This window comes from Lolium perenne, chromosome 1 (assembly GCF_019359855.2).
Source record: "Lolium perenne isolate Kyuss_39 chromosome 1, Kyuss_2.0, whole genome shotgun sequence".
In the NCBI taxonomy this organism is placed as follows: domain Eukaryota; kingdom Viridiplantae; phylum Streptophyta; class Magnoliopsida; order Poales; family Poaceae; genus Lolium; species Lolium perenne.
This window is the reverse complement of record NC_067244.2, coordinates 265,670,649-265,814,827: the sequence shown is the minus strand read 5'-3', so window position 1 is coordinate 265,814,827 and position 144,179 is coordinate 265,670,649. Positions and strand designations below refer to the sequence as shown.

The following is a 144,179-nucleotide window of genomic DNA, read 5'->3' as shown; positions in this document are numbered from 1 at the left end:
GACCACCAGCTTCAAGAAGCAGGGCAAGCCTAACAACAGGGGCAACTTCAAGAAGGGCGGCAAGAAAGCTGTTGCGCCTCCTAAGAAGCCCAAGGCTAGCCCTAAGCCTGATACTGTGTGCTTTTTTACTGCAAGGAAGAGGGGCACTGGAAACGCAATTGCTCCAAGTACCTGGCTGATCTTAAGAGCGGCCACGTCAAGAAGAAAGGTATATTTGATATACATGTTATTGATGTTTATCTTACTGGTAATCGTAGTAGTGCCTGGGTATTTGATACTGGTTCGGTTGCTCACATTTGTAACTCGAAACAGGAACTACGGAATAAACGAAGACTAGCGAGGGAGGAGGTGACGATGCGCGTTGGAAATAGATCCAAGGTCGATGTGATCGCCGTCGGCACGGTCCCTCTACATCTACCATCGGGATTAGTTTTAAATCTGAATAATTGTTATTTGGTGCCTGCGTTGAGCATGAACATTATATCTGGATCTTGTTTAATGCAAGACGGTTATTCATTTAAATCAAAGAATAATGGTTGTTCTATTTATATGAATAATATCTTTTATGGTCATGCGCCTTAGATGAATGGTTTATACTTGTTAAATCTCGATAGTAGTGATACACATGTTCATAACATTGATGCTAAGCGAATTAAATTGAATGATAATTCTACTTATATGTGGCACTGTCGTCCTGGTCATATTGGAGTGAAGCGCATGAAGAAACTCCATTCCGATGGACTTCTTGAATCACTTTACTTTGAGTCACTTGATAGATGCGAAGCATGTCTAATGGGAAAAATTACTAAGACTCCATTCTCTGGTACAATGGAGCGAGCTACAGACTTATTGCAAATCATACATACCGATGTGTGCGGACCAATGAGTGTAGCATCGCGCGGTGGTTATCGTTATGTTCTAACCTTCACGGATGATCTGAGTAGATATGGGTATATTTACTTTATGAAACATAAGTCCGAAACTTTCGAGAAGTTTAAGGAATTCCAAAGTGAAGTAGAAAATTAACGTAACAAGAAGATTAAGTTTCTGCGTTCTGATCGTGGAGGCGAATATCTGAGTTATGAGTTTGGCATGCATTTAAAGAAATGCGGAATACTTTCACAGTTGACACCGCCGGGAACACCACAGCGCAATGGTGTGTCCGAACGTCGTAATCGAACTCTCTTAGATATGGTTCGATCTATGATGTCTCTTATCGATTTGCCGTTATCGTTTTGGGGCTACGCATTAGAGACAGCCGCATTCACTTTAAATAGGGCACCATCTAAATCCGTTGAAACGACACCGTATGAATTATGGTTTGGTAAGAAACCTAAGCTGTCGTTTCTTAAAGTTTGGGGCTGCAAAGCTTATGTAAAGAAGTTACAACCTGACAAGCTAGAACCCAAAGCGGAGAAATGCATCTTCATAGGATACCCAAAAGAAACAATTGGGTATACCTTCTATCACAGATCCGAAGGCAAAATTTTCGTTGCCAAGAACGGATCCTTTCTTGAGAAGGAGTTTCTCACGAAAGAAGTGACTGGAAGGAAAGTAGAACTCGACGAGGTTATTGAACCTTCTCTCGGAGATCAGAGTAGCGCAGCGCCGGAAGATGTTCCTGTGCAGCCTGAACCGATAAGAGAGGAAGCAAATGATGATGATCATGAAACTTCGAACGAAGAAGCTACTGAACCTCGCAGATCGACAAGGGCTCGTACCACTCCTGATTGGTATGATCCCTGTCTAAATGTCATGATTGTGGATAACAATGATGAAGACCCTGCGACGTATGAGGAAGCAATGATGAGCCCAGATTCCAACAAATGGCAAGAGGCCATGAAATCCGAAATGGGATCCATGTATGATAACCAAGTATGGACTTTGGTAGACTTACCTGATAGCCGCAAGGCTGTCGAGAATAAATGGATCTTCAAAAGAAAAACAGATGCTGATGGTAATATTACTGTCTATAAAGCTCGACTTGTCGCGAAGGGGTTCCGACAAATTCAAGGAGTTGACTACGATGAGACTTTCTCACCAGTAGCGAAGCTAAAGTCTGTGAGGATTTTGTTAGCAATCGCTGCATTTTTTGATTATGAGATTTGGCAGATGGATGTCAAAACGGCGTTCCTTAATGGCGACATTGAGGAAGAGTTGTATATGGCACAACCCAAAGGTTTTGTCGATCCTAAAAATGCTGACAAGGTATGCAAACTTCAGCGTTCCATTTATGGACTGAAGCAAGCATCCCGGAGCTGGAACCGACGTTTTGATAAGGTGATCAAAGACTTCGGGTCTATACAGACTCATGGTGAGGCGTGTATTTACAAGAAAGTGAGTGGGAGTTCTATAGCATTCCTAATATTATATGTAGATGACATATTGTTGATTGGGAATGATGTAGAACTTCTAAGCAGTGTTAAAGGTTATTTGAATAAGTGTTTTTTCAATGAAAGACCTTGGAGAAGCAGCATATATTTTAGGCATCAAGATTTATAGAGATAGATCAAGACGCCTAATAGCGCTTTCACAAAGTACATACCTGGACAAGATTATAAAGAAGTTTAGAATGGATGAAAGCAAGAAAGGGTTCTTGCCCATGTTGCCAGGTAAGGTCTTGAGTAAAACTCAAGGTCCGGCTACGGCAGAAGAAAGAGAAAGGATGAATAAGATCCCCTATGCCTCAGCAGTAGGCTCTATCATGTATGCCATGCTGTGTACTAGACCGAATATCGCACATGCTGTTAGTTTGACCAGCAGATATCAGAGTGATCCAGGAATGGAACACTGGACAGCGGTCAAGAATATCCTGAAGTACTTGAAAAGGACTAAGGATATGTTTCTTTGTTATGGAGTTGACCAAGAGATCGTTGTAACCAGTTACACCGATGCTAGTTGGAACACTGATCCTGATGACTCGAAGTCACAGTCTGGGTACGTGTTTATATTGAATGGTGCTGCAATAAGCTGGATGAGTGCCAAGCAGAGCGTGGTGGCGAAATCTTCAACTGAATCTGAATACATAGCGGCTTCGGAGGCTTCATCAGAAGCGATATGGATGAAGAGGTTCATTACTGAGCTTGGTGTGGTTCCTAGTGCATTGGACCCATTGACCATCTATTGTGATAACATGGGTGCCATAGCCAATGCGCAAAAGCCAAGGTCACACAAGAAGCTGAAACATATCAAGCTGCGTTTTCATGTGATTCGCGAGTATGTCGAAGATGGTGACATAAAGATTTGCAAAGACACACAGATCTAAATGTGGCAGATCCGTTGACTAAAGCTCTCCCTAGGGCAAAGCATGACCTACACCAGAACGCCATGGGTGTTAGGTACATTACCATGTAATCTAGATTATTGACTCTAGTGCAAGTGGGAGACTGTTGGAGATATGCCCAAGAGGCAATAATAAAGTGGTTATTATTATATCTTTGTGTTTATGATAAATGTTTGCATCCCATGCTATAATTGTATTAACCGGAAACATTAATACATGTGTGTTATGTAAACGGAAAAGAGTCCCTAGTAAGCCTCTTGTATAACTAGCTTGTTGATTAATAGATAATCATGGTTTCCTGATCATGAACATTGGATGTTGTTAATAACAAGGTTGTGTCATTGGTTGAATGACATAATGGACACACACCCAAATAAGCGTAGCATAAGATCAAGTCATTAAGTTCATCTTGCTATAAGCTTTCGATACATAGTAACCTAGTCCTTCGACCATTAGATCATGGAAATCACTTATATCGGAAGGGTACTTTGATTACATCAAACGCCACTGCGTAAATGGGTGGTTATAAAGATGGGATTGAGTATTCGGAAAGTATGAGTTGAGGCATATGGATCAAGAGTGGGATTTGTCCATCCCGATGACGGATAGATATACTCTGGGCCCTCTCGGTGGAATGTCGTCTAATTAGCTTGCAAGTATGTGACACGGTCACAAGAGATGACATACCACGGTACGAGTAAAGAGTACTTGTCGGTAACGAGGTTGAACTAGGTATGGAGATACCGATGATCGAACCTTGGACAAGTAAAGTATCGCGAGACAAAGGGAATCGGTATCGTATGTGAATGGTTCAATCGATCACTAAGTTATCGTTGAATGTGTGGGAGCCATTATGGATCTCCAGGTCCCGCTATTGGTTATTGGTCGGAGAGGTGTCTCGATCATGTCTGCATAGTTCACGAACCGTAGGGTGACGCGCTTAAGGTTCGATGCCGTATAAGTAGATTCGGAATATGAGATGGAGACAGAATGTTGTTCGGAGTCTCAGATGGGATCCAAGACATCATGAGGAGGTCCGGAATGGTCCGGAGAATAAGATTCATATAAGGCAAGTTGATTTCCAGGTTTCGGAAAAGTTCGGGATTTTTCCGGTGGAAGACTGGGAAGGTTCTAGAAGGTTCCGGGGGTCCCACCAGTGGGCCCACGACCCTAGGAGGGCCAACATGGGCCGAGGGGGTGCAGCCTAGCCTAATGGGCCAGGGGCACATGCCCCTCAAGGCCCAGCCGGCCAACCCCTTTAGGGTTTCCCCAAACCCTAGGGGGGGATCAACTTGGGGGGGGGGGGGGGAAGAATTCCCCTTCCTCCCACTTGGCCGCCGGCCCTAGGGCAGATGGGGGCGCAGGGGGGCCACCCCAACCGACCTCCCCCCCCTATATAAAGAGGGGATGGGGGCAGGGGGCGCAGCCCTCCCTCACACCAAACCCTGGCAGCCCCCTCTCCTCCTCCATAGTGCTGCTCCGGCTTGGCGAAGCCCTGCAGCTTTTCTCCTCCACCACCACCACCACGCCGTCGTGCTGCTGGGATTCCGAGGGGATCTACCACACCTCCGCTGCCCGCTGGAACGGGGAGAGGACGGACTTCATCGACACCGTACGCACGACCGAGTACGGAAGTGCTGCCGGATTGCAGCACCGGACGATCGACTACATCAACAACGAGATCTGATCTCGTAAGGCTTTGGATCTTTGAGGGTTAGTCTCTCATACATCTCGTTGCTTCGATCTTTGTAGATTAGATCTTGCTTCTTCCTAGATTGGATCTTGGTTTTTGTTCATGTTCACGGTAGAAATTTTTTGTTTTCCATGCAACGAACCCATCATGTTGGTCTTCTAAGAAGCAAAATTGTATATCTCTCTCCACCGCCGAAGCCGAATATGTTGCCGCCGCAAGTGGATGCACTCAATTGTTATGGATGTGGCAAACTTTAAAGGAATACGGTGTCACTTGTGACAAAGTGCCTCTTTTATGTGACAATGAAAGTGCCATAAAGATTGCCTATAATCCGGTGCAACATTCAAGAACGAAGCATATTGAGATCTGGAATCATTTCATTAGGGATCATGTTGCACGTGGTGATATTGAGCTATGCTATGTTCCAACCAAAGATCAACTCGCCGATATATTCACGAAGCCTCTTGATGAAGCAAGGTTTTGCTATTTGAGGAATGAGCTAAATATCATTGATTCGAGGAGTATAGCTTGACCATCTTGCAAACACACCTTCTTCTCAAAACTTTATTTGGTTTAGATGTGGGCATGGAAATAGGGGGAGTGCGGTTTAAATTATTGAGCTATCCCTCCCCCCATAATGCCAACATTAAGAAATCATTCTTTTTATATCATGTGTTGATATGTGAGCTTCAATGACGAGTATTGGTTTTGGGCCCAAGATATATCTTCGCGGTGCCATACCATAACACTCATATATGGTGGCCTAGGCCACCACACTCTTTTTTGTGAAGAGTTGGTGTTATTTGGATCTTTCATGGATTTCATCTGACTTTCATATGTTCTTATGGGAAATCACTCATCTTTGGTCTTTATTTGCAATGTTTGCAAACATGGGTGATAATGTACCATCAACAGTGTGATCATTCTATCCTAAGCCCCACCTTACCTAAGAAACCATTCCACTCTTAATACACTAGATTTCTGAAGAAAAAAAATTCAAGGGTTTTTGGGTTTGGGGCGTGTTTGCCGGCACTGCCGGTGGGGTCACCCCGGCACTGCCGGTGGTGGCACCCCGGCACTGTCGGTGGTGGCACCCCGGCACTTCCGGTCGAGGTCGGGCGGCACTGCCGCTGTCAGGTGGGGTCAAAGTGACGGGCCCAGGGTGAGTTAGGGCAACTGCCCCATTCTTCCCCCGTGCCCCTCTCCTCCCACTCGACGCCCCAGCCGCCGCCGACGCCGCCCCAACCTAGACACCGCCGTCCCGAGCTCCTCCTTGACCTCCGGTCGGCAGAGCTTGGGCCGGCCACCCTCCTCCATGGCTTCCTCCTCCGGTATGCTTCTCCTCCTTCTCTCTCCCTCTCTAGGTTTAGTTGACTCGCCTAGAAGACAGATGGTTGGTGGATTTGCTCTGTAGAAATTACCATGGGTGTAGATGGTCCATTGCATTGCATAGATGAATGTTTTAGGCACAATGTGAGATTCTTCGGTAGATCTGGCAGGTTTTTTCTTGACCGGCACTGCCGGCCAACCATCAGCGGCACTGCCGGTTGGGCCGGCACTGCTACCCCACTCACACCGGCACTGCCGGCTATGTTGCTGCCAGATCCCCCTTAGCCTCTGCAGTGTATCTTTAACGATTCTTTTGTAATGCAATATCTGTCTATTTTTCTAGAAAATTTAGTGTACTCTTCCTTCACTTCCCTCTGTCCCTTGCTGTCTCAGGTACAGGTGGTTCACACCGTAAGGAAAACTTGGGCAAACGGGCTGTTCTTGAAGACTTTGAAGCTGAGATCTTGCCGGTGAGGAAGGCATCTCGCTGGGAGAAGGGGATGGCTGAAACAGAACCTCGCCACCTCATCATCAAAAGGCTGCGAGGCACACCTATTGGGAAATGGCCTGATCATGAGTATGCTCGGCTGCGACAGACAAATGTATATGTCACACCCAAGGCCGCCAACTGTTCTGCGGAATTCTGGACTAGATATCAAGAGAAGATCTATGTGGATATATATGCTGAGGATGCCTATCGTGTTGCTCCCATGCATCACATCAACTTTGCTCACATGGACAAGAATGCTCAGTATTTCGCAGAGGCTCGGGAGATTTGTGAGCAACTTGGTCTCATCTCTTTGATGCAGTTTCATCATCCTTACAATGTGGATATCATCGACCAATTCTTTGCCACCGTGTATGTTGACAATGATGATGACAAGACAATGACTTTGTTGACCGAGGGTCTCATGTTGCATGGCACTTGGGGACAGTTCGCCGCTTGTCTGGGCTATCCTGTGCTTCCTGACAACTCAGAAGGATACTTCCGGGCTCACCACACTCCAAAGCCCCTTGCTAAATCTCTCCTGGCTGATCTCTATCTACCTGGCGAAGTGGTGTATGGCTCTCAGAAGTACCTCCGTCCAGTATATGACATTCTTCTTCGCATCTACAGAGAAGTCCTGAATCCCAAGGTTGGTTGTGTTGATCAGATTTATGGATATCTTGGGAACCTTCTGTACCTCACTCACCAGTACCGTGACACCAGCCTCCAGCTTGATGTGATGGATTATTTATGGGAGGAGTTTTGGACTTGCATCATATCTCGCAAGTCTCCGGTCTTTGCACCTTACTTCATGTGTTTCATTTGCTCTCGTTGGGATAATGCTGGGTATGGTATTCTCACTGATGATGTTATCACTTTGCCTCACAAATCCAAGGACCTCAAGGTTAAGACTCATCCCTCTCCTCCTGATGCCCCCGCTGATGATGATGAAGATGACTCGGATATGGAGTATATTCCCCCAGCTGACAGTGGATGGTTTGCTCGTATTGAGGCCAAGCTTGCCAAGATGTTTTGTCTCAAGTCTGACATCAACATGCGTCAATACCAAGCTCACAGGGAAAGAAAGATGGAGAAAAGGAACACCAAGCTCATTATGCGCAAACTGGAGATTCCTGTTGAGAGCGGGTCAGAAGAGGTCATTACTCCTGAGGAAGAGTGGCTGTCCAAGCATGGCAATGTGACAGAATTTGAGCAACTTGGGCTACCCGGACCTTCTTGCCGACAGCGTGTTGCTAGTGATAATGAAGACAGTGTGCCTGAGCCCACCAAGTCCGGAGACGACGACGAGACGGAGGAGTCCTCCGAGCGTTCTAGCAATTTCTGAGCTTCCATGGGACGTTGCAGCATCGCTTCTTTTCTCCTTTTCGGTGTTTTAATGCCAAAGGGGGAGACGAAGGTCTATTAGGACTTGCACGGGATTTGCAAAGGTTGAGGCACAAGCATATGCGTTTACCATTCTTTTAAAGCTTGTGTCCTCCTTTTATCATTTGTGCTTATGGTGAACTATTTATCGTTTGTTTCTTGATGTTTAAAACTCTGTTCTATGTGTGGTGGCAAGACATATTAGTATGAGTCATATTGTTATGGATTTCAGAATTCTATATGGTTGAGATTGTCATTATGAATGGTATGATCGTTATATATCTCAACTTGACAATTGATATATCTCAAATTGATGCATGGTATGATCATGAGACATATGGCTTTCGGAATTATAAATAGTTGAGTATATATTTATGGAAGGGTACGGTCACTATATCTCAACTTTTATATCTATCTGTCTCTTATCTGCCATATGTGATATGTTAGCATATTGTTTCCTATACCTTGATGGTTAGAGTAGCTTTGTACCTAATATGTGCATTTGTATTCAAACACAAATTTCCTATATACACACATTTAGGGGGAGCTTCTCTTTTGTTGATACTCTATGCTAAATGTTCTCTATTTGCTAAATCCCGGTATTGTCATCAAACACCAAAAAGGGGGAGATTGAAAGAACATTTCATGATCTCTAGGGTTTTGCGTGTTTGATAACAACACCGGTGACGATCTAACTTTGTGCTAAGTGTGTGACAGATAAAGAAAAAGTATCACATCTGATAATATCGATCCCCTCAAAAAGGTGAAAAGAGTTGGGCAGAAAATCTCCAGTGGCCGGCACTGCCGGTGGAAGAAGGCCGGCACTGCCGGTGGTTGTAGGCCGGCACTGCCGGTGGATGCACCCCGGCACTGCCGGTGGTTGCAGCCCGGCACTGCCGGTGGATGCACCCCGGCACTGCCGGCTATCCCTGTCGACCAACAGTGACCTAATTTTCAGGGCCGGCACTGCCGCTGTCACAGGGCCGGCACTGCCGCTGAAGTCGTCCCAACGGGCAGATTTGGTGGAGGGGTATTTAAGGAACCCTTCTCCTACCTTGGAAAGTTGCTCAAACCCTCAAGACTTGTTCCACCATTGCTGAGCCACCAAGAACACCAAAACCATCAGATCTCCTCCCTCAACCACCCAAATCTCTTGATCTTTGGAGAATCGAAGGAGAAGACCCCGATCTACATCTTCACCAAAGCGATTTGCATTTCCCCCTCATTTGATTGAGGGCCCTCTTGCTAGTGTTCCTCTTTTGGAAACTCTAGTTGTTTGTGGTTGATTTGTTCTTGTTGTTGTTGTGATTGTTACAGATATTGGGACCCTCCAATTCGGTTGTGGATGTGTGCCCCAAGAACCTTGTAAAGGCCCGATTTCCGCCTCGAGGAAATCCCTTAGTGGAAGTGGGCTAGGCCTTCGTGGCGTTGCTCACAGGAGACCTGAGTGAAGCCTTCGTGGCGTTGGTCTGGCTTTCGTAGCGACCACACTCCTCCAAACGTAGACGTACTTCCCTTCAAAAGGAAGGAACTACGGGAATCATCTATGTGTCTCCGCGTGCTCCACTCTCGGTTACCTCTATCCTTATTAGCTCCCCTATATATTGTCTAACTATATTTTGCTTAGTAGTTGATCTTGTCATATAGGTAAATTCACATAGTTGCATATCTAGAGAATTTACCTTTGTGTCAAGCCTAAATTGAAAAAGAACTAAAAATTGGTTAGCACCTATTCACCCCCCACCCACCCTCTAGGTGCGGCATACGATCCTTTCAACGGGGGGCCGCGACGGCGAGTCCCCGCCTCCCAAACCACCGCCTCCCCTAGCGGAGCTACCGCGGCTAGCCATGGGGAGGTGGTGCGACTGACAAGGGATTAACTTATCAATTGTGAGCTTTGACGCCATGTATTCTGCTTGCATCCCGAAGGTTTCTGACAGTCGATGATAGTCCTTGTCGCATTTATCAGCTAACGCGAAACTTCCTTTGATTGTAATTGGTCCATTAGGCCCAGGTAGCCTCCATAACAGGTACGTATAGTGCGGTACCGCCATAAACCTGGCATATGCTGGTCGTCCCAGCAAGGCGTGATATTGCGACGGGAAATCCACGACTTCAAACTCCAACCTTTCTATCCTGTAGTTTTCTCGGGTCCCAAACTGAACATCGAGAGTGATCTTCCCCAACGGATAATTTGGCTTTTCTGGCGTGATACCATGAAAACGTGTATCAGTTGGTTTCAGATTTGCTAGAGAAATGTTCATCTTCCTTAGTGTATCTGCGTACATAAGGTTTAGACTGCTGCCTCCATCTATGAATACTCGAGATACGTCAAATCCTGCAATCACTGCTGGTAAGATAAGTGCTGACTGCCCTGGTCGAGGAACTTGCTGCGGGTGATCCGCTATTGTGAAGCCAATGTCCTGTCCCGACCAATTTAGGTACTCCGTCGTTGGTGGAGGCATCTTCTCTGCCATGAACACTTGTCGCGAAATTACTTTCTGAGCCCTGTTAGACGGCCTACCTTTCTGAATCATTGAAACCGCGCCGTTGGAATTGGGGTCGATATATGGAGGTGGGTGTGGTGCTGCCGCTATTCTGAGCTGGTGTCTATTTTCGTCCGTAATTGCGGGAGGAGATGGTAGGTGGATCTCACTCCTGGGCCCCTGGGGGTTTCTATTTGTTGCCTGAGCATTGGCTTGCCCTGCAAACCTCAACATTGCTTGAAAATTTCGACAGTCCTTCTGAAGATGTCCTGACTGCCTCTTCCCATTATTGTCGACATAGAAGTGCATCTGACATGGCCCGTTCATCATATCCTCAGGGGATACAAAAGGTCTCTGAAACCTTGGTCCACTATTTTGTCTGTTATTCCGAGAGTCATCTCTATTGTCGCCTCGTTGCTCGTTACTCCTTTGATATTCATCTCTGTTGTTTCCTCCAGTGCTTCCCCGAAAGCCAGCCGATATTTGATCAGGAGCATCATAACTCGAAAATTGCCGAGGGAATCGTCGTCTATTTTGAAAATTTCGACCACGGTCCTCCTCCGGTGACCTGTGTCGCTTATTGTGGACAGCATCTTCTCCGTCCGCCCATCTGTTTGCTATCTCCATCAATGCTGACACTGTCCTTGGGTTAGTTCTCCCCAAGTCTTCGACAAAATCTCCTCGTCGAATTCCTGCTACAAACGCATCTATTGCTCTCTCGTCAGATATGTTCTCTGCCGAGTTTTTAATGATGTTCCACCTCTGGATGTACTTTCTCATTGACTCATCATGTTTTTGTCGACACGATCTCAACTCTTCCAGTGATGCGGGTTTTTTGCAGGTGGATCGGAAATTCTTGACGAATACATCCTCAAAACTATCCCAGCTGTCGATGGAACCCGGAGGAAGCTTCTTTATCCAAGATCTTGCGGCTCTGCTCAGGTGTACTTGAATACTCTGCATGGCTGTCGCTCTGGTTCCACCTATCAGCTTCACCGTCTCAAGGTAATCGACTAGCCAATCCTCGGGATCTTGCAGGCCATCGAATTTTTTGAAATTATCGGGTAACTTAAACCCTGAAGGAACCCGAGTTTTCCGGACCCTCCTTGTAAAACACGGTAGCCCACACATATCCTCGTCATCTATCTCTGGGGAATGCCGATGTTCCCTTCTATTTTGTCGTGCTCTGTCTACCCGTGCTTGTGCTGCTGTATCTCTTGGCCCACTTGTTCTCTCGGGAACTGGCGCTGCTGCAGTAGGTCATGGACTATTTTGCCTTGCTGATCCTTCGGGAGGCGAATTTATAAACGCCGTTCCCATGGCACCAACTCCTGCCATGGCCATATTGTACAATGCCTCTCTTGGATCTCCGGGAGGTGGTTTGGATGCGAGGATGAAAGCCTGCGTCGCCATGTACCCAGCTTCTGGTGTCTTAGGGATAATGTTCCCCCTTGTATCTATCGACATAAAGGACATGTCGAGGTTTTGAACCAAATTCTCTCTATCTGCCTAAGGTATATTTTGCAGCCGCGATCTTGCCCTATTTCGAGCTGCTCTGTGACTATCTCCCGAAGTACCAGATTGTCGACTCAACTCCGCCCTTCGCCTGCTTGACGCGGAAGCCGCTTCCTGCCTCCTATCCAACTCGTTTTTTTGTTTCTCGAGCTCCCGCCTGATACGTGCAAGCTTATATTGATATGCTTGCAACTCCTCAGGTGTCGCCGTTACAGTTAATGGTTCTGTGCCATTAATGGCTCTCGCCACTCTATCCCATACTGCCTGCGGAAATTGTATCATCTGCCGCACTCCAGACCCAACATATTTTGTCCCTAAACCTCGAGTGAGATCTGCAGGGTCGACATACGGATTTCCCGCATCATCGAAATTCTCTGACGTCTCCTCCTGTGGGCGACTTGTTTCTCCAATGGCATAGATCTGATGATATGTTGGATTCTGAACTTTGTCAGGTTTGGTGACACCATCATAGAGAGTGGTGAAGACCTTCCCCACAACATTGGATCTGTCGATGAAGTTGAAGCTGTCTATATTGCTCGTGTCATCGCTTATATCGGAGTCCGCGGATGACTCGAAGGACATGTCGCTGAAGATCTTGGCGAGTTTTTCGCTTGCCACAGTACTGATGAAGCGTGGCGACGAAGTTTCCTCGTCGCCTGACTCGATTGACGATGCAGAACTCGAAAGATCGGGATCGACCGCTGATAATCCCGACGAGATCGGAATTTCGAGACGATACGCTCCTTCTTTCTCGACGCGGAAGTGGAACTTTCCGAACGTCATCTTCATGGGCTCCTCCAGATACGCATATGCATCCAAACGGGAGGGCGGGTGAGGTACAAAATCAATTAGACCAGTTTCGATCTGTTTACCTCTATCCATCGCGTTGCTTGCAGTTGACGAAGTCGACGATCTTGAACGTGCCATCGAGATCAGATCCTTGACACCTCTAATTCCCACAGACGGCGCCAATTGACAAGGGATTAACTTATCAATGCCTACGGATTGTAGACTAGGGTTTTAGCGGAAGTAGAGGGCAAGTAGATCTCGAAGGTTTCAGCCGAAAAGTACTCGACGATGTAAAAACTAGAGTTGCGTGAGACAATGAATCGATCCTTTCTTTGTCCCTCGACTCCCCCTTATATAGGAGGTGGAGTCGAGGGATTCGTAGTACACACATTACAGAGTCCGGGAAGGTTTCTAACTCATCCCGAAAGATTACAAGTATGTTTTTCTAGCTTTCCTTAATACTAACTTGGGCTTCCGAATCTTCATACTCATCGAGTCGTGGGCCTTCAGTAAACCCCGGGTACCATCTTCGGCAGGCCCATTGGGGATGCCTATGTCAGCGACGGCGAAGCGGCGCTGGCGAGGTGCGGATTGCTCGTCCGAGGAGGTGGAGCGAGGCGGCGGAGCGGGCGGCAGCGGCGGAGGGGAGTAGGGTTTGGAAACCGAACTCCCCTCCACGGCCCGTTTTAATACGGGGCGACGCTCGCGTTTCTCGGGCCCCCGAGAAATTTTTACGGGCCGGGCCGCCGTTTCGGGCTCCTGGTCTATAGCGAATTCGGCCCGAACCTGTAAATCCGCCGGAAAAGTTCAGTTCTGGCGGGGTTTACGGGTTCCGGCGGATTTACGGGTTCTGTTCGAGATGCTCTAACACTAGCCTTAGAGCATCTCTAGACGATCCCCAAAAGCAGCTATCTAAGCCACCCCAAAATATATATCCGGATTGAAAAAGAACGCACAGATCAGAAGCGGCAAATCAAACTGCATAATTTAAAACAAACATGTGCGCCAGGTTTTGTTCGCTACATTTTGACAGACAGGAGAGGAGATGAAACAGCGGAGCCTAGTGCTCCGCTTTCTAGGTTAATGGCGCCGCCGCGGCCGCTGAGACTACCAAAATATAGCTCACCGAGGAGCCTCGGGCCGCGACGGTGGAGCTGGCTCGAGCTCAGTCGCTGTCATCGATCTCGATGTACCAGGCGTCATGCACCGCCTGCTCGTGGAGCCATTCCTCCTTCTTCTCGGGCGTCGCGATGGCTCTGCTCCTCCACCAGCTTCGTCAGCGTGCCCAGGGCCGAGTCGGGGACGAAGTCACCGGCCATCAGCGCGGGGGCGGCGAGCTCGATCTTGGCGGGGAGGGTGGGGATGTCGTCATCCTCCGCGTAGTCGCCCGGGTCGAACCACGGCTCCGAGGCCAAGGCGCTCGAGCTGGACCCCTCGGTGAAGGTGAGGCGACGCGGCGCGCTGGAGGTCGACGCCTCGCTGCAGCTCGAGCGGCGCGGCGGCAGATCTCGGGACCTCGACGCCTCCAGGTCGCGGTAGAACTGCGATTCGCGCCGCGCGAATGCGCGCGGCGGCTACATCCCGTGGTGGAGGTACCGGTACGAACCGCAGATGCGGGCAGCGTTGGAGGCCCGACGGTCCCACTCGAGCTCCTCGGCGGCGGTAAGCTTGCGGGCGGGGGCCGAATGGGATCTGGCGCCGCCCGCCCTCCCTCCGCCGCGGCCTCCTCGACCTCCGGCGGACACCATGGCTCTTGCGGGCGCGGGAGGAATGCGATTGCTCGCCGGAGAGTGGAGTGACGGGGGCAGATTTCTCGTCGGCAGGAGCGGAAGCGGCAGAGAGACGGATGGGGTTTGATCTGCATCCGTGGCACCGACCGGGATATATAGCGGCCGAGAGCGGTTTTGGACTGCGGCCTGAAAAATATATGCGGGCCAGAGCACGGATGCGGTGTATGGCGTGTAAAAAAAGACCTAAATCCCCATATGGGCCCAAATTGCTAAGGGGATCTGCTAGACATGCTCTCACCTGGACTAGTCTCTCTCCCTCCGACGGCACGGCTTTCCTGTCCAAACTCCAAAGATATTTCCCAGGAATATTCCTCCACGTTTATTCTATTTTCCACGAAACAAAACGAGTGTTAATTCTTCGGAAAGAATTTGATTCTTTCTCCCGAATAAAAGAGTTTGATTCCACAAGGCGCATTTGGACAGAAACGACAGCAGAAGCTGCGCACACGCGCCACCATGAACATGTGGAGGGACGCGTTGGCCTAGCTAGTCGTGACCAGTGACACGCATCTTGCTACCCGTGTTAACCGAAACTATTTTCTGCTTGCGTTAAACCAGTCGCATCGGTTTAGATCTAGGGCATCTAAGCGGGTCTAACGTATTTCGGATACCACTGTGACGTATGTTGTCTTTTTGGGTTAGACGCTGCTCAAACTGATCGACATTTTTTTTTAATTTTCATTCATAAGTAATCATAGTTTACATTGATTTAAAAAGGTAAATAAAAACACTCAAAAAATAAAAGGGGCCGAGCCCCAGGCCTATCCTACTTGTCATTGTCGTCGTTCTACGTCGGTTGACGGATGGAGGCATCGCCCAAGGTCAATTCGGTGCCGGCGTAAGCAGGTACTAGACCGACGGTGGAGGACGAGGACGAGGCGCTGCCTCTTGTGGCTGCTGACCGGAGGGCACCCAGGATGGCAACAGGTACGTCGTTGGTGGTGGTGGGTGATAGGTGGGGCTTGCACGAGCCACGGTGACCACGGCGGCAGTGTTGGCGCCATGCGTGAGGCCTCCATGGCTGCCCTCAGGGCCTCCTCGTGTGAGTGGCCGGGAGGCATGACCACCGAGGCATTGTGCGGCTGCGCTTGTGGCAAAGACGTCAGAGGCTACTCCTGTGAGGCCTTCAGGGCGAGCTTCATCGCCTCCTCCTCGTCTAGGCCTTCCGGCATGAGAGGGGGAGCTCGTCTACCTTGCCCTCCTCTTCGCCCTTCTTGGCAAGGTACGCGAGGTAGCCGAGGTAGTCCTCGGTGTCGTCCCACTCCTCCTCGCCCGAGATTTCGTCGCTGCCAACAATGGCCTCCTCCTCCTCTTCTTCGTCCTCCTCCATCACCGACGCGAGCGGAGCAGAGTAGTTGTACACATCGCCACCGAGAAACCCCGCTCGATGCCTCAGATCCCATTCGAGGTGGCCGAACAAGTCCCACATGGGCAGTTAATGTTGTACGCCGGATCGACGAGGAAGTCGTGGCAGAAGGGCCTCGCCAGGCAATCTCCTGCCGCCTCTCCCGGCCCTACTTTGGCACGGGCGGCATGGGCCCACCTAGGGGAGCACGGCTTGCGTTCCCTACACAGGGCACGAGCCACATCAACCGTGAAGGAGACACGTACACGCGACTTCTTCTTTAGCGCCAACGTTCCGGCCTCACGGTCGTTCTTCGTTTACCACCATGGCCATCCCTTGCCCATGGCTGAGGTCGCGGCACATGTTTTGTGCGTACGAAGGAGAAAGGGCGGGCGGGAAGGCGAGCTGGAGAATACTTGGGGTGGCAATGGCGAGGCAATGTCAATGCCCTAAAAAAAGATAGAAGGCGGCCTCTATGAGTTCCTGCGCCGGTTTCCAGGCGTGTACAATATATGGCGGAGCAGAAGCCCAACCGCCGCATGCCAATTCTGGCGCTGCCGATTAAAGCTGAAGCGTGCTCATTAATGGCGCCGTAGTGACTACACGCCCAAAAGGGAAGCGATGTGGCCGCACATAAGAGAAGTGATGCGGCCGCGCAAATATGAAGTGATTCAGGGCACTCGCCAGCTGCCAGGTGGGTCTAGGCCTGGAGGACACGTACTTCTCTGGGTAATTTAAACTGTGAATGCCTCGATGCGGATACATTGGTTAATTTGCATTGGACCGCTGGACAGAGGTTTTACCCAAATTTTAACCTACCGGACACAAACAAACGTTTGTCAGTAGTTTCAATGTTTTAGTTTCAGCTTACACTTAATCAGTTGGCCACGCTGATCGCTCGTGGGATGGCGCGAGTAATGATCTGGCGAGAATGTGGGGAGACGAAGCACAAGCTAGAGGGACGAGAGCATCTCTAACGCGGCCATCTAAATCGAACGCATTGACCCGTCTGGTCGTAGCTGTTTAGGTGGCCACGCGGATACGCGGCTATGGCCGACAGTCCGTTTAGGTCGTGCAGTGCGTCCAACGCGCGGACGCAGCGCAAAACAAATAAATAGCAAAAAAAAAACAAAAAAAAACAAAAACAAGTTAATCTGCACTACTTAAAAAGAAGGAATGTGTTCCGTCGTCAACCATTCCCTGGTACGTCGTTCCTTTCGTCAAGCCTCCTCAGTCTCTCGCGTCGGGCATATCTCTCTCCTATTGACAAACCCCTTCGCTACCCAATAATCAAGCGCATTATACATGGAAAAAACATACAACGCGATCATTGCGCCTCCAATCCAAAACCAAAACTCAGCCAAACGCAATCATTGCCCCTCCAGATCAATGAATCAACAACGCCCAGCAGCCAGCAGGTCCAAGAGAGCTCCGGTGGTTGCCACATGCGACATAGCCGATCATGTTGTTGTGCAAGTCGCTGCCACAGCGCCGCCCGGCTGAACCCGTCCAATTCGATCAGTGCTCCCGGCGGTCGCTACCGCGGCGCCGCCTGGCAAAGCCCATACAATCAGATCTGCCGCGCCGCCTGCTGCGATCTAGATCACGTACACTGCAGGTACACCATCATTTTATCTTAAACAAAAATCTTAATCTGCACAATGAAGTTCCGAAAGTTATTTGAATCAATGTGTGTTGTTTACCATATAAGCAGCTTTGCAGGAGGTGGTTCTTGCCTGAACTCATCTTCATGGAGAACCTGTGGCATGCATTACGCAATAAACACCAACTGATCGAAAAATGAACTACCCACGAAGCCTCGTGAAACCTATCATCAAAAGAAAGCTCAAACATTTGTTCTTTCCCAGGAGACCCAACCGGGGACAAATCTAGGTATGCTCAGTGAGATGCAAGCACTCCAGTTGGTAAAGGTGAGAGCTCGGAAATGAACCTGAATTTTAACTTGCAAAACATATGACTTACTGGTTCCATTTAAGAAGGTGACATGATGATGAAGATGTTGATTGGCTAAGAAGAAATAACACTTACAGGAGGCAGCCAATCCATATGCCATATGAAGGGAAAGCAAACCTCCTGCCTGGTATATAAGCAAATATATCCTGATTAATTCCATGCCTTGTCAACCTGAATAAGTGATGTTTTTTATTGCTTTGTATATATTCCCGATATCAATATCAACCATGCTGAACTTACAACATCAATCCTTCACCAAGAATGCACAACATCCATCCTTCAGTAAGAACCACCCACTGATCCCAAATAACGGAAAAGGCAACGGGGTAAGGAAAGATATGTGCAGATGGATGTCCGCAAGAAAGATGAACTACTAAAAAGACATCGTGAAGCACATCAGAAAAGGATGTCATCGACCAGTAAGAGTAGCACAACACCATTCATGATAACTCTCTTAATTGTCTCCATACCAGTCAGCACTATGACAGTAAAAAGAAGAGCTCCAAGTGTACTCTTGTACGTACACAACCAACATTGTCTATAGAGAGCTCCTTGCATCATAGGTGAGGTATTTGACAATTAGTATTTAATTATTTTGTGCAGGTCAACTCCAATGGAGATGGGCTAAAATACAAGGAAAAAAAAGGTACTTTGCTCCGCCCGACAGTTTAAAATCATAGTTTGCACTATGAAGATATATAAATTAAAATAACAACCTGTTGAATTGTGAACACCTAACAATCTATTTTTTCGTGTCATCTAAAGTTAGTGGATATTGGACACACTTATTATTTTGATCTATGTAATTAACATAACAAATCTTTATATTGAACCTGATGTTTCATGCACGGTGACACACAATGAAAACATAGCAGGATGCTGCTACATTATGGAAAGACAAGCTGAGTTGAAAATACGAAATCTATAGTAATTTGCAAAAACACCGTAGATAGATAATTATGAGCCTACAATCATGGATTAAATAAATTAGCAGAAGGAGTGTTTATTGACCTGCCACTGCCGAAGAAGTTTTGTTTCCACTACAATGATCCAACTGACCAAATCGTTTTTAAGGTTGAGTCTCACTACAGGCTACCATCTGAACACTGAACCCAATAGGTGAAACTACCTGACAAAGTACTTCTAAATATAGAAAATGAACCGCAGCAAACAAATGATGCACATTTGAGCTAGCTGAATACACACAATTGTCTGCTCAGTAGAAACTGCGCTTGACTTTAGTATTTAGCATTATTCTTCTCCTTTCTGTTTGACAACTAAAGAATCTTTCTCTTTTTTCTTTAGCATCTCAAATGAGTACCACTATCACCGTGATATGCAAAAGTGGAAACTGTATGTTGGGCGTGGGCTAGATGGAACTAGAAGAATGCAGGCAGGAGAGCTGGGGTAGTGTAGGACATACAGATTACTGAATGATGTGCGCGCTTGATTGACGACAGATTTGGCCAACCTAATGGCTTGAGGTTATAAAGGTTTGTCGGTTCAAGCTTTGCATTGATGGTCAATCGTTTTTAATTATGCTATATTACATGTTGTAATATGGACAAATGTGCATGCATAAATGTCGCCGAATTTGCAAGTTCAGATTTCAGACAGTAGTGTGGTGTGCGTGCAATCAATCCCGTTTGGTCAATGAAGCCTAGAACATGATGGATATCAAGCAGTATATCCTACCCTATTAGCTGAACATTCACGTAAAATGGAATCTGTCGACCGGAGCGACAACAAAAATAAACTTCATTTCTAATCTCTGTTTAATTACAGCAAAGGTTATGTTAGAAAAAAAAGGAGATGAGAGGTACTTACAGTCTTGGGTTGCTTGGCTTTGCTCGAACCTGCCGGAGAGGGGCGTCCGCGCTGGCATCCTCGGATGTCGACCGGATTCACTCGAGACGCGTGGGAGGAGGAGGCCTGCCCTGTGCGGCCATCGAACCAGCAGTTCCACTGCCCGTAAATCAAGGTCCGCCGCTAGCTCCACGCCACCACCTCTGTTGGCGTCGAGCGCTGGGCCGCAGGCCTGTATCGAGCGGCGGAGAACAGCAAGGGCATGCCACCGGCACGAGTTTATTGAGACAGCGGCGATGACAGGTCGGTCGGCGAGCCCACCCAGCGGCGGGGAGGTAGGGGATTGGCCGGTCTGGTCACCGGCGGTGGGGAGGCAGAGGATGGGACAGTCAACGAGAGACAGAGGAGCTAGAGAGTCGGTCGGTGAGCGCAGTCAGCGTCGGGGAGGCAGGGGATTGGCCGGTCTGGTCGCCGGCGGTGGGGAGGCACATGGAGCGTCCCGACTCTTCACGCCCGTCACCGACTCAGTGAATGTTTCATGTCTTTTATGATTTTTACTTTTTTTTTTTAACAGAAACGGGTCTAGAAGACCCCAGAGATGCATTCAGCCCATCACACCTGGCGGGTACATTTTACAGAGAGACCCTTTTACATCTCTCGCACTGAGAAACCTAAAATTTAAAGAAAGGGCCTCCAGAATAGCAGAAAACACCCTAAAACTAAAAGATGAAAAGCAATTTCGTCATTGGTTGCCGCCGCCACCTCTCGCCGGCGATCTCAAGACGTGACCGTCGAGATCCGATGCCAAAGCAGGGCTCGACATCATGCATCCGGCGAAGCATCGCAGATGCCGGCCACTCCTCCTCCGGGGACGAACCACTTGGCGGTGGAGAAGCGTCGAGCTCCGACGAACGATGCGCAGAAGGGCCTTCGTCCTGGAGGTAGAGAAAGGGCTGCCATGTCGGCTGAAGATTATGGCGTCGAAAGAAGACGTTGTGTGTTCCGCACGAAGGAGCTCTACAAGAGCAGCTCCATAGCACCTCGAAGGCAATCGTCGATGCAGAGCTTGGGGAGCAGCCGCTCCGCCGCCATTTCCCTCGTCGCCACCATGGCACGCAAGGGGAAATTGCAGCCGAGCAGTCATCCACCTCGAACAACATCGGCGAAGAGGACATGATCCACCTCCTAGATCCGAAAGCAGCGCACCGCGCCTGAACTCCTCCTCGCCACCAAGGCCGGCCAGGAGAGAAGCAGCTAGGCACCTCACTGCTCTGATTTGGCCCTCCCCCTCGCCACCACGGCCGGCTAGGACAGCTTCGTCTTCGCAGCAACATCGAGGACGAGTAGAGCCTGGAGCCACCAAATTATTGAAGAAGACGGCGTCACCCTCACCACGACCTCTCTCCAACCACAGGAGCAGAGGCAGTGCAAGCATCAACCCTAATACGGCCTGGATCCGGCGGCGGAGCTCCGAGCCACCGCCTTCTCTACGGGGCATACGCCCAAACGATGGCATCAAGCCAAAAGAGAGAAGAAACCTATAGATCTACTCCTAATCTACTCTGGTACCAAACTTAGACCAACTCCAGCCAGTTATTCCGGCGGAGGGAGGGCAAAACTACTGTAGCGAGAGGAGCGCATGGAGGGGGTAAATGAGCAGGCTGATTTTTACTCTTCGACAGCTTCAATGTGCCTAAGAGGCTAACACTAGCATTCTGACAGAAAAATGGGTTGATTTTAATTGTTTTAGCAGTGAACTTAGATGCTACTACTTCGGAACAAACTGGGATAACGGGGGCTATAATGTTGAAATGTTGTATGATTGCTCTTGTAAGAAACCAGATGCATGTTGCATGGTTGCTCTTCTTACAAAACCGTGACAATTCAATTCAAATCGTTTTGATGATTGATTGTAGAATATCAAGATTTTTCACTACTACTTGAGTAATATCTACTGTTCCATATTCAGTTTGTAAAATGATTGTTAGAATCACATTAAGATTTTGAATAGCATTATTCTTATTAAAAATTGTTTTCGACCGAATATTTTGAAAATGTTTGGACAAAGAATCTAGAACGTGTGTTGCATATACACACTTACTATATGCATAGAGAGTTTACTTATCAAAATTCATTTTGATTGAAGGTCGGCTATTTTTTTACGTAGAACGTCAGGTGTTATGCCAAATCAGTTAAGTTGATAGAAGATAATTATGTTACAAGCTAGAGAGGAACTAGATAAGAGAGAGAACAAAGAGAAAAGAAATACATTAACATAAGGCACATGGCGGATTACTCACCATTATCAGGCTGCGCGCCTAGCTCTTTTCCTCTAGATTTCTCATCTAGATAGGTGTCAAGCAAGCAGATCACCTTTAAGCAAGTTCATCTTTAAGAAATTCTTAGAGCTGACATTCATGGTTGGATGCGTGTTGGAAGACTCTTCGACACCGATCTTTTCAAAGGTGTCAAGCCCTATAATTGTGACCATCAACTAATCTTTAGACAAAAAAACATGACATCCATCGCCACCACTTTGCCGGAGAGGAAAACTGAGATCGATGAATTGATGCATCAGTCAACTGAGCCAATAGGTGCCAAACAACTCGAGAATAGAGGCATCTAGGACCAGATGCCCGATCGTTTCTTGTTGTTGCTCGCAGAAAACACAATGATCCCCATGATCCATGACTCTAATCTAAAGCATGTCAATTGAACGTCAAATTATGGGGCCTCCCTAGCTGGCGGTCGAACGTCTAAGCGGTCACTTTCCGATAGGTCGCTCTCAGACAGTGCATGTTTCTCATTTCGTGTAATTAATGTCCATAATCAATGCATGGAAATTAGCATGGTAATAAGTAGAAGGCATGCATGGGGTGGACCACATTTTCTTCTCTCTCCTCGCGTCACTTGAAGAAAGATTCCTCCTCCATTCTTTTTTCTGGCTCGGTTGCATGCATTCCTAATTAGCGTGGCTAATCACCGCATGCAAATTTAGGGTCACCCATCGAATGTATGCAGCAGAAACCATTGTTTAAAATGATTTATCTTTCAAATGAACGCTTCGATTTAAGATTGTATAAAATTATCAACCCCTAAAGTTAATTTCATTTGAAACATTTTGATGGATTTTTTAGCTCACATGCTATTAGCAGATATTTTATTTTTAGCAATTGTTTGACGAAATTTGCTATTTATGGAAAATGTTGCATGCATTTGCTACGAGACAAAAATAATGATATGAGCGAGAATCTTTCTTAATTCTAAAATTCAAAATGTTTTATCTCCCAAATGACAACTTCAATTTAAGATACGTTTTCACTAATGAACTCGTCTCGATGAGATCTTCAAAACTAGCACTTAATATGTTTCGGTAACTTTTTTTTTCGGGTTAAAAGTTATCAGCCCTAAAATACGTCATTTATCAACCGTAAATTTAAAAACTTACCAACCCAAAAAGCTAATTTTATTTCGAATATTTTAGCGACTATTTTTTAGTTTACAAGCTATCAATCCAGTGCATCGTTATTTATCAACGGTAAATATAAATAACTACCAACACTAAAAAGCTAATTTCATTTAGAATATTTTAGCGAATCTTTTTTAATTTACAAGCTATCAACCTGGTGTCCCGTTATTTATCAATGGTAAATATAAATAACTACCAACCTTAAAAATTTAATTTCATTTAGAATATTTTTAGCGACTCTTTTTTAGTTTACAAAGCTATCAACCCGCTGCCCCGTTATTTATCAACGGTGAAAGTAAATACCTAGCAAACCCTTAAAAAGCTAATTTTATTTAAAATATTTTAGGAACTCTTTTTTAGTTTACAAGCTATCAACCCGGTGCCCCATTATTTATCAAAGGTAATTATAAAATAACTATCAACCCTAAAAAGTTAATTTTACTTAAAATATTTTAGCGACCATTTTTTTAGTTTACAAAGCTATCAACCCGGCGCCCCGTTATTTATCAACGGTAAAAATAAATAACTACCAACCCTAAAAAGTATTTCATTTGGAATATTTTAGCGACTCTTTTTTAGTTTACAAGCTATCAACCCAGTGACCTGTTATTTATCAATGGTAAATATAAATAACTATCAACTTTAAAAAGTTAATTTCATTTAGAATATTTTAGCGACTCTTTTTTTGTTTACAAGTTATCAACCTGGTGCCCCGGTATTTATCAACGTAAATACAAATACCTAGCAACCCTAAAAATTTAATTTCATTTAAAATATTTTAGTAACTTTTTTTAGCTTACAACTTAAAATGGTACTTAATTTGACTAGCAAGTGGTAGTTCATTTGAGTTGCAAGTGAATCTCCCACCCGTTATTTTCCCCCTTAAAACCACTAGCCCGAAAAAGGAAATTATAAAAGTTAATTTGAAAAAACATGAATTAGCGTACAAAATAACAACCAAAACGGAATTGCTAAAAGAGAATCCCCCACCCGGTATTCCCCCTACAAAATCACCAGCCAGAAAAAGGGAATTGGAAAAACCTTGTCTAAGTAATTGATAAAAGAAAATATTAAAAGGGAATTGATAAAAGGGACTGGGAGTGGCTGTGCAACACTTGCATGTGCTTAGGTCAACTGCCCACATGCATGCGCGTGGGCCAGGGTAGGTGCATGCTCGTGAACCAACCATGAATGTGAGCCTGCATGTGAGTGATTAGCCGAGTGAGTTGCATGCGCGTGATGAGTGGGACAGCTTGCATGCGCCCACACCTATGCAATTAATCAGAAAAAGACAAAACCACAACAGGAAGGAAAGGGAATAGATTCGCGCTGCCGCGCCAGACTGACTGCTCGAGCGGTTAAGTGCCAGGAGGGAATTCGCAAATTATGGGTTGTATTTTCTATATGTGTGAATTCTTGTGTGCATTGTATGTTTTTATTATTTTTCAAAAATGCATTGTACTTACATGTGAAAGCGAAAAGAACTGAGAACGCCGTGGCAACGCACGGGCACTGTACTAGTTTAAACTAAAGTTCGTTAAACTTAGCCCTATTTTGGGCAAATTTTACACAAAAGAAAGCCCTATATGGGCTTTAACAAAAAAAGGAAACCCTAGGCTAGGGTTTGGGACGCGGTGGCCGCCGGCGCGCCACCTACTCCCAGTAGTACATGTCGTTGTCGCCGTCGATGAGGATGACGCCCCCCGGTGGCGACACGCTGTTCCTGCTGGACACGCCGGAGGGCGCCGGGGACTCCGGCCAGGGCGACCACTGCGCCCTTTCCCAGGCGGAGTGCGGGTCTGGAGGGCTCGCCGGCCTGCGCAGGCGTGCCAGCCGCGCCGCCTCCTTCTCCCGCTGCTTCGCCGTAGCGGCCTCAAACTCTGCCTTGTGCTTGAGGCGGAGGAGGCGCACCTCCTCCTCCCGGAGCACGGCCTGGCGCGTGGCCTCCTCTTGCCGGCGCGCCATGGCGAGGAGGAACGCCCATGCGTCGGCGTCCTCCTTGGCCTTCCTGGCCTCCTCCTCCAGCGCGGAGCCGCGCAGCACCTCGATGAGGTGCGGCCATTTGGCCAGCTCCTCGAGGTCGTTGACCTCGACGGACGCCGCGAGCACGGCACGTAGCTCGGGGTCGTCGTCCTCCTCGGGCTGGGCCTGTGGTGAGGCCCGCGGCATAGCAGCCGCGGGCTCGTTGATGTAGAGGCCGCCGGGGCGGCGGCCTGCCCTCCTCGCCGGCTTGCGCGGCTGCACGCGAGGCCTCGCCATCGCCGAGGTGAAGCAGGTGCACCGGCGTGTAGCGTGCTCCACCTCGAACCACAGGTCCCACTAGGGACTCTTGCCGCTGTAGGCGGGGTCCTCCCGGAGGTTCGCCGGCAGCTGCGCGCGCCGCTGGATCTCCGCCAGGTGGGCGCGGCCGGTGGCCAGGATCGGCGGCACCAGAACCTGATCTGGGCTCAGGTGCCAGCCGTGGGGGAGGTGCACGTCACCCCACAACATTGGGGCACCGGCCTCCCAGAAGATCTGCGCCATCACGACGGTGACATAGATCCGTTCGCGCATCGGCGCCGGCGGACCCATGTCGAAAGGCACCGGCGCGGCTTGCCGGCTGCTGCTGGCCTGGTGGTCGTTCGCGCTAGGCTCGAACTCGCACTTCAGGGCCATGGCGGCGTGGAAGCTCGACCGAGCCTGCGTGCGGAGTGGAGTGGGAGTGGGGACTGGATAGGGACAGTCCGCCTCCCAGTCCACATTTAATAGGACTCGGGCGCCGACAGGTGGACCTGGGAGGCGAGCAGGCAGACACGGGAGGACGCCGCATGCCATCTGCGGCCACGCAAACTGGCCCAGATTTGAGCCAGGTTTGGGCCAGGTTTGGGTCGTCCCGGACACCGCGGCCATCCGCTTTTGGGATGCGTCGCGGCGTTGGGCGGGATGGGTCGCCGTGTTGGAGATGGCCTGACACTACCGGTATGGTCGGCCTTGATCTTGTTTTCTGCTTAGTTTGTTTGGTGTAACTCAAGAATAAAATGAAAAAAGAGGTTCAGTTGAACACCATACAAAAGTGCTCTCTATCTTCGTCTCGATTTATCTGTCGCGAGTTTTTTTTTTTGAACAGAAGGATTTTTATTGAACTAGCAACATTTTACAGAGAGGAGTGTGAATGGGTTCACACTGGACATGGATAGAACATCTCTACCAGGACAAAGACCTGTATATGAAGATAGGCACCTAACAGCTAGGGATCCTGTCTGAATTTTACATGCTAGTTTTGCCTCATTATGAGCCTTTACATTGAAGCATCTGTTGGTATGAGCTATCCTACTGCCACAGAAAGCTGATGATGCTCGAATAGATGCAAGGATAGGTCTAATGACCCAATGACCCGAATCCTCAAAAATGGATGTCACCGTTGCTGCTGAAGCCAAGACAGAGCAATCTGTGTAGAATTTTGGTTCATGTATGTGAAGATGTTCAGCTAGCATGGTAGCTAGGAGCAGCCCAAACGCTTCAGCGTGGAGTGGTGAAGACGCAGGTGGTGACAAGGCCGAGATATGCAGTTCATGGCAGTGTTGATTGCCTCTAGTTTGGATGATGATGCCAATGCCCGCCGAAGACGATTTATCGCTCCCTTCGTTTTTCCAAGCCGCGTCACAGAAGATGACATTACCTACAAGTAAAGAAGGATCTTGCTGTTGCACCTGTAGCTGGCTAGCCGAGAGTGTTAAGCTTTGTTCCTGAGGTTTCACCAAATCCTCAAGCTTAGAGGCATGCATGATTGCATTAGCTATAGGAAACACCTGAGAGGGTTTACAGAATTTTCTACCAAATTGAGCATCATTTCTTGCCTTCCATAGACACCACAAGAAGGGACGGAGCTTCAGTGACTTTCTCTCCCCACAAAGTCACTGACTTTGAGTCACTTACAGGTGGGACCAGGTGGGGCCCACATAATGAAGGGTCCCACCTGGACCCACTTGTAAGTGACTCAAAGTCAGTGACTTTGTGGGGAGAGAAAGTCACTGAAGCTCGATCCCACAAGAAGGTGTATAAACTAGTAATATCAGCATGGGGATGAGCGGAAGCAATAAGAGCTTGAATCATTTCAGGAACCGAGTGATGGGTAGCAGCAAAGACCTCTGTTCTGATAAACCAAGGAGAGGAAAACAATGCAGCTTTTGAGAAAGGACATAGAAAAAGCATGTGCATTTCATCCTCTATGCTACCACATCTAGCACATTCGCCATTAATGTGTTTGCAGAACTTACTTGCACGCTTACCAGTTGGAAGTGCTCGGCGAAGAAGCCTCCAGGCGAAAGTTTGGACTCTTGGAGCCATAAGTTTTTCTCTCCATACCTGGTTCAGAAGGTGAACAATCTGCGGAGGAACTGCTTTCGGTCTCTGATTTGCTGGCAGCGCAAGGTTATCAAAGCAATGCTTGTAGGCACTTTTCGAGGAGCAATGACCTGCAGGGGTTAGTTTCCAAACCAGAACATCCTGCCCAGGAGAATTAACAATAGGAGTTTGCAATATAGCATCAGCGATTTGAGGAGTGAAAAGAGAATTAACAAGTTGCACGTTCCATCTTTTCTGGTTGGGCACCCAAAGGTCCTTAACAACTGCTGGGCATTCATAAGGAGGTTGTTGAATGATCAAATTATCATAAATAGTTTGCCACTGCGAGAACCAAGGAGAACTCCATATGGAGCTACTGCCATCCACAATTTGGTAAAAAGAAGCTGAGATTAGAAGCGGCCTTACCTTAAGAATTGCTGTCCAGAAGGCAGATTTTGGTATGTCTTGCTTCGCCCTCCAAATGGATGTATCACTGTGGTATTTTGACTTAAGGATGAGAGCAAGATGATTCTCAGGTTCCTTTGCTAACCTCCAGGCCGCTGAAAGAACTAAACTTTGATTAATGGCATGCAAGTTTCTCACACCTAGGCCACCGATACTTTTTTCTATGCAAATGTCAGCCCATGCTCTAAGACAAAGACTCTTTGTAGTTGGTTCTTCCTTTACTCATGTCCACCAAAAACTCCTTATGATAGCTGTGAGTTTTGATAGAAACTTTTTTGAAAAGAGGATATTGGACATATAGTAGACAAGTATAAATGAAAAGACAGATTTAATAAGAGTTAATATAGCAGCATGTGAAAGCCTGTTGGCTTTGTAAGCACTCAATTTAGATATAAATTTTTCATAAACAAAATTGTAGGCTGCTGATGTTGTGGGTATACTTCATGGGTGTTGTCGAGGGTACTCCTCGGCAATGCCCTTCGTATGGGGCTTAGGGTAGATGGAATCCTGTAGGCTGACACGAGACATCGGTTATCAAACAAGCGGGGAGAGCGATTTACCCAGGTTCGGAGCCCTTGATGAGGTAAAACCCTTACGTCCTGCCTGTCTGATCTTGATTATGAAAATATCGGGTTACAATGGGGTGCCGAAGGTTTCGGCTGTGATCTCGTCGAGAGACTAAGTTCTGCAGGGACCTAGCTCTAGACTTGCGGTGACTATGATTGCTAAGAAGATGTGTGTCCTCGGCAGCCTCTCTCCTGGCCCTTATATTCGGAGCCAGGTCTCAAGAGATCTGTCCGGGTACAACTAGGTTACAAAGGCCCTAGTTCTAAGCTTTCCTTGTATTCCTCGTCTCCTTTCCTTGTTCTTCAAGGATTCTTCTTTGGAACCGACGCAATGGCCCACCTGGCCTTCGACTGCCTTCATGGGCCCCTGGTTGGGCCGCAAGAGGTAGTGCAACATTAGTTACCTGAAGGGTAATGCCCACATCAGTAGCCCCCGAGTGCTTGGCCGAAGATACTTCGGGCAGGGACTAAAGCATGCCTTCTGTCGAATATCCACTTTTAGACGATAGGTCTTGTCCTCCTTGTAATAGCAACGTCTTCTTTTATCGGGTGCGCGTTCAGCGCTCCCGATGGGAGTAGCCCCCGAGTCTAGGTACGGATGTTTGCAACCGTGCGTAGACTCAAGTTGTACTACTCGAATGTTTCTCTTCTGCCGAAGCCTCTTTCAACTTGTTATAGTCATCCGATATTTCCCTTTTTTATCGGGTCTTCATTTCTTCTAAAGAAGATCAAGTACGTAAGGGATGCTGAGTAACATGCCCAGTTTTTACCGGTTAACTGCCAATGGCAAAACATCATTACCCTACACAGAATCAAGTCCCCGGGTATGATTCTGGACTGCACCAAATCACCTTCGAGTTCTCCACTTTTATCGGGTGCGTACTCGGTACTCCTGATAGGAGTAGCCCCCGAGTCTGAGCGCGGATGCTTGCAACCGAGTGCAGACTTTAGCCCAAGACACTCGAACCTTTCTTCAGATACTTTTGAGTTAATTTCTCTTGCAATAATCTTCGAGCCCAAATTATATCGGGTGCGCGTTCAGCGCTCCCGATTGGAGTAGCCCCCGAGTCTAGGCACGGATGCTTGCATACGTGTGTAGACTCAAATTGAACCACTCGATAGTTTTAATTCTCTTCGAATGCTCCGGGCGTAGGCGATACTTCTGATGACATCATTGGTGACGTAGCAACTGCTGCATTTTGATAGATAGGACGTGACCTGACGGGCCCACCCTACTTCTGTGCAGTCAGTTTAGGAAATGACCGGTACTTGTGAAGTTATCAAAGCGTCTCCTCGATCTTCGCGCATAATGATGAAAAGAAATCCCTTAATAAATCAAAGGTAGCAACACGTGGCCACCCAATCTGAAACTCCCCTTAGTTTATAATCTTCATAGGGCAGATTTTACCCTTTCCATGCTTTCTCCTTGCATCCTTTCTTCCTCGTTCATCCTCCCTGCTTTCGACCGCTGCGCCGCCGCCGCCGCTTTTTAGACCTCCTTTAGATCTCGCGATGGTGAAGAAGAGGAGTCTCACTCTTGCCGCCAGCGCCACGACTAGCGGCGCCGCTACCAAGGCTCCCCCAAGCTCATCGAGGAGAGGCGCATCGGATGCTTCTCCCCCAGTTCCAGTGCCGCCCGTGCCGGAAAGCTCCACAGCTGGGCCTGCGCCCGGCGATTGGCCGGTTTCCACTACCACGAAACGCGACGAGAAGAAGGCTCGAAGTCTCGGCATAATCTCCTCCGATGAGGGGAACATCATTCTTCCAGGTGCGGCTTCGCGGCCCAATCCCCCTGCCGGTTTTACTGTGATGTTCTTATCTTTCCTGTATCGAGGTCTTTCGCTTCCTGCTCATGAATTCCTCCATCGCCTCCTTCGTGTGTATGAGATCCAACTGTGGCAGTTGACCCCCAATTCGATCCTTCACCTTGCAATCTTTATCACCCTATGTGAGGCCTTCCTGGGAATCAAGCCCCATTTTGGTTTGTGGAAGAAGATCTTCTTCGTGAAGAGATATAACTACAGTGGTGGGTCCTTTGTCATCGGCGGAGTTGGATTCGTCGTCCGAAAAGAGGTTAACTATTTCAACTTTCCAATGAGGGAATCTGTTCAAGGATGGAGGTTGAAGTGGTTCTATATTAGAGATTCATCTGCGACCGACACCCAGCTTCCCCCATTCACTGATGTCCTGGAGGCTGTGCCTAAGAAATCTTGGAAGAATATTCTTTCACCCGATGAAAAGCCAACAGTCGATAGATTATTTGAGAGATTTCTTCGGATCAAAGAATCTGAAGGCCAAACCATGATAGGTACTGAGGTAGCTGCCATGTTCTTGAAACGTCGAGTCCAGCCAATCATGTCTAGGGCCCACCCGATGTGGTTGTATTCGGGCCCCAAGGACGAGACTAGAGTAAACGTTGCTGAACTATCCGAGAAGGAGCTACTCGATGAAGTTAAGCGCCTTACTCTCTTTAGCCAAGAAGACTCGATTCCACTTATATCCCTTCAACCGCCTTTTGATGCTGACCATCCACCAACCGAGGTAGTTTTTCCCTTCTGAGTTTATATTTAACCTTGTTGCTTCCGCCTTCATAATTTCTGTTATCCTTACTCGATTTTTCTTCGACATATCCCTATAGTTCCCGAATGTTTGCAAAACTTGTCGAATGATGCTTCTGAAGAAAGAGACTCTTCAATTCCTGTAGAATCCCATGCCGAAGGAAATATAAATCCAGAAGATGAGCACGATGACCCGATGAATCCTGAGGCTTCTTCCATCGATCCTCAATCCCTTGCCGACGATATAAGTGATACGGCGGGGTCGATCCATGATGACGACACTGATCGCACTGCCTTTGTTGATGCAGCTGCGGAGAAGGCCGATGTGCTACCCTCAAAGAGATCGTCCGGCGGCTTTGCCGATGAAGACGATCTTTTCGATATGTAAGTCCTTACTTCTCACTCTAAAGTTAAACTCTGATGAAGTTCATCTGTATTCATTTCTCGTTTTGTCTAATTTATATTTCTGTAGTGACGAGGGCTTCATCAAACCTCCTTCCAAGAAGGTCAAGGCGAGCATCAGCAAGCCAATTCCAGCAGCCTCGGAAGCTTCGGCTCCTGCTGCAGCCCCGGCGGCTCAAGTCTCAACAGCTTCTTCCCTCTCCAAAGGGAAGGAGATTCCTTCACCTGCTGCAGCCACAGCCCCTCCTCCTGAGAAACATGTAAGTCTTTTCTGTTTTGATAATATGCTCATCTCTAGTAGTTCCCGAGTGGATCTTTTCTGAAAATTGGTTCTATTGTTTGATAATAGCCAACTTTTCTCGTTTTCCCAGGATTTTCGAGCTGTTATTTCTTCTCTGGAGGCCTTCGCATCTCAATATTCTTCTCTTGAAGCCGATAAAGCTCGACTGCAAAAAGAGGTCGAGTCTACTTCTTCGAAGCTGGAAGGGGCAATTAAAATTGCTGCCGAAGCCCGCCGGAACGCCGATTCCTTGAAGGATGAACTTGAGAGGCTGAAGAGGAAGCTGAAAGATGAAGAAACTTCGCGCCTTGCTGCCGAAGCTCAAATGAATGAGAAAGATGATCTTCTTCGCCAATCTGTTTTGGCCTTGCTCAGTAATTCTCATTTGGCTTTCTTTTCGACTATCCTTGCATTGATTCAATTTGTAGTTAACAAATTCTTTTTTTCGTTCTTTGCAGAAGCTGCCGATATCCCCGCTGAGGCTTTGGACAAGCTCCCGAATAATTCTCCTTCTAGTGCTTTGTCGCTGACCCTTGAGTCTCACAAGCTTGTTCAATCCCTTCTCCAGAAGAATAAAGGAGTCATGGCGAGGATGCACTCAATGATCTTTCCCAAAGTCGACCAGAACAAAACTCTGGAACAGTTAACTGATGCCTTTGTTGTCGACATGAAGGAAGTTATCGAGGTATTCAAACGTACTTCGCGTACCTACGGCGCCCTCCTAGCTTTCCAGCTCATGATGGGTCATGGCTTCAAAGCCGACATTGAACAAATGTCCAAGGAACTGCCGAAGGAGCAAGATGGGCGACTTGTTGATTTGGGTGACTTTAAAATTCCAGCGCTTAGATGCGCTCGCCAACTTCTTGAGTTGGTCTCGTCAAAGAAATCATCCACTGGCCCAAGCTTGTCAAACCAGACTCAAGCCCCTTGAGTTCATTTTTGTTGGATTGTAATCTTGCTTGTTTAAAACAATTTCCTGTCATAAGACTTTGTGATTGTAATGAATTTTGTACTGGCAATGTTTGCCAGTACCCTCCTGTTATAATACTTTTATTTGCACGCTCCCGATGGGAGTAAGTTCCAATGATGAACCTATATAATCCATCATGCTCTTAATAACTTTGCAGGTGTTTCCTGTACCCTCCTTTACCGAAGATTCTTCGGGTGCTTCTTCTGATAGTGATCGTCTTCAACGCATGAAAGCTCGGATCGCCCAGATGGAGAAAGATATGCGTGATATTTATGCTTTGGCCGCTATTATCAAGAAAAAGGGCGAACTAGCCACCGACGCAGAGCGATATGCTCTTGCTGAGTTGCAGAAGGCCACAGAAAGTTTGAACTGTAAGTTCCCTGACTTCCTGTTCCTGAACTTCTGTAATAATAAAGGTATCCTCTTATCTTTTCTTCTTTCATTGCTTCTTGTAGTCATAGCTCTGAACCCAGCTGAAGAAAACAAGCGTATTCATGAACGCGTGAATGTATTGAATCATCTAGAGTCTGTAGATGAAGTTTTCTGGAGGAGTCAATCAAAAGCTTCCACTGTCGCGAAGTTTCAAGATCGGGTTCAACAGGTCCACCGATTCTTTGACAAGTACTATAGGAATTTAAGGATAATCTGGAAGATAATGTTCCCTTTGAACGGGGTCGCTCCTACACTGCTGACTTTAATGTCAGAATTCGGCAATACCAAAAAGATCCGAAGCTTGATTCGAGCACAGCTTATTGCGGGAGCTAAAGCTGCTTTTCCCCTTGTTCTTGCACGGCATCCTTCCGCGGACTTAATGTCAATCGCTAATGTCGATGGTGACTTAGGACCTCACTTTCCGAAGGTGGAGGTTCCTGCTGCCATCGTTATTGAAAGACTTGAGCATTCTTCCATAACATCCGGAGAAGCGGCGGTTCCGCAAGAATAGTCCTGAACTATGCTCCCGTTGTAAGGAAAATACTCCAATACTTGTTGCATCCGACTGTTCGGATGCTTAAACTGATTTATCGGCAGGTGTATATATGTACCTCCTTTTTGTAATTACGTTTTGGTGCCGTTGGCAAGGTTTTAGTATAAATGGAGTAAATCTTAATTACTCGTTTTACATCTGTATTATGATGTATACGTATGCTTGTCGGCAGCAAATTCCATTGAGTGATCAGCTCATGTTGCGAGTTTGTAAAACCCGATGTAAGTGCAACTTTGCTTTCAACCGACGATGTATGTTTTGGCGGCAGCCCCCGAGCGAATCGATGGACCTAAGCCTGCCAGTGACTCCGTCGCTCTTAAGTACTTCTGTAGTTTAAAGTACCGGTCTTGGGTATTTTCGTAAGTATATGTTTACTTCCCTTGCTATCTGCAGCGCTCGTATATATTTGAGGCTTTTCTAGCAAGGGGTGAAAGTCCCGTAAGTATTGCCTCGTAGCACTCGTAATTTCAGAGGCTTTTTAGATGACAATCTTAGGTGAATTTTCGAGTAAACCAATGTTCACTGTAGTATACGAACAGGGTTCTCAAAAAACTTTGTTTGGGTGACCCAAATCTCTGCAATACTTCAGATAAACAAAATTTAAGTCTTTATTAATAACGTAAGCTAAAAACGAAGTGGCTTGAAAATCCTTATTGAAAGGGAAAAATAATAATGCGTGGCGCTATCCATCTTCTTTAACCAAGAGGAGGGTTCTTCTTATCTTCGATCTTGTCTAAAGAGCCGGTGGCTTTGGTAACGCCGGTGATTCCATCCGAAGTGCTTGCGGCGAGCGCGAGGTCTTTACTGTCGTCGACAGAGGCCTTGCTATCAGTTGCCGAAGGTCCAACTATCGAAACTTTCGGTGTAGGATCATCCGGTTTCTTCTTTGATTTTCTGACGCGCTCGTCCTCCTTAACGTCGAGTGGCAATGATTTGGAGGGGAAGTCAACAGGTTCTTGCTTTACTCCAAATTTTGCAGCAATCCTCTGAAACTCGCGATCACAGTTATCTGAGCGTGAGAAACTTCCATAGATTGTAATGTTTGTTCCATTGTTTCCTGGCATCTTGAGCTTGAGATACGCATAATGTGGCACAACCATGAACTTGGCATAGGCTGGTCTCCCGAGTATAGCGTGGTACTGTGATTCCCAATCTACTACCTCGGACTATATTTTTTCCTTCCTGAAATTGTCGGGCTTCCCAAAAACAACATTCAAGAAAACCCTACCAAGAGAGTACGCTGGTGAGGTGGGGAGGATGCCGTGAAAACATGTGTCGGATTCTTCCAACATCCTCAATGTAATTCCCATGTTCCTGACTGTGTTTGCAAATATCAGATTTAAGCCACTTCCTCCGTCCATGAATACTTTGCTCATATTGTATCCTCCTACTTGCGCCTCAACTACCAAGGCAGCGTGTCCTGGTTTTGGGATTGTCATCGGATGGTCCGCTCTGCTGAACAGGATACTCTGAGATGACCAATCGATATACTCTGGAACGTTTGCCATGGTACTTTCTGCCAGGTTGATTTCTTGAGTCAGCTTTTTCATCTCTCTTCTCGAAACACCAGTTTTGTGGATCATGTTCATTTGTCCTCGTGGTGGAGGGAAAGACTCGTTAGGGTTACGAGGCTGTACTTGCTGAACTTGGTGCTGAGGTGGTGGTGGCGGCGGTGGTTGACTTGGCTGCTGCTGCTGCTGCATAAACTTCTGCATCTCGATGAACTGCCGACAATCCCTGAGTAGGTGACTTGACTTCGTCTTGTTGTCTTTGGAGTCGACATAAGCGTGCAGGTAACAGGGAGCGTTCAGCTGCTCGGCAAAAGGGAGTTCTGGGACCCTTGAGGGTCGTGATTTGTAATTACTGCGGTTCCCGCGATTGCTGTCCTGTCGATCATCTCGCCTGTCATCGTATCGATCATCTCGTCGATCAGAATATCCTGCAGCTACTATGTTGGTATCATCGTATCCGCGCTCTTTTCTTCTCTTACGATGGTCTCTTCGACTACCCGAATCGTGCCTCGGCTGATCGTCGTCTTCATCGTCACTGCGTGGTCGGGGCTTTCGTACATTATCTTCACCATCAGCCCAACTGTTGGCGATCTCCATTAATTTGGTTATGGTCTTCGGCTTTTTGCGTCCAAGCTCCTCTATGTAAGATTCACGTCGGATGCCATCGCTAAAAGCGTCGATTGCTCTGTCGATAGAGACGTCTTCGGCAGCGTTCAGGAGCTTGGTGAATCTCCCGATGTACGCACGCATCGACTCCTTCGGCTTCTGCTGGCAGTGGCGTAACTCCTCAATTCCGACTGGCCTTTTATACGTAGCCTGGAAATTTTTTACGAAAGCATCTACCAGTTCGTCCCATGATTTGATGGATCCTTTCTGCAGACTTCTTAACCAGGCTCGTGCTGAATCCTTCAAGTAGAGCTGCAGACACTGCATTGCTGCTATTTGGTTCCCCTTGTGTAAGATTACGGTCTGCAGATAATCATCTATCCAGGACCTCGGCTCCTGCTGCCCGTCATACTTGGCAGCGTCAGTAGGAGTAGGTTTAAACCTTTTGGGCGGCATTGTCTCGCGGATCTTGTAGCTTAAACAATCGGCTCCTCTCATCTCGCCGTCGTACTCCTGGCTTTCTTCAGAATCATCACTATCGTATCCTTCCCTTGCCGCTCGTCGTCGCCTAGCTCTGTCGATCCTGCTCTGAGTGATTTCATCTCGAGCGTCCTTCGAACGGTGCCTTGAGCCGCTGGCTTGGAGCGCAGACTTTTCTTTTCGCGGAACTAGGTTGTTTCCAAGAATTGCGAGGCTTTCCAAGGCGCCTCGATGAGCTTGAGCCATGGGGCCTTCGGGCGCTGGTTGCTGATTAATTAAATATGCCGCGAGGTTCGCGGTTGCTCCTTCGACGGTCTTTGGCCTCAGCATACCCGCAGTGTCCGTGGTCATGAAAGAATTCGATAAATTTGACGTTATTTCTTTTGCGTCGTTTTCTGAGAGCCTGGACAACCTTGAACGATGCTTCGCTACGCCATGAGTGCTTCGAGAGGCGCTTCCTTGCGAGGCCCTGCGGCGCTCACTAGACTGATCCGCTGCGAGTATTCGACGATTGAGAGTAGCTTGCTCATTCGACAATCGTTCCCGATTCTTCTCCAAGATCCTTCGATACGCATTGAGAGTTCCAACCGACGTTCCGGTGGGAAGCGGCGAGTTGTTTGTTATGGCATCCCGAGCCGCTGCCCACTCTTCCTCCGCGATGGTGTAATCGATGTCGTCGTTGCTGGTGCTATTTTCAGAGTTACGCCGTCTGCCGGAGCGGGGGGTGCGATCTCCTTCTTCTCCTCCGTTCCTCGTGTTTCCTGCGTTGAGGGTAGCATAGACTTGGTGACGTGCTATCCTCCAGGTAGTCATCCGGATGGTGTTGTCGATACTTTCCTCTCCTGACGAATATCTAGCGCTGCAGATGAACGGTGTGTCGCTTGACCCCAATCCGTGCCTGGTGTCGCAGTTCAAGCAGTAATACGAGGTCATATCAGATGACATGGAATCATCAGATTCAACCGACATCAGGGACACCGACCGAGGGGTCGATGGTGGAAATGAATTCGTCGAGTCTGTTAAGCCAGCCGACAGGTCGATTGATGATGACGCGACTGATCCTGTAGCCAATGATGACGATTTCCTTGCTGATCTGGGGACAAACGGCTCGATCAGCCGAAGGATCCCTTCCGTGCTAACGTTGCAATGAACACTCCCGAACGTCATCTCCAGATTTCCTTGCAGATCCGAAAAGTTCGAACGAGATGAGTCGATGTGTGGGGTGAACTCGAAGGAGCCGAATCGAATCGAACTCCCTGAGCTTGACGAAGAAGGTGCCGGTGGTGACACCGGCGGTGTCGATGAAGCTGCCGATGACATGGCCGAATCTGCCGATGACGGATCTTGTGCCAACAGGGTTCCCACAGACGGCGCCAATTGTCGAGGGTACTCCTCGGCAATGCCCTTCGTATGGGGCTTAGGGTAGATGGAATCCTGTAGGCTGACACGAGACATCGGTTATCAAACAAGCGGGGAGAGCGATTTACCCAGGTTCGGGGCCCTTGATGAGGTAAAACCCTTACGTCCTGCCTGTCTGATCTTGATTATGAAAATATCGGGTTACAATGGGGTGCCGAAGGTTTCGGCTGTGATCTCGTCGAGAGACTAAGTTCTGCAGGGACCTAGCTCTAGACTTGCGGTGACTATGATTGCTAAGAAGATGTGTGTCCTCGGCAGCCTCTCTCCTGGCCCTTATATTGGGAGCCAGGTCTCGAGAGATCTGTCCGGGTACGACTAGGTTACAAAGGCCCTAGTTCTAAGCTTTCCTTGTATTCCTCGTCTCCTTTCCTTGTTCTTCAAGGATTCTTCTTTGGAACCAACGCAATGGCCCACCTGGCCTTCGACTGCCTTCATGGGCCCCTGGTTGGGCCGCAAGAGGTAGTGCAACATTAGTTACCTGAAGGGTAATGCCCACATCAGGTGTACCATCGACAGTGCCTAGATCCGGCAAGCCCGGGTGGCCCACAGACGGTGATGGTGGCGTATGGCCCATCGGGCGGCCCAGTTGCTGTAGATCAAGATGGATGAAGTCCAGCCCAGGAGCAAGGAGCCGGATCCACCGACCAACTCAAGAAGTCGGATCTGGCCTGGCCCATCAGGGGTAGCCGGATCCGGTACGACGTATAAGGGAAGGCGGATCATTGACGTACACGGCAAGATAGCATACCGTAGTTAGGCGACTTGTATTTCGGCTAGGACTCTCCTTGTAAACCCTAGATCCTGGCGCCTTTATAAGACGGATCCCGGGAGCCCTAGAGGCACAACCACAACTCATTGTAACAACGCGAAAGTGCCCAGATAATTTCAGACAAGCAGCAGTAGGCCCTGTCCTTGAGCAGGTGTTCTGAAGCTGGGTAAATCGCGTACCACCGTCCCGAGGACTCTCCGCCCAATGGCCCCTACTTCTTCTTCCCTCCATGAGGATCCCTCCTCTGGAGTACCGTCGAATAGGCAACGACAGTTGGCGCCCACCGTGGGGCGAGCGGCGTCTGGAGGCCGGAACCGGGAGGGTTCCGCCATGGGAAGCTACGACGAATCCATCACTGTGGGGCATGTCCTTTATGCCGGAAATTTTTCGATCGTCCCTCAGGACGAGTGCTGGATTCCGGCTAAAACCGACCCCATCAAGCTCTCCATCGTCCCAATCGGCGGAATTCACATCTTCATCGGCGAGACCATCGATTCCGACGGAAACGCTCTGGTAAGTCACGCTGACGCGACCGCCGCTGAGCAGGACGCAGTCGCGAAGATCCGATCTGAGCCGCAGGAACTTCCCAAGGAAGATTCCGCCTTAGATCTGGAAATTACAAAACCCACCCAATCCGCCCCGGAGCAGGAAATTACGCTGGAAGACCAATGCAGATCCGCCTGGGTCTCCCAGGTGTTAGAGAAGCAAAGGTGCCACTTCGTGCACTTACTCGCACATACCGCAGGAACCGCCCCTGCACAGGATGGAGCCAGACCCATGCAGGTTGAAGCTACCGGAGATAGCGATGCCCCGGATCATCAGGAGGCTGCTAGAGACAGTGTCACTCCGGATCAGCAAGAGGATGCCGGAGATAAAGAAGAGTCAATCCTTGGCAACTTAAGCCCAACTTCCGACGATGCGTCATCCATGAACACAGAGGAATACAACCGCGCTATGAAGGAGCTGGAAGATGAGGAGAAAGCTGAGGCAGAATCCGCCCCGCCAAAGAAGGTCCTTGCGACCATAACCGGGCTGAAGCAGGAAGCTGACGACAAAGCTACTCCGACTGACGCCAGACTTCCAGGCCCGTCCAATTCAGAGACTCCGCCTTCGCGGCCACGTCGTCGCGTTGCGCCGGATCCCGGAGAAGAACGTACACTCGAGCACGGGGAAAATCTGTCCGCAGAAGAGCTCGTCGAACAAGCAGGCATAGGTGCTATTGCGCATTCGGAGATCCTCAACAAGCCGATAACTCCGAACGATGCCGCAGATCTGGAGGCTCTAGAAGCCAAGAGGCAGGAAATGCTGGTTACCGCCAAAAGATTTGCCAACACCGCAATGGCAATGCTGGAGGAAAGGCAAGAGGCACAAGAAGTGATGGAGAATTTCCTCAAAAGAGAGCGCGAAGCTGTAGACTCCCTGGAGAAGGCCAAAAAACTCCGAAAGCAGTGGGAATCCATGATGGGCGATGCCCACAAGGAAGCAGACAGGATCCGTCGGTGACAAGGGATTAACTTGTCAATGCCTATAGATTGTAGGCTAGGGTTTAGTTGGAAGTAGAGGGTAAGTAGATCTCGAAGGTTTCAGCCGAAAAGTACTCGACGATTAGGAAAACTAGGGTTTGTAAACAATGATTCGATACTTTCTTTGTCCCTCGACTCCCCCTTATATAGGAGGTGGAGCCGAGGGATTCGTGTTGTACAAGTTACAAAGTCCGGGACGGTTTCTAATTCATCCCGTAAGATTACAAATAACCCTTTCTATTACAACTCTAGCTTTCCTTAATAACATCTTGGGCTTCCGAATCTTCTTATTCTTCGGGTAGTGGGCCTTCAGTAAACCCCGGGTACTATCTTCGGCAGGCCCATTTGGGATGCCTATGTCAGTAGCCCCCGAGATTTTGCTTGAATCGTAGAGTCAGGGAAAATCTCCACTGTTTATGCTTACTCAACATCTTAAACCTTTCTATATTTCTTCATATAAATTTTTATATTGTACAGGGATAATGGTAGTTGGGGCTAGTTCATCTGACGGATCAGGTACTAGTTAACTGCTCTAGTGGCAATCCGCAAAAACCTACTTCAAAATCACGTCCCTGGACATGATCTCGGGATACTGGTGTAAACTTCGACAGGTGCCGCTTAAGGTCTTACCATTCTGTCGAGTCCCAGTCAAATTTATCGAGTACCTAACGCGTCCGTTAGGATTTTTCTTCGTATCTGTTGATACGGATAAAAGTAGCAGAGCGCAGTCTTCGGCGATGCCACGCCCAACAGAACGGATCTGGGGTCTTATCTTCGCAAATTTGCGGCATTCAGAAATTGATCGCAACTTTGGCGTTCTGAGAATATATTGTCGAGTGCTTTTCCGGCTGTTGGAATGGCACATTTTATCGAGTCAAATATGACTTATATTACTCTCCCGATGGGAGTATATGTAGAGTTAATTATAACTCGAAATATACTCTCTTGCTTTTCTATCTTTTCTCTTTTTTAATTTCATCGGGCACGCGAACAGCGTTCCCGATGGGAGTAGCCCCCGAGGCTACAGCCAAGAACTTGTGCTTGGTTGTAGGCTCAACATTTTAGTCCACCTTGTCGCTATATTGTCATTATCTCCTGATATAATCTTCTTTTCCTCTCTCGGGTGCGCGAACAGCGCTCCCGATGGGAGTAGCCCCCGAGGCTACAGCCAAGAACTTGTGCTTGGTTGTAGGCTCCCACAATTTCTATATTGCCATACTCGAAATTTTACTTTTATCGAAGTAGCCCCCGAGCGTTTGGGCAAAAACTTGTATGTGACCAAAGGCTCCCGAAGTATTCAAATAACTTCTCCTGTCGCCAATCTTCTTTTTTATTTTTCTTGTCGGCACGCCTCCCTTATTCAAATTCACTTCATCTCTATTAATAGCCGAGATTTTCCTGTCTTGTGGATCCATTGTTTCTACCACGTTGACACGTCTTGCAAGTGGGGGACACACGTCCTCCGCTTTTCCTGGCGCGCCTCCTGTAGCGCCCGTTCTGTTGCTTCATAGTAAAAATACCTTTTTACCCTCTCATTATGAATTCATTTTCAACCGCACGATTTCTCCATCCAACGATGCGTTGCCTCGCCCGATTCCTATATAAACCTTTCTTCAACCTCGGTTCACTCCTTCGCTTGCGCCGCACATCTGTTCTTCTTCACAAAGACTTCCCCTGCGCCCAACTCTTTCTGATCTTCCGCACGCACGACATTGCTTCTCCAGTGCCATTGATGCCACCGCGCACGCGACTCACTCGCCACAGCACTCCAGAATCCAAGATGGCCTCTGAGGATCTGGAATGGGAGAGATCTAAAATCTCCAACCAAGACGTCAACATGCTGAAGAGGCTTGGTCTGATGAAGAAAGAAGACGCCATCCGCTTTCCCAGCGAAGAGAGCTACCCAAACCCTCCAATGGAGTATCGGGTTAGTTTCGTTGATCACCTCATCCGCGGCCTTTCTGCCCCAATTCACGATTTCCTCCGCGGCCTTCTTTTTGTTTATGGAATTCAACTGCACCAGTTGACTCCCAATTCCATTCTCCACATTTCTATTTTTATCACGCTGTGCGAATGCTTCCTTGGAATCCCTCCCAATTGGGCTCTTTGGAAACGCATTTTCTGCCTTCGCCGCAATGGCGCTCACAACGCCACCTATAACATAGGTGGTGTTGTTATCTGTGTCCGAACTGACGTTGATTACTTCGACGTCAAATTTCCTGATTCTGTCCAAGGATGGCGCAAAAGGTGGCTCTACATACACGAAGAAAGTGCCAATTCTGTGGAACACAACATAGTCCCTTTTGACGGGAATGCCAAAATTCAACGCCGCCGCTCCTGGGATGCTGAAGCTTCCGAAGAAGAGAAAAAGGCGACAGAAGCGCTTATGTCTCGTATTCATCAGCTTCAAAATACTCGAGGCAAAGAGCTGTCTGGTGTTCAAATCACTGCCTATTTTCTTCGGATTAGAGTGCAGCCTCTTCAGGCTCGCAAAAATCCCCTCTGGACGTATGTTGGTGAAAATGACGCCAATAGGCTCTCTAATGATATTTCTGTGAAGGACTTGGAAAAGCTTATTCGAAGAATTTCCTCGCTGAGCAAGAGGGATCCTATTCCCTCCTCTTGCCGCGTGGAACCATACAGCTCCGCCAATCCTCTCCCCAAGGTATTTTGTCTTCTCGAATTTCTATTTTGTTCCGAACTTTCCCTACATCTCATTGTATTGATATCTCTCGAATTTTTCTTTTGTCTCTATTTTTCTGTAGAACCATCCTACTATGGCTTCCCTTCCTCCTCTTCCTGAAGGTGGAGATGTCGATGAAAGGGCCGTTGTTGCCGATGACAACCAGGAAGCCCCCTCTTTTGTGCATGAACCCGCAGATTCCCGAAAATCTGCGGGATCTATTGAAAAGGATGCTGCCTCTGAAGGTACTACATCAGCACAATCTCCTCCTCCTGCTGTTTCTCCAAAGAACAAAAGAAAAAGGAGTGATGTCGAAGATTCCGGGACCTCCAAACCCGAAGAAACTGCTCCTTCACCGCGAAAGGCAGCTTATGATCCTTATCTTGAATCCCTCGTCAGCTCGTAAGTTCCTTGCCTCTTTTTATTTTACTATTCGAAGAATTTATTTGCCTTGCTTTTTATGCTGGCACCCTTTTTCCACAGTGATGACGATGAAGAAACACCAACTTTGGATGTGGCTGCTCGAACGAGTACGTCACATACTCTAGTTATTTCGGAGCCGCCAGTTGAGGGAGAAGAATCCTCGCCTCCTCAACAAAACGTCAGCGCGTCTACTCCTCCTTCGAGCCCCCTTGTCCCTTCGCCAAAAAGAGCAAGGACTGAAGCAATTCCGGAGCCGAATCTCCAATTGAGTAGCTCTTCTAACCCTCTCTTGGATGATGTAAGTTTTCAATACTCTTGTTACTGTCTGTACTTCCTCTGTTTGCTTCTGAATACCATTATATTTTTCTCATAATTTTCTTGCTTTGTCCCTTTCTTTTCTTGACAGCCCATGATTAAAGACCTTATCCGCATCGGTGCTCAATTCATTGGGTATCGTGAATATGCCAACAAAACTGAAGGTAATGCCTTGCTGCTTTCTTTTTGTACCATTACTCTGTTACTCCGTTGTTGTCGATATTTTAACGAAATTTTATCTTTCCTGGCAGAAAAATTGACGGCTATCAATGAACGTGCCAATGCACTTGCTCAAAAATTAGAGCAGAGTGAAGAGGCTCGTAAGAAGGCCGAATTAGACGCTGTTCAAGCTAGAGCAGAGGCAGACAATGCCAAGACTGAAGCTGCTAGTGTCGAAGATCTTAGAAAGAGACTTCACACTGCCGAGACTTCGCTGAGCGAGCAGATAGCTGCACAATCTGCTCGCGAGGAAGCGATCCTTAAACGTATAAGGGCGCAAAGTCGCCGCTTCCTCAGTAAGTATCTGAACCACTGCATATCCTTTGTATTTTCTTCTCTGCATTCGTTTGTTGCTCAATAAGTTTCTTCCTTGACAGGTAGAACAGCTCAAGAGTTTGAACTCGAAGATCCTGACAATGATGCTCTTCTTGACGCCCTTTCAGTCCTCGAGTTTCGTGGGTCAGAGGCACGCGAAGGCATTGATCATGCCACAACAGGACTGTCGCGGCTCTTTCCCTATTTCTTCCCAAAGAAAGAGGAACCCGTAACTTTCCTTAACCTGGCCAAGTGCTTTAATCCACCAGAAGATCTTGGGCTGAAGGTGCGTCATGAGAATATGAAGGTCGCCGTTGAAAACACTGTTGCCTTGGTTGCCGATAGCCAACAAACTATCGACTGGGCGAAAGTTGGCGACACTGAGCAGATAGAACAATCAAGGTGGAAGTCGCTGATCAAGGCAGCTAAGCCCAACACGAAGAAAATCCTGGCCTATCTCGGGATCAAGCCGTCTTCGACTCCTAGCTCATCAAGGCCGGAGGTCTAGTTGAATGCCTCTTTGCTTTTTCTTTTTAGCATACCTCTTTCTTTTGGCATTGTCGCCGTAGTGTTCTTGGCGATAATTGCTTCAGTAGGTCTTTAGGTCCTTCTTTTGTAATAGACCTGTATATATTATGGGAATGAATGGAAATCTATCTTTACTCAGTGAATGATGTCGAAATATTTCTTTTTTCCAGTTAATTTTTGACAACTATTCGACCAATCCTTGCTGTGCCGATGCTTCACCTGCCTCTTCCTTCTCGAAGAAAATGCGAACCGATGATAACCCTCTCGAAGGTTCTTTAAGCAAACACTCGTCGGAAGATTTGCAAGAACTTCGACAACAACTTCAATCCACGAAGAAACAAACTCTTGCAATGATGGAAAAATCTCGACAAGCGTCCGAGAGAGAGGAAATTGCTCTTCAACAGGCAAAAGAAGCCATCGCTGCGAAAGATGCTTCATTGCTTGAAGGCTTGAAGCTTCTTCCCGCGAGAATTATATGCTTCAGCTAATGACTGATGCTAGTTTGGACATGACAGGTATGTTTCCCGCTCGTGACCATGTTGGATATTATTTTTCACCATTCGTTCCTTGATTGTTTGTTTGATGTGTCAGGCTCGTTTCTGGATGCTGCTGCCGAAGACCAACGTGTTGAAGCTCGAACCACTGCTTTGCTGAGACTGGCTGCGCAACATGGGTCTAATTTTTGGGTTACTCCTGAGCGCACCCGAGAAATTGTCAGATTTCAAGATCGCGCTTCTCAAACTCGCGACTTCCTTGACTTCTGTACGAAAACTCTATCTTTAGTCTACAGCACCATGTTTCCTCGCAACAGAATCCCAGACACCCTTCCTGCCTTGATGGAGAAATTTCGAGATGCTCCTCGTATTCATCAATTTGTGCGGGCTCAACTAGAAGCTGGAGCAAGGTTCGCCATGATTATGATACAGATCTGCTACCCAGAGTTGGATCTTACTCAAATTATCGACAAGTGTCTGGCCAAACAGGCGAAGCGAAGGAGAAACGTCGACAAAATTGACGACACTGTGCGCCCCGTAGCCGAAAAGATGATGGATGAACTGCTTCGACTAGATGCAGAATTCTTTGTAAGGGGTAGTTATGCCGAACATAGCACTGGTGCTGCAAATAACGAGGGTATCAATATAGATGCTATACTGAATGCTGATTGAAGAATTTCTTTGTTGTTTTTCCTCTGTCGAAGAACGCCTGTATATTGTAAATAACACATATGTTGTCAATTATTTCGAACTATTTTTGTTTCAACGAGCCCTCGAGCCTTTTATTGATTCTTCCTGTCTCTTTATTATTTCGCGAGGTATATTACACCAAGGCGAAGTTTTTTGTTTTGCAAATTCTATTTTGTCAGTAGTTTATATATGGTAGCTGCTGGGTGCAAGCCCCCGAGCGTGTCGAGAAAGAAAATGTATATCATGAATATCTTTTCTATATTGCAGCACCGCGAGCCCGCCTCATTAAAAACCTTTCCAGCCCCACTTGGTGCCCTGAAAAGGAAAAGAGTGCGTCTGAAAGCTCGCGGGCGTTTCAGTACATTGTATTTTTACACATGAGAACTATATTTTGACTCTAAGCGTAGAACCGCCTGAGTTGCGCCACGTTCCAGGGATTCGGCTCTGCAATCCCTGTCTTTTTGTCCTTTATCCTGTATGCTCCTCCTTCGAGTACTTCTGTGATGATGTAAGGACCAAGCCATGGCGACTCGAGTTTTTCATGACTTTTTTGAGTGAGCCGAAGAACTAAGTCGCCCACCTGAAAGGATCTTGGTCGTAAACGTCGACTATGGTAGTTCTTCAGGTCTTGCTGATATTTGGTGACCCGTGATAGCACTTCATCTCTAGCTTCATCAAGTGCGTCGACATCATCCTCCAATGCTTTTCTTGAGGCCTCTTCATCATATTCTATGACCCTTGGGGAATCATGTTCTATTTCTATCGGCAATACTGCTTCCGCTCCATGGACCAGAAAGAACGGGGTCTCCTATGTCGCCGTATTTGGTGTTGTTCGAATACTCCATAACACACTGGGCAACTCTTCAGGCCAAGTATGTCGAGCTTTTTGCAGAGGTGTCAACAAACGCTTCTTGATGCCATTGCAGATAATTCCATTGGCTTTCTCGACTTGGCCATTGGTTTGCGGGTGCGCAACTGCTGCAAAGTGTAGTTTGATACCTACCTCTGCACAATATGCCTTGAATTCTTTGGATGTAAAGTTACTACCATTGTCCGTGACGATGCTGTGAGGTACTCCAAATCTAAAGACGATGCTTTTCACAAACTTAATTGCGGATGCTCCGTCAGGTGAATTTATCGGTTTTGCTTCTATCCACTTTGTGAATTTATCGACAGCGACGAGCATGTACTCGTATCCTCCTGGCGAAGCTTTGTGTAATTTTCCCACCATATCGAGACCCCACTGAGCAAAGGGCCACGACAGCGGTATTGGCATCAACTCTGCTGCCGGAGAATGAGGTTTTGCGGCAAATCTCTGGCATGCGTCACAAGTACGAACTATTTCCTTCGCGTCCGCGATTGCTGTCAACCAATAAAATCCTGCTCTGAAAGCCTTGGCTGCTATAGCTCGACTGCTTGCATGATGGCCACATATTCCTTCGTGTACATCCTTCAAGATTATCCTTCCTTCTTCAGGTGTGACGCACCTTTGTAGCACACCCGAAATACTTCGTTTGTATAACTCCCCTTTGACCACAGTAAAAGCTTTGGAACGCCTGATAACTCGCCTTGCCTCAACTGGATCATCGGGTATTTGTTTTCTTAGGATGTATGATATGAACGCTTGCATCCATGGAATTTGCACCATCATTACTAGGTCCTGTTCCTCTTCTTCTTCTTCTGGTGCTTCTTTTGCAGCCCCCGAGGGTTTCTTGTCCTTCTCCTTCTTTTTTGGTTTCTTCGATTTTGAAGATCTCTCGGTTATTTCCTCCCAGAATACGCCTGGTGGAATCGCAAGACATTGCGACCCGATATTTGCAAGAACGTCGGCTTCATCATTGCTCAGCCTGCTGATATGATTTACTTCGCATCCATCAAACAGCTTCTCTAGCTCGTTGTATACTTCTTTGTATGCTATCATACTATCATTGACTGCGTCACATTGATTCATGACTTGCTGAGCCACTAATTGCGAGTCGCCGAATATTTTTAGTCGCGTTGCGCCACAAGCCTTTGCCATCTTCATCCCGTGTATAAGGGCTTCGTACTCTGCCTCATTGTTAGATGCGTTCGGGAACGTCATCCTCAAGACATACTTTAGCTTGTCGCCCTCAGGTGATATTAGTATCACGCCTGCTCCAGCTCCTTCTAATCTCTTGGACCCGTCGAAGTTCATAGTCCAAGTTCTCGATAAATCCGGTGGTCCTGTATTTTGTAACTCCATCCACTCTGCAATGAATTCTGGTAGAATTTGTGACTTTATTGCTTTTCTTTTTTCATACGTGATGTCCCGAGGGGAAAGCTCTATTCCCCAAAGGGAGACACGACCCGTAGCTTCTGGGTTGTTTAGTATATTGGACAAGGGCGCCTCGTTTACCACTGTTATCGGGTGTGCCGAAAAATAGTGGCGCAATTTTCTTGCGGTTGTAAACACTCCATATGCTAGCTTTTGGTACTGAGGATACCGCTGTTTTGAAGGTGATAAAACTTCGCTGATGAAGTACACTGGCCTCTGTACTCCATGAATTTTTCCTTCTTCCTCTCTTTCGACAACAAGTGCTGTGCTTACCACCTGAGGTGTCGCCGCAATGTATAACAGCAAAGGTTCCTTTTCTTTAGGTGCCACCAAGATTGGTGGTGTCGAAATTGTGCGCTTGAGGTCCTCGAAAGCTCTGTCTGCCTCTTCGTTCCATTGGAACTTCTCTCCTTGCTTGATCAAGGCATAAAACGGCAACGCCTTTTCTCCTAACCTGGCGACGAATCTGCTCAAAGCTGCGACTCGCCCAGTTAGTTGCTGTATTTCCTTTAGCTTTGTTGGCTTCCGCATTGTTACTATAGCTTGTATTTTTTCTGGATTAGCTTCAATCCCTCTTGCTGAAACTAGAAATCCGAGGAGTTCTCCTGCAGGGACGCCGAAAGAGCACTTTGTCGGGTTCAGCTTGAGGCAGAACTTGTCGAGGTTGTCGAAAGTTTCCTTTAGGTCATCGATCAGTGTGGACCCTTTCTTTGTTGTTATGACGACGTCGTCGATGTATACTTGTACGTTTTTCCCAATCTGTGTTGACAGGCATTTCTGCATCATCCTCTGATATGTTGCTCCCGCATTTTTTAGACCAAAGGGCATTGTTTTGTAGCAAAACACGCCGTAAGGTGTAATAAACGCTGTTTTTACTTCATCTTCTTCTTTCAATCTGATCTGGTTATAACCAGAATATGCGTCCAGGAAGGAAAGACGTTCACATCCAGCCGTGGAGTCGATAATTTGATCGATCCTCGGGAGGGGAAAGTGATCCTTTGGACAGTGTTTATTGAGACACGTAAAGTCGACGCACATGCGAAGGACCTTAGTGTTTTTCTTCGGCACCAACACTGGGTTAGCTACCCACGTGGCTTCTGTATGTAATTCTTTGATGAATCCAGCTTCTCTAAGTCGATCAATTTCTGACAACATAGCTTTGCGATTTGGTTCCGAGAAACGCCGCAAAGGTTGTTTGATTGGTCTCGCAATTGGATCCACATTTAGGTGGTGCTCGGCAAGTTCCCTGGGTACTCCTGGCATGTCAGCTGGACACCATGCGAAGATTTTCCAGCGCTCACGGAGGAACTCGACGAGCGCGCTTTCCTATGCGAGGTCCATGTTAGTGGCAATGGACGTTGTTTTCTTTGGATCTGTCGGGTGAATCTGCACCTCCTTGGAATCTTTGGTAGTGTTAAAGGTTGGCTCCCTGAGAGGTCTCCCTACGTCTGGCAATACATCATAATCAGTCATGAGCCTTGACGCCATGTATTCAGCTTGCATCCCGAAAGTTTCTGATAGTCGATGAAAATCCTTGTCGCATTTATCAGCTAACGCGAAACTGCCCTTGACTGTAATTGGTCCATTAGGTCCAGGCAACCTCCATAATAAGTACGTGTAATGTGGTACCGCCATAAACCTGGCATATGCTGGTCGTCCCAACAAGGCGTGGTATTGCGACGGGAAATCCACGACTTCGAACTCCAACTTTTCTATTCTGTAATTTTCTCGGGTCCCAAACTGAACATCGAGATTGATTTTTCCCAGCGGATAACTCGGCTTCTCTGGCGTGATGCCGTGGAACCTTGTGTCTGTTGGTTTCAAGTTTGCTAAGGATATGTTCATCTTCCTTAATGTATCTGCATACATAAGGTTTAAGCTGCTTCCGCCGTCTATGAATACTCGGGAAACATCAAATCCCGCAATAACTGCTGGTAATATAAGTGCTGATTGTCCTGGTCGAGGAACTTGCTGCGGATGATCTGCTATGGTGAAGCCAATATCTTGCCCTGACCAATTAAGATACTCGACGGTTGGTGGGGGCATCTTTTCTGCCATAAACACCTGTCGTGATATTACTTTCTGAGCTCTATTGGATGGTCTTCCTTTCTGAATCATCGACACCGCTCCGTTGGAGTTAGGATCAACATAAGGCGGTGGTGGAGGTGCTGCCGCTATTCTGAGCTGATGTCGATTGTCGTCTGTAATCGCGGGAGGAGGTGGTAGGTGGATCTCACTCCTTGGTCCTTGAGGATTTCTATTTGCTGCTTGAGCATTGGCTTGCCCTGCGAACCTCAACATTGCTTGGAAATTTCGGCAATCCTTCTGCAGGTGTCCTGACTGCCTCTTCCCGTTATTATCGAGATAGAAATGCATCTGACATGGTCCATTCATCATGTCCTCGGGAGATATATATGGTCGCTGGAACCTTGGTCCACTATTTTGCTTATTATATCGGGAATCATCTCTATTGTCGCCTCGTTGCTCATTGCTTCTTTGATGATCATCTCTATTGCTTCCCCCACTGTTTCCTCGAAAACCAGCCGATATTTGGCCAGGAGTGTCGTAACTCGAGTACTGTCGAGGAAAACGTCGTCTATTTTGAAAATTTCGACCACGGTCCTCCTCTGGTGACCTATGTCGTTTATTATGAACGGCATCTTCTCCATCTGCCCACCTGTTTGCGATTTCCATCAGTGCCGATACTGTTTTTGGGTTGGTTCTTCCTAAATCCTCGACGAAATCACCTCGCCGGATTCCTGCCACGAACGCATCTATTGCTCTCTCGTCAGATATGTTTTCTGCCGAGTTTTTAATGATATTCCACCTCTGGATATATTTTCTCATGGATTCGTCATGTTTTTGTCGACACGACCTCAGCTCCTCTAGTGATGCAGGCTTCTTGCAGGTGGACCTGAAGTTCTTGATGAACACGTCCTCGAAGCTTTCCCAGCTGTCGATGGATCCTGGGGTAAGTTTTTTTATCCAAGATCGTGCGGCTCCACTCAAATGCACCTGGATGCTTTGCATAGCTGTTGCCCTGGTTCCTCCTGTGAGCTTCACTGTCTCGAGATAGTCAACTAGCCAATCCTCTGGATCCTGGAGGCCGTCGAATTTCTTGAAGTTGTCGGGTAACTTGAATCCTGAAGGGACTCGAGTTTTTCGGACTCTCCTCGTAAAGCACGGCAAACCACACATATCCTCGTCGTTAAGCTCCGGGGATTGCCGATGTTCCCTTCTGCTTTGCCGCGCTCTATCGACCCTTGCTTGTGCTGCCGTGTCTCTTGCTCCACTTGGTCCTTCAGGGGCTGCCGCTGTTGCTGCTGCAGGTCGTGGACTATTTTGCCTTGGTGCTCCTTCGGGAGGTGTGGATGCAAACGCTGCTCCCATAGCTCCAACTCCTGCCATAGCCATATTGTACAATGCCTCTCTTGGATCTCCGGCAGGTGGTTTGGACGCGAGGATAAAAGCTTGCGTCGCCATATACCCCGCTTCTGGTGTCTTAGGAATAATGTTCCCCCTCGTGTCTATCGACATAAAGGACATGTCGAGGTTTTGGACCAGATGCTCCCTCTCGGCTTCGGGTATGTTGTTTAAACGAGATCTTGCCCTGTTGCGAGCTCCTCTTTGATTGCTTTCCGAAGTTCCTGATTGTCGACTCTGTTCCGCTCTTCGCCTACTTGACGCTGATGCTGCTTCTTGCCTCCTGTCTAGCGCGATCTTCTGTTTTTCAAGTTCTCGCCTAGTACGCGCGAGCCTATATTGATATGCCTGTAGTTCTTCTGGCGTTGCTGTTACGGTCATTGGCTCTGTGCCGTTAATAGCTCTCTCCACTCGATCCCACACTGCCTGCGGAAATCGCACCATCTCTCGCGTCGTCGTGCCGATATATTTTGTCCCTAGGCCTCGCGTGAGATCCGCGGGGTCGACGAACGGATTTCCCGCCTCGTCGAAGTTTTCTGATGTCTCTTCTTGAGGTCGACTTGTTTCTCCGATCGCGTAGATCTGATGATACTTTGTTTTTTCTATTTTGTCGAGATTGGTGACGCCGTCGCGTAGACTGGCGAAGACCTTTCCCATAGCAATGGATTTGTCGATGAAACCGAGACTGTCGACACTGTCAGAATCGCTGCTTATATTGGAGTCCGCAGACGACTCGAAGGACATGTCGCTAAAGATCTTGGCGAGTTTCTCTCTTGCCCTAGTGCTGATGTAGCATGTCGACGAAGTTTCTTCTTCTCCTGATTCGGTTGACGATGTATAGCTTGAAAAATCAGAATCGACCGCCGACGATCCCGACGAAATCGGAATTTCGACACGATACGATCCTTCCTTCTCGACGCGAAAGCGAAATCTTCCGAACGTCATCTCCATAGGCTCCGCCAGATACGCATATGCATCCAAACGGGAGGGTGGGTGAGGAATAAAATCGACAGGACCAGCAGCGATCTGTTTACCTCGATCCATCGTGTTGCTTGCAGTTGATGATGCCGAAGATCTTGAACGTGCCATCGAAATCAGATCCTTACGCCTCTAATTCCCACAGACGGCGCCAATTGACAAGGGATTAACTTGTCAATGCCTATAGATTGTAGGCTAGGGTTTAGTTGGAAGTAGAGGGTAAGTAGATCTCGAAGGTTTCAGCCGAAAAGTACTCGACGATTAGGAAAACTAGGGTTTGTAAACAATGATTCGATACTTTCTTTGTCCCTCGACTCCCCCTTATATAGGAGGTGGAGCCGAGGGATTCGTGTTGTACAAGTTACAAAGTCCGGGACGGTTTCTAATTCATCCCGTAAGATTACAAATAACCCTTTCTATTACAACTCTAGCTTTCCTTAATAACATCTTGGGCTTCCGAATCTTCTTATTCTTCGGGTAGTGGGCCTTCAGTAAACCCCGGGTACTATCTTCGGCAGGCCCATTTGGGATGCCTATGTCAGTCGGGGAGCCATTGGCCCCCGGAAGATTAATTTTGCGACTCCCACCAATCAACAGCCGCTCGCAACTCCAAAGGATAACATGAAGAAGGCTGCGGAGCTTTTGACCAAGAAAGATGAGGAAATCGACATCAACCACCTCCGCACACTCGTAGCTTCAGCAATGAAGCAACAGAGTAAGGCAGACACTTCGCGCAGGTTGGAATCCAACCCGGAACTATGTGTATCCACCGCGCAGAAGGACGCCTCCGGAAGGGAACATCGTGACGATGAATCGCGCACCGGATCCACGGAGCGCAGAAGGAGAACCAGGGAACATCCAAATCCGATCCCCGTACCCTCGAAAACACCTCCGACGGACCCAAAGAAGGGAAAGGATCCGATGTACACTGGAAAGGACAAGTACCGAAATCCGTCACCTCCGCCCCGGAACCCACGTCCTCCTCCGCCCCCTCGCCGCCGTAGTCCAGTCAGAAACACCAGACCCCATGGGCCTGGTGGAATTAATATCCGCGACAACGTGGTACCTCAGAGGAATTGGAACACGGAGTGCACACCGGAGCCTCGTCGGAGCCGGAACGAAAAACGCGAGCCGCCGAAGCCGGAACGAGGGAGGCAACCGCCATCATGGAGAAGGTAGCCACCGAAGCCAGAGTCAGCAGCAAGAAGGGCGTGGAGAATCTGAAGGCGGAAGCAAAAGGTCCCACCGCCCCCCTCACAGATCTCCCTCCCCACCACCTAGTGGAGAAGGTGGAGGCGGAGGCGGAGGCCGGAGATCTCGCTCCCGTTCAAAATCTCCTCGCAATGGCCCGCGCAATGCACGGGAACGTCTCAACGAATACAGATCTGAATACATTGGCCCAAAATGCTTTGGCAGGATGATCCGAGAGGAACCAACGCCAAAAGGCTTGAACCTTAAGTTACCCGGAAACCTGAAGCACTATGATGGCAGTGAAATGCCCGATACTTGGATCGAGGACTACTTCAATGCAGTCAGCTTTGCCGGAGGGAACCAGAAAATAGCCTGCCGCATGCTTCAGTTGTACCTTATTGGTCCAGCCCGTACCTGGCTCAGCGACCTCGAGGAAAACTCCATCTTTTGCTGGTTCGACCTGAAGATCGCCTTCGAGAAACACTTCAGGGGCACCTAAAAGAGACCTGCCACAACAAGTGACCTGCAGGCATGTATCCAGAAGAAGGGTGAAACCTCACGGAATTTTCTCACTCGGTGGTTAGCAACCAGAAATGAGTGCGAGAACGTGGATAACCGCATAACTATGCATGCCTTCATTGGTGGTTTGCAGAGAGGAGGACTGCTCCGGCATAAGCTTACTTGCCTGATCAATGAGAACAATCCGACCTTGGACGACATGATAACCATCGCCAGCAATCACACCGCCGCAGATGACGACGCAGGTGGAGAGCTCGCAGCCACAGCCATACCCCTGCACCAGCAAAAGAAGAACCATGATAATGGTGGCGGCAGCAATAGCAACAAGCGGAAGAACCCCTCCGACGACCAGAAGAGCGGCGGATCCGACATGGTCGCCATGACGTTCCAACGCGGAGGTCAAGGAGGCGGAAGAGGCCGCGACCGTGGTGGCGGAGCCGGTAGGGGCCAGCAGCGCACTGACGAGGTCACCATTGCCGGAACCCGCGCTCCCCAGACTTACGAGGAGTACAGGGATATGCCATGTTTAGCCCATATTGATCCGGCTACTGGCAAGTCCCCCCACACCAATCGCAACTGCAAGTGGGTCAATGATCTCAAAACTGACCCGGAAGCAGGATACAAGCGCGCCCGGAAGCACCGCCCACGCGGCAAAGGAGGCAAGGGCAAGAACAAGGAAAAGGACGGGGATAGTTCCAAGGCGATGGATGAGGACGACGCTTCGCCGGATCCCAAAGAGGCTTCCGCAGCTAACAAATCCAACCCCTTCGTCAAAAAGAGTGCTGGTGCATACCACACCTTCCTCGGAACCCCGACGGTCCGGGCCAAGAAATCGGCCCTCCGGATCCTGAACGCCACGCTTTCGGCTGTGCCACAGTACGTCAAGTGGTCGGAAAATCCGCGCACCTTCGACAGGTCGGATCATCCCACTGTCATCCCCAAAGAGTGCTACGCTTTGGTTGTGAGTCCCCGCATCGACTGGTATGACTTCTCCAAGTGTCTCATGGACGGGGGAGCCAGCCTGAATATCATGTACCTGGAGACTCTGGAGAAGATGAACCTTACCAAGGAGCAGCTCAAGCACAGCATCACGGAATTCCATGGTGTGGTTCCGGGTAAAAAGGAAAACTCTCTGGGCAGCATCAAACTTCCCGTGGCCTTCGGCGATGTTAATAATTTCCGCGAATAGATGATCACGTTCGAAGTTGTGCCCTTCAAGAGCTCCTACCACATCATTTTCGGCAGGCCAACCTACCACAAGTTTCACGCAAGGGCGTGTTAGATCTACAACAAGCTCAAGATTCCGGGTCCTAACGGTATGATCACCGTATCCGGAGACTACAAGAAAGCTCGAGACTGCGAGGAGGGCGAAGCCGCCTTTGCAGAATCGGTGATATCTGGAGAGGAGCTGCAAGGCTACAGGGCCGCGGTGGATCCGAAAGAGATGCATACCACCAAGAAGCAGATCTCCGAACAGAAGAACTCGTTCAAGGCCGCGATAGACACCAAGAAAGTTGACCTCGTAGAAGGCGACAACTCCAAGCAGGTGTCTGTCGGAGCTGGCCTGGACCCCAAATAGGAAGGCGCGCTCGTCGAGTTCCTCCGAGCTAACATGGATATCTTCGCACGGAAACCTTCTGACATGTCCGGAGTGTTGGAGATATGCCCAAGAGGCAATAATAAAGTGGTTATTATATATCTTTATGTTTATGATAAATGTTTGCATACCATGCTATAATTGTATTAACCGAAACATTGATACATGTGTGTTATGTAAACAACAAGGAGTCCCTAGTAAGCCTCTTATATAACTAGCTTGTTGATTAATAGATGATCATAGTTTCATGATCATGAACATTGGATGTTATTAATAACAAGGTTATGTCATTAGATGAATGATATAATGGACACACCCAATTAAGCGTAGCATAAGATCACGTCATTAAGTTCAAATTGCTATAAGCTTTCGATACGTAGTTACCTAGTCCTTCGACCATGAGATCATGTAAATCACTTATACCGGAAGGGTACTTTGATTACATCAAACACCACTGCGTAAATGGGTGGTTATAAAGGTGGGATTAAGTATTCGGAAAGTATGAGTTGAGGCATATGGATCAAGAGTGGGATATTGTCCATCCCGATGACGGATAGATATACTCTGGGCCCTCTCGGTGGAATGTCGTCTGATTAGCTTGCAAGCATGTGACTTGGTCACAAGAGATGACATGCCACGGTACGAGTAAAGAGTACTTGTCGGAGACGAGGTTGAACAAGGTATGGAGATACCGATGATCAAACCTCGGACAAGTAAAATATCGCGTGACAAAGGGAATCAGTATCGTATGTAAATGGTTCAATCGATCACTATCGTTGAATATGTGGGAGTCAATATGGATCTCCAGATCCCGCTATTGGTTATTGGTCGGAGAAGAGTCTCGACTATGTCTGCATAGTTCACGAACCGTAGGGTGACACACTTAAGGTTTGATGTCGTTTAAGTAGATATGGAATATGGAATGGAGTTCGAATGTTTGTTCGGAGTCTCGGATCGGATCCAGGACATCACGAGGAGGTCCGGAATGGTCCGGAGAATAAGATTCATATATAGGAAGTCATATTTCAAGTTTGGAAATGATCCGGTGCATTTATGGAAGGTTCTAGAAAAGTCCGGAAGAAATCACCATGGAAAGTGGAGTCCCGGAGGGACTCCACCTTGCATGGCCGGCCAAACCCTAAGGGGGAGGAGTCCCAGGTGGGCTTCACCTTGGTGGCCGGCCAACCCCCCCAAGGAAGGGGTGGGAGTCCCACCTTGAATAGGATTCCCCCCTTGGGTAGGTTTTGTCCCTTTGGTAGGTTTTGGTTTCGGGTCTTATTCGAAGACTTGGATACCAACACTTGGGGATTTCCACCTATATAATGAGGAGCAAGGGGAGGGGGCCAGCCACACCAAAGCCCTCTTGGCCGCAGCCCCCAAGTGGCCGGCGCCCAAGACCCCCCTCTCCCCAAACCCTAGCCGCCTCTCCTCCTCCACCTCTCCCGCATACGCTTGGCGAAGCCCTGCCGGAGATCTCCACCACCACCGCCACCACGCCGTCGTGCTGCCGGGATTCCGAGGAGGATCTACTACTTCCGCTGCCCGCTGGAACGGGGAGGAGGATGTCATCATCAACACCGAACGTGTGACCGAGTACGGAGGTGCTGCCTGTTCGTGGCACCGTCAGGATCTTCTACGCGCTTTTGCAAGCGGCAAGTGATCGTCTACATCCACCACGAGATCTGATCTCGTTAACACTTTGTGATCTTCAAGGGTATGTTGATCTTCACCTCGTTGCTACCATCTTCTTGATTGGATCTTGGCTTGTTCTTCGTTCTTGCGATAGGAAATTTTTTGTTTTCTATGCTACGAATCCCTACAGCGGTATCAGAGCCGTGTCTATGCATAGATTGGTTGCACGAGTAGAACACAATGGTTTTGTGGGCGTTGATGCTTTTGTTGTCTTTAGTTCGTGTACTTTGCATCTTGCGGGGTGGTGGGATGAAGCGGCTCGGGCTAACTTTACATGACCGCGTTCATGAGATTTGCTCCACGCTTGACATGCAACTTGGACTGCATAAGTGGCTTTGCGGGTGTCTGTCTCTCCCACCATAGTGAAGATTCAATCTACTCTTTCTATTGACAACATTAGTATCACCGTTGTGGTTCATGTTCGTAGGTAGATTGGATCTTACTCGTAAACCCTAAACCACGTAAAATATGCAAACCAAATTAGAGGCGTCTAACTTGTTTTTGCAGGGTTTGGTGATGTGATATGGCCATGATATGATGATGAATATGTATGAGATGATCATTATTGTATTGTGGCAACCGGCAGGAGCCTTATGGTTGTCTTTAAATTTCATGTTGAAGTATTATTTCAAAGTAGTTGTAATAGTTACTACATGGGAGCACAACCATGAAGACGGCGCCATTGACCTTGACGCTACGCCGACGATGATGGAGATCATGCCCGATGATGATGGAGATCATGTCCGTGCTTTGGAGATGAAGATCAAAGGCGCAAAGACAAAAGGGCCATATCATATCACATATGAATTGCATGTGATGTTAATCCTTTTATGCATCTTATATTGCTTAGATCGCGACGGTAGCATTATAAGATGATCCCTCTCACTAAATATCAAGATAATAAAGTGTTCATCCTCAGTATGCACCGTTGCTAAGACTTGTCATTTCGAAGCATCACGTGATGATCGGGTGTGATAGATTCTACATGTGCATACAACGGGTGCAAGCCAGTTTTGCACACGCGGATACTAAGGTTGCCTTGACGAGCCTAGCATGTACAGACATGGTCTCGGAACACGGGATACCGAAAGGTAGAGCATGAGTCATATGGATGATATGATGAACACTTTGAGTGTTCGCCTTTGAAGCTACATCTTTTCTCGTGATGATCGGAATTGGTGTAGTGGATTTGGTTCGTGTGATCACTAAGACAATGCGAGGGATATTGTTTTGAGTGGGAGTTCACCTAGTTAATTTAAGAATTAAAATTTGAACTCAATTTTATCATAAACTTAGTCTAAACTCTTTGCAAATATGTTGTAGATCATGGCGTCCCCCTCCATCAATTTTAACCAGTTCCTAGAGAAAGAAAAGATTAAAAGCAATGGTAGCAAATTCACCGACTGGTTCCGTCATGTGAGGATTTTCCTCAATGGTGGAAATCTGCAATTTGTGCTCGAAGCACCGCTAGGTCCCCCACCACCACCTGCAGTATCCGAGGACGAAAAGAATGTTTACGAGACTCGGGTAAATCGGTACTCTCAAGTTCAGTGTGCCATCCTGTGCAGCCTAGAGGCGGAGCTCCAAAAGCGTTTTGAGCACCACGACCCTTATGAGCTGGTCCATGAGCTAAAAACTATCTTTGAAACTCATGCGGCCGTGGAAAGCTATGAGGCATCGAAACACTTCTTTGGCTGTATGATGGAAGAGGGTAGCTCCGTTAGTGAGCACGTGCTCGCTATGTCCGGGCATGCGAAGAAGCTCAGTGACTTGGGAATAGTGCTTCCTAACAAGCTGGGTATTCATCGTGTACTCCAATCACTGCCACCTAGTTACAAGAACTTTGTGATGAACTACAACATGCAGAACATGAACAAGGAGTTACCTGAACTCTTCTCCATGCTGAAATCTGCTGAGGTGGAAATACAGAAAGAGCACCAAGTGTTGATGGTCAACAAGACCACCAGTTTCAAGAAGCAGGGCAAGCCTAAGAAGGGCAACTTCAAGAAGGGTAGCAAGAAAGTTGTTGCGCCTCCTGAGAAGCCTAAGGCTGGCCCTAAACCTGATACTGAGTGCTATTACTGCAAGGAGAAGGGGCACTGGAAGCGGAATTGCCCCAAGTACATGGCTGATCTGAAGAGCGGCCTTGTCAAGAAAAAGAAAGGTATATTTGATATACATGTTATAGATGTCTATCTTACTGGTTCTCGTAGTAGTGCCTGGGTATTTGATACTGGTTCGGTTGCTCATATTTGTAACTCGAAACAGGAACTACGGAATAAACGAAACCTAGCGAGGGACGAGGTGACGATGCGCGTTGGAAATGGATCCAAGGTCGATGTGATCGCCGTCGGCACACTCCCTCTACATCTACCTTCGGGATTAGTTTTAAACCTAAATAATTGTTATTTGGTGCCTGCGTTGAGCATGAACATTATATCTGGATCTTGTTTAATGCAAGACGGTTATTCATTTAAGTCAGAGAATAATGGTTGTTCTATTTATATGAATAATATCTTTTATGGTCATGCGCCTGAGATGAATGGTTTATTCTTGTTAAATCTCGATAGTAGTGATACACATGTTCATAACATTGATGCTAAGCGAATTAAATTAAATGATAATTCTACTTATATGTGGCACTGTCGTCTTGGTCATATTGGAGTGAAGCGCATGAAGAAACTCCATTCTGATGGAATTCTTGAGTCACTTGACTTTGAGTCACTTGATAGATGCGAAGCATGTCTAATGGGAAAAATGACTAGGACTCCATTCTCTGGTACAATGGATCGAGCTACAGACTTATTGGAAATCATACATACCGATGTGTGTGGACCAATGAGTGTAGCATCGCGCGGTGGTTATCGTTATGTTCTAACCTTCACAGATGATCTGAGTAGATATGGGTATATCCATTTCATGAAACATAAGTCCGAAACTTTTGAGAAGTTTAAGGAATTCCAAAGTGAAGTAGAAAATCAACGTAACAAGAAGATTAAGTTTCTGCATTCTGATCGCGGAGGCGAATATCTGAGTTATGAGTTTGGCATGCATTTAAAGAAATGCGGAATACTTTCACAGTTGACACCGCCGGGAACACCACAGCGCAATGGTGTGTCCGAACGTCGTAATCGAACTCTCTTGGATATGGTTCGATCTATGATGTCTCTTACTGATTTGCCGTTATCGTTTTGGGGTTATGCTTTAGAGACAGCCGCATTCACTTTAAATAGGGCACCATCTAAATCCGTTGAAACGACACCGTATGAATTATGGTTTGGCAAGAAACCTAAGCTGTCGTTCCTTAAAGTTTGGGGTTGCGAAGCTTATGTAAAGAAGTTACAACCTGACAAGCTAGAACCCAAAGCGGAGAAATGCGTCTTCATAGGATACCCTAAAGAAACTATTGGGTATACTTTCTATCACAGATCCGAAGGAAAAAATCTTTGTTGCTAAGAACGGATCCTTTCTTGAGAAGGAGTTTCTCACTAAAGAAGTGACTGGAAGAAAAGTAGAACTCGATGAGGTTACTGAACCTTCTCTCGTAGATCAGAGTAGCGCAGTACCGGAAGATGTTCCTGTGCAGCCTGCACCGATAGGAGAGGAAGCAAATGATAATGATCATGAAACTTCGAACGAGAAAGCTACTGAACCTCGCAGATCGACGAGGGAGCGTACCACTCCTGATTGGTATGATCCCTGTCTAAATGTCATGATTGTGGACAACAATGATGAAGACCCTGCGATGTATGAGGAAGCAATGATGAGCCCAGATTCCAACAAATGGCATGAAGCCATGAAATCCGAAATGGGATCCATGTATGATAACCAAGTATGGACTTTGGTAGACTTACCTGATAGCCGCAAGGCTGTCGAGAATAAATGGATCTTCAAGAGAAAAACAGATGCTGATGGTAATATTACTGTATATAAAGCTCGACTTGTCGCGAAGGGGTTCCGACAAATTCAAGGAGTTGACTACGATGAGACTTTCTCACCTGTAGCGAAGCTACAGTCTGTGAGGATTTTGTTAGCAATAGCTGCATTTTTTGATTACGAGATCTGGCAGATGGATGTCAAAACGGCGTTCCTTAATGGTGACATTGAGGAAGAGTTGTATATGGTACAACCCAAAGGTTTTGTCGATCCTAAAAATGCTGACAAGGTATGCAAACTTCAGCGTTCCATTTATGGACTGAAGCAAGCATCCCGGAGTTGGAACCGACGCTTTGATAAGGTGATCAAAGACTTCGGGTTTATACAGTGTCATGGAGAGGCCTGTATTTACAAGAAAGTGAGTGGGAGCTCTGTAGCATTCCTGATATTATATGTAGATGACATATTATTGATTGGAAATGATATAGAACTATTAAGCAGTGTAAAAGGTTATTTGAATAAGTGTTTTTCAATGAAAGACCTTGGTGAAGCAGCGTACATTTTAGGCATCAAGATTTATAGAGATAGATCAAGACGCCTAATAGGGCTTTCACAGAGTACATACCTGGACAAGATTCTAAAGAAGTTTAGAATGGATGAAAGCAAGAAAGGGTTCTTGCCTATGTTGCCAGGTAAGGTCTTGAGTAAAACTCAAGGTCCGGCTACGGCAGAAGAAAGAGAGAGGATGAATCAGATCCCCTATGCCTCGGCAGTAGGCTCTATCATGTATGCCATGCTGTGTACTAGACCGGATATCGCACATGCTGTTAGTTTGACCAGCAGATATCAAAGTGATCCAGGAATGGAACACTGGACAGCGGTCAAGAATATCCTGAAGTACTTGAAAAGGACTAAGGATATGTTTCTTTGTTATGGCGGTGACCAAGGGCTCGTTGTAACCAGTTACACCGATGCAAGTTGGAACACTGATCCTGATGACTCTAAGTCTCAGTCTGGGTACGTGTTTATATTGAATGGTGCTGCAGTTAGCTGGATGAGTTCCAAGCAGTGCACGGTGGCGAAGTCTTCAACTGAATCTGAATACATAGCGGCTTCGGAGGCTTCATCGGAAGCGGTATGGATGAAGAGGTTCATTGTTGAGCTTGGTGTGGTTCCTAGTGCATTGGACCCATTAGTCATCTATTGTGACAACATGGGTGCCATCGCCAATGCACAAGAACCAAGGTCACACAAGAAGCTGAAGCATATCAAGCTGCGTTTTCATTCGATTCGTGAGTACATCGAAGATGGTGAAGTAAAGATTTGCAAAGTACACACAGATCTGAATGTGGCAGATCCGTTGACTAAAGCTCTCCCTAGGGCAAAGCATGACCAACACTAGAATGCCATGGGTGTTAGGTACCTTACAATGTAATCTAGATTATTGACTCTAGTGCAAGTGGGAGACTGTTGGAGATATGCCCAAGAGGCAATAATAAAGTGGTTATTATATATCTTTATGTTTATGATAAATGTTTGCATACCATGCTATAATTGTATTAACCGAAACATTGATACATGTGTGTTATGTAAACAACAAGGAGTCCCTAGTAAGCCTCTTATATAACTAGCTTGTTGATTAGTAGATGATCATAGTTTCATGATCATGAACATTGGATGTTATTAATAACAAGGTTATGTCATTAGATGAATGATATAATGGACACACCCAATTAAGCGTAGCATAAGATCATGTCATTAAGTTCAAATTGCTATAAGCTTTCGATACATAGTTACCTAGTCCTTCGACCATGAGATCATGTAAATCACTTATACCGGAAGGGTACTTTGATTACATCAAACACCACTGTGTAAATGGGTGGTTATAAAGGTGGGATTAAGTATTCGGAAAGTATGAGTTGAGGCATATGGATCAAGAGTGGGATATTGTCCATCCCGATGACGGATAGATATACTCTGCGCCCTCTCGGTGGAATGTCGTCTGATTAGCTTGCAAGCATGTGACTTGGTCACAAGAGATGACATGCCACGGTACGAGTAAAGAGTACTTGTCGGAGACGAGGTTGAACAAGGTATGGAGATACCGATGATCAAACCTCGGACAAGTAAAATATCGCGTGACAAAGGGAATCGGTATCGTATGTAAATGGTTCAATCGATCACTAAGTTATCGTTGAATATGTGGGAGTCAATATGGATCTCCAGATCCCGCTATTGGTTATTGGTCGGAGAAGAGTCTCGACTATGTCTGCATAGTTCACGAACCGTAGGGTGACACACTTAAGGTTTGATGTCGTTTAAGTAGATATGGAATATGGAATGGAGTTCGAATGTTTGTTCGGAGTCTCGGATGGGATCCAGGACATCACGAGGAGGTCCGGAATGGTCCGGAGAATAAGATTCATATATAGGAAGTCATATTCCAAGTTTGGAAATGATCCGGTGCATTTATGGAAGGTTCTAGAAAAGTTCGGAAGAAATCACCATGGAAAGTGGAGTCCCGGAGGGACTCCACCTTGCATGGCCGGCCAAACCCTAAGGGGGAGGAGTCCCAGGTGGGCTTCACCTTGGTGGCCGGCCAACCCCCCCAAGGAAGGGGTGGGAGTCCCACCTTGAATAGGATTCCCCCCTTGGGTAGGTTTTGTCCCTTTGGTAGGTTTTGGTTTCGGGTCTTATTCGAAGACTTGGATACCAACACTTGGGGATTTCCACCTATATAATGAGGAGCAAGGGAAGGGGGCCGGCCACACCAAAGCCCTCTTGGCCGCAGCCCCCAAGTGGCCGGCGTCCAAGACCCCCCTCTCCCCAAACCCTAGCCGCCTCTCCTCCTCCACCTCTCCCGCATACGCTTGGCGAAGCCCTGCCGGAGATCTCCACCACCACCGCCACCACGCCGTCGTGCTGCCGGGATTCCGAGGAGGATCTACTACTTCCGCTGCCGGCTGGAACGGGGAGGAGGACGTCGTCATCAACACCGAACGTGTGACCGAGTACGGAGGTGCTGCCCGTTCGTAGCACCGTCAGGATCTTCTACGCGCTTTTGCAAGCGGCAAGTGATCGTCTACATCCACCACGAGATCTGATCTCGTTAACACTTTGTGATCTTCAAGGGTATGTTGATCTTCACCTCGTTGCTACCATCTTCTTGATTGGATCTTGGCTTGTTCTTCGTTCTTGCGATAGGAAAATTTTTGTTTTCTATGCTACGAATCCCTACACGGAGTACCAAGGGAACTCGCCGAGCACTACCTCAACATCAATCCGGGTGCAAAACCGGTGAAGCAAGCTATGCGACGCTTTGGAGACAAGAAGCGCCGCGCCATAGGGATGGAATTAGCAAAGTTACTAGAGGCAGGTTTTGTAGTAGAAGTTATCCATACTGATTGGGTCGCAAACCCCGTCCTTGTACCCAAAAAGAATTCTTAAATACTAAGAATGTGCATCGATTACTCCAGCTTGAATAAGCATTGTCCGAAGGATCCGTTTCCCTTGCCGCGCATTAACCAAGTCATTGATTCGACGGCGGGGGCGGAACTTCTGTGTTTTCTTGACGCATATTCCGGGTATCATCAGATCCGGATGAAGAAGTCCGACCAAAAGGCGACCTCGTTCATCACACCCTTTGGCACTTACTGCTATGTCACCATGCCTTTTGGTTTGAAAAATGCAGGTGCCACCTACCAACGTACGATGCAGCGATGCCTGAAGGACCAAATTGGCCGGAACGTGCACGCCTACGTCGACGACATCGTGGTCATGACCCGGAAAGGATCCGACTTGATCAGCGACCTCAAGGAAACCTTCAATAATCTCCGACAATACAAGATGATGTTGAATCCGTTGAAGTGCGTCTTTGGCGTGCCAGCCGGAAAACTCCTTGGCTTCATTGTGTCTCACAGAGGCATTGAAGTAAACCCGGAAAAAATCAAGGCTATCCTAAACATTAAGAGGCCAACTTGTCTCAAAGATGTGCAACGATTAACTGGTTGCGTTGCTGCAATCAGTAGATTTGTTAGCCATCTTGGCGAGAAGGCACTACCTTTGTACAAGCTGCTGAAGAAAACAGACAAATTTATCTGGGACGACGCAGCAGACGCAGCACTTCAGGGGTTAAAAGAAATTCTCTCTTCCCCACCTATATTGGCATCTCCGGAAGAGTCAGAGCCTATGCTCCTCTATCTGGCAGCTTCCAACAAGGTTATTAGTCTCGTCATCGTGGTGGAGTGAAAGGAAGAAGGATATGAGTACGGAGTCCAGAGGTCAGTCTATTACATCAGCGAGGTCCTGACGGAATCCAAGCAAAGATACCCTCACTTTCAGAAGCTACCCTACGGAGTGTTCCTAGGTAGCCGGAAGCTGAGACACTACTTTCAAGAGCATCCCATGACAGTTGTGAGCAAAGCTCCTTTGTCGACGATCATCAACAACTTCGACGCAACAGGGCGCGTAGCGAAGTGGGGAATAGAACTTTCCGCCTTCGACATCAACTACCAAGCTAGAACTTCAATCAAATCTCAGATTTTGGCGGATTTTTTCGTCGATTGGACTGAAGCGCCGGAGGGAACACCTGTGCCGGAACCAGAACCTTGGATCATGCACTTTGACGGATCCAAGCAACATCAAGGCTTGGGGGCTGGAGTTACCCTGAAGTAACCTACCGGATAAGAGTTGCAGTATGTCCTGCAGATTCACTTCGAAGCTACAAATAACATGGCGAAATGCGAGGCTCTACTACACGGTCTGCGCATCGCTAAGGAGATTGGGATCAAGCACATCATATGTTGTGGAGATTCCGACTTGGTGGCACAACAAGTAGCCGAAACCTGGAACGCCAGAAACTCCATCATGGCGGCTTACAGAGATAAAGTTGACAAAATCGCCAAGTGCTTTCTTGGATACGAAGTCAAGTACGTCAGAAGAGATGACAACACAGCGGCAGATATGCTATCCAAGTTCGGATCTGGCAGGAAACCCATTCCGCCTGGAATTTTCCTTGAGCACTTATGGATACCCTCAGTAAAGGGCGCTAACCCGGAAAACCCAGATGTGGCAGTGTCTCCGGCTAAGGAGGTGATGGTCATCATTCCGGCCTGGACACAGCCTTTCCTGGACTACCTCATTGATCAAAAGTTGCCGGAGGACGAAGTCCTCGCACGATAGATCATCAGACGAGCAAGATCCTACACAATAGTTGATGGACAGCTCTATAAACGAAGTGCAAACGGGGTATTTCTGAAATGCATCTCAAATCAAGATGGCATCGAAATCCTCAGAGAGATCCATGCAGGTGATTGCGGGCATCACGCCGCTCCCAGGTCCCTCGTTGCAAAAGCTTTCTGGCATGGATTTTACTGGCTAACAGCTAAAGAAGATGATGAGAAAATAGTGAAAACGTGCCGAGGTTGTCAGTACTATGCTACTCAACCAAACGCTCCGTCTCAGGAGCTAAAGACCATCCCTATCACTTGGCCGTTCGCGGTCTGGGGGCTCGACATGGTCGGAAAATTAAAGAAATCATCTCCTGGCGGTTTTGAGTACCTCTTGGTCGCTATTGACAAGTTCAGTAAGTGGATCGAGGCAAAGCCAGTGAGAAAAGCCGATGGTGCTACGGCACTAAAATTTGTTTGCAGCCTCGTAACAAGATACGGCATCCCACACAGCATAATCACAGACAATGGCACGAACTTCGCACAGGGAGAACTAAAGGATTATTGCAATGACGTAGGGATCCGGCTTGACCTTGCATCTGTGGCTCAAACACAATCAAATGGACAGGTCGAGCGAGCCAATGGCCTGATAGTAGCCGGAGTCAAACCTCGCCTTGAAGAACCGCTACGTCGCGCAGCCGGAGCTTGGGCTGAGGAGTTAGATTCTGTTTTGTGGAGTTTACGAACTACCCCTAACAGGTCAACTGGATTTACTCCGTTCTTCCTAGTATACGGATCTGAAGCTGTGCTCCCCTTCGACATCATCCATGATTCCCCGCGAGTTTCTGCCTATAATGAAGAAACTGCTGATGAGGCTCGACATCTATCTGTGGACCTGATCGAAGAGGCTCGGAATCTAGCTGACCAACGTTCCACCATTTACCAGCAGAAACTCCGATGCTACCATAGTCGTCGAGTTCGGAACCGCTCGTTTAAGGAAGGTGACTTGGTCCTCCGCCTTCGGCAGGTGAAAGAGCATAAGTTGCAATCTCCATGGGAAGGACCTTTCATCATCAGCAAAGTACTGCACAACGGATCTTATTACCTCATCGATTTCCGCGAATTAAAGGATAGACCTAACAATTGGTACCGGAAACGCAAGAGGGAGGATCCGGGTGACATCTACGATGAAACAGACCGTCCCTGGAACATAGCACAACTACGTCCTTTCCACACTTAGCAACTTTCGCATTACATACTTTGTAATATCTATGATACATGATCAATGAAATAAAGCATATGGTTCACTCTTTGAGTCTTTTACCTCCTTTAATTGTTCATTTTTGGATCGTGTATATTTTCCGACTAAAACCGCAGAGCTGGATATTTCCGCCTAGGCGTGTATGAAAGTTGTGATTTTGAAAATCGTCCTTTAGGACGTGAGCTTAAGTTTTCTGGTGGATGAGTTTTTTGTTGCGAACTTATGGATTCCTGGTAGCGACTTCCGGCACCTTGGCTGGGGCTTGTTTCCGCGGTTATGGATGGATTGCCATTAGGCTTCGTCGCCGCTGGCGAGCGTTTCCGGCTAAAGGTCTTCCGGCTCGTGGAAGGTCAAATAAGCAAGCCGGAAAACTTAGAAACTAGTACTTGCTTTCCAAACGAACGAAACATGCATTCATAACTTAAAACGGATCGCAGGATAAGTATTTTCCGCCCACATGCATATGTTTCGTCCTAGCTACTTCAAATACTTAGTCTTATTACAAACCCACAAAGGGGCCAAAATGATGCGTCTCATTGTTTTTCAGGATTTACTCGGAGGATTCTGCTTCATCCTCCGAAGCTTGATACGTGTCGTCCTGGCCGGAACCTTCGCCGGAGTCATCATCTGAGCGGTGCGCGCTGGACCCGGAGCCCTCCTCGTCATCCTCATCGTCGGAGAAGCCAGGCGGAGGAGCATGCTTCTTATACCACGCGGAGTGATTCACCCGCTGGGCAAAGAGTGTGTCGAAGCCTTCGGTCTCCGCGAGAGCCTTTTTGACGTTGGTGCCCCTGGGGACTCCGCGTGCAACCGTTGCGAAATTCATGGCGGGGAAGTACGACTTGCACATCGCCAGGGCAATCGAGGCAGCTCCGCGAGCAGAAGACTCTTGCCAGTCCCTGATCAGATCCGGCACCATCTTCATCAGCTTGGTCATCGTGTCGATAAGCGAGGTGCGGGCTTTTTTCAGGGACAACGTTTGAGCGATGCCACGGCAAGCCTCGATGAGATCACCGATGGAGTTCCAGGCTTCTTCATATGCCTCCGTCCTGGAAAGAGCGGATTCGTTGTTCCTTTCAAAACCGAGACATGCTGATTCATTCAAACAAATGCATGGTCAGTTTCCGGGATGGGTTCAAAAGTATGCAATGGAGAAGCCGGAAACATAAAGTCCTTACGAAAGATTAGCTCGTCAATAGCCGCCGCCTCCGTCTCATAATTTTTCGCCTTGGACACAAGACCCTTTATTCTTTGATGGCTCGTCTTTAGCTTCTCAGCAAGCTCCGACGTAGATTTCAAGTGCTTCTCCTCCAGTACTTTCTTGGCTTTGGTCTCCTTTTCGGCTGATTCCTTGAGGAAATTCTGGAGGGAGGCATGCTCGGCTTTTAGCACCTCGAGCTCGGCGGAGATTGAGTCGACAGAGGGGCGCTTGGCAAATTCTTCTGTAAGGCGGAAAGCAAGATTCAATTACAAAGACACATTCAGATGATAAAAAGAGTGCGTTGAGGAACTTCAAGTAAGGCGGAGCACTTACCCTCGTTCTTTTTCAAACGAGCTTCCAGGTGTGCGATGGCCTGCTGGTCCTCCGCCCCCTTATTGGTCAGCCTCTCGATCTCCGCCTTCTGCTCCAGCACCAACGTCCGCAGATCTTCATGCAGTTGACAGGTGTTCTGTGTAGCGTATAGGATTGGTTAGTCGGAAATTTAAAATCTGGGGGCTGGCCGCAAAGTTACAAAACATTTCTTGTGCTTGGAAATTTTTAGTTTCCGCCAAGGAGCAATTCAAGATTATACAGTTACAAGCATCGGCTTACACATTTACTCGGAAAATATCTAAACCAACGCTTGGGGGCTGGTGTTACTTGGCGCACAGCTTTATGCTTGGCGAAAAAGACCCGGAGATTGTCCTCAAGGGTCGACAGGTCCTGCTGCTCCGTCTCCGGCTTCCCCCACACTTCATTCATTAATTTCGAGATTTCTGCATGACGTTGTGCGAGGGGAACTTTCTGAAGAACCGGAAAGAACCGCGGGTGCGTTTTGGGCGTACCAGTTGCACCACTCAGCAGCAACTTCTTTCCGGCATCATTAGCCGTAGCTTCAGCCGATGTGTTTTCTGGTTCCTCAGGCGGAGGTTTAGAGGAGGAGGCGCCTTTGCCGGAATCGGCAGTCGGATCTTCTGGAATGTCGTCAAGGTTGATGACATCCTTTGGAATCTGAGCTGTAGAGGAAGAGGCTTTAGGCGGAACCTCCACTTCTGGAGTTTCGGGCATGGACGCAGGAGAGGGTTTGGACTTCTTCTTGGGGGGCTTGCTTTCGGTACTTTTGCTTCATAACAAAAAGGGTTTAACACTTAGCAGATTTCAAGTTGAGTTGCAAACATAAAGTAAGACGAAAACCAAGTACTCACCTGGATTTAAGGAAGAACTGCTCGATGTTGGCTTGCAAGCTTTTGCTGGTGTCGATGTGCTTGAGGCGCTGTTTTTCTTTCTCGGCCTTCTTGGTGGCCATGGTGCTCGGAGTCTCGCACGCTCGCTTTGGCGCCGAGCCGTAGGCAGTGGCTCTCTTCCGCTTAGCCGGAGCGGGGGCCTCAGGAGCTTCCGCGTCCGATGTGGCCTCCGGGTGAGTGTTGCCGGAGTGAGGAACCCGGGTTAAATTCCTGAGGTCTTTCTCCTCGAGGGCTTCGAGCTGAACATAGAGATAAAAAGTCCTTAGACAAAATCGCTGGAACCAACAAGGGAAAGATGAATCTAGTCGGAAGACTTACCGCGGTGCCGGCGCCATCAGTGTGTATATCAAAATTACACACGTGAGAGCGAACGTCACGCAGAATCTTGATCATCACCCGGATCCGCTTGTCCAAGGCATCGGAGGAGAGGTTGTCCTTGGAGGCGTGCATGGTGTCATCGCGTCCCGTGTATTGGAACATCAAGCGATCCCGATGTTGTAGTGGTTGGATCCGCTTGGTGAACCAGGACATGGTCAGATCCTTCCCCGACAAGCCGTCCTCCGTCAGCTTGCAGATCCGCCTGACCGCCCTTGTCAGCTGGGGCGTCTCGGAAATATGAGGACATTTGGTCCAGGCAGGGGTCTCGCTGGCGGGCCCATCCTTGAACTCTGGCAGCGTCTTCGTGCTGGCCGGATCTGCGACATCCTTCACGTAGAAGAATCCCGCGGACCAGTATCTGACGGATTCGTGGCGATCCGTGTGGGGGTAGACGCGCCCGGGGCGGAGCTTGAAGGTGATGCTCCCACAGGTGGCGAGCGACGACGTCTGCGGGACCGTCTCCTTCTTGACGGAAAAGAAATATTGAAACAAGGGCAAGTCCGGAGTTACCCGGAGATGACCCTCGCATAGGGTAACGTGGTTGGCGATGGCGAGGATGCTGTTGGGAGAAATATTGTGAGGTTGCAGGTTGTACTCCTTGAGGATTTCCGTGAAGAAGTCGCTCGGAGGCAACGAGAACCCACGCTCGACCAGTGCCTTAGTCAGCACCCATTCTCCGGCTTCGGGCGCCGGGATCAGGGCACCCGGAACCGTTCGCCAGGATCCGGGTTGCAAGAAGCCCTCCGCCTCGAGGCTGCGGAGCTCATCCTCTGTGGTGGTGCAGGGCCACCACTTCCCCTTGACCTCGCCTTCGCGAGATCGGGCCTTTGATTTTTTGGCGGCGACCTCTTCCACCTTTTTCTCCATTTGTTTGGATCCGGCCAGATCCTCCGGGTTGGCCGATGTCCCTTCAATGTTCTTGCCGAAACCCTTAGAAGGATCCAGCTGAACAGGGCTGAATGGCGGAGGGGCGGAAGAGATGGGCGTTGCTGAGATCGGTTCCGTCTGCGAGGGAGGCGGAGTCGAAGAAGACGTCTACAAGTTGCGAGTACACTAACTTAGTCGGAATTACCACTACATGCTAATCGTCTCTACCAACGCCGGTGAAGAAGCTCGAGCCAAAGACTTACTGGAAATGGTTTCCACGGTGGTCGGAGACGCCGGCGGCGAGGAATTTGCTGCGGTGGCTCGCCAAACTTAAGAACTCGATGAACACGGTGCGGCGGCGCTAGCTCCGGCGAACTTCCGGCAGACTCCGGCACGGCGGAAGACTGTAGCTCGGTGGCGGCGTTTGACGGAGAGGTGAAAAGGGGGAGAATGAACTGATTAGGCGTATGCGGTGGGATATTTATAGCCGGGGGATGAGATTCGTGCTCCGCATCCTGTGGTCGGAACGCAAGCCTCGCGCCGTTGGATGATGGACACGTGTCAAAAACCCTAGCGGTAAAAATGGCTAAGGATAAGTTACCACTCAAATTACCCGAAAATGGCGCCAAGATTGACGGAACCGTTTGAACTTCACAAGGTTCCGGGTAAAGAATTTAAAACGACAAGCCGTTATCTCTACAGGGGAGTAATCCGGAGGCTCGTTGTGAAAATGAGGTCAATGGATGAAGTCCCGCGGGATAAAGGATTTTTCCGGCATACAAGCTGGAAAGAAAAAATCATGAAGTTGGAGTTCTTCAAATTTCCCCATGTTACCGAGAGGATTGTCGGAAGCAAAGATGATTCGAGCAAGGCGGAAACAAAGAGGTGAATCTCGGAGAACTCTGGGGGCTACTGTTGTGGGTATACTTCATGGGTGTACCATCGACAGTGCCTAGATCCGGCAAGCCCGGGTGGCCCACAGACGGTGATGGTGGCGTATGGCCCATCGGGCGGCCCAGTTGCTGTAGATCAAGATGGATGAAGTCCAGCCCAGGAGCAAGGAGCCGGATCCACCGACCAACTCAAGAAGTCGGATCTGGCCTGGCCCATCAGGGGTAGCCGGATCCGGTACGACGTATAAGGGAAGGCGAATCCTTGACGTACACAGCAAGATAGCATACCGTAGTTAGGCGACTTGTATTCCGGCTAGGACTCTCCTTGTAAACCCTAGATCCTGGCGCCTTTATAAGCCGGATCCCGGGAGCCCTAGAGGCACAACCACAACTCATTGTAACAACGCGAAAGCGCCCAGATAATTCCAGACAAGCAGCAGTAGGCCCTGTCCACGAGCAGGTGTTCCGAAGCTGGGTAAATCGCGTACCACCGTCCCGAGGACTCTCCGTCCAATGTCCCCTACTTCTTCTTCCCTCCATGAGGATCCCTCCTCTGGAGTACCGTCGAATAGGCAACGACAGCTGATCTGTCTTTTGCAGGCAGGATGAGAGGATGGCCCAAGTGGATAGTGTTGTTGTCAATATCCGGGACCGGGAAGATTCGCTTGATATCTTGCTTAACCTGCTAACACACGTTTTTACTGAACATTATACCTGATTTGGACCAATTTGGAAGTTGTCCTAATTGTTGGCAGAATTGATTCAAGATGCGAGATATGGAAGTTGCTTCCTGCATGTCAGCTTTTCCACAGACAAGCAAATCATCTGCAAACATTAGAGAATGTATAGGAGGGCAATTCGGTCCAAGTGATATACCTGACAAGTGGTTGACCTGAAGAGCTTCTTGTAGTGCCAAAGAAAGTTCATTCACTGCAAGCACAAAAAGTGATGGGGACAAAGGGCAATCTTGTCTAATGCCTCTACTACTTTTAAAGTGAGCAAAAGATTGTCCATTTATGATAACTGAGAAGTCGGCGAGGATATGCATGCAGAGATAAGATTTATAAAATGGTCATGAGGACCTTTACGTGCAAGGGCGGAAGCAATGAAATGCCACTCAATTCTGTCAAAAGCCTTAGCTAAATCAATTTTAAGCATGAAGTCAAGCCCATTCCAAGAAGAAAGAGAGAACGAGTGAGCAATTTCCTGGGCAACGATTATATTGTTACTAATGCGTCTTCCCTCTATGAAGGCTTGTTGAGAAGGGTGAATATAATCAGGCAAGTGTTCCTTCAATCTATTTGCCAATGACTTAGCAATTATCTTGTAAATGACATTGCAAAGACTAATTGGTCTAAAGTCCGATGGCAAATGACAAACCAACTTTTTTGGTATAAGAGCAATGTTTGTGTCGTTGAGTCCAGGAGGGAGGATACCTGTGATGTAGAAGTTTCTTACCAAGTTGGTCACATCGTCTCCAATCCAACTCCAAGCCGAGGTGTAAAAGGCAACATTGAACCCATCAGGACTCGGAGAAGCATGTTTCTTCATTGCTTTAAGGATCCCCCAAATCTCCTGTTTGTCTGGGATTGAATTGGTGAAGTCATGAGCATCATGCGGAAAAGAGGTGCTCAAGAGAGGCCTGCCATTGTTAGGACATGCCGACTGGAAAATAGTTTTAAAATAATGTACAAACTCATGAGCAATATCATCCGGGTAAAAAAGGTTATCTCCATGTTCAGTTTTAATTGAAACGATGCGGTTTCTTCATTGATGTTTGCGCACAACATTGTGAAAGTATGAGGTGTTCCTGTCTCCGTGTACTGCCCAATGCTTCTTTGCTCTCTGCCTGTAAAATTCTGTGAGCTTGGTCATGTTATCTTCATATTGAGAAATAAGTTTTACCTCCAAGGAATGATCTTGATCTTGAATTGGTTGCTTCTGGATGGTATTGATCTGCTCTTGAAGTATATCGAGTTGTTGTTGTAAAGGTTTCTTCTTTTTGCACCACTTCTTAAGTGTACCTACAAGATTAGTTGTCCTATAATGGAAAGGTTTATTAGCAGAAGTATACCAAGCAGATTTTGCAACATTCTGAAAGTCTTCTTCCATGGTCCACCAGTTCTCGAACTTGAAATTGAGTTTCGGTTTGCGAAATTGGGATTCCGTTGAAACAAGAATAGGCGCATGATCACCGAGAATTATAGGAAGATTGAAAATATTTGTGTTAGGGAAAATGGCGCACCATTCAGCATTGGCAAGACAACGGTCTAATCTTTCAAAAACTGGATTGGAGGAAAAGCGCTTGTTCGTCCAAGTATAAGCAGGACCAATGTAACCGAGATCGAAGAGCCCACATTGCTTGACATCCGAGTTGAAAGCATGCATACGATTCTTATTAATATTAGAAGAAGTGGTATCTACGTCGCACATAATATTGTTGAGATCACCAAAACACATTACTGATTTATCTAGATTTTCACAAACAAAAGTGGTAATTTGGTTCCAAATCGCCCTTGTTTGACGGTGGTGAGGATCCCCGTACACGCAGATGAGAACAAACTCTACAGTAGTAGCTATATAAACAAAAGTGGCTAAGATTAGATGGTGACTAGAGAACTTAATATTAACCCGAACTTCATCATTCCATAAAAGCCATAGTCCACCAGAGAGTCCAATAGAGGGCACTACGAAGCTGTCGGCAATGTTAAAACGGTTATTAAGTTGCGAAGAATTGTACCTAGACGTTCGGGTTTCAGAAATAAAAGTGATTTGTGCTCCTGTGGATGATATTAACCTGTGAAGGAACTCCATCTTTTTTGAGTTATTGAGATTCTTACCCTTACCCTGACAATTCCAGCCGATCAACTTCATGGTGGAGGACAAAGCGTTCTGTCGCGAGTTTGATTATGCCATCGTTGGCAACAACATCTTCATCCATGGCGTGCGTTTCTTGTAGCCACATGGTGCATTGGTTTGGTGGCCAAGATCGATGTGCAATAAGCAATGCTGATTATGATTCCATCAAAAGATTTCATTGCTTGGACTGCGCATGCGCATAGATTAGAAACACTATTTTGGGGAAAAAGAAAGATAAAAGGCGACTAGTAGCCACTAGTCCTGATCGAATACAAATTCGATTGGTACATGTGCGGGAGAAACATGGAGTACAATAACCTATCGTGGGGGGCCACGGGCTCTAAGAGCATCTCCAACAGCCCCGCCAAAATGCGGGCACGCTAAAAAAAAATCGCCGAGGGAGCGGATACGCGAAGCTCCAGCAGACGCGCAAAAACGCAGCGCGCGCTAAAAAATTTGCTGCGCGCGGGCTTTTGCGCCATCGGGCTTCTGCGCCATCCTACGCGTCAAAACTGGCGCGCCGCTTGCAGCGCGCGCTATTAAACGAGGCGCGCGCACCAACCGCCTGGAAGTTTCAGTCCACGCGTCGCTCAGCCACCGCTCCACCTCGCCCCGCGCGTCGCTCCGCCTCCGCTCCACCGCACCTCGCGCGCCGCTCTGCCTCTCCCGCTCTGCCTCCCCACCGCCGCTCGAGCTCCGGCTACCGCGGTGTGCGCGCGCGTCCGAACGGGACATTCTACGTGGAGATCCGGAGCGGCGAGGAGCGCATCGGGCTCGACACGTTTGAGACGGCGCACGAGGCGGTGCGCGCGTACGACGCGGTCGCCTGGCGCCTCGGCCGTCCTCAGCAGTCGATGAACTTCTCGGACGTTTGGACGCGGCAGCAGGCGGAAGACCTCGCGCCACCGCCGCAGGCCGTCACGCAGGAGGCGAGGCAGCGGCAGCGCGAGCTCGAATAGCGCCTCCTCGTCGCCGAGCGGGACGAGCGCATGCGCCTCGAGTGGGCGCGGCGCTTCCCGGAGGACGTGGCCGCGGAGCTCGCCTTCTACGCCGAGAAGGAAGAGGAGAAGGCGGCGCAGAAGGCGGCGAAGAAGCGAGATCGGGAGGCAAGAAGGGCCAAGAAGGAGGCCAAGAAGAAGGAGAAGGAGGAGAAGGCCGCGAGGAAGAAGGGAGAGAAGAAGAAGGGTGCCGGTCCGTCGACTCTTCCTCCTCGGAGTTCGAGTGGTCGTCGACTCCGGTGTTATCCACAACACCGAACTCGTCCGACTTCGACTGGTCCGATTAGTTTTAGTGTAGCCTAGTTTTAAATTTGGTTGTAGCAAATGTGGGTTGAACTATGCAATATATTTATATTTTCAGTCTATTTTTAGATTTTGTTTGATCTATTAGATGTACAATTGTGTGAAAATGTTGTTTTTGGGGCTGCATTTTAGCGTATCTGCAAAAAAGTCCTTTTTAGCGCTGTATTTTAGCGCGACGGTTTACATCACCCAGTGGAGCTCTCGCCGGCGTCGCGCACACGCTGTAAAGCCGATTATACAACGCCTGTTATACAGCTCCTGTTGGAGATGGTCTAGGACAATGTTTAAGGGGAACTTGGTCCCTGCCACAAGAAAGCGTGTTCTTTTGGTTTGCAAGAATTAATAAACATAGAAAATAGGAAATTCACATGACAATGTGGAATCCTAGCACGATGGCACAGTCATACGCGGAAAAACAAAGACTTGCTGTAGAGTTGACCTGGAACAGTGTCCTGAGCCCAGGCTTTACTTAGATCAGATCTGAAGCATGAGCGTCTACCTTCACCGCTCTTTGCTCCCAGCCCCCTCCCCCCTCCCCCAACCTTGAGCAGCGGCGGCAATGGCGGGGCTCGGCGGAATGCTTGCCGCTGCCATCCTCAAGGTGGTGGGTGACCAGATTGGTTCTGCCATCGGCGGCCAGATTAAGCTGCACAAGAACTTTGACAAGGAGCTGAAGAAGATGAAAATGGCGCTGGAGTCTGTCGACGCCGTGCTCGAGGACGCCGGGAGGCGGTCGGTCACGGATAAATCTACACTTCTGTGGCTGAAGCGGCTCAAGGACGCGACGTACGCCATCTCAGACATGATTGATGAGTTCGAGGCCGACACTGAAGTAATCTCCCAGCCGTCTGCGCGGAAGGTATATGTGCGGTACAGAAATCCCAGTTCATTGTACTTCCTGGTTACTCTTGAAACTAAAGACATGGTCATCACTTCTTTCTATAGAAAAACTCTCCTGACCATGTAGTTTTTGTGATTTATCTGTGTAATTTTGGTTTCTAAACTTGCTGGAGCTAATTAAATATCAAAGGTTTGTACTAGTACCCATGTATTTTGTGCAGTAAGTTAATTTATGTATCTTCACATGGCCTTATGTGTTTTAGGTTTCAGTTTTTAAGATTTTTCATTTCTGAATATACTTTTCTTATACTTTTGTAACAGTAGCATATGTTATGTATATTTCAAAACTAAACAAAATTTGTTCTGATAGAAACAAGAGGGTGTGGCTCTTAATGTTTTAACCTAATCTCCTATTGGGCTGAATGCAGTTGTACACTGCTTGCCCTTTCACACTGTACTAACGAATAAACTCTCTTGCAGTTATCCTTCAAAAAATATTTGGCAATTATGATCCCTTGTATCACAGTCGTTCCCAAGATCACAATGGCCAATAAGATGGAGAAGATGAGGGAGGATCTGGAGGTGATAACTGACCAACACAAAACTTTCAGATTAACAGAAGGCACTAGTGCCAATGAGCCGAAGGTCACCGACATACGGGAAACATCGTCAATCATGGAGACACAAATTGTTGGGAGGACTGAGGAGAAAAAGGAAATATTGTCTTCTTTATTTGATAGCATGACAGAAGAGATCACAATCCTTCCTATATATGGCATTGGGGGCCTTGGCAAGACAACCTTGGCCAAAATGATTTACAATAATACTCAGTTCAAAGAATACTCGCAGGTGTGGGTCTATGTGTCCCAGACATTTGATCTGAAGAAAATTGGAAACTCTATCATATCACAACTATCAGAGAAAGGGAAGGAGAGTGAGTACACTGGAATGGAGATGATACATAAATCACTTCAAAATCTGCTTGCTGATAAGAAGATTCTGATTGTTTTAGATGACCTATGGGAGGGTGAGAAGTTTCATCTTGAAAGTCTGATGGACATGCTTAGGGTTGGGAAGGGCGGTAATGTGGTTGTTATTGTAACCACACGAGATGAGGACATTGCAAAGAAAATCTGTACCATCAAACCATACAAATTAGCACCATTGACTGATGACATCTGTTGGTCTATAATAAAGCAAAAGAGCGTATTTGAATCTAGAGATGATAAAGAAGAATTAGAGAAGATAGGGAAGGTCATTGCAATGAAGTGTGCTGGTGTGGCTTTAGCAGCTAAATCACTTGGTCACATGCTGCAATCTATGAAGTTTAGTGAATGGAAATCAATTAGAGACAGTGATATATGGAATGTATCTTCTTTCAAAGATACATCTTCCTCACAAGTGCTTGCGTCTCTGAAGTTGAGCTATAGTGTCATGCCTTCATATTTGAAGCTCTGCTTTGCCTATTGTGCAATATTTCCAAAAGGTCACAAGATAATTAAAGATGATCTTATTCGCCAATGGGTTTCTCTTGGTTTCTCTACTTGGCAGCTTGGTGAGAGATACATTAGTCAGCTTTTGGGATTCTCTTTCCTTGAACATTCGAAGTCACCATCGGTGAGTTTATGCATGCCCTATGTGATAGAACAATTTTGTTATTTTCTTTGAATCATTGTGATGCAACGAAAGCATATAGTACCAAAAGTAGTGATGGCTAGTAGCAAAAGGTAATGTTGTGGGGAATGTCCACCCTAAATTCTGAAATTAAACTGCACCCACATTTAACATATAAATTTCCATAGATAGTCTCCTCTCTCATAGAGCTGGGTCCATCAATCGTGAATCCATCAGTGGTTTGCCATGTGGAAATGTTACTACTAGAGGTACCACAAAAAATACTACTCCCTCCGATTCATATTAATTGTCACTAATATGGATCTATCTAGAACTAAAGTATGTTTAGATACATCCATAGTTAATATAGATCGGAGGGAGTATATTTATTATATATTACAAACATATAAATAAAGTAGTAGTGGACAATATTTTCTCGGATGACCCTATTGATTTCCAAAAGTAAAAAGGAACAGATGTAGTGCTAACTTGGGCAATTTACGAGAAATCCTCACATTCCTTAGCAGTCAAAGCCTATTCCTGGTCGTGAAAAATACATACATTCCTTTGCAATGAAACAACTCTATTATTTTCACTTTTGTATGAATGATGCTTTTACTATCAAGCCGAAACATGACATTATACTGAAAACTGCATAACAAAAAGTTCAAAATTATAGTGCATGCCCTTCTGCAAATAAGGATCAATTTAGAATGTTGCAATTTTGTGGGATTAGTAATCCAATTCTATTGGTATATATGAATTCCAAATCCACATATTATATGCCACTAGGATTATTTATAATTTGAGACTACAATTGTACATGAAACCGACACCCACATACTGCCACTTACACACTAGTCCCACTTAGGCCTTGTTTGGATACAGTGTTTCAACACAACTGGTTTACCTTAATACCAGGCAACCGTATAACTAACAAGTTCTCTTTTGTACGCGGCATTTAAAACACGGAGAAGGAAAAATTGGTTTCCACAATCCAAGCAATTAAAGTTTTGGGAAATGAATATTCATCGTTCTTCTGAAAACACGGTTATAGGAAACTAATTACAGCTACCCCAATTGTTTCTCAACAAAATTTCCAAACAGGATTTTCCATCTGCTTATTCTTAATAACCGAGTAATTAGTAATACTGGTTTTCAGGAAATTATTACCGAAACGAGTTTTCCTAAAATCTAGCGCAAAAACTTTCTATCCAAACAAGCACTTGGTTTGCCCTGGAACAATATGTAGAGCTTAAGAAACCAATAGGGTCACCAGATCTGGTTTATTCCGCTCGGACAAGCGATCTGGTCTGGATTTAAACTATAGTCAAAACACAGTGGCTTGATCTAGTATAATATTACAAGGAAAAGTACAGTTCTGATTCATTAACTATTCCTGAATAATAAATCATATAATTTGATTCTTAACTGTCCAGACTATGTAGATTTTTCTTTCACGATGACGTAGCGAAGGTTTCTGCATACAAGCCTAACTAGCACTAGGAATCTGACATATAAATCTTTGTGTTGCTTTTTTATGCCTTCACATTTTAAAAGAAATTCTGATTTATCATAGATGATTTTTCTCTAGTCTACATAAATTATTTTTGAGTTTTCTAGACTTGTTTCAACGTATGATTACTTTCGTTCTTTGGTTTCTTAGGATTTCTCAGAATTTTGGGACTATCTATTTTTTCAATGTGATGTTAATTGACTGCCATGCATTGAGAAACACCATCGCGTCATCCAAAACTGCTTTGCACTTGTCCGAGAAATGAATTATGTTTGCTGGCGACACTTAAGCACATACTTATCTAATTTTACAGTTTTGCAGTTTAGGAAAAAAACCTACACTTGCGAAACAGCAGAGAAGCACAAGTAGAAATTACTATTCAATAACGAATTTAATTCAAAAATTGTCTTAAAAATAAGAAACCCCAAAATCTGACTCTGTAAATGATTTTCTTGCAGACTGTCAAACTGTATGATGAAGATATTACATTGTTGACCATGCATGATCTGGTACATGACTTAGCAAGATTAGTCATGGACGATGAGATTCTTGTCGTTGGCAAAGGCGGAAACACTGAGGGAAGCTGGTACCATTATGCATTGCTTGATGATTGTAGTAAGCCATTGGGCTTTGAGTCATCCAAAATAAGGGCACTCCGTTTTATGGACTGTGATAAAATTGAACTTCACCATGCTGCATTTTCATCTGCCAAGTCCTTGCGCGTCCTTGACTTAAGCGAGTGCATCATACATAAGGTGCCAGATTCTATTGGTGTATTGAAGCAGCTGAGGTATCTTAATGCTCCAAGAGTCCAAGATGCACTCATTCCGAATGATATCAGCACGCTCTCAAAGTTAATGTACCTCAACCTTCATGGGTCTTCTAAAATCTTGGCTTTACCAGAATCCATTGGAGAAATTGAAGGTCTGGCATATCTTGATTTGTCCGGTTGTTCAGAAATTGCAAAGTTGCCTGAATCATTCGGGAGGCTAAAAGAATTAGTGCATCTTGATTTGTCAAATTGCTCTTGTATTGGAGGTATATCGGAGTTCTTGGGTAGCCTCACAAAACTGAAATATTTGAACTTATCTCACTGCAAAAAAATTGGAGAGATGCAAGAAGCTCTGGGCGCCCTATCCGAACTAGAGTATTTGAACTTATCATTCAGCTCATATCTTGAAAGTTGCCAGGAAGCAGAAGTTTTGGGCACCCTGAACAAACTTGAGTATCTGAACTTATCTTCAGAGGCTTGTGATCTTCGAAAGCTCCCCGAAGCTTTGGGCACATTCATTCAACTCAAGTACTTAAACTTGTCAGGTTGTAAGAATATGTCAGAATTGCCGAGGTCATTTCAGAGTCTAAAAAATTTGGTGCATCTTGATCTATCAGGCTGTCGTAGTATTGATTGTCTAGATGAAGCTTTGGTTGGTCTGTCCAATCTGCAACATTTGAATTTACAGGGTACATGTATCAAGTTGCTGCCACAAAATGTGACCAAACTCAGGTATTTGAATGTGTCTGGGCTGATTAATAGTGATAAAGATACCATGGACAGTCTCATCAACTATATATGCAGTAATCTTTCCAATCTGGAGCATTTGGACTTGTCTCGTAATTGGCTGCTAAGTATACCTGAAAGTATTTGTAATCTGAGAAAACTGCATACATTGAACCTCGCAAAATGCTGGTATCTTGAAAAGATACCAGGTAGTATAGGTACAATGGATAGTTTGAAGTTTGTTGATATAAATGGTTGTTTATTTCTCTCCAAAGCCCCTCAGCTTGGTAGCAGTGCAATATCGTTACCACACTTTGGGGTGCAGCCTGGTGATGGCCACTCTAGTAGCAACCTCGTCCTGCTACAACACATAGATCCTGTGGAGCTCAACTTGACTGAACTTGAAAATGTGAAGTCCGTAGAAGAGGCGCAACGTATAAATTTGATGGGGAAGAAAAAACTTGAGGACTTGAAACTGGAGTGGACTCCAGATGCCGAGAGGTTTGTGGATCACAAAGTTTTGATGGAAAATCTGGTGCCACCGAGCACATTGAAGACGTTTGAGATATGTGGTTACAGCAGTGTCAGCTTTCCAGCCTGGCTAGTACTGGACCAACTGCCAAACCTAAAGCATCTGGTTCTCAGAGGCATGGCAAACCTGGAAGAGTGGACCACGTCACACTCCAGTGGTGAGGATCACGTGCTTGAACAGTTAGAAATTCATGATTGCCCCCTGTTAAGGTTGAAACCGCTTCCATCTAAAGTTAAAAAGTGGTTGATATCAAACAGTGATAATGTGCTATCATCATTGGAAGAGTGTACTGAGGTGTCAGTTAAAAAAAGCAAGGTACCTCTGTATAAGTGGAGGTTGCTTCAGCACTTCCCTGGCCTCACTGGTTTGCATATTAAAGGCTCAGTCGATCTGATCGGCTCACCAGAGGTCATCCAACATCTCTCCTGTCTGGAGTCTCTAACACTAGAAGACAAATACTTGGAAGAGCTGCCAAAATGGCTGAACGAAAACAACTGGCAACTGACAAAGCTACAACTGGAGGGTTGCAGCAGCATAGCATCACTACCGCACTGGTTAGGAGAATTAACCTCTCTCAAGATACTTGGCCTGTGGGGCTGTGCAGTCTTGAGTTCTTTGCCAGAAAGCATACAACAACTCACCCGTCTCAAGATACTACACATTACGGCCTGCCTTAAATTAAATCGGGTATGCCTCCTGCCCAGCTCTCTGGACACTCTTAAAATCAGGTACTGTAAAGGTATCAAGTGTTTGCCTGAGGGCATGGAACAACTCACCAACCTCCAAACACTAGATATTTCTGATTGCCCTGACCTAAAGCAGTGGTGTGAGTTAGAGGAGAACATGATGAAGCTGGCTCACATAAAAGACAAGGTACGTGTCCTACCAAAGCTGGCTCTCTGTAGTACTAATCTTATTTTATTTTTACGTACTCTTTCTCCTTTTTCTTATATTTAGAATTTACTCTGTCTTGCATTTACTACAGAGGGTTCTTTCATGCAGAAATGCCTACATATTCATATACTTTGCCTTGCAATTTTCCTTTTGTGAAACACCACTTCACTTTCATGGACGAATTTTCTGGGTTCTAGAGTACATCTAGTGATAATAGCAACTAACATTGTAACGATCGAAATAGTAACCTGGGAATTCCTTTGCAGTACCGGCTAATAATAGAAGTGTCGTTATTTACTTTGCAGGACATTTCCTAGAGGTGGTTGAGCTAGACAGTGTATACCGCACATCAACGCCCTGGCTGTCACCGTCAGCCAGATGACGGCCCCCGAGGCTCCCATGCCAGCTGCAACTGCTGGCCTAGGTCTGGAGATGCACGGCGTGCAGGCCAAAAAAGGGAGACGCGACACTCGTGCCTGTCGATGTCTGACGAATTTGAGCCCGACACTCCAGTTTCAGGTCGCCATCATTCCTCTCCTCGAAGACGTATGGGCATGCCGCCTGTCGAGCAGGTCGTGCTCTCAGCGCTGGGCCAGGAGGGCCTAGATCCAGCCAGGTGGGTCATGTTGTTGCATTTATTACTCCAGGTGACCCACCAAGGGCTACCTCAAGTCAGCTGCTCCAGCTCGCCCAGATGCCCATCATGCCACTCGCGCATGCCGCACACCCCACCTCGCCGCCCGCACAGAGCCAAGAAGTCACCGGCCGTCGGTCGCCACCAGGAGAAGCCCGTGTACAGATGGAAAGCACACAGTCACCGGAGGAGGGAACACCACCATGCGCCTGGCGCGCAAGCTGATTCTCTCCAAGAGGAGCCTCGCCCCATAGCTCAAAAGGTAGAGGGAATCAAAAGAACCTTTGACAGCCCCGCTCTCACCGGAGCAGATCGGCGCCCTCTCCACCCTGGCGCCCTCTAGCCAAGCTGCCCGCCCCTGCCCAGATGGTTACCCAGGTCTAGTAAGCCGCTGTTCTGTTGTCAGTTTTCATCAGGTCGAAATTGTAACCCCAATGACTCACAACCTTATTATCTGGAATGTCCGCGGCCTCAACGACCTTGCTCGTAAAGGAGTAGCGTGGGATTGTTAGGAGGCACAATGCAGTGGTGTATAATAGCCATTGCTAATGAAAAGATCAACACAAGTAACTGGGGATTTGTTTGCAGTACCAACCAATGCATCACGCTTGGAAATTTGTCGGAACATGACATTTGCTTCATGTATACCGCTTATTGTTCGTATGAACTACTAGTGGAACCCAAGCTAATCAAACAATTTTCATTATTCTATTTGCAGGAATTTTACTAGGACTAGTGACCTAGACAGGTTATACGCACACAGTAGGTTGCAAAATTGAGAGCCTGAATTAACTTTCAAGATTTCTTTCAGACTGATTGAGATTCATAGTATCCAGCTTAGTTTGTTCGATTAAAAGAAAGCATGAGTGTCAACGTGATGAAACAGTGATAACTCTGGGTGTTCTGTTAGTTTCGTCCTTTTCTTACCAAAACAGTGTGTAGTTGTAATCTTTGTGACGTCCATCTATGCCGTACTTATGATGCTGATACATGCTTGTGTTGGGCATGGTCCACAACTGAAATCAACATTCGCTCAACACTTTTAGAGCATGATACAGTATCTGTTGCTAGCTTGTGAAAGTAAACTAAAGAAAGCATGAATGTAAACGAGGCGGAACGCTTGAAATCTCAGAGGAACTCAGCATATTTGACTGTGTACTGGTGTTTTGTGCATTGGGTAGAGGTACAGAAAATGAGCATGCTCGAGTCAGACTGTTGTTGTGGCTTGGGCGGTAGATTTGTTCTACCTCATCTAGTGTCCCAGCCTAACAGAACACCACCAATTTTGTGATTAAGCAAGATGTTCAGGGCGTATGGATTTTGCGTGTGTTCATAAAAAAGAAGGCATATACTATTTGACAAACTGGAAACTGCATCTCAAAAGTAATGCATACCCATCATTCATTTTCTGAATAATTTATGTGCATCATCAACATTCAGAAATCATTCTCTGAAACCCATTGGTATGGTGTGGAAGGAAGAAGCAACTTACTGAGCGATCTTGTGGTCGCCGGCCATGTCCTTCCCGTCATCCTGTTGCCTCCTGCAGGTCCGACGAACCCAAATGAGGGTCGAGAGCAAACGACTCGCGACACTGCCGCCTCAGTGTCGTCGCCGATGAATCGAATGTCGCGCATCACAGCGCAGCTTCCCTGTTTCTCCTCGCCGGCGCCGAGAAACAGGGCAGGGCGCTCGACACCCCGCTACTCAGAGCATCCATCCTCTGGGCAGGTGCTCCCATGAGATCGAGGATGCTCTCTTGCAGCCGGACCTCTCTCGGCCGCAAGGAGAAGAGAGGCCGTCGGATCCACTCCTTCTCCGACGCCTCCGACGCCTGGTGCGTTACAGCCTCTTATTACTGAAGTCCGATTTGGTGTGCGTAAATTTCAATGCTGCAGCGTGCACCAGGGAACTTGTAATGAATCTGTAGCTACTTGATATCAGATTAAACTCGAGAGACCACGTGTGGCGACGAGGTTTACATTCTTTCAGTTATGCTCTGGAGCATGGAGTCTTCAAACACCAAATTTGTCGGGAACCTCGAGGCTGCACATCATGAAACATTATATATTCCATTTCTACAGAACTATACATTGTCTCAATGCGCGCCCTGTAGCTCACATCCCCTGCTTTATGTACTGCCAATGTCGGCCTCGGAACGATCCCAATAGCTTTATTTGGCCCCGGCTGTGTTTTGGGCGACACCCACTTGTTTCAAAAATAGCCGACCGGTTTCGATGCACAGTAGAAGCATCCGAAACCCTACGCCGACCCTTTATACGTGGAGTGAATCAGGCGCACCAGCGCCTCGTGACACGTTTGATTTGATCCATTTTTCTACGTATGTCTTTATGGCTCGGTACTTCAGACTGCTCGGTAGTACGATATAATAAGGTAATGTGACAGCTCGGTAGTTTAGACTCCTCGAACATTTTTCGAGGTATGACTTTACGGCTTCTAACTGATTGGAGAAAGATGGTGGCTGGAATAGGACGAATCGAGCTGAGGAGTTGCTGAGCAAGCGCCTAACTGAGATACCCGAGAAGTAGCTGGCCAACGTCACACGCCGGGAGCTGCAGTGCTTCTATACTCTATGTTGCTGCATCTGCTCCATGATGAGAATGCGCAGGGCTTGAAACTGACGAAGTAGGTAGTGTTTGTTTTCCTTGTTCTTGTCGGTTTGTGAACACACACCCCGGCAAGTGCAGGTCAACCCAAGTCCTGGCTAAAACTGCGAGATGCAGGTTAATCCAAGTTCTACGATGTCCATCCAAAACCGGTCGGGACTATGGCTAAAGGTCCCTGCTACGAGATGCAGTCTAATCTAGCAGGACCTTTAACAACAACCTATTTTGTTTTCTTCCATCTAAAATCCTATTGTCCCATCGTCTACACTATTATTCCCTACCGTCTAGGTTGTTGTTCCATACCGTCTAGGATGTCGTTCCCAACCGTCTAGGCTATTGTTCCCCTCCATCTAGATTGTTGTTCTATTCCATCTAGGTTGATGGTGCCCTCTATTCAGGCTATTATTTCCCACCGTCTAAGTTGTTGTTCCCCACCATCACTAGTAGAAAAAGAGGCTTTGGTTTTTGGCTCCAAAGAGCATTAGTACCGGACCAGCTATGAACCTAGACTAAAGGGTGCATTAGCACCGGTTTGAGAGGCCAGAGTTTTAGTGCCACGAACCGGTGCTAAAGGTTTTTCTGCTCCCCACGCACCTGCCCCCCTCCCCAAGTGAATCGCCTTTTTTAACTTTGTAAAATAGGAAAAAAATGATAGAAAATTCAAAAAATAAAATCTTTTGAGATTCATGTATCTTACGCAACCTACTATTAGGGAAAATTAACAAATTTGAATTTTAATTTTTTTTGCATAAAAAGTTTAGAAAAAGGTAAAATGGCATTAACTTTTGCATACGACGTCGGAAAGAAGCGTATAATATATCAAAATGATCGTGGGAAAAAGTTACATCCGAATTCACCAGGATTTACCCGGTTAGCCAATTTTTAGATTCTGAAAATTCCAAATTAAAATATGAAAGAAGGAAGATTTTAGTTTTTGCTAGAAATTTAGGATTATATATATTTTTTTTTGAAAGTTAAAATTAATAATTGCATCCCGCATAAAGATTACTATTACTTTTAGCAAATTATAAGATTTTCAAATTTTCAGGTTTTAGGTTTGGCAAAAAAAAAATATTTTAAAAATGAAAAAATTAAACATAATTAAAAAATAATACAAATTCAAAAGTTAATGTTTATTTATTTATTCAAGATTATTATTACATCATTTCTTTTGTTTATTAAAAGAATTATTTAAAATTCAAACAATAAAGAAATATAACATCGACCAACATGTTAATAGGATTGATATGATACTAATATCACATACATGCGCGTGAAGCACTTGGATGCGGGACGGGAAGGAACTCGGAAGTTAAGCGTGCTAGTGCTGGAGTAGTGGGAGGATGGGTGACCGAGCGGGAAGTTTGATCACGAGTAAGTAATTTGACTAGATATAAGTGTAGTTAGAGACTAAACTTGTGAAATAACTAAAATATTATAAATTCTGAAAAAAAGAAAAAAAGAGGGAGTGACAAAATAATTCGAAAAAATTGGATATAAAAAAGGCACCGGTAGCGGGGTTCTACCGCGGCAGCGTTTTGGGGCGTTTTCCTGCAGCGGCAGACCCCTACGAACCGGTGCTAAAGGTTCTCTCGCTCGGGCGCTCGGCAGCCGCCACGTGGTGCCCCTTTAGCACCGGTTCGTAACTGAACCGGTGCTAAAGGGGGGGGGGGGGGGGGGCCTTTAGCACCGGATACTTAGCACCGGTTGGGCAACCGGTAAATAAGCCCCTTACCAACCGGTGCTAAAGGCCCGTTTTCCACTAGTGCATCTAGGTTGTTGCTTCACTCTGTTCAGACTTTTGTTCCCCACCGTCTAGTTTGTTGTTCCCCTCTTTCCAGGTTGTTGTTTCGCTCTGTTCAGACTTTTGTTCCCCACTGTCTAAGTTGTTGTTCCCCACCATCTAGGTTGTTGTTCCCCTCTGTTCAGGCTTTTGTTCCCCACCGTTTAGGTTGTTGTTCCCCCTCTTTCTAGGTTGTTGTTCCCCTCTGTTCAGACTTTTGTTCCCCACCATCTAAGTTGTTGTTCCCCACCATCTAGGTTGTTGTTCCCCTCTGTTCTGACTTTTATTCCCTACCATCTAGGTTGTTGTTCCCCGCCATGCAGGTTGTTGTTCCGCTATGTTCAGGTTGTTGTTCCCCACAGTCTAGGTTGTTGTTTCCCTCTTTCAAGGTTGTTGTTCCCCTCTTTGTAGGTTGTTGTTCCCCTCTGTTCAGACTTTTGTTCCCCACCGTCTAAGTTGTTCCCCACCATCTAGGTTGTTGTTTTCCTTCGTTCAGGTTGTTGTTCCCCGCCATGCAGGCTGTTGTTCCGCTATGTTTAGGTTGTTGTTCCCTACAGCCTAGGTTGTTGTTCCTTTCCGTCCGTGATATCATTCTCCTCAGTCTTGTTGTTCCCCTTTGTCTAGGCTCTTGTTCGCCACTGTCTACGCTGTTGTTGCTCTCTATGTAGGCTAATGTTCACATCCGTCCAGATTGTTTTTCCCCTCCGAACGGGCCGTTGTTTGTCTGAACTTTCAGGAGACTAAAATTATTTTTCTATCATTTAGTACTTCCTCCATCTGAAAAAGTATGTTAAAAATTTGTGAAAATTTAGATATATCTAGTCTACCATAGAAGGAGGGAGTAGTTAGTACTGATAAATAGAATATATTTATTTATAATATAGCCGGAGGTTAGTGCTAACGTGCACATCCCCGCAATGTCACATATTTTTTCCTCCTTGTCTTCTTTAAAACGTTATACAAAGTGTTAACTACAGTTTATTCACTAAGGTTTGTACCTTTTTCCAAGCGTGTATCAGCTTGTGTCCGTACACGTGGGGATGCCAAATAAACTACTAGTAGAATAGAAACTGCATCGGGCAGCAACGCAATCAAACCAGCCTTTTGCTGCGCGCGGAGACCTACACTCGCGGAGACTGCGTGGCCGCACTTGTTTTTTTTTTTTTGAGCACAAATATCTGGATTATATTAAGTAAGGAAACTTGAAAGTACAAATATCTGGATTATATTAAGTATAGGAATCAAATTCTTCTGATGCTACCAACTCCCCGACCTAGCGCTAAGGCGACTAGGGTTCCAGCCTCCGCCGCCGATCTCTGATCGACGTCGGGGTAGTTTCTGATCCGTCTCCGACCGATTCCGTTTGGGATTGGCTCCTCGCGGGGTGGCCTGCTAGCCCTGCATCTTCTTCTTACAGTTTGGCTCTCCCACGGGTAGGGCTTTGGCGTGTTGGACAACCCAGGCCTGACTCCCATGGCGGCGCCGTCGTCAAATTCTGGTACTGGGCCGGATAGATCGAACAAGAGGAAAGAAGAGGGGATTGATGACATGCTACACAGATTGGGAATTGGGGAAGAGGACTTTGATGATCTGGTTTTTGAGGAAATTGAGGACGTTCCAAAGGAGGGCATCAAGTGGATGGCATTGGCTAGAGTTGACACAACAAATTACTTCAGCTTATCCACGTTTGAACAACACATGCGGGTGGCTTGGAGTCCGGCTCAAGAAATCAAGTTTCAGCATATAGAGGGTAACCTATTCACAGTTCAATGTTCCTGTCTTGGGGATTGGCAGAAGGTTGAGAAGGGAGGACCCTGGTTATTCAGACAATCGGTGGTGTGCATCGAACCTTACGATGGCTTCACAGATCCGGACAGTATTGATCTGAATTTTTTCACAACTTGGGTGCAGATTCAGAAACTCCAGATTGGGTATCGCAGTAAAGCCTTAATCACGAACCTTATGGAGAAGAAGGTGGGCAAAGTAGAGGAGATCCAGACGAACGTTCAAGGAGCTGGTAACTTCGTTCGTGTAAAGGTTAAACTTGATGTTCGTAAAGTTCTTGAGAGGTTTGTGTCCATGGTGAGGGACGGGAAAAGAGAAATATTTATCCTTAAATACGAAAAAATGCCGAGATTCTGTGCGGCTTGTGGTTTTATTGGGCACTCGCATCTTGAGTGCGGTTCGGGGGAATATGCAGAGAAGGATCTCAAGTGGGGCGATTGGATGAAGGCGGATTGGGATACATGGTACATTCGTGTAGCTCCTGCCGGGCGAGGTGGTGGTAACAGTACCAGAGGAGGAAGGTTCCCTCAAGCTCGAGGTGGAGGCCGAGGTCCTAATCAGAGTGGTCATGAGAACAATACTGGCCATGGTAACTTTACTAGCTGGAGACATAATGCAATGGCATATGTTGACAATACGGCTGTGACTGACCCAGCGTTGAAGGACACGGCGACGAGCCCCTTGAAAGGAAAAGAGATGGATATTGATTCTGAAGGGAACCCAATATCAGGAACTAAAAGAAATATAGCTGATCAATTCTCGGAAGAGGGTGGATTAATGATCGCGGGTGCCAGTGGCGCTGAGTTGGGGGCATCTCTGCCAGGCGCCCCACCACCTGGTGAGGATCTGAGCAATGGAAAAGGTGATGAGGTGAATGTTAACAAACCAAAACGAACGAAGATGGACGGAGCAAACTCCTCCTCACTAGGATCGGCGAGTTCCCAAGAGGGACTCATCCGGTCGCAATGAAAATAATGGGACTGAACTGTCAGGGTCTGGGTAACGCCCTGACAGTTCGTGCGCTTTCTGATGCAAGGAAGCGATGGGACCCCGAGGTGATGTTTTTGTCGGAGACACATCTCGATACCTTTCCGGCTGAGTGCTTGAGGAGGACCTTAAAAATGGATTCCAAGATTGTGAATCCTAGCGATGGCAGGAGTGGTGGCGTCATGTTACTTTGGAAAAGAGAGGTTACAATTCAGCAAATTTATTCGGCTCCCAAGTATATTGATGTGAAGGTGATAGATGGGCAATCTGGACAGTGGAGATTTACGGGGATGTATGGAGAGCCGCGGTGGCAGGACAAATATAAAACTTGGGATAAGATTAGGGATCTCAAAGCTCAACATGATCTTCCGTGGCTTATTATGGGCGACTTAAATGAGATCTTATATTCTCATGAAAAAAGTGGAGGGAACCCAAGACCAACTTCGTATATGCAAGCTTTCCGAGATGTCCTGAGTGATTGTAGTCTGGAAGATCTGGGGTTTGTCGGAGACCCTTATACCTGGAAGCGTGGTCGCATTCGTGAAAGACTGGACAGGGCGTTGGCTTCTCCCTCTTGGTCGGCCATGTTCCCTAATGCAGCTCTTCGTCATCTTGACTATTGCCGTTCAGATCATAGAGCTATTTTGCTTGATACTGATTTTGATAATATGTCAGCGCAACCAAGCCGTGGGCCGAAGAGATTCGAGGCTAAATGGCTTCAAGAAAGCACATTCCGGGACGTAGTCCAACAAGCGTGGATAACGGCGGGGAGTGCTGGCACTTCTGGCGGTATACTGGAGCGATTAAGTCGGGTGCACGAGGCAATGCACGAGTGGGATGCAAATGTTTTGAAAAAACCGAAAAAGCGCCTAAGACGTGCCCAGCGAGAATTTGATCAGGCCGTCTCTGGGGCGCTGACAGATGAAAGTGAAACAAAAGCTAAAGAGCTGGCCGAGTTAATTGAACAAATTTTGGAACAGGAAGAAATTGAATGGATGCAAAGATCAAGGGCAAATTGGTTGAAACTGGGTGATCGTAACACTTCTTTCTTCCACAATTTTGCCACTGCCCGTAGGAAGAAGAATTACATCAAAAAACTAAAAGGTAATAATGGCTCTTGGGTTGAAGGCACAGAGCAGCTCAAACCTTTGATTTTTGAATATTTTGCTAATCTTTTCTCCTCAGAGGTTGGGCCTACGGACCCGGCATTTCTGGACAAAATCCAACAGCGAGTCACACCTGAGATGAACCAGAAACTGCGAGCTCCTTTTTCGGCTGAAGAAGTGAAGAAGGCTTTATTTAGTATTGGGGACTTCAAAGCCCCGGGACCTGATGGTTTACATGCTGTGTTTTATAAAAGATTCTGGGACATATGTGGGGAAGAAATTACTACGGAAGTACTACATGCCCTTAACTCTGGTATTATTCCTGAAGGCTGGAACGACACCACTATGGTTCTCATTCCCAAGATTGATGATCCGGAGCTGGTAACTCAATTTCGCCCTATAAGTCTATGTAATGTGGTCTACAAAATCATATCAAAGATGTTGGCTATTCGGTTAAAAGGGATTCTTCCAGACATAATCTCTCCAATGCAGAGTGCCTTTGTTCCTGGGCGACTAATTACTGATAATGTTCTGGTTGCTTATGAGAGTATCCATGCAATTAAAAATAAGAGGTCAGGTGCTATGGGCACATGTGCAGTAAAACTGGATATGCACAAAGCCTATGACCGAGTGGAGTGGATTTTTCTGGAGAATATGATGAGAAAGATGGGTTTTGATGATGGATGGATTTCTTTGATGATGGCATGTGTAAAGTCAGTTAGATATCGAGTACGCTTTAATTCTGAGGAAACTGACATGTTTATACCGACAAGAGGGCTTCGCCAAGGAGATCCTCTTTCACCTTATTTGTTCTTGTTATGTGCGGAAGGACTATCAACATTATTGCTGTATGAAGAAGAAGTTGGTGGTATTGATGGGGTACGGGTGTGCAGGAATGCACCGTCAGTCTCACACCTCTTATTTGCTGACGACTCCCTGATCCTCATGAAAGCGGATATGACTAATGCAACTTCCTTGCAGCATGTTCTTGATACCTACTGTGCAAATTCTGGACAGATGGTGAGTTTGGCTAAGTCAAGTATTTTCTTTTCCCCGAATACTAATGCCTTGATGAGAGCAGAAATTTGTGAGGCTCTACATATTGACACTGAAGCACTCTCAGATAAATATTTGGGACTACCTGCTTTGGTTGGAGCGGATAGAAGTGATTCCTTTAAGCATTTCATTGAGAGGATAATTCAGAGAATTAATGGATGGAAGGAGAAGCAGTTATCAATTAAAGGTAAAGAGATTTTACTTAAAGCAATTGCATAGGCAATTCCTGTTTATGCCATGTCTGTTTTCCTAATTCCAAAAGGGGTATGTAAGGAGATGATGGATGCAATTGCAAAATTCTGGTGGGGAGATGATGAGAACAGTAACAAAATGCACTGGTATGCATGGTGGAAGATGTGTTATCCCAAGAATGATGGTGGGATGGGTTTTAGAGACTTCCAGTCCTTTAATTTGGCCATGCTAGCAAAACAAGTTTGGAGGCTTATTGATAATCCCAACTCACTTTGTGCAAGGGTGCTGGGTGCAAAATACTATCCCGATGGAGATATCTTAAGAGCAGGACCAAAAGCTGGATCAAGCTTTACTTGGCAAAGTATCCTTTCGGGTTTAACCACCTTCAAAAGAGGTTTTATTTGGAGAGTTGGTGATGGGGACAAAATTAATATCTGGACAGATCCATGGATTCCATCAAGCCCTAATTGGAAAATTCAAACTCGTAGAGGTTCTATTCTGCTAACAAAAGTAAGCCAGTTAATAGATCCAAATGGTCAGTGGGATGAGGTGCTCATCCGATCTCTGTTTACCTCCTTAGACGCTAATCGAATTCTGCAGATTCCTCTGAACACACAGGGCTTTTCTGATTTCATTGCTTGGGGTTTAACCAAACATGGGTTCTATTCAGTACGTTCAGCCTACCATATGCAATGGCGTCACAGGTTTGATCCGCACTCTGGACAATTAGCTATTCCAGGAAGTTCAATTACAAATCCTGTTTGGAAAATCCTATGGAAACTACTAATCCCAGGGAAGGTGAAGATTTTTATTTGGAGAGCTCTTCATGGCATCCTTCCTCTCAAGAGTATCTTAAGTAACAGACACATTGGCACGTCTGGAGAGTGCCCGATCTGCCATCAAGGGCCAGAGGATGTTATGCATCTTCTTTTCAAATGTTATACGGCCAAAGAATTGTGGCAAAGTCTCGGTTTGGAGAACATCATTAATGAAGCAACTTCCATGGACAGAGCGGGATCAGCGGTGCTGGAGTACTTACTTCGACAGAATGGTAACACTCTCCCTAGGTTCGAATTTGTTAAACTAAAAGAAACTATCTGTGTATCAGCCTGGTATCTTTGGTGGATTCGACGCTGTCGAACGCACAATGAGGAAGTTCCACCATTACTCAAGTGCAAAATGTCCATTCTGGCGATAACTGCAAACGCGATGAAGGCTGAAAAGAAATCCCCTGCAGGGACGGACAAGTGGATCAGACCTCCACCCCGTACACTGAAACTTAACGTCGATGCATCGTTTGTTATGGAGGAGAAGATAGGGGCAACGGGAGCTGTCCTTCGTGATTTCATGGGAACCTTTGTGCATGCAAAATGTGAGCTATTACCGCATGTCCAGACTGCGGCGATGGCTGAAGCAATGGTGCTCCGTGAAGACTGAAAATGGTTGAAGAGATGGGCTGTCATCACATCATGGTTGAATCTGACTCGGCTGAAACAATCCAAGCGCTTACAGGTGAAAATAGATGGTGGAATGAATCATCTGCTATCTTTGCTGATTGCATCGATATAGCATCCAATATTGGGGAGGTTCAATTCATATTTTGTCCCAGGGATGCAAATCAAGTAGCACATGAAATAGCCAAGTATAGCTTTCAGCATAAAATTGCTTGTAACTGGGACGATGAGCCCCCTAGTTTCCTCTTAGACAAACTCCTAAACGATGTAACTATGATTTGATCTGTGAGCAGCAAGTTTTTTACGCACTCTTTTCCTTACCAGGGTACCGAAGGGGACTGGAAGGTTTTTAATGAGGCGGCTTGCTTGCTAATATATTTATAGTTTCAAAAAAAAGGAAACTTGAAAGTACAAGAATAGTCCCACATCGGAAACCAAGAAACATCGGACCAGTTTAAATACCGAGTTCCTCTCATGCGATGCATCAAGTCAGTTGCGTGTCCGTCCGCTCGACGAAAACACGCAGCGCTCAAGGCAACCAACCTACGGTCCCCTGAACAAGCATCCTTCGAGCGATCCAGAAGCAATGAGACCCAGATCGGGCCGCGCGGAGGGGACCCACGGCCGGGGGAGGCGAACAGTGGCCCAAGGCAGCGGCGGGAGAATCCTACATGATGGCCTGCGACCAGCCCAGCCCACCCAGGCCCTGCGCGTCCGGTCATCGATCATTGTGTGCGTCAATTTCTCGTGGAAGGAAAGCAACCTTGAGTAAGCCAGATCATCGATCATAGTCTACCATGGAGAACACAACTGTGAGGTTTCAATGTCAATCGATCTTCTATCTGTGCATAGCGGGCACCGGGCACAGTTTTGTTCTTTCTTCCATGCTTTGGTCTCAACCCAAGTGTGCACGGCTTCACTGTTTTATCTGTTCCTCTTGCAGATGAGATAGACCAGAACTCAAAAAAAGAGGATGAATGGAATTGATCGCAGCCGTGTGGATCAGCGTGTATTTTAGGTGGTTGGGATTTCCGCATATGTATGAGGTTGGTATTCACCACGATAGCTGATCGATGGGCGAGCAGAAAAAAGGAACCTATCTGAACAGCTATCCCCATCTATCCGCAGATTGGGGTGGGGTGTAACAGAACAGGCTTTAATCACCTCTTGATCTGCCGGGTAACCACAAATTTAGACCCGAAAAAACACTAGGTGGGTGATGCGTTTGTGATTCCCGTGGACTTAACGAGATTACAGGGGGATTGACGGGGCTCGATCTGTTCAAAACCTGACTACCGAACGAGGCATGAGTGTTTCAGCGTGTTACATACGTCCTAGCCTGAAAAAATACACTACAAAACCTTTAAGACCCGGTCTGCCAACGAGGCCTAAGGAGTACCCGAAGATTATGAGTGTTCCGCATCCTCAGGGAGTACGAGGCCGGCGGCCGCCATTCGGCGACGCAGATCGATGCCGGTCGAGTACCGGTGTTGAATTGCCCGTCGCCGGTCGCGACCAGGCCCGTCACCATGGGTACGAGGAGCGCGGCCGTCGCAGCTCTATAGGCCGCCGGTATTCGATCGGCGGATCCCGCGACGGGGGTTTTTGAGCCCTGCCACCTAGGGTTTCCTTCGGCGAGGGCAGTGGCAATGGCGGCGGGTGCAGCAGGCTCCAGCAGGGAGATGGAGCCCCCGCCGGGGTTCGCGTCCACCCGATGCACGCGCCGATGACATGGGGCCAGCCGCGTCCGCCTGCTCGCAATGGCGCTCCGCCGGTCGTGCCGCCGCCCTGCGGCCGACCCCGTGCTCGTCGGCAGCCGTCAGTGCCCCGTCTTCCGACCGCGGCTCCGGTGCCCTGTCATTAGTCCGCTGCTCCGGCTCCGCCTCCACCTCCACCTAGATTTGGGGTGCAACCTCCTGGACCACATGCCGGCACCGGTGCGCAGCCTCCTCCTCTGGCCGGCCCGCTTGCTCTTTGCCCCATTTTAAGTACTCTATCCCTTCCTCATCGGATTGATGTCAATGTAGATCGAATTGATGACAATGTAGATCCAATTGATGACAATGTAGATCCAATTGATGTCAATGTGCCTTGCATGTTAGTCATAAGCATTGCATGTTAGTCGTTAGCATGTTAACGATGATTAGGATGAATGCCAAGATGATCTTGAGATTACCATTGCCATGATGATCTTGAGCTTGTGAAAGGCATGATGATCTTGAGATTACCATTGCCATGATGATCTTGAGCTTGTGAATGGCATGGTGATCTTGAGATTGGCATTGCCATTATGATCTTGAGCTTGTCATTGCCATTGGAGATCACCATGCCAAGTATCGCTCACTCTTGTCATTTTCATTGTGTCGGAGGGATGACCCCCGGTATGGCAAAGTCCTCGAGTTAACGAGCGCGCAGCACTTCGTGGATCAAGAAAATACCAAGCGTAGCAAAAGATATGAAGAAATCAGTACAATAGAGAAGAAATGGTGCACCCTGGGCCAACCAGTCACGCCTGGGCGGGCTTCCGGCTGCGCCGGCCCGCTCCAGGCCGGCTCCCACGCCTGCGCCCCTGCTGGGCCGCCTTCCGGCTGCCCGGCCCGCTCTAATCCGGCTCCCCCTGCTGGGTCGGCCTGCTACTGGCCCGCCCGGCCGGCTGGCCGCTTCCGTTCCTTGGGCCGCATCCGGCTGGAGGCCTCCGTGCTGGGCCGACTGGTGTTCGCCCCGGCCGGCTCCCCCGATCGCTGCAGGATCGGCCGGCAGCCACGCCCGATCGGGAGCACCCCCTGGCCAGCTCCCTGTTGTCGCCATGCGTGTGGCCGGGTGCAACTCCCACACCCAGCTGCCAGCTTCCATGCAAGGTGGCCAGCTCTAACTCTCCAACCTCCGTGCAACCACCTCCACGGTGAAGACCAAGCGAGTGGCCAGCTGACCAAGGCCATGCACGAGCCAGCTTCAGCTATCCAGCGATAGATCAAGTACGAGGCCCAGCATCGTATTCCCTGGCAGGACACAACGACCAGACGAGAAGACAAGCAACGACCAGACGAGAAGACAAGCGATCGTGCTACTCCTGCCAGGCTATCGATAGGGCCAGCTCAAGTCCCTGTAACGTACACCTATCGATAGGCTCCTGTTGATGAATAGTAGCCTGTACCGGTCACTATAGCTGTCAGTGTACAGTTGATGGAACCCCAGTAGTCACCTCAACTACAGTGCATGCGGGCCACCCTTTGTCCCCTGGGTGCCAGCCTTTATAAGGCACACCAGGGGGAGGCTTTCAGCCAGAGGGCAGACACGCTGCCCACTCTCTCTCAGCTCACATACGAGCCCTTCTCAAGCCGGCCAGGCTCTCTCCAAGCCAGCCAGGCTCCCTCTTAGCTCACAGTAGCTTCTTCCTCCTCAGGACAAACAGCTCGAGGAGCAACTCTGTAACACCATATACTGTCATATACATCAGACATGCAGGAGTAGGGGTTTTACCTCCATCGCGAGGGCCCTGAACCTGGCTACATCACGGTGTGCTGTGTACCAATCCCGCATCCGGATACCGTCGACGTCCATACAGGCCTCACTTCTCCTCTACTCAAGCTACCCCATGGCATATGCCGTGACGAAACCACGACACATTGCATCTGCAGAACTGGCTCTTCCTGGAAACCTTCCCGGAAGGGTCCAAGTGGGAGGCACGGGACCATGACGTCTGGGTGCAGCTTCGGGACCCCAATGTAGGGTTTATGGAAGCCCAACGGCAGGTCACCCAGCCCAGGGTTCACGCTGGGCGTCCTGCTAACCCGAGGCATGGTCCCAGGGAGCGGCTGCCTGCGTTCTTTGTGCAGCTGGAGAACCAGGACCTCCGTGCCCTCGCGGTGTCGCCCTACATGGAGCATCTCCTGATCAAGAAGTACAAGCTGAAGAACAATGGCCCGCCGGTGAAGGTGGCCTTGTACATGGGCGAGCGCCGCGAGGACAGGGTGCAGCTCCAGTGGACGGGCAAGCTCGTCGGCTTCATCAAGTCCTGGAGCAAGTTCGCCGGTAAGGCTGGCCTCCACGTCGACGACACGATCGTCTTCACCCCTGCCGACGACGGCTTCCTGGTCGAGGTGTACAGGAAGGAGACTTCATGTTCGAGCATCTGGGGCTGCAAGAAGCATTGCAATGGCCCTTATGCTCATCCTTGCCGCCGTTAAGGTTATCTGCTTGTTCTCTGTCTGTGGTGTTCTGAAGTTGTAGTTGTGCTAGCCTCAGGAGGCCGTTAAACACTTGGTTTTGTGCATACTCTGTCGTTAAGTACTATGATCCATGTGTATATATCTGTTGCTTGTGCTTCTCATCGTGTGTGCTTTGTGTGGCATTGATTTTAGAAAGCTAAAAAAAGCTACTCGTAAAGATCATTATCCTTTGCCACTCATTGTTAAAATGCTAGAAAGATTATCTAAACACTCACAGTTTTGCTATCTAGATGATTATTCTGGTTTCTCTCTCAAATTCCAGTGCACAAAGATGATCAAGAAAATACTACTTTTACTTGTCCCTTTGGTACTTTTGCTTATAGAAGAATTCCATTTGGTTTATGTAATGCTCCTGCTACTTTTCAAAGATGCATGAATGCTATATTTGCTGACTATATTGAGAAAATTATGGAAGTGTTCATGGATGATTTTTTAGTGTATGTCACTTCTTTCAATAATTGCCTATTCAATTTTAACAAAGTTCTGCAGTGGTGTGAGGACCAACACTTGGTCCTAAATTGGGAAAAGTGTCATTTTATGGTAATAGAAGGTGTAGTCCTTGGACACCGTGTTTCAGGAAGAGACATTGAAGTGGACCGCGCAAAGATAGAAACCATAGAGAAGATACCATATCCGCGGGATATCAAAGGCATAAGAAGTTTCCTTGGGCATTGTAACGGCCCAGAGTAATACCCCTTATAGTTTTGCCTGTTGTTTTTCTTTTATGAATCATCATGGCATCATGCATATGTTTCAACTTCAAAATTATTTATTAAACCATATTTTGTTGCTAAAATTGTTCCGCTCTTTAATTAAAATTAAACTCCTCCTTTTCTGTGCTATTTTTTCTTTGTTGAAAACTATTTAAAAGGGTTTTAAAAGAAAACAGTTAAAAAAGAAAACAATTTTAAAACAAAAAAAGGGGAGAGAGCCTCCCCAACCGGCCAGGCCAAAGTCCCAGCCGGCCGACCCACCCAGCCCACCTAGAGCCACTAAAATAAATCAGGTCTATTGCAACAAAATCGTTTGTCTGTAGCAATACATGCTGAATTGTGGTAATACATATCTATTTCTACGAAATGACATTCCTTGGCAGCCATTGCAACTGGACGCATGGTAATAGGTTATTGCCACAAAAAAGCAATCGTGCCAATATAGTGTGCTATTGCAACAACTATGCAGGAAGTTGCCACATTTTTTCCCGTGGCAACACTCACTTGATGCCACAATTTCATATGTGGAGATAACTTAATGCAACATGTAACGAATCGTGGCGACTAATAGCTCGTAGCGATAGACATTTGTGGCAATAACCCATGCCAACAACGCTCGTTTTGTGGCGCATACTCTTTCGTGGCAATAGTCAATTGTGGTAAAAAACTATGGCAACAATCCTTGTTTTTGTGGCATTAGTCATTTTGCCACGAACCAATAAACTTGTGGCTAGATAATTCATTTCTTCTTCTCGGCGAGAGAACGTACCACAATAAAGACAAATGATAGAATACAATATGAATGTAGTGACAAATACTTTAATATATATTTATTAATGGAATACCATCCGATACATGTAAATGTTTTGAACAATAGATAATTTACAATCTTGAGTGAAAATATAATATTCTACCTAATCCTATATGGATTCCTTCCAATATTTTGTCTAACATGTCCATAGCTGATATCCCAATATAGTCTTGCTGGTCTATAGGACCTGCAAAAAAAATCGTGTTATCAATATAAAAGTGTCCAAAAGTAGTGGTATAGTGAATTCTACTACGTACTTAATTTATTTTCTGTAACTGCGGATACTCAACTTGGTTGCACGCCAAAGCTACATCAGCACGCAAGATATTTTTTCCATCCTATGAATTTTAAATAGCTTGTCAGACATACAAATCATAGTGGTTACCAACAAATGGATATGCACAAGGAAATTTGGATAGAGAAATAATCTCAATGAGATCTAAACAAAACCATCAAAGATAAGATAAAAAATTACTAAATCACGTAACATATCAAAATTGTTAATTAACTCGAAATAATGTTCAATCAAAATATCACAAAGCTAATCAATTAATCTGACAGGCAAAAGTATGAGTTCACATGTCACATAACAGGAGTAGCTCAAGGTCAAGAACATTAGATAAACTAGATGACAACCTAGCACATTGCATCAGGGGTATAGGCTACATTAACTTAGCAGTAATTAAGATAATACAAGTCACAATACTATTTTCCGAAAATGTACTGCATTTACTACATGACATATATATAAAATATTCCTGGTATTTTTCAATCCTCCTCACGTAGTTTAAATTTTACTTTGCTTTCAACCATGATGCTCAGCTGACCTTATACATTACTCATGGATGAAAGCACATATAGATATATTATAATATTTGCTAATTAACCGCTAGTATGATCACCATGAATGAATCATATAGAAAAGAACCAACGTGGGATGGTATAGCATATAATGCTGAAAAAACCTGTATAGAAAATTGGCTGCTGAACATTTCCAAACAGAACTGCTTTTTTTCCTCACAACCGAACTCCAAGGTTACTGCATGACAGTATGTTGGACACATTATAACAAGTCCACGCAAAAAAAAAGTTCCAAATATAAGTGAATCTGACGAACATTGTGCATTGTTTGGAGTGTAGGATGTCAGCAAGAGATCATAGCATCATGTCTTGTTCTTCTGAAGATTTTAACCTCATAGTTAAAAGGCATAACGAGTCAGCAATTATCTTGATGCAGCGGACCTGGGTGCTTGACACAAAAAGTTCCAAATATAACAGAGTGATGGCAACCCTTGCAGCAAGCTAGAAAACAGATAAATGGTACTGTCAAAATCATTGGGCTAACCACAATAAGAGCAAGCAAATGTGAATACCACATGTATGCCTCACAATTTCATTATCCATATAGAGCATATATATAAAAGACACGTGCTTGAGATCAGGGGCAGATCTAAAGGGTGGCCAGGGTTGTGCATGGACCACCCTGGAATTTCTACATAGCCTATATATCATAGAAAAACTTTAAAATAAATATTATTAAATGAAAAGTTACACTGTTGGACCACCCTGACATTTTGTGCTAGATCCGCTACTGCTTGAGATGGTCCAGCATATAAGATTGAAGCCAACCTGACACTGGATTTCTTATTATCAGAACTTCTATTCCATTATTTCCTGCAGGAAAAAATGATAAGCATGTTAAACAAATAATCATAGAAAACCAGATACATGGCATATCGAGAGGGAGTCAGAGATGATTGTATTGGCGTTAAGATAAATGAACTGGCCATCACAACTCGAGGGAATTGTGCCCACGATCCATCCAAATGCTCGCCAGCATACGCCTCTGCAGTGCGCCTTGACTCTGCCCATCAGCGCAGTCGCTCTAGACGCCCAGATCGAGCAGGCGCCACTAGGCTTGACAGCCACCCTCGATGCTGCAGGCACGCCCGTGCCACCAGGCCTCCCCATCAACCTTGACGCCTAGTCCTCCCCATCGCCTCCGATGCCAATTTCTATTACGATGATGATGAGGAGGAGGAAGAAGAAGAGGAAGCCTAAGCTGGTGGCTTCATCGTGGCTGACGCCGATGATGATGAGGAGGAGGAAGAAGAGGAAGCCAGAGCTGGTGGTGAGCATATGGAGGAAGAAGAGGAAGCCTAAACTGGTGGTGAGCAGAGGAGGAAGAAGAGGAAGCCAGAGCTGGTGGTGAGCAGAGGAGGAAGAAGAGGAAGCCAGAGCTGGTGCTGAGCAGAGGAGGAAGAAGAGGAAGCCAGAGCTAGTGGTGAGCAGAGGAGGAAGAAGAGGAAGCCAGAGCTGGTGCTGAACAGAGGAGGAAGAAGAGGAAGCCAGAGCTGGTGGTGAGCAGAGGAGGAAGAAGAGGAAGCCAGAGCTGGTGCTGAGCAGAGGATGAAGAAGAGGAAGCCATCTACCAAAACTGTCGGCGGGATAAGGACGTGTGGGCAACCATTAGTCCCGGCTGGTGGGTGCAACCGGGACTAAAGGTGGTTTTTTGTGTCATCTAACAAAACTGTCGGTGGGATAAGGACGTGTGGGCAACCATTAGTTCCGGCTGGTGGGTGCAACCGGGACTAAAGGTGGTTTTTTTTGTATCATCTAACAAAACTGTCGGTGGGATAAGGACGTGTGGGTAACCTTCAGTCCCGGCTGGTGGGTGCAACCGGGACTAAAGCTGTCAGCAGGATAAGGACGCGTGGGTGGACGCACTGCGCCATGAGATAAGGCATGTAGCGCACGACGTCCTGTCGGAGGAACAAGACGAAGGAGAAGCGGCGTCGTGCCTATAAAAGGAGCGTCGATAATCGCCATGGCAAGCAGCTCAACAAGCCAACCTAGAAGGTAGGGAGCTTCGTCCCCATGGCCGGAGGAAAGGGTTGGGAAATCTCCCGTGGCGGAGTTTCTCGAAGATGTCGTTGGTGCACACGCCCTAGGACATCTTCGGAAACTCCGCCTCGGAAAAATTTCCCCGCAAGCCTGTGAAAGCCTCCATCTCCCGTAACATTGTTGGGGAAAGGGTTGGGAAATCTCCCGTGGCGGAGCTTCTCGAAGATGTCTTTGGTGCACACGCCCTAGGACATCTTCGGAAGCTCCGCCTCGGAAATTTTTTCCCGCAAGCCCGTGAAAACCTCTATTGAACTAGTAAAAACAAGCCAACCATCTCCACTGTTAATATCTTACATACAGTTACATTATTACACAAAAATAAATAGGAAATTGATTGCCATATTGAGATACACATATGTGCCATGAACCTTCTTCGTGTATGCCCTTGTTATGATCTCTTCGGCCGTAACCATGGAGCATCTTCATCATTTAACTTGATGCTTGGGTCAATGTTCACTGTGAAGGGCGGAATTTCATCAAACTTATTATAATCATCTGACATGTCTGTCTTGTCCTCCACTCCCACGCTGTTTCTTTTTCCTGAAAGAACTATGTGCCGCTTTGGCTCATCGTATGATGTATTCGTTTGCTTATTCTTTCTTTTTCTCGGTTTGGTAGACATGTCCTTCACATAGAAAACCTAGGCCACATCCTTGGCTAGGACAAATGGTTCGTCTCTATACCCAAGATTGTTGGGATCCACTGTTGTCATTCCATACAACTTGTCTACCTGAACCCCGCCTCCTGTTATCTTGACCCATTTGCACCTAAACAAAGGGACCTTAAAAGAAGGTCCATAGTCAAGTTCCCATATCTCCTCTATGTAACCATAGTATGTGTCCTTTTGTCCTTTGTTGTTTGTTGCATCAAAGCGGACACCACTATTTTGGTTGGTGCTCTTTTTATCTTGGGCGATCGTGTAAAATGTATTCACATTTATCTCGTACCCTTGGAAAGTCAATACAGTCGAAGATGGTGTCTAGGCCAACAAGTACAGCTGATCTCCAACAGTGGTGTCATTCATGAGATGTTTTTGCAACCAACCGCTGAAAGTCTCCATGTGTTCACGTATAATCTAGTCGTCCGACTGCCCTGGGTTCTGGGAGCGTACAAAATTCTTGTGTACATTGATATACGGAACCACCAAGGTGGAACTTTGTAGAACTGTGTAGTGTGCTTGAGTGAAAGAATGCTCGTCCATACTTATCATTGCTTTCTTTCCTAGCGTGCCTTTTCCACTCAGTCTCCCCTCGTGCCGCGATTCAGGAACACCAATCGGCTTAAGGTCAGGAATAAAGTCAACACAGAACTCAATGACCTCCTCTGTTTCATAGCCCTTGGAGATGCTTCCTTCTGGCGTAGCATGGTTATGAACATATTTCTTTAAGACTCCCATGAACCTCTCAAAGGGAAACATATTGTGTAGAAACACGGGACCGAGAATGGAAATCTCATCGACCAGGTGAACGAGGAGATGCGTCATAATATTGAAGAAGGATGGTGGGAACACCAGCTCAAAACTAACAAGACATTGGACCACATCATTCTGCAACCTCTGTAGACTTTCTGGATTGATTACCTTCTGAGAAATTGCATTGAGGAATGCACATAGCTTCACAATGGGCACTCGAACATTTTCCGGTAGAAGCCCTCTCAATGCAATCGGAAGCAATTGCGTCATTATCACATGGCAGTCATGAGACTTCAGGTTCTGGAATTTTTTCTCTGACATATTTAGTATTCCCTTTATATTGGAGGAGAAGCCAGACGAGACCTTGATACTGCTCAGGCATTCAAAAAAGATTTCCTTCTCTGCTTTTGTAAGAGCGTAGCTGGAGTAATGACGTCATTTATCTGTCTCATGCAGTTTGGTTGGGTCTTTCATACGTTGCTGGTCCTCCCGTGCTTCCGGTGTATCTTTTTTCTTCCCGTGCACGCCCAGGAAGCCTAGCAGGTTCACGCAAAGATTCGTCGTCACATGCATCACGTCGATTGAAGTGCGGACCTCTAGGACTTTCCAATAGGGTAGCTCCAAAAATATAGATTTCTTCTTCCACATGGCCGTGTGTCCGGCGGCGTCATTCGGAACAGACTGCCTGCCAGGACCCTTTCCAAAGATTACTTCTAGATCCTTGACCATACCAAATATATCAGCACCATCACGGTGGGCAGGTTTCTTCCGGTGATCTGCCTCACCTTTGAAATGCTTGCCTTTCTTTCTTACGACATGCGTCTGCGGAAGAAATCGACGAAGCCCCAGGTACACGACCTTCTTAGATTTATCCAAATATATATTGTCAGTCTCATCTAAACAGTGCGTGCATGCATTGTATCCCTTGTTTGACTGTCCCAAAAGGTTAACAAGCGCAGGCCAATCGTTGATGGTTACGAAAAGCAGCGCTCGTAGGTCAAATTCCTCCTGTTTGTACTCGTCCCACACACGTACACCTATTATGGCCCACAGCTGTAGAAGTTCTTCAACTAATGGCTTCAGGTACACATCAATGTCGTTGCCGGGTTGCTTCGGGCCTTGGATGAGCACTGGCATCATAATGAACTTCCGCTTCATGCACAACCAAGGAGGAAGGTTATAGATACATAGAGTCACAGACCAGGTGCTATGACTGAGCTCTGCTCTCCAAAAAGATTCATGCCATCTGTACTTAGACCAAACCTTAAGTTCCTTGCGTCCTCTGCAAAGTACGGATACTTTCTATCAATTTTTCTCCACTGCGACCCATCAGCAGGGTGTCTCAACATCGCCTCTTTCTTACGGTCTTCTTTGTGCCATCGCAACAACCTGGCGTGCTCTTTATTTCTGAACAAACGTTTCAGCCGTGGTATTATAGGAGCATACCACATAACCTTGGCAGGAACCCTCTTCCTGGGGCGCTTGCCCTCAACATCACCCGGGTCATCTCGTCTGATCTTATACCGCAATGCAGTGCACACCGGGCATGCATCTAAATTCTCGTACTCACCGCGGTAGAGGATGCAGTCATTAATGCATGCATGTATCTTCTGCACGTCTAATCCTAGAGGGCAGACAACCTTCTTCGCTTCGTACGTACTAGCGGGCAATTCGTTACCCCTTGGAAGTTGCTTCTTAATTATTTTCAGCAACTTTTCAAACCCCAAGTCAGTCACACCGTTCTCTGCCTTCCATTGCAACAATTCCAGTGTGCTACCTAGCTTTTTCTGGCCATCTTCGCAAGTTGGGTACAACAATTTGTTGTGATCCTCTAACATCTGGTCGAAGTTCAACCTTTCCTTTTCAGTTTCACAGTATCTCCTTGCATCAGCAATGGCCCGAACAAGATCATCAGAAGGCTCATCTGATGCCTCTTGATCTTCTGCTTCATTGTCTTCATTGCCTTCTGATGGAAAACGATCCCCCTTTGCAGTATCACCGTATTCAGCGAACATGGGATAGTTGTCATCATCCTCTTCTTCTTCATTGTCTTCCATCATAACCCCTCCTTCTCCATGCTTGGTCCAACAATTGTAGTGGGGTATGAAACCGGACCGCGGCAGGTGGGTGTGAATGGTCCTCGATGAAGAGTAATTTATGATATTCTGACAGTTAACACATGGACAATATATAAAACCACCCCGTTTATTTTCCTCAGCCACATCGATAAAAAAATTCAGGCCCGAAGTGAACTCGTGAAGGCGTCGGTCAATGTACATCCATTGCCGATTCATCTGCATGATATAATTAAGCTTATCAAAAACCATTACAGAACATCATGATTAGTGAAGCGATGTATATATATACACATGCATTTCATCAATGACAGATGAAAGGATAAAGTTGTTAACCTCGATGGAGAAGGAAAAAGACAGGAGCAAGCTTTAAGTGTGGCTTGTTTTGTGTGAACTCAAGTGGCAAAAGCTCTTAGGCATTTCATCAAACACCTCTTGTGCATAAGAAGAGAGCAAAGCAACATACACCTCTCTTGTGCTAAGAAGTGGAAAATGGTAAGTGTGGCTCACACTTGGGCAGGGGAAGGCTATATATAGAGAGATGGGCCTTTAGTCCCGGTTGGTAAGACAAACCAGGACTAAAGGTTAGCCTTTGGTCCCGGTTTGTAATACCAACCGGGACTAAAGGGGATCGGGGCCTGACACAACCTGAGGCGCTCTGACACGGGACCGAAGGCCCCAAACGAACCGGGACTAGAGGGTGGCGTCGCCCTGTGCCGAACGAACCGGGACCAATGCCCCCCATTGGTCCCGGTTCGTTTTTTAACCGGGACTAAAGCTCCCAGGGGCTTTGGACCAAAGGCCCGTTTTCTACTAGTGATGGCCACAACTGAACTGTTTGTTGCAATATTAACCGTTTATTGCAACAAATTTGCAAGTTATTCCAACAATGAAAAAATGTGGTGATATTTGCCATCTATTACCACAAAAACCCAATTCATTGTAATATCCAAGGTTATTGCAACCAATCATGTACCGTTGCAAAAGAAATTGTTGCAATACATAGGAATTCATGTAGTGAGCCCACCCCGCCGAAACCCTAATTGCCCCAACCGGCAGCCCCTGCCTTTTTACACCCACACCCCCACCGCCGGCGTTTTCCATTTCCCCCCTGCACCTTTCTTTTTCTCCAACCCAGTTCTCCCACCAACCCCATCGTTCCTTGTCGCTCATCTCTTCGAGCCCTCACATGCCGGTCTCTGCTCGCCGCGATCCGAGCACCCCTCCACCCTGACGCCATGACCGTCGCGTGTGCCGCGCTCCTCTCCGCCTCGACGCGCCTCGGCATCCCTTCCCGCGCGTGGCCATGCCTCCTTACGCTCCACGCCGGCAGACGTCCGCGCCGCCATCCACGAGTACCTCGCCTGGCCGCGCGTCACATTCCTCGACCTCGCGCACGAGCTCTGCTCCGGCGACCGCCTCTGCAAGTTCCCGCCTCGAGCTCGCCCGTTACACCTCCACGTCACGGCAGCCGCCTCGCTCGCCATGGCCGTCGTCTTTTTGTTACGCTCGAGCTCCTCCGCGTGCGCGCACGGACCCGACGCTACTCTCCCTCTTGCTGCTCCTCACGGTCGCGCACGCTGAGCGGAACGAAACGCCGCTGCTCGTCGCCCTCATCTCAGGCCTCCTCTGCAAGTCGTGCGTCGCTTTCGAGCTCTTCCGGCACTTCCTCCTCGCGGCTGGCCACCTCCGTCGCTCTTGGTTGCTCTGGTGATGTTTGTGCGGATGATGTACTAGTGAAGGCCCCATGGTGTTGGCGTGACACTCCGACGCGACGCAAAATGTTCTTCGAGAACCCCCCGTGAAACCGAGGACGCCACCTGGAGACCACCGGTGCAAATTCAAGTTTGCCACGGACAAACGAAGCCGAAACCAAAGATCATTGTTCGCGAACCCGAAGGCGTCGACTTCCTCTCCGAAGATCTCCTACACGGAACCTGAAGACCCCGCCATCAAACCAAGTTGTCCTTCATGGATCCGAAGTCCGAGAACCGTCTTCTTCTTCCTCTTCGATCCGGCGACCACCTTTGTTCCGATACCGTGAGGCCCCGACCCTAAAAAAACCCTATTTTCTAAATGTGTATCTATCTTGTTGCATTTATCATATCGTCATGTTGCATCGCATCGCACATCTTGTGGTTGTTCGGGGTTAAATAGCGATACACCTAATAACTAAATATGGAATTATGCGGGAATGTTATTTTGTCCCGGTTCCATTTAAATTTGCCTCCCTCCTCCACTTCCCCTTCTCTCCTCCTCCTCCTCCCCTTCTCTCCTTCTCCTCCCTCCTCCACTTCCCCTTCTCTCCTCCACTTCCCCTTCTCTCATTCTCCTCCTCTCCTCTCCTCCTCCTCCTCCTCATCCACTTCCCCTTCTCTCCTTCTCCTCCCTCCTCTCCTCCTCCTCCTCTTCCTCCTCCTCCTCCACATCCGGCGACCTCCTCCTCCTCCTCCTCCTCCTCCTCCTCCTCCACCCAACCACTCACCCACCACCTACGGCCGGCCTCCTCCGCCTCCACCCACCCCACCCACCCCTCCGGCAATTTTTTTAAAAAAGTTCTGGCGAAATTCCGGCGGCCCTAGATCTAGATCTGGCCGCCATTTTTTTAATTCAAAAAAAAAATTCTGTGGCGCACCACCGCTGGTGCGCCACAGAAATGTCATTTTCTGTGGCGCACCACCACAGGTGCGCCACAGAAATGTCACTTTCTGTGGCGCATGGGTCCGTGCACCACATAATTCACTTTTTGTGGCGTGGATTTAGTGGCGCACCCTCCATGGGCCACATAATACCATTTTTGGTGCGCCGCTAATGAGCCTTTTCCTACTACTGTGTTGTCAACCATAAGCTCATTGATGCATGATATGATCTATTCGTTTATTTGCTCAAGGACGAGCAAAGGTTTAAGCTTAGGGGAGTTGATACGTGCATTTTACATCTTCAATATAGCAAGTCATATGATTAGTTTTGAATAATATTTGCCTTGATCAATCTTTATTTATTCATTTTTAGTTGATTTACAGGACTTTCCTACAAAGTTGCTTTCATTGGTATTTAATTTCTGAGAGGCAGAAAACCTCATTTTTTTATTTTGCTATTTCAGGAACCTTGGCCGCGGTCGAGTGGGGAAGAGGCACCACCACCGAACCCCGTGCAGTACTGTACACACGGAGGAGAGAGATACAATAGTGGGGATAAAGAAGCAGAGCCGTGTCCTGTGTTCTGATCGATGCCTTGCCTTCTCGTCTGCGGTGTCTTCCTTAAGTAGTCCATTCCTCCGGTGCATAGAGTGTTCCGTCTAAGAGCACCTCCAGCCACGCCCCCGGGAAGGCCCCCAGGAACAAATTTTTACATCCGGACGGCGTAAAACGGTCCAGTCGTGCACCTAGAGTCTCGATTTCGCCCGGATTTGGACTTATATCTGTTCGGACTCCCCACGCCAACCCCGGTCCCCCGGGGCACCGTAGGGGGCTCCGGATGAAAGATTCTCGTCCGCGTGGCCCGCTGTCAGGGACTAGTCTCCTCTCTCTTCTGATTTTTCTCCCCACCTACCGCCCTTTTCTCTCCTCGATCTTTTCCCCACCTTGCCGAGCTAGAGCACGACGGGCAGGACGGAGCTCGCGTGCGGCCATGCCGGGACCTCGCCAAGCTAGAGCACGATGGGCGGGACTGAGCTTGCGGACGGCCGGGTCGGTCCAAGGCCGGGCGGAGTTAGCGGAGGGCACGCGGCCGTGGAGGAACTCGCGGGCGGCCGCATGATGGAGGCACCGGGGCGCGGGCTGGTGGCGCCGATGACCATGACCTGCGCGCACTGGCGAAGCCCGTCCATGAGCGTGAGCAGCTGCGACACGATGCGGCGCTCCACCTCTGCTCGCGGTTGGGCGCGATGGCGCCGATCTCGTCCATGAAGATGATGGGCGGCGACTTGGCCTCAGCATCCTCGAAAACCTTGCGCAGGGGTTCGCCTCGCTCTGGCGGGCGCGCGGGCGAGACTGGGCCGGAGCGCGCGAGGCCAGAGCGGAGCGGCACGGAACGGCATGGCCGGAGCAGCGCGAGCGTGGCCGGGGCGTCGCGGCGCGAGCATGGCCAGGGCGTCGCGGCGGCAGCATGGAGCCGTCGTGCTGGGCCTGCACGCCTCCTCCTACCGCCCCAAGGGTGTGAGCAGGGGCCAGTACTGGCTGGGCTTCTTCCTCATCCTCGGCGCCGCCGTGCTGTACAGGTGTTACCACCAGATTTTAACCACACATGAGATGGGCCGTGATTGAGATGGGCTTGGAGATTATGCACGGGAGATATTCATGAATCGGCCTCGTATAAGGGTTTGGGCTAAGATTGCCCGTGTATCTGTAAATTATAGTAGGATACGTGTCGGTTAGAATTAAAAGATAGAGTTTAGCTCGTGCACGATGGGATTATTCCCAAGATAGAGAGTCTACGGACTATAAATATGTATCTAGGGTTATTGAGAAAGGAGGACGATCACGTTCACAACAAACACAATCTAGGCGCATCGCCACCCCTTGTTTCGAGGGTTTTCTCCCGGGTAAGCGCCATGCTGCCCAGATCGCATCTTACGATCTGGGCAGCGTCAGTTTATTCGTTGTTTGTGTTGCTCGTACTGAAGCCTTGTTGATGGCGAGCAACACCGTTATCATGGATATGTTGGGGGCTAGCATCGATTCGCATGTTTGCTTAAGTTCCGCTTTCCCTACATATCTAGCTGCCTTTGCGCCTATCCAAGGTGTGGAGGCAGCACCCTGCTTGGTCTTTATTTAGTAGATTCGATCTGTTATGGTGTTCCTTGTTTCTTCAAGGATTAGTTTGATATCCGCATGATCAGGCCCTACAAACGGTTTGGATGATCCAGCGGTGCGTAAGGCATGGTTTGCCGATCCTAGAGGAGATGTTCCGAGAGTCAACTTGATGTTGGTTTTTAGGCCTTTTCTAGGGTTAGTTTTCTGTGATCTTTCGTATCTGCTAGGCCCAAGTACGTGTAGGACGTTCCAGTTATGCGGTGAAAACCCTATACTGTCGTAGGTCGATTTAGCTTGATTCTGATAAAGCAGGACCCCCATGTTACCGTAGATCAATACGGAGTATGGGACAATCGGCTCCTTGAGCCGATTCACAGGGTAACCTGAGAGCCGATCGGGGCTCGAATTCAATGTTTACGTGTCTGCCATGCAGGAGAATAATCAAAGCAATCCATCACCTTCCTGACCAGGTATAGGTCAGGTGGCACGCCCTCGTGAAAACCAGGACGCGTGCGTGCCGGAAGCATTGCGGGACGTCGCCCGAGGGACCAGGGCCCACCAGCAGTCCTGGGAGCCTCCCGGCTCTTCGTGTTGCTCGTCGCTGCTCGCCGGTGGGTTTTGGCAGGCAACACATTCTGGCACGCCCGGTGGGACACTCTACAACAACGGCGTCGACACCTGCAGCCGTGATGGCGGAGACACCAATCACGTACGAAGAACTGCCTGACGAACACAAGAAGAAGTATGATGAGATCAAAGCTGTCTTCGAAGCCGATCTCCTCGGCTCTTTTGAGAGGACCCGTAAACATGGCATTCGTTGGAAAGGGTTCTCGCCTGAAGGCGTTCTCGATGAAGTGGATCTGTCTGTCCCTTCGGAAGACCGTACCAGAGCTCTGCGCCAGGAAGTTAATTACATGGTAGCTCATTCACTACACCGTCATTCTGAGAGCCTGGTGAACGCTTTCGAGCGCATCGCGGTTCGCGTGGTTCAGGAAATCATGAAGCATCAGTACTCTCCGTCAGGGCCTGCCCTAGGAACTCACCAGGGAGAGATACCGTTCCAAACCAGACCACAGCTGCCATTCGCACTTGCAGCCCCAGAGCCGCCGGGTTCGCCGGCATACGTCGTCTACAAGATCGGAGGCGATCCTAGCGACTACCAGTTCCTTCAAGAGCCACCTAAAGAGATCCCACACGGGTACGTGTGCACATACGTGCCGGACTGCAATAACTTGGCGCGCACGAACCAGATTGCAGCAGGAGGGATTTCTGGATCAGACGCCGACAAACAGGCGTGGCTGGCTAAATACGCCACCGGAACGAGTCATGAAAGCTCAGCCCCTGCAGCCAGCACCATGGAACAGATCAGTACAATCTTAAGGGATCAGTTTGGCATCTTGCCAAAGAGGAGAATGGTCGGCTATTCCAAGCCGTACCCCAACGAGTACGATTTGATTCCACTGCCGCCCAAGTATCGGCTCCCTGAGTTCTCGAAGTTCAGTGGTTCAGAAGGGTCTAGCTCGATTGAGCACGTGAGCCGATATTTGGCACAGTTAGGCATGATCTCAGCATCGGATCCATTACGCGTGAGGTTTTTCGCGCAATCTCTCACAAGACCAGCTTTTGGGTGGTACACCTCGTTGCCACCAGATTCAGTCCGGACGTGGAAGCAGCTGGAAGAGCAATTTCACATTCAGTATCACTCAGAAACTACTGAGGCTGGCATTGCCGATCTGGCGCAGGTCCGGCAGAAGCGTGGAGAGACGGTGGCGGAATATATCCAGCGTTTCAGGACTGTCAGGAACCGATGTTATTCGGCTCGCTTAACTGAGAAAGAAGCAGTTGATCTGGCGGCATTGGGCCTCGCTACGCCGATCAAGGATCTGGCGTTCCAAGTGGAGTACAATTCACTGGCGCACATGGCTCAGAAATTAGCATTATACGAGCAGCGCCACCCAGAATTGTACCAAGACAAGTTCAGACGCCCGGTAGGCCTGGTCGAGACAGACGAAGTAGGGGACCCCACAGAAGACCAGGAAGTAGCCGTGGCTGAATGGGCTCGGGGGGCAGATCCCATGTCCTGCAAGTGGGTGAAACAACAAGGGCCAGCAAAAGGGTTTGATTTCGACGTCAGCAAAGCTGAGCAAATATTTGACTTATTGCTTAAAGAAAAACGGCTGACGTTACCCGAAGGCCATAAAATCCCTACGGCGCAAGAGTTGAACGGGAGACCATACTGCAAGTGGCACCACTCGTTCACCCATATCACCAACGATTGCAAAGAGTTGCGTCGGCAGATCCAAATGGCGATAGAACAAGGCCGTTTGATTTTCGGCCAGTTTGCCATGAAGGTGGACACGCAACCGTTTCCTGGCGTCAACATGGTGGAGCATAATCAACCCACAAGGCATCAGCTGGATTTCTCATTCGGTGTGAACATGGCAGGGACTGTATACCGCCATAACAGGGACAAGAAAGAAAGCGGTCAAGCCCGTGGTAAGGAAAAGGAAGAGGCCGGTCCATGCGACCGGCCCCGATATGGTGATCGACGGTACATCACCGAGGAACAAGTGAGGAACGTGCGGTATCAACGACCGCTCTCCGAACATCTCCTCAACAAATATGAGCGTCAGTACAATCGCCGCCGGCGGCGCGATATAGACGACGGAAGATACCATCGTTCTGTTGACAATGGAAGATATCGTCGGTGCGATAGGAACGACGAAGGGTATGAGCGTCGTGCTAAGGAGAAGTCGAGAAAGAGGGAGGACATGGACAGACACTGGGAGTGTCCTTTCTTCAAGCACTGCTGGGATTCAGGTATGAGCCGATTGCCTACAATCGATAACTGCCCGGAATGTAAACGGCAGAAGAAGGACACGGGTGAGGTTTCAGTTTTCAAACGTCTAGGACCCCTCCCATCTCAGAACAGACGAACTGAGTCCGCCCGAGAGGAAGATCTCGAGGAGTCCATGATGCAGAGGAAGGCTTTTCGAAGTGCTAATGAGCAAAGGGATGAAGAAACGAACTGTTCGATGCGGTAAATAAAGGGGTACAGTGGAGATGGTTTAATGCCGCAGCGGTTTCCGAGGAAGTGGTGCCAAAACTGTCAAATCGTGCAGCGTGGAGAAGTTGAGAAGGCAAGGCATCATGATGAAGGATACTGCGACGGTTCTGATCTGCAATGCGTGACCCGATGAAAGAAAAACAGAGTGGTTTTGGAATTATCATTGCCAAAACCAGGGGGGCATGTGTTACCACCAGATTTTAACCACACATGAGATGGGCCGTGATTGAGATGGGCTTGGAGATTATGCACGGAAGATATTCATGAATCGGCCTCGTATAAGGGTTTGGGCTAAGATTGCCCGTGTATCTGTAAATTATAGTAGGATACGTGTCGGTTAGAATTAAAAGATAGAGTTTAGCTCGTGCACGATGGGATTATTCCCAAGATAGAGAGTCTACGGACTATAAATATGTATCTAGGGTTATTGAGAAAGGAGGACGATCACGTTCACAACAAACACAATCTAGGCGCATCGCCACCCCTTGTTTCGAGGGTTTTCTCCCGGGTAAGCGCCATGCTGCCCAGATCGCATCTTACGATCTGGGCAGCGTCAGTTTATTCGTTGTTTGTGTTGCTCGTACTGAAGCCTTGTTGATGGCGAGCAACACCGTTATCATGGATATGTTGGGGGCTAGCATCGATTCGCATGTTTGCTTAAGTTCCGCTTTCCCTACATATCTAGCTGCCTTTGCGCCTATCCAAGGTGTGGAGGCAGCACCCTGCTTGGTCTTTATTTAGTAGATTCGATCTGTTATGGTGTTCCTTGTTTCTTCAAGGATTAGTTTGATATCCGCATGATCAGGCCCTACAAACGGTTTGGATGATCCAGCGGTGCGTAAGGCATGGTTTGCCGATCCTAGAGGAGATGTTCCGAGAGTCAACTTGATGTTGGTTTTTAGGCCTTTTCTAGGGTTAGTTTTCTGTGATCTTTCGTATCTGCTAGGCCCAAGTACGTGTAGGACGTTCCAGTTATGCGGTGAAAACCCTATACTGTCGTAGGTCGATTTAGCTTGATTCTGATAAAGCAGGACCCCCATGTTACCGTAGATCAATACGGAGTATGGGACAATCGGCTCCTTGAGCCGATTCACAGGGTAACCTGAGAGCCGATCGGGGCTCGAATTCAATGTTTACGTGTCTGCCATGCAGGAGAATAATCAAAGCAATCCATCACCTTCCTGACCAGGTATAGGTCAGGTGGCACGCCCTCGTGAAAACCAGGACGCGTGCGTGCCGGAAGCATTGCGGGACGTCGCCCGAGGGACCAGGGCCCACCAGCAGTCCTGGGAGCCTCCCGGCTCTTCGTGTTGCTCGTCGCTGCTCGCCGGTGGGTTTTGGCAGGCAACAACAGGCTGGTGCTGCCGCTCGTGGAGCTCACCTACAAGCGGGCCGCGGGCGGCGGGCGCGTGGTGACGTACGCGCTGGTGGTGGAGATGCAGCTGGTCATGGGCTTCTTCGCCACCGCCTTCTACACCGCCGACACTGCACCACCGTCGGGTGGGTGGCCGGCATGGTCGATGTCGGTCGAACACCTCACGGGCATCCTCACGAGCGCCGTGTGTGGGGAGACGGCTGGAAAAGTGTAGCTCTCCATGCCAAAAATTGGTCCAATCCGGACCAATTTCCATCCGGATTGTGCCCCGGGGGCCTCCAACGGCTGGAGGTGCTCTAACTCGTCGTGGCCCTTGGGCCGGTTCCTTGAGTGAACCATGGGTAACTGAGCCCATGACAAATGTACCGCCTCCAAGCCGTCTCCACCAACGGCCGCCTCGGAGATCCTGCTCTCCCCTCGCTATGCACGGATCCTGCATTGGCCTACGATTGCGCTATCGTGGAGTCCTGCGTGCTCACGGCTCGGTCCACGACGACCAACAATGTGGTGCGCTGCGCTGTCGTTGCTCTGCCGTCGTGTGGGTCTGCTCAGCTAGGGAGCCTTGTTACTGCCTCTGCGCGCATGGAGGGGCTCCATGGCTTCGTCGCCGGCGCATGGGCGCGTCCTTTCACGGCTTGGCCTTCCATGGCCTCCGCGCAAATGTCGCGCGGCCCAGCTCCACCTTGCCTCCTCCTCTACTCCATCCAGGTGTGCGGACTTGAATGTCTCTGTCCGGTGACGACTCATGAGCTCTATGCACACTCGCGAGGAAGCCCTATCATGCGTCATGCGTGAGCGGACCACGACGGCGCCTCCGGCTCCACGAACGTCGCTCGAGGCGTGGTTTTTCAAGTTGCTCCATTTCACACAGTCACCCTCGCACACTCTTAGGGGACATATAGGTGACGTCCGAGCGAAAGCTCAGCAACGACGACGTTTGTGGGCATCATCTCCCTTATTAAAGGTGCCGCGATGGACCCTTGTAATCACCCAGGCTCGGCCATGCACTTGAGATGGCCCGCCGGCAGTAGTGGTGCCAGGCAAAAGCCCAGCGACGGCGGCACCTTCGGGCATCATTTCTTCCTCCTTGAAGGCATCGCGATGGAACCCCGTGTAGCTCGGCTGGCCAAAATTTGGGTGTACCCGGCAACAAGGCGTGGCCTCGCAGTGCTACCATTTGGTGTCTTCGATCCTATTCACGGTCAGTTGTAGAAGCTCAAGCGACGCTGCTCGACCTTTGCTATTTGATGTGCAAGTTTGGTGACTTCTGCCAGCGATGACCGTTGCCACAGTGCTGAGTTTCGTGTTCCTGTTGCGGTCTCGATTGATCGGTCACCTTCAATGGTGTAACTTCCCCTCCTTTTCCCGCAAGTGCTCTCTGTTGTCCCTGTGGTAACTGGCCAAGGTTCATGAAGTCTGGTGGAATCTCGGCCTTGCAATGTCCTTCAAAGGCATTGGTAACTTCTCAACCGCAATGTTATCTTCGCGGAGCAAGGCCTTTCGACAAAGCCAGTGACACTCATTGACATGTGTTGCTCCAGACCACTAGCTCGTAGAGGACCTGTTATGTGCAGGTGGACGAGCATTTACAAGATCTCGGTATTGTGATCCTTCGGTTGCATCTAGTGGCACTTCTCAGTCCTGTGTTGTAAGTAGCCCTGGTGGTGCCGATATGCTTGTAAGCTCCATAGCAATGGTTAGTTGTTTATGTCGTCGTCTTCTTCTTTTCTGATGTAACAAACTTATGTATCCAGACCAATGTTCATCCCGAACGGGTGGATAAGAGCCTCTGCTCTTCAAACGCTCTTTTGAAGCAATATATTTAGGTGGGGAGTACGTCTTTCCTCCCGGTGAACGTTTCAATAAAAAAATCTTTTTAGAATACTAATTAAACCTTTAAGGCTGTAACCCAACCTAAGATATGAACACTTCTTAAGGGAGACTTAAAACGGAGGCCATGCTACACGTACCTCTTTATTTGCAAACACTCATAATTTGTATTTCAAAGTTCCCAAAAATTTAAATCAAAATTCTAGAGATAGCCAAATATGTACTCCGTATATTACAATGGTGTAAAATCTCAATACAAACTACTCATATTCTAGGATACACAAAAATGACAAAATCTGACAAATTTTATACATATGCCATTAGCAACTTCTAGAATTTTGTTTCAGATTTCTTTAAAACTTTAAAATACGAATTTCAATTGTTTGAAAATAAAAAGCTACATGTAACTCGCCCTCCAAAATGCCACACTCCACTTCTTAACTTATTTTCTAGACTTATATTTTCTTGCGTGGAGTTGGTCGCCTTAGTGCGGTCTAGTGATTATTCAAACGATTGGTCCCTGCACAGAATCTGTATAAAATTTCTTAAACCATACCCAAAGTCAAGGGGGTAATTTTTATTTATTGCAGATGCCTTTAGACCCGTTCAAGTCAAGGGGGTGCCATGAGCACCACCGATGGATACAAACAAATAAGATACTCCTACATACAAAATGAAGACAGACTTGGCATAGAGTTGACTTGATGCAATTGCTGGTGCCCCCTGACATTGCTGCTTGGTTCTTGCTCCCACGACCTTCAACCCTCCCCCTAATCCTGAGCACGAGCAGCGGGCGGCCATGGCAGAGCTCGGCGGCATGCTTGCGGCTGTCATCCTCAAGGTGGTGGGCGACCAGATTGGTTCTGCGATCAAAGCTGAGATCACGTTGCAGAATAACTTTGACAAGGAGCTGAAGAAGATGCAGATGGCTCTGGAGTCTGTCGAGGCTGTACTCAAGGTCGCCGAGAGGCAATCCATCACTGATGAACCAACCCAATTATGGCTGAAGCGGCTTAAGGGCGCCATGTATGTCATCTCGGACATGATTGATGAGTTCGAGGCTGATACACAAGCCATCACCCAGCCATCTGCGCGGAAGGTAGGGGTAGAAAACTCAGCTCTTCATGTTGTTATGATTTCTAAACTTGATGGAGCTAATTTAAATGTAAAATGCTTGTAGTACCCATGTTAGAATAATTTTGTGTGCCCTGACTTAATATACTAGCTCCGTCTCATGAAGGTTGTCTGAGATTTGTCGAAATTTGGATGTTTCTAGATTATATTTAATGTCTAGATGCATTCAAATTTTAACAAATCCCAGACAACCTTCGTAGGACGGAAGGAGTATTTTTCTTCACATGAAAAACTTTTCAGACATATTTAGGTTCCAAACTTTTGTAAGACTATTACATTCTGAATCTAGGTTTCTTACAGTTTTGACCAATTGTCTTTAAAAAAATAGAAATAATATTTGATCCAATGGAATGAAGAAGTGTGCCTCTTAATGTTTAACTAGACTTCCTATTGGCCTGAGTGCATTTGTAATACAGTATTGTACTAGTGATTTCACACTGTATTGAAAAATCAACTGTCTTGCAGTTCTCTTTCAAAAAATATTGGGCAACTATGATCCCTTGTCTCACAGTTGGTCCAAAAATTACAATGGCCAATAAGATGGAGAAGACGAGGGAGGATTTGGAAGTGATAACAGATCAACACGATAAATTCAAATTAACAGAAGGCACTAGTGCCAATTACACGAAGGTTACAGATATATGGGAAACCACGTCAACCGTAGAGACACAGATTGTTGGGAGGACTGAAGATAAAGATGAAATATTGGCTTCCTTATCAGAGAGGATGACTGAAGAGATCACAATTCTTTCCATTTGTGGAATTGGAGGCCTTGGTAAGTCAACAATGGCAAAAATGGTTTGCAATAGTTCCCAGTTCAAAGAATACTCTCAGGTGTGGGTTTATGTGTCCCAGAAATTTGATCTAAAGAAAATTGGAAATTCTATAATATCACAACTATTAGAGAAAGAGAAGGAGAGTGGGTACACTAGAATGGAGATGATACATAAATCCCTTCAAAAGCTACTCACTGACAAGAAGATTCTGATTGTTTTAGATGACCTGTGGGAGGGTGAGGAATTTCCTTTGGAAAGCCTGATGGACATGCTAAGGGTCGGCAAGGGCGGTAATGTGGTTGTTATTGTAACGACACGTGATGAGAGCATTGCAAAGAAAATCTCTACCATCAAACCATACAAATTAGCACCATTGAGTGATGACATGTGTTGGTCCATAATAAAGCAAAAGAGTGCATTTGAATCTAGAGGCGACAAAGAACAATTAGAGAAAATAGGGAAAGTCATTGCACTCAAGTGTGGTGGTGTGGCTCTAGCAGCTAAAGCACTTGGACACATGCTACAATCTATGAAGTTTAGTGAATGGGAAAATGTGAGAGATAGCAATATTTGGACTGTATCTACTTTGGAAGATACATCTTCCATACAAGTGCTTGCATCTCTGAAGTTAAGCTATAGTGTTATGCCTTCATGTTTGAAGCTCTGCTTTGCATATTGCGCAATATTTCCAAAAGGTCACAAGATAATTAAAGATGATCTTATTCACCAGTGGGTTTCTCTTGGTTTCTCTACTTGGCAGCTCGGTGAGAGATACATTAGTCAGCTTTTGGGACTCTCTTTTCTTGAACATTTGAAGTCACCATCGGTGAGTTTATAGTATATATTATTGTATTAGCCTCTAGCCCATCCCTAGGATACTTAGCTATTGATTCTTTTGGGAATGCTAATTGGAGAAAAAAGTATTTAGTGATGTCCAGTTCTAGGAAATATCCACCATGATACCTGAAGTTTCGATCCACATGCAACGTCTGATAAACTAGTCTCTTAGTTCTGCTTCGGTCCTTCATGTAACTAGCATGATTGCTTTGTAAGAGAAGTTGACCCCTGTTTTTTTCTTCTTAAACTCCGTTTTAAATGTAGGTTTTAGAATTCGAATACACTAAAATATTATATTTGTTATGCAATAATGTTATACAACATTTATCACAACTTTTTCTCTGATTGCGTATTTTATATTCTTACTAGCATACCAATAAATATGTGGTGTCCAACAGTTTCTACTTTTTAAAAGTAAAGCGTAACAAAGATAATGCTACATTGGGCAATGTACAAGAAACCCTCGAGTGTTCTCACTGCTTAACAAGGAAATCCAAGCCCCAAGTTATGACAAATACAAATCATACAATGGAAAACCTTGATTATTAACTTCTGTAGGACAAAAGAATGCACATTTTTGCTATAAAGATGAAATGTGACATTATACTGAAAATTGCATGACAAAAATTTCAAGATTATAATATATGTATGTAAAGAAAGATCAACTTAGAGTGTTGCAATGCTGTGGGAGGAATAATCCAGCCACTGTGATTATTTAGAATTTTAGACTACAATCGTACATGTTCAAATAGAACAGTTTCATGCAAACATACTACCACACTCACACAATAGCTTGTGAATGGGACCAAAAAGAGGTAGTTCCCAAATTGACTAAAGTATTAAAACTCCAAAGGCTGACACTGCTAAACGATTTTGTTGCAGACTATCGAACTATATGATGAAGATATGACATTGTTGACCATGCATGACCTGGTGCACGATTTAGCAAGATCAGTCATGGACGATGAAATACTTGTCGTTGGCAAATGCGTCAACGTTCAGGGCAGATGCTACCACTATGCATTGCTCGATGATTGTAGTAAGCCATTGGGCTTGGAGTCATCCAAGATAAGGGCACTTCATTTTGCGGACTGTGACAAAATTAAACTTCATGATGCAGCATTTTCATCTGCTAAGTCCCTTCGTGTTCTGGACTTAAGCGAGTGCTCCATACATAACTTGCCATATTCTATTGGTGTCTTGAAGCAGTTGAGGTATCTTAATGCTCCTAGAGTCCAAGATGCAATCATTCCCAATAGTATCACCAGGCTCTCAAAGTTAATGTACCTCAGCCTTCATGGTTCTTCTAGAATTTTTTCTTTGGCAGAATCAATTGGAGAAATCGAAGGTCTGGCGTATCTTGATTTATCAGGTTGTTCTGGAATTGAAAAATTGCCAGAATCATTTGGGAGGCTAAAAGAATTAGTGCATCTAGATTTTTCAAATTGCTCTTGTGTTGGAGGTATATCTGGCATTCTTGTGCAGCCTCACACAACTGAAATATTTGAATTTATCATACTGCCCAAATATTGGGGAGCTACCAGAAGCTCTGGGCGGATTATCCGAACTGCAGTATTTGAACCTGTCATTCAGCTCATATCTTGAATATTGCGAAGAAGCAGAAGTTCTGGGGGGGGCTCACTAAACTCGAGTATTTGAACTTATCTTCTGAGTATTGTCATCTCGAAAAGCTCCCAGAAGCTTTGAGCAGTTTCATTCAACTAAAGTATTTGAACTTATCAGGTTGTCGACTTATGGCAAAATTGCCAACCTTATTTGGGCGTCTGAAAAATTTGGTGCATCTTGATTTATCATACTGCTGTTCGATTGGACATTTAACAGAAGCTTTGGTTGGTCTAACAAATCTGCAATATTTGAGACTACTCACCACATTTGTCAGCTTGCTGCCGGATGATTTGACCAAAGTTCGGTATTTAAATCTATCCAGAGTGGGTATCAAGTCAAAAGTTAGCTTTGACAGCCTCATCAACCATATCAGTAGTAATATTTCCAGTCTAGAGCATCTGAATTTGTCAAATAATTTTGGTCTTACAAGTATACCTGAAAGTCTTGGTAGACTGAGAAAGCTGCATACATTGGACCTCTCAGGCTGCATCTATCTTGAGAAGATACATGAAAGCATAGGTACAATAAATAGTTTGAGGTTTCTTTATTTAAATGGGTGTGCACTGGTGGAAAAAGGGCCTTTGGTCGCGGTTCGCAACTGCCATTAGTCGCGGTTGCGCAACCGCGACCAAATAGACGCGACTAAAGGCCCCCCCCTTTAGTCGCGGTTGCTTAAGAACCGCGACTAAAGGCCCGTCCACGTGGGCGCCAGGCGGCCGTCGGGCGGAGGACCTTTAGTCGCGGTTCTTTCGGCCAACCGCGACTAAAGGCCGCCGCAGTTTAGGGTTTTAGCCCCCGCCTAAACCTGCCCCCCCCTAAACCTGTTTTCTGTTTAATTTGTATTGTTTTATTTCTTTTGTGCTTTATTTTAATTTTGAAGGAGTTTCACATATTCTACGGTACTACATACATGCATATGAATGTACAATTTCAAACAAATTTGAAATTAGAACCAAAAAGAATTCAAGAGGAATATACAATATATATTCAATATCATCGGATGACCATATACAATTTTGAACAAGTTTCCATACATAATTTAATGCATATAAAGTTCTACGTCCTCGTAATGGTGTTCTCCTTTAGGATGGAGGACTTCCTGCTGAACCATCCAGCTAGTTCCTCTTGAAGTGGTCGGAGCGAGCTTGGACTAAGCATCATCCGGAGGTTATTCCTCCGAACATTGGTATCACTCGGAACCCGCTCGAGAGGTGTATCTCCGGATCATCTCACAGACATAGTATCCACATAGATTGGTCCCCGCTGGCTGAATATCCCCACCATTCTTAGCCTTTGTCCTTTTGAATTCTAGCTCTTTTTTGAATTCACCGACCTTTGTACCTACGAACCGTGTCCAAACCCTACGAGGCAAAGAAAATTAAATGAACAAGAGAGTTATTAGTTACTTGATATTAGGAAATGAACGAAATAGGCCGATCGATATAGAGCGCAAATGAATGAAAATAATTACTTCTGCAGCATTCTTCTTATGCCGCCCCAAAGCTTTGGATCCATATTCAGAGAGTCGTGGACGAGACATTCTGAGGTGTCAACTTTAATTACTAGCAGAATCCAGTGGAACCTGCGGACACGATACATGCACGATCGTCATGCATAACTCATCGATTAGCCGGCCACATACCATGCATGGAGTAAACAAAAGAGAATGTGCTCAAGACAGAAACACTCACCCAAAATGGTAAGGAAATAGAATATCACTTTTGAGTTCCTGCTTTGTAAGAAACTGCCACAGGTCTGCCTCCATGTCGGCGGGGTGATGCTCCAACACATATCCATTAACGATGTGTGGGTCAATGAACCCAACATCATGGATGTTCCTTACTCTGCATTCCTTAATCTTCATTCTGCATGTATAATAGCGGACACAACAATATAGTTAGGACATATATATAGTGCATGCAATATGAACGAGATGGGGTAGAAATAAATCACTTACAGAACGTAGCAACTGATGAAAGATATGTCGAGATCGCGAAGATTGAAAAAATGGAACAATTAACTCACATGAATTTGTACATAGTAATGTTTGAAGTGATGCTCATATCTAACTTCCGCATAAATATATTCTTTGGCGTTTTTATTTTTTATGTAACCCTTGTACCATTTCAGCAGACCTTTCATTTGTGGAGGTAGATCCTCTTCCTGCGCAGGCTCGACGAGAGGCCCATTCTTCACATATGTAATTACTACCTCCTTCACTGGCGCCTCATCAAGGCCTAACAGTTCACGAAGAGTAATACCTAAGTTGGCCGCTTGTTCTCTGGCACTCGTTACAGTCAATCCATGTGCTGCCGCAGCTGCTATGATATCGGGGTCATCCGGACCGGCGGCTTTCACTATAAGCGGGGCAATCGATTGTTTACTTTGTTCCCCGAGCTGGGCAACTCGTTTCCCGCTTTTTTTACTTTCTAATTCCGTTTTCTCGGCCTCCTCCAAGGCTTTGTTCTCCTGGTTCTCCGCCCGCTCTTTCTTCTCCTTCAACATGAGTGCCTGCCTACGAAGTTCACGTGCATAGTCGTCAGGCAGATTCTTCGCGGCTTGGGACGGTGTGCTCAAAAATGACTTAGCCCACTTCTTTTGCTCATCAGAAAATACTGGCTTGGGCTCGGGCTCTCTTTTCTTCTTGCAGTCCGCCTTCCATTTCTCATAATCAGCAGCCGCGGCCGCGGCAGTTTCCTCGGCACTACGTTCCCAAGGCCTTGTGGGGAGAGGCTTCAGTGATGGCTCCGGTACCTTTGTGGTCTTAGGTACATAAGGGTCCGGGTTAATAATCCAGGACTGCTTCTGCTTCTTTGCCGGAGGTGGATTGGGGGGCGGCGTCTGATCACCCGCCGGACGAGGACTGGGGGGCGGCATCTGATCAATCGCCGGACGTTGTGGACTGGGGGGCGTCGGCTGACGTGACGGAGGTGTAGGTGAACCGCCACCACCACCACCACCACCACCACCGCCACCGCCACCACCACCACCGTAGGGGGGTGGACTTGTTGTCCTTGGCGCCTCGCCTGGAAACTTGATAAACTTCTTTTGCCATAGAATGAAATGGCGCTTGACATCTCCAAGTCTTTTCTCCCCTTCAGGTGTAGCAATGTCAATCTCCAGGTCCTCAAACCCTTGGACTATGTCCTCCACCGTGACACAAGCATAGCCATCTTGAATGGGGTTGTTGTGGTTGAGTGCTCCAGGTAAACATGGTAAAGCACTGCCGATGGCTACCTTCATGGACATGTTCCCGATAGGATAATACAGATGACATTCTTTCATCTCCTTTATATCGTCCACGGGGTAGCGAGGAGGCTCCGGTGCAGTAATTTCGACCACCAGAGGCTCCGGTGCAGTAATTTCGATCGTCGGTGCATCTGCACCAGCCGGTGGGGCCTCCGTGGAAGCCACGCTGCTTCTCCGCTGCTGGCTTCCGAGATCCGCTGGATGATCTTCATGCTGCGCCCGAGCTGCATCTCTTTCGGCTACTAGTACACTCACGGTTTTCTTCATCACAACCATTTCCGATGCCAACCGCGCCACAACATCTGCTTCCCGATCCATCTTTCTCTTACGGCTTCTGTAACCGTATGGGTCATCGTTCTGGGGGAACCCTATTTTCCACGGAATGTGCCCCATGCCTCGTACACGTCCTCCGTGTTCAGGATTCCCGAGGGCTTTTGTCAGCGCGTCGTTCTCTCTGTTGAACTTGATCTTCCCCTCTTGAGCATCCCTCATTGCGTCAATAAGGGCTTGGGTGGGTTTAATTATTTTGCCCCGGTAAACACACTCCCCTGTCTCCGGGTTCAGCGTTCCCCCATGCCCGTACCACCAGCTTTTGGCCCTTGGGTCCCATCCCTCCGTACCTGGACGGATTCCTCGCGCCCTCAGCTCGTTCTCCATCTTCTCCCACCTAGGCTCCCAAAGGCGATACCCTCCTGGCCCCATAATATGATTGTACTCCTTCTTAGCCGCATTTTCCTTATTTTTTTTTCGATATTTGAATGAACTGCTCCGATTTCTTTTGCTTCACAAATTCTGGCCAATCATGTTTCAGTTTCTCATATTGTCCTTTGAAATCCGGAGTCTTGTTCTGCTTGACAAAGTCATGGGCTAGATTTTGCTTGAATTTCCGGAATGCGTCGGCCATCTTATGAAGAGCGAACTGTTTGACTAGCCTCCTCCTCTCCTTGTTTTCCTCAATCTTGTTACCCTCCTCATCGAATTTGTTGTATTCCGGAGGTAGAACGAAATGTTCCATAAGCTTCTTGAAGCAATCTTTTTTTGTTCTCTTATCGACAAAAGTGAAACCAATTCGTGCCTTCTTTGGCTTATTCCACTCCTGGACGGTGATCGAGACGTTGTCTCTAACAACGGCTCCGCATTGGCTGACAAACTTGGTGGCGTTCTTGCGGGGCTCCAGCGGCCTGCCGGTTGCACTGTCGACAACCTCGATGGTGCATGTTTCTCCTTGTTTCATCGTCTTGGTTGCGCCACGCTTTGACGACGTACTCGATTGTTTCGACGATCCGTCCGAGGGCTAAAATAAGAAAGAGAGTCGCGCGCGTTAGTACACACATATTTATTCAAATCAGTTAGTTTGTATCACCAGAGGCTCAATGTATATATATACCTCGGAGCCGGAGGTGGTTGCTACTTCCATTTGAAGATCGTCGTTTATCGACGTTTGTTCGGCATCATCTTGCTGACGGCGCCCTTCATCTTCACCGTCAAGGTTCAGATAAGAAGAGATATCATCTTCTTCTTGTCCGGTCGGCACATATAGAATATCGCCGTTTATGATGCCGAACATATGGGCTTCACCGTCCGGATCATAGTTGTCCATAATCGGGTCAGCTCTATCGTCCGCCATTATGTCAGTCCTGAAAACATGTAGTAAAAACAAATTAATTAAGTGAAGAAGGGGGGCGGTGGCGGTGGCGGTGGCGAAAGGGCGGGGGCAAAAGGAGGGGGCGAGGAAGGGGTGGGAGAGGGTGTCGCGGTAGAGCGCGAGACGGGGCGGCAGACGACGGCGTCACGGAGAGGGAAGCGAGGACAACACACATGTATAACCCTCGCCGCCCCCTCTCGATCCCAAAAAAAAACACCGCGCGTATACGGAGGGGGCGACGAGGGGCTCGCTCCCCCCTCCGTATACGCGCGGTGGTTAAGTCAAATTTTCTAACTCAAATTTGAGTTCTTTTTTAAGTGAAATTTTAATTAGTTAATTTTTTAGAAAACATAATTTTAAGTGAAATTTTAGTTTTTTTACACGGCGGCGCCTCTCTCCTCTCTCCACGGCGGCGAGCAAGACGCGCCGCGAAAAAAAAAAAACCCACGCGTATACGGAGGGGGCGGCGAGGGGGGTGGCGCATCGCCGCCCCCTCGCCGCCCCCTCTCCGTATATGCGCGGGGTCGTGTACATTTTTTTAAAGCGGGATCGTTGTACATTGACGCGCGGGGTCGTTGTATATATTGATTATCAAGTTTTACTTTTTTTGTTGTTAATTATCAAGTTTTATATACGTTTTTTTTTTGTTAATTATCAAATTTTACGGTTTTTTTTTGTTAATTATCAAGTTTTAAGTTATTTTACCGTTTTGTTAAACTAATTAACTAGTTAAAATTAAAAAGAACAAAAAAAGAAAAAAAGAGATTGAGAGGGGCCGGGCGCCGGATCGGCCGGCGCTAGCCGCCCCTCTCTCTCCCGTGTACTGCGGGCGGCGCTTGGCGCGTGAGTGGCGGTGCGGCGGAGGTGTGCGGCGGCGTGTGGTGTGCGGCGGCGGCGCAGTGAGGCGGCCGGCGGAGAGGCGTTCGGCGCGCGGCCGGCGCGCAGAGACGACGTACGGGGCCGCGGCGCGGTCTTCGCGAAGCGGCGGCGGCGGTCGTCGTGCGTCGATGGCGGCGAAGCGAGGGCGGCGGCGTGCAGGGTGCGGTCGTCGGCGTCGAGGAGGCGTCGGCGTCGGCGGCGCAGCGTCTTTTCACAGCGGTTTTCGGCGGAGGAAGAAGAACTGGCGCGGCCGTTCGCGCCGCGAGCTTTTATAGGGAGGAACCTTTAGTCTCGGTTGGTGTGGCCAACCGCGACTAAAGGGTATTTTTCGCCGGAATTTTGGTTCCCGCGGAAAAGACCCTTTAGTCGCGGTTGGTCTGGCCAACCGCGACTAAAGGTATTTTTCAAAATACTTTTCATTTTCAAAATGTTAAAAATACTAATAATATATCAAAAAAATCAGAAAAATAAAACTAATTCATTTCAAAATGTTAAAAATACAAATAATATATCAAAAAATCAGAAAAATAAAACTAATTCATTTCAAAATGTTAAAAATACAAATAATATATCAAAAAAATGAGAAAAATAAAACTAATTCATTTCAAAATATTAAAAATACAAATAATATATCAAAAAATTCAGAAAAATAAAACTAATTCATTTCAAAATGTTAAAAATACAAATAATATATCAAAAAAATCAGAAAAATAAAACTAATTCATTTCAAAATGTTAAAAATACAAATAATATATCAAAAAAATGAGAAAAATAAAACTAATTCATTTCAAAATGTTAAAAATACAAATAATATATCAAAAAATTCAGAAAAATAAAACTAATTCATTTCAAAATGTTAAAAATACAAATAGTTCTTTCCCGCCGCCTCTGCCTTCCCGCGCCCCTCTTCCCGCCAGTTCTTTCCTGCCTCTGTCTTCCCGCCTCTGTCTTTCACGGGCTTGCAGGAAAAAATTCCGAGGCGCAACTTCCGAAGATGCCATAGGGGGTGTGCACCGACGACATCTTCGAGAAGCTGTGCCACGGGAGATTTTCCAACCCTTTACCCAACACTGTTAGAGGAGATGGAGTCTTTCATGGGCTTGCAGGAAAATTTTCCCGAGGAGCAACTTCCGAAGATGCCGTAGGGCGTGTGCACCGACGACATCTTCGAGAAGCTGCGCCACGGGAGATTTTCCAACCCTTTACTCCATCCATGGGGATGAAACTCTCCCTACCTGCTAGGTTGGCTTGTTGGTCTGCTTGCCAAGGCGTATCGATGCTCCTTTTATAGGCACGGCGCCGCTTCTGCTTTGTCTTGTTCCTCCGACAGGGCGTCGTGCGCTACATGCTTTATCTCATCGAGCAGTGCGTCCACCCACGCGTCCTTATCGTGCTGACAGCTTTAGTCACGGTTGCACCCTCCAGCCGGGACTAAAGCTTACCCAAACGTCCTTATCCCACCGACAGTTTTCTTAGATGACACAAAAACCACATTTAGTCCCGGTTGCACCAACCAGCCGGGACTAAAGGTTAGATGACCAGCTCTGGATTCCTCTTCTTCCCGCCATTTCTTCCCTGTCTTCCCGCCTCTTTCTTCCCGCCACTTTCTTCCCGCCTCCTGTCTTCCCGCTCCCATTTTTCCCGCCATTTCTCACTACATATATGTAGCCCGGCTTGGCCAGCATTATCACATCTCTACAATCTCTCATCACTCTCTCATGGCTTCCACCGCACCCACTCTAACCTACCAGCAGGTGGAGGAGCTTTGCGCCTCGAACTACCCTTGTCCACCGGGCTACCGCGTCCCCACCGGCTGGAGCCTAAGCGCCGGCGGCGTGCCGGTCCCTCCCGTCCCTCAGGGTACTGCGCGCCGGGCGGCCATCACGAACCACTACTACCTCGACCTCACGCCGGAGCAGCGGATGAATCCCCGCTGGCATCCCGATAACCAGCATACTTGGGACGCCTTCTTCATCAATCGGCGTGAGAGGGTGCTCGCCAGGTATGAGGAGGACGGTCTGCCTCCTGGGAACTTCCACGAGGCCGGCCGTCGGCTATGGTGGTACGGCCGGACTCTGCAGAGCGTCATGGACTACATCACGGCTGGCGATATCCCCGCCTGCGCTACCCTCAGTTCGAGCCACGAGCGCCACCCGACAGCAGCGACGCAACAACAGCGGCACGGCGGCAACTTAGAAGGCGACGACTACCGGTACAACGGCGGCGGCTATGAAGACTACGAGTATGCATATTATACGCCTAGGCGTGAGTATGACTAAATCACTCCAAATTTCATGTATCATCAGTGGTATCTCGAATCATTCGAAAATGGACACCAAACACATCACGGGTAATATAATTCACATGATCCATTCAACAAAGTTTGGTACAATAAATTATTACACATCATTTCTTCCCTTGTGTCCCCAGCTTACGATTGTGCCGTATCCATGGAGCATCCTCATCATTTTACTTAATGCTTGGGTCGGTGTTCACTTTGAAGGGCGGAATTTCAGCAAACATATTATAATCTTCGACATGTCTGTCTTGTCCTCCACTCCCACGATGTTTCTTTTCCACTGAAAGAACAATGTGGCGCTTTGGATCATCGCATGATGTACTGATCGTTTTCTTATCTTTCCGTTTCCTCGGTTTGCTACTCATGTCCTTCACATAGAAAACCTGAGCGACATCTTTCGCTAGGACGAATGGTTCGTCAAGGTAACCAAGATTGTTGAAATCCACCATTGTCATTCCGTATTGCTGGTCCACCTTTACCCCACCTCCTGTTAGCTTGAACCATTTGCACCGGAACAAAGGGACCTTAAAGGAGGGTCCATAGTCAAGTTCCCATATCTCCTCTATGTAACCATAATATGTGACCTTTTGCCCATTCTCGGTTGCTGCATCAAAGCGGACACCACTGTTTTGGTTGGTGCTCTTTTTATCTTGGGCGATCGTGTAAAATGTATTCCCATTTATCTCGTACCCTTGGAAAGTCGTTATAGTCGAAGATGGTGTCTTGGCCAACATGTACAGCTGATCTACAACATCATTGTCATTCATTAAATGTTTTCTCAACCAAGCGCCGAAAGTCTCCATGTGGGCCTTCCTAATCCAGGATTCAGGCTTCCCGGGTTGTCCGAGCGTAAAATATTCTTGTGTTTCTCAAAGTACGGAGCCACCAAGCTGGAATTGGTCAAGACAGTGTGGTGTGCTTCGATCAGAGAATGGCCGTCCATACATATCGTTGATTTCCTTCCGATCGTGCCTTTTCCACTTAGTCTCCCCTCGTGCCGCGATCGAGGAAGACCAATCGGCTTAAGGTCAGGAACAAAGTCAACACAAAACTCAATTACCTCCTCATTTCCATAGCCCTTGGCGATGCTTCCTTCTGGCCTAGCACGGTTACGAACATATTTCTTTAATACTCACATGAACCTCTCGAAGGGGAACATATTGTGTAGAAATACAGGACCGTTAATAGAAATCTCTTCGACTAGGTGAACCAGGAGGTGCGTCTTAATATTGAAGAAGGATGGCGGGAACACCAACTCGAAACCGACAAGACATTGGATCACATCGTTACGTAACCGTGGTAGAACTTCTGGATTGATTACCTTCGAGAGATTGCATTGAGGAATGCACATAGCTTCACAATGGCTACTCGAACATTTTCCGGCAGGAGCCCCTCAAAGCAATCGGAAGCAATTGCGTCATAATCACGTGGCGATCGTGAGACTTCAGGTTTTGGAACTTTTTCTCCGCCATGTTTATTATTCCCTTTATATTGGACGAGAATCCAGACGGGACCTTCATACTGCTCGGGCATTCAAAAAGATGACCTTCTCTTCTTTGGTCGGAGCGTAGCTGGCACGACCTTTAAAGCATTCCGGATGCAGGTCATCAGTGTCTTTCAAACGTTGCTTTTACTGCCTTGCTTCGTTTGTATCATTTGTCTTCCCTTACACGCCCAAGAAGCTTAGGAGGTTCACGCATATATTCTTCGTAACGTGCATCACGTCGATTGCAGAGCGGACTTCTAGGACTTTCCAATATTCTAGCTCCCGAATATAGATTTCTTCTTCCACATGGCTGCGTGCCCGTCGGCTCCCTTTGGAACTGATTGTCCGCCGGGACCCTTTCCAAAGATGACTTTCAAATCCTTGACCATATCAAATACCTCAGCACCGGTGCGTTCGCGAGCTTCGGCCGGTGATCTGCCTTGCCGTTGTAATGCTTGCCTTTCTTTCTTCTTGGATGAATTTTCGGAAGAAATCGACGATGCCCAAGGTACACGTTCTTCTTACAATTTGGCAAATGTACACTTTCAGTCTCATGTAAGCGGTGCGTGCATGCATTGTATCCCTTATTTGACAGTCCCGAAAGGTTACTAAGAGCAGGCCAATCGTTGATGGTTACGAAAAGCAACGCTCGTAGGTCAAATTCCTCTTCTTTGTGCTCATCCCACACACGGACACCAGGTCTGCCCCACAGCTGTAAAAGTTCATCAACTAATGGCCTTAGGTACACATCGATGTCGTTGCCGGGTTGCTTCGGACCTTGGATGAGCACTGGCATCATAATGAACTTCCGCTTCATGCACAACCAAGGAGGAAGGTTGTAGATGCATAGAGTCACGGGCCAGGTGCTATGGCTGGAGCTCTGCTCGCCAAAAGGATTCATGCCATCTGTACTTAGACCAAATCTTATGTTCCTTGCGTCAGCTGCAAAATCTTTGAACTCTCTGTCGATCTTTCTCCATTGCGTTCCATCTGCGGGGTGTCTCAACTCCCCGTCCGACTTACGGTCCTCTTTGTGCCATCGCAACAACTTGGCATGCTCTTTGTTCCTGAACAGACGTTTCAACCGTGGTATTATAGGAGCATACCACATCACCTTGGCGGGAACCCTCTTCCTGGGTTTCTCGCCCTCAACATCGTCACCAGGGTCATCGCCTCTGATCTTATAACGCAATGCAGTGCATACCGGGCATTCATTCAAATTCTCGTATTCACCGCGGTAGAGGATGCAGTCGTTGATGCATGCATGTATCTTCAGAACCTCTAAACCTAGAGGGCGAGACAACCTTCTTTGCTTCGTACGTCTTTGGCGGGCAACTCGTTATTCTTTGGAAACATATTCTTCAACATTTTCAGCAAGTTTTCAAATGCCGAGTCAGCTACACCTGCTGTGCCTTCCATTTCAGCAAATCCGATTGTGCAGCCCAGCTTTTTCAGACCATCATCGCATCCGGGGTACAGCGACTTTCTGTGATCCTCTAACATGCGATCCAAATTCTCCCTCTACTTTTCAGTTTCGCAGCGTCTCCGTGCATCAGCAATGGTCCGACCAAGATCATCAACGGTCTCATCACGTGCCTCTTCTTCACCTTCACCTTCCCCTTCACCTTCCCCTTCACCTTCAGCATCCTCCATGAAAGTATCACCGAAATGAGCAAGATAGCTTTCATCGATGAAATCATCCCCTTCTTCATCTTCTTCCATTATAACCCCTCTTTCTCCATGCTTGGTCCAACAATTATAGCTTGGCATGAAACCGTGCGAAGCAGTGCAGGTGAACTTCTCTTGAGGAAGAGTAACCCTTCTGATTCTTACGGTCCAACACATGGACAGATAACAAAACCCTTCTGCTTGTTCGCATTAGCCACTACGAGGAAATCTTTCAAACCCGTAGTGAACTCGCCGGAGAGTCGGTTACCGTACATCCATTGCCGATTCATCTGCATTATTATAATATAAAATATATAATTAACCATCATGCATTTGTTAAACTAACTAGCTATAAACAATAGAAATTAAACAATGAACTACACACATGCATATTTTATCAATGACACATATGAAAGGTTCAAGTTGCTAACCGCGATCGAGGAGGAAAAAATAAATGAGGAAGCTCAAGTGTGGCTCCGACACTTCATATCATGTTTGTTTCATGCTCTTGGGGCATTTCATCAAACACTTTGTGTGCATAAGAGGAGCCAAAAGCAAACCTAACACCCCCTTGTGAAGTTTGTGAAGAGAAGTGGCACCAAATGGCTAAGTGCAGTGGGCTGAACGGTATATATGGGGTTGGGCTTTAGTCGCGGTTGGCCTGGCCAACCGCGACTAAAGGCCTTCGGGCACCTTTAGTCGCGGTTGGCCTGGCCAACCGCGACTAAAGCCCCTCACGTGCACCAGCTGGCCACCGAGCGCCCTGGGCCCAGGCCTTTGGTCGCGGTTCGCCTCCCGAACCGCGACTAAAGACTCCATTAGTCGCGGTTCCTATAGTTTCGCGACTAATGGGGCTGGACGGAAGCCTCTTTTTCTACCAGTGGTGCCAATATTAAGGAACTACCACAGCTCACTAGCGGTTCACTATCATTGCCACACTTTGTGGTGCAAGCTGGTGATGGTGACTCTAGCAGCAACCTTGTCCTACTACAACACACAGATCCTGCCGTACTAGAGATAACTAAACTTGAAAATGTGAAGTCTGCAGGAGAGGCACAACGTATAAAATTAATGGAAAAGCAAAGCCTGGAAGACTTGAAACTGGAGTGGATTGGAGATGTCGAGAGATTTGTGGATGACAAGATTCTATTGGAAAATCTAGTGCCACCAAGCACATTGAAGAAGTTGAAGATATGTGGTTATAATGGTGTCAGCTTTCCAGCCTGGCTAGTGAACCAAGTACCAAACCTAGAAAATTTGGTTCTCAGAGGTATGGCAAGCCTGGTTGAGTGGAACATGTCATACTCCAGTGGTGAAGAGCACGTGATTGAGAGACTGGAAATACATGATTGCCCCGTGTTAAGGATGAAACCGCTTCCACCAAAATGTAAATGCTTATTGATATCGAACAGTGATAATGTGTTATCATCATGGGAAGAGTGTACTGTGTCAGACACCAATGGTTCCTATTCTTCTCCAATAACCACTGAGTTGTCAGTTAAACACTGCATGGTACCTTTGCATCAGTGGAGATTGATTCAATACTTCTTTGGCCTCACTGTTTTGTCCATTGAAAACTGCAGTGATCTAACCGGCTCAGCAGACACCATCCAACATCTCTCCTCTTTGGAGAAACTGTGCCTGCAAGATCAAGACCAAGAAGAACTGCCAAAATGGATGGGTGAGCTCACATCTCTACAGGGTCTGACAATGGAAAGATGCAAATGGCTAAAAGGGTTTAACGAGAATATGAGGCAACTCACACAGCTAAAATCACTGTACTTGTCCACGTGCAAGATCATATCACTGCCTCATTGGTTAGGCGAATTAACCTCTCTCAAGGAACTCACCATAAAGGAGTGTGATGTCTTGAGATATTTGCCGGAAAGCATACAGCTACTCACCAACCTCCGAGTTCTGGCAATTAGTTGCTGCCCTGAACTAAAGTTTGTGATGGAACCAGAGGAGGGGAAGTTAAAGCTCACTCATAACCAAGAAAGGGTATGCGTCTTGCCCACCTCTCTCAAGGAATTTGGTATCTATAGATGTGAGGGTATCAAGTCTTTGCCTTGGGGCATACAACAACTCACCAACCTCAAAGCACTATACATTCGTGGTTGCCCTGAACTATATCAGTGGTGTCAATTAGAGGAGAACAACATGAAGCTACTTCACATAGGATATAAAGTATGTGGCCAGTCACACTTCTCTGCCGTACTAATCATGCTTTGCAATGCTTATTCATTCTTCTTTTCCTGATGTTAGAATATATTATGTCTTGCATCTCTTAGAGATGGTTCTTCCATGCAGAAATGTGTACATATCCATGTACTTTTCCATGAAATTTTTCTTTTTGTTAAATAGCACCTCGTTTTGCAAAATGTAGCAGTAGAAAAAAGACAAATTATCTGGTTTCTAGAGTATCTACTGATCGTAGCCACTACCAATGAAAAGATCGACACAGTAGCCTGGTGATTTGATTGCAGTACTAGCCAGTGCATCACACTTGGAACCATCTTTTTCTTTATCTGAACATAGCATTTGCCTTATGTATACCGCGTGTCATTCATATGACTAGAACACAAGCTAATCAAAGAATTGTCATTATATATTGATTTTACAAGAAATTCGCGAGGGCCTGAATTAACCTACAAGATGTCTTTCAGACCAATCATGCTCACGGCGTACTGGAAGCATCTCAACGCGGCCGTCTTAGATAACGCTAGACCCTCTGTGGTGACCCTGCTTGACACGATCAATTCCGAGGCGAGATCGCGGGCACAGGCAGGGGCCTGGGCATTTGCCAGTAGCTCCCCTAGGATAGCTTCTCTGGGTTGAGTTGTATGGCGTGGTGTTTACCCTTCTTTGGGAATGTACATAAATTCCTTTTCTATCAATGCATCGAAACACAAAGCTTTTTGAATTTTCGCAAAAAAAAAACCAATTTAGATTCATGGAGTCGAAGGAGGACCATCGGCAGAAAAGGAATCAGGAGACTTGCTTGTAATGATCTGAAGGGACAGAATCTGTAGCTAATTTGTCAGATAAAAAGAAAGCATGAATGTCAACATCATCAAAGGGTGATAACTCCGGTGAAATATTTGGGGTTTCTGTTAGTTTCGTCCTTTTGTAACTGAACATGCAGTATGTATCTGTAATCTCTGTGACATCGATCTATGCAATCCTGGTGATTAAGAGACATGCTTGTGCTGAGTATGACACACAACTGAAAGCAACAATTCGCTTAACATTTTTTACAACATGATACTTTTTTGTATTGATCTGGAGGTACAGTATCTGTTGCTAGCTCGTGAGAACAAACTAAAGAAAGCATAAACGTAAACAAGACGAAACGTTGAAATCTCAGAGCAACTCAGCACATGACTAACACTAGTATTTATTTGATAGTGTACTGGTGTTTTGTGCATTGGGTAGAGGAACAGAAAAAAAAACGATAGAGGGATATGCGGAATATGATGGATGTTGTATTGAGCCTCATGGGCGAGTATATATAGTGGTACAAGACATGGAGGCCAATAAGGCTCTCCTAGAGATAAGGTAGGAGACAGATTGCAAATCCTAAACTACCAAATACATGTACACGGAATATATCTCTAACATCCCCCCGCAGTCGTAGCGGTAGCGTCGTGAACAACTGGAGCGTCGTGGACGGTCAGACTGGAGAGCGAAGTCGAACCAGTGTGCTGACATCCCGCCGCAGTAGGAGCGGGAACGTCGTGGACGGTGTCGTGGCGCGATAGATTCAACTGTAGAGATTGCTGGTGAGGCTCATGCGAGGTGGTAACTCTTTGTGCCAATGTCGAGGTAGCCGAGGGCGTTGGGCGTTGCAGCCTTGGTCGGGGTTGCCGTGCGAGGGGTTGCCGTGGTTGATGTTGTGGTCGGGTGCCGGTGTCGAGGTAGCCGCAAGCGCATAGTGCGCGAGGAGAGTGACGGAGACGCATCGGGCAGTGGTCGAAAAGGGGTGTTGATGTCGAGTCAATGCAGTCCGAACCGTCGAGGACGAGGTGAGGCCCTAGTTTTGCCAGAACCAGGCCCACGTCGGGGACGAAGGCATACTTCGGTTTTGCCAGAACCGAGTACGCATAGAAGAAGTCGGTGACGCGGTCAAGGCAGACGTTGACGAAGTCGATGCCGATGAAGACATTGTCGAAGCCGATGAAGATGAGGCGCTGACCCAAGCTTGCCAGACTTGGGGACGCGTTGGGGACGAATGCACGTACCGGTGTTGCCAATACCGGGCGTGCGAGGGCAGGGACCATCATGGACTGTGTGCCAGTGTCAGGGGGACCAGCAGAGGAGGCCTCCAGAACGGTGGCGAATCGCAGAGCGGCGAAGAGGGAGAGGTGCCGATGCAGTTCGGGGTTGTCAAAGTAGAAGAAGTAGTCGGGGACGAGACGTTGACGCTAGCGACGAGGTCGTGGTGGACGGAGACGTAGAAGGCGGCGAAAAACCAGCAGCGGCCTGGAGTGGCCATGCTGGACGCCTAGACTGTCGTAGAGGTAGTCAGCGAGGCCTGCGACGACCAAGAGTGGCCATGCAGGTTACCTATGGTGGCGCGGCGGCGGTACTCGAAGTAGGCGAGGTAGATCCTGACAGCGTGAAGAAGACCATGCGCGGACGATGGTGACGCGCGCCAAGGGAGGCGGCGCGAGGGTGGCCTGGGACATCGGTGTGCGGGGACGGCGAAGTAGACTGCGTGCGGCGACGTCTTGGCCCGAGGGGCCGGCGTAGCTGTAGGGCGCGGGGCGCGAGTCGATGCAGCGGCGGGAGGCCACCAGCGACGTACACGCTTTGGAAGGCGCGTCGGAGGCCGGTAGTGTGGACCAAAGGCGGCGGCGCTGCGGCCCGAAGGAGCGACACGGCGGCAGCCCGATGCTCGATCGGTGGTACGCGCGTGCTTGGGGACGTGCTTGGCGGAGACGTGCACGCGATCGGTTGATCAGACCGATGGCGGCGCTGTACGCGCCATGGCATGGGCGACGCACATATCGAAGGCGATGGCGACGTTGTCGATGATGTCCCGGGCGATGACGGCGAAGATGAACCGGCGATGGAGACCGCGCGGGCGAGATAGCCTGCTGCGTCGCACGTAGGCGTCCCGTGTGTGACGTGCGCGGCCGTGCCGCGCGGTTGATCAAGATGGTCGGTGCAGATCGACGCCGTTGTTGGAGTAGAGGCGTAGGCGGACGACGGTGATGGACGACTCAATCCGATCTAAGATCGGTAAATCAAAAAAGACAACCTATCAAGAGATCCGAGAAAAAGACTTACAGGGCAGCCTATCACGGATCGGCGGACCGACCCTGCATATGGGTTGCGCAGCCCCGTCGGAGATCATGGAGATCGACCTCCCTGGGGCGGCGCGGTGCGGAAACGTTTGCGGTGGCTAGATCTAGAATCTTGCGGCTGATACCATGTAAAACGATAGAGGGATATGCGGAATATGATGGATGTTGTATTGAGCCTCATGAGCGAGTATATATAGTGGTACAAGACTTGGAGGCCAAGAAATCTCTCCTAGAGATAAGATAGGAGATGGATTGCAAATCCTAAACTACCAAATACATGTACATGAAATATATCTTTAAGAGTTGGAACTTGGGCATTAAATTTATTCTACCTCATTAGTGTCCCAGCCTGACAGAACATCACCGATTTCGTGATTAAGATGTGCACCGCGTATCCGCTCGTATGGATAGTGTGTATGCATGAAAAAGAAGGCATATACTACTATTTGACCAACTGGATAGTGTGTCCGCGTATCTCAATACTCAAAGGACAGTACTAGGCCGTCTTCTAGGATCTGATTTCCCAGCCTCCTGGTTCTCGTCCTGACACGTGTCCTTTTTCTGTTGGGTAGCAAGAAAAATCTTATTTTTTGCTTTAGTGTAGCAAAAAACGGTTCACCCACGAAATAAAAGAAAGAGGCTAAGCTCGTCAAACAAACCACCGGAGACTCGCCGGAGATCACGTAGCAAAAAATTATGCTATTGTAGCAAAAATGAATAACGTCGGGGGGAACTCGCCGGAGTACTCACCGGACACCCCGCCGGAGATCCCCGTAGCAAACATATTTTGCAATTGTAGCAAATCTGTAAAAATGTTGTGGCAAAAAATTTAATCATATGTTGCAAATCCTTGGAGACATCAACCGAGACCTCGCCTGCAATCGGCATCAGCGCCATCCAAGGTTGAAGCAACTCCATCTGCTCAAGGCAGCAAGGCCCGAAACAGCCAGTTTCAACGCCTGACGTCTAAGATAGCAAAAATTCGTTCTCCGCCGGTAGGAAAAATCTCTCCTCCACCGGTAGCAACGCCGGAGGCCTAAGTTAGCAAAATCGGCTTCCGCCGGTATCAACACCGGAGGCGCTTGGGAGCCTCTCACTAGGCGCGCACCGATCCAGGTCGACCCGGATGGGGAACCAGACGGGAGCACACACCGGCGAAAAGAAGCAGGTCAGGGCAGGCCCGTTGGTGGAGGAGCCAGCCACGACGGGTGTGCCGGCGGAGGTGCTAGGCAGGGGGTTGACCTCGGAGGGCTGCACATGCAGGGGTCGGGAACCGGTCTTGCCGAGCGAGTTCGCGACCAAGGCGAGCCACATGCGGAGCCAGGGTATCCTCGACGGGAGGCTGCTGCAGCCGCGAATCTGGCCGGACACTGGTAGAAAAAGGGCCTTTAGTTCCGGTTCACAACGGGCTTTAGTCCCGGTTGTGCAACTGGAACTAAAGGGTCGCGACTAAAGCCCCCCCTTTAGTCCCGGTTGCTTACGAACCGGGACTAAAGGCCCCGCCACGTGGGCGGCTGGCGTGCTAGGGGGCGAAGGACCTTTAGTCCCGGTTTGCCACACGAACCGGGACTAAAGGCTATTTTCGTTAATTTTTTTTAATTCATTTGGATTTCTAATTATTTTTCACTCCCTATTTTTTTTTCTATTTTTTCAGAATTTCTATTATTTCAGTTATTTGCATAGTTTAGTCTCTATCTCTAACTACACTTATCTCTAGTCAAATTATTTACTCTTAGTCAAACTTCCCGCTCGGTCACCCATCCTCCCACTACTCTAGCACTAGCACGCTTAACTTCCGAGTTCCATCCCGTCCCACATCCAAGTGCTTCGCGCGCATGTATGTGATACTAGTATCATATCAATCCTATTAACATGTTGATCGATGTCACATTTTTTTATTGTTTGAATTTTAAATAAATGTTTTAATAAACAAAAGTAATGATGTAATGATAATCTTGAATAAATAAATAAACATTAACTTTTTAATTTGTATTATTTCTAATTTTTTTAATTTTTTAATTTTTTAAATATTTATTTTTTTGCCAACCTAAAAATTTGAAATTCTAAAAATTGGGTAAAAGTAATAGTAATCTTTATGCAGGATGCAATTATTAATTTTAATTTTTTAAAAAATTTAAAAAATATAAAATCCGTAATTTATAGCAAAAACTAAAATCTTCCTGCTTTCATATTTTCATTTGGAATTTTGAGAATCTAAAAATTGGCTAACCGGGTAAACCCGGGTGAATTCGGATGTAACTTTTTCCCATGATCATTTTGATATATTATACGTTTTTTTTTCGACGTCGTATGCAAAAGTTAATGCGATGGTACCATTTTTCAAACCTTTTTTGCAAAAAAAGTGAAAATTCAAATTTGTTAATTTTCCCTAATAGTAGGTTGCATAACATACAAAAATCTGAAAACATTTTAGTTTTTGAATTTTCTACCATTTTCTTTTCTATTTTATAGTGTTAAAAAAGACGATACACGGGGGGGGGGGGGGGTGAAGGGGGCGTGGGGAGTAAAAAACCTGGAGACACCTTTAGTCCCGGTTGGGGACACCAACCGCGACTAAAGGGTACCCTTTAGTCCCGGTTGGTGTCCCCAACCGCGACTAAAGGTGTCTGCGCCGGTTGCAGCCCACCGTGGCCCTTTAGTCCCGGTTGGTGGAGCATTAGTCGCGGGTCGGCTCCCGAACCGCGACTAAAGACCCCTTTAGTCGCGGTTCGAAATATTTGGGGACTAAAAGGGTCGTCTGGAAGGTCTTTTTTCTACTAGTGGGAGCTTGGAAGGCTGGGTAGCAGCGCCAAACAACTGCGAGCGCCCCGCTAGAGCTTCAGGGTGCGGGGGAAGACGACAAGGTAGCTGGGATTTTGGCCAACGACGACGGGTGTGGTGGCAGCCATGGCCGCACCTCGCGGCGGCGCGGGAGTCCGCTACAGGAGCACATGGTTGCCGGCGGCGAGAGACTACAAATCTGGGATTGTAGCGGTATCAAGTGTTTGCCTGAGGGCATGGAACAACTCAGCAACCTCCAAACACTAGATATTGTTTGGTGCCCTGATCTAAAGCAGTGGTGTGAATTAGAGGAGAACAAGATGAAGGTGGCTCACATAGAAATAAAGGTACGGTCCCTACCAAGCTGGCTCTATGTAGTACTAATCTTATTTTACTATTACGTACTCTTTCCCCTTTTCTTATATATTAGAATTTATTCTTTCATACATTTCTTACAGAGGGTTCTTTCATGCGAAAATGCCTACATATTCATGTAGTTTGTCTTGCAATCATCATTTTGTTAAGCAACACCTCGTTTTGCAAAAATATAGTGGTAGAAAAAGATGAATTCTCTGGTTTCTAGAGTACATCTTCCGATCGTAGCCACTACCCATGGAATGATCGACATAATAACCTAGGGATTTGTTTGCAGTACTAACCAGTGTGTCACACTTGGAACCATCTTTTTACTTATCTGAATGTAACATTTGCCTTATGTATACAGCTTATCATTCATATGAACTAGAACCCAAGTTGATAAAATTATTGTTATTATTCGTTTTGCAGTATATTATACGCACACAGCAGGCTGCAAAATTTAGGCCATGAATTACATTGCAAGATTTCGTTCAGGACGATTTGGATTCATTGAGTTGAAGGAGGACCATCACGAGAAGTGGAATTGTGATTCTTGCTTGCAATCTGGAGGGATATAATTTCTACCATAGGTTGTTCGATTGAAAGAAAGCATGAATGTCAACGTGATGATTGTAATCAAACAATTTGTAATGTCTGGGGGCTCTGTTAGTTTGCTCCTTTTGTAATCAAACAATTTGTAATATCTGTGGCATCCATCTTTCCCGTCCTGATGATTAAGGTACATGCAACACTCGCTCAGCACTTATAGAGCATGGTACTTTCTTGTGATGATCTGGTGGTACAGTATCTATTTGACTGTGTACTGGTGTTTTGTGCATTGGGTAGGGGAACAGAAAATGAGCATGCCCGAATCAGACTGTTGTTCTGGCTCGGGCATTAGACTTATTCTACCTCATCTAGTGTCCGAGCCTGACGGAACACCATTCAAGCAAAAGAACATATATGCTATCTAATAAACTGGAAACTGAATCTCAAAATATGTATACTCGTCATTCATTTTCTGCAAAAATATCATCCACCTTCAAAAACCCATTTGTATGTTGTGGAAGGAAGAAGAAACTTACAGAGCGATCTTGAGTTCCCCAGTTGCACACGCCGGTTGTCCTTCCCGTCGTCATCCATTGAGTCCACATGCCGGTTGCCGGCAGGTCCGATGAACTCAAATGGGGGTGGAAAACGAACAGCGACTCGCCACCATGCCGCATCGTGTCCTCGCCGCAGATTCTGGCACCTGGCAAAGGGAATAGCGCAACATTGAGCAGCTGCTCTGTTTCGCGCCACGAAACAGGGCAGGGCGCCGACAAATCCACAACTCGTGCGCCAACCCCACTCAGATCTCCAGTCGCTGCGTACGCCTCCGCCACTTCCTTCATCGGGTCCGCACACCTGCTAGGAGTTCAGGACGCGAGGTGGGGATGCACCTCCTTTCGCGTTTAGGCTGCCTCCGACGCGTGGTACTTTTTTGTCTCGCCTCAGTTCGTCCTACATTTTGTAAAGTTTGTACACTCCGATTTTGTGTGATCCAAATACCATGGTTTAAGAGCATCTATAGCCGTGTTCCGTAAAACCTAAAACGTCTCTAAAGAGATTTAGGATAAGCTGGACATCCAGGCATGCGCTCCAATGTTCTTTTCCATCCGATGCGGGCTAATATGGTGTCCGACATCCTAACCAATCCCCGCTACACACATGACACTGCTGGGACGCTGGATGTAACCAAAAGCTGTGTCGCCAGTGGCGGGACAACCTCGACAGCCACACAGAGGAACACGAGGTTTTACGCTGTCACCTACCTCCAGTCAAGCGGT

The 144,179-nt window shown here is 47.3% G+C and overlaps 2 protein-coding genes, 1 long non-coding RNA gene and 2 pseudogenes across 3 annotated transcripts; 4 read left to right on the top strand and 1 right to left on the bottom strand.

Annotated features, from left to right (window-relative positions):
* Positions 1 to 17,268: 17,268 nt before the first annotated feature.
* Positions 17,269 to 20,413, bottom strand: LOC127327869 (uncharacterized). The gene is made up of 4 exons (XR_011750799.1): positions 19,902 to 20,413; positions 18,315 to 18,370; positions 17,804 to 18,198; positions 17,269 to 17,712 (listed from the first exon to the last, which is right to left on the bottom strand). It is a non-coding gene; the product is annotated as an uncharacterized lncRNA (long non-coding RNA).
* A 54,280-nt stretch (positions 20,414 to 74,693) lies between these two features.
* LOC127340420 (uncharacterized) lies at positions 74,694 to 76,893 on the top strand (annotated as a pseudogene).
* A 225-nt stretch (positions 76,894 to 77,118) lies between these two features.
* On the top strand, positions 77,119 to 84,856 carry LOC127327866 (uncharacterized). The gene is made up of 4 exons (XM_071825035.1): positions 77,119 to 77,476; positions 77,938 to 79,074; positions 81,046 to 83,490; positions 83,817 to 84,856. The coding sequence occupies exons 1-4, from the start codon at positions 77,177 to 77,179 to the stop codon at positions 83,826 to 83,828; spliced, it is 3,894 nt and encodes a 1,297-aa protein (XP_071681136.1). The 5' UTR covers positions 77,119 to 77,176; the 3' UTR covers positions 83,829 to 84,856.
* Positions 84,857 to 90,028: 5,172 nt separating this feature from the next.
* LOC127340410 (uncharacterized) lies at positions 90,029 to 95,118 on the top strand. The gene is made up of 5 exons (XM_051366168.1): positions 90,029 to 91,210; positions 91,333 to 92,814; positions 93,415 to 93,472; positions 93,557 to 93,676; positions 94,790 to 95,118. Exons 1-5 carry the CDS (start codon positions 90,029 to 90,031, stop codon positions 95,116 to 95,118), a joined length of 3,171 nt encoding a protein of 1,056 aa, XP_051222128.1.
* Positions 95,119 to 119,005: 23,887 nt separating this feature from the next.
* LOC127327867 (uncharacterized) lies at positions 119,006 to 136,162 on the top strand (annotated as a pseudogene).
* Positions 136,163 to 144,179: the final 8,017 nt, after the last annotated feature.

What these genes read in the sequence shown, in the direction of transcription:
- LOC127327866 (XM_071825035.1), top strand. Translation starts at nt 77,177, where the DNA reads ATGGCGGGGCTCGGCGGAATGCTTGCCGCTGCCATCCTCAAGGTGGTG. An exon ending in CCCAGCCGTCTGCGCGGAAG is followed by an intron (nt 77,477 to 77,937) that starts GTATATGTGCGG and finishes ACTCTCTTGCAG; the next exon opens with TTATCCTTCAAAAAATATTT. An exon ending in AACATTCGAAGTCACCATCG is followed by an intron (nt 79,075 to 81,045) that starts GTGAGTTTATGC and finishes ATTTTCTTGCAG; the next exon opens with ACTGTCAAACTGTATGATGA.
- LOC127340410 (XM_051366168.1), top strand. Translation starts at nt 90,029, where the DNA reads ATGGCGGCGCCGTCGTCAAATTCTGGTACTGGGCCGGATAGATCGAAC. An exon ending in GCAATGGAAAAGGTGATGAG is followed by an intron (nt 91,211 to 91,332) that starts GTGAATGTTAAC and finishes CTGAACTGTCAG; the next exon opens with GGTCTGGGTAACGCCCTGAC. An exon ending in GGTGAGTTTGGCTAAGTCAA is followed by an intron (nt 93,473 to 93,556) that starts GTATTTTCTTTT and finishes AAGCACTCTCAG; the next exon opens with ATAAATATTTGGGACTACCT.